Source organism: Anser brachyrhynchus, assembly GCF_964034855.1.
Source record: "Anser brachyrhynchus genome assembly, chromosome: 3".
In the NCBI taxonomy this organism is placed as follows: domain Eukaryota; kingdom Metazoa; phylum Chordata; class Aves; order Anseriformes; family Anatidae; genus Anser; species Anser brachyrhynchus.
In genome coordinates this window covers 111979606-112123784 of record NC_137696.1, presented here as the reverse complement: position 1 = coordinate 112123784, position 144179 = coordinate 111979606, and the positions used below count along the sequence as shown (strand labels likewise).

At 38.3% G+C, this 144179-nt stretch overlaps 2 long non-coding RNA genes across 6 annotated transcripts; both read right to left on the bottom strand.

Annotated features, from left to right (window-relative positions):
* Positions 1-39246: 39246 nt before the first annotated feature.
* LOC308193456 lies at positions 39247-51732 on the bottom strand. Of its 3 annotated transcripts, none has more exons than XR_013949642.1 (4): positions 50520-51732; positions 50101-50246; positions 45122-45184; positions 39247-40641 (listed from the first exon to the last, which is right to left on the bottom strand). It is a non-coding gene; the product is annotated as an uncharacterized lncRNA (long non-coding RNA). The 3 variants fall into 3 exon arrangements; XR_013949643.1 differs by lacking the exon at positions 50101-50246 and having other exon boundaries at positions 50520-50600; positions 50716-51732; XR_013949644.1 differs by lacking the exon at positions 50101-50246 and having other exon boundaries at positions 50520-51728.
* A 10639-nt stretch (positions 51733-62371) lies between these two features.
* LOC308193460 lies at positions 62372-109639 on the bottom strand. Of its 3 annotated transcripts, XR_013949651.1 has the most exons (7): positions 107620-109639; positions 84101-84257; positions 83649-83763; positions 81737-81806; positions 67077-67203; positions 64931-65086; positions 62630-63059 (listed from the first exon to the last, which is right to left on the bottom strand). It is a non-coding gene; the product is annotated as an uncharacterized lncRNA (long non-coding RNA). The 3 variants fall into 3 exon arrangements; XR_013949650.1 differs by lacking the exons at positions 62630-63059; positions 84101-84257 and adding an exon at positions 62372-62509; XR_013949652.1 differs by lacking the exon at positions 84101-84257.
* Between the last annotated feature and the right edge of the window lie 34540 nt (positions 109640-144179).

Here is a 144179-nt window from a genome sequence, read left to right as displayed (position 1 = left end):
TGTGTTACAAACTAAATGCAAACTATGTGATGATACCCAAAACTGCCTTAAGGGGGGAAAGAAATAAAGTTGAACCAAGATTTCAAAGAAAATCAGATTAAATAATTTTCTTATGCTATATTCACAGATATCTGTTATTGTGTTATAGCTTCATATGAAATTATGATTACATCTGTTGGATGTAGCAACTCAATACTCAGTGAGGTGCTGGAAGCTACTGGCTAGTGGACTCTAGAGCAAAGGTATGAAAACTGGGCTGTTAGTGATAAAGTCAATTATAATTACACCACTGATGGTATTTATATGTATACTGTGAAACACATATGCTCTCTATTGGCTGCTTTACTTTTTCTTATCTGTGCATGTCGATGATGTGAACTTACAGATCCATTGTCAGCTTTTCATCTGAAGTGATATTGCACTTTGCCATTCTGGTGAACAGTGCATTTCTTTTCCGACTATTACATCTTGAAGATTAATTCTTAATAACTATTTCACAGAAACCAAATTCTTCCCTCCTGAATAAAAAGAGGCAATAGCTTGTCTTTCCAGTAAGACATATTCATTTTGGCAAATCTACAAATCATCTATTCCAGAAATTGAAGACCATTACTATCTCTTACTGCAAATACCAAGTTATAGTCTTTTATCCTCCAATATAACAAAGGTAACAAAATCTACATTTTTACATACATGATTTTAAACTCTACATATACCAACATTACACTGCACGTTTTCTCCCAGTGATGACAAGAACAAACAAACAACACGAAAGATCTTTTTGAATTATCAGCTCGTGTATTAATATTAAAACGACAAAAGCGATATGAGAATCTCTGTAGAATATTACTGATTCCAGAGTGGAAAAACTATTAAAATCCACTCAGTCATCCAAATATAGTAACTTTTTCATAAATTAGTTTATTTTGATGTTTCTTCAATTTGCATCTTCATAATAGTTTTCCATATTATTTCGGCAATATGTAAAATTGCTCTGATACAGATTAGTATATAGAGAGCAATATGTTAATCAGACTTCAAAATCTTCTGATAATTGAGAAACTTATTAATACAAGAAACCTATTGTTCTACTGAAGAGAAATTAATTTTAGAGATAATGCAACTATTTGAATATATATTTTTATTATTTAAATTGTATCTAATAAGAAACATTCTGGTCTTAGCAAAGCGAAAAGGAATTTTGCTATTAGCTTACAATACTGACATGACTTTAGCAACTTTATTGCACTGAGGTATATATTATGATAGGTATGATACTTAAGCAGTTAATGACATAGCCATAGGTTCATTTTGGTGTGTCTACTCATTATGCTTAGCACAAGAATGAGAAAAAGGGAAGAAAACAAATTTAGATTTCTGTGCCAATCCATAGCTGCACTATAGTAAAACAGTTTTTAGGTAGTTTAGTGTTATAAACTTGAAGCAAGAGAATGAATGTGGTTTAAATGTGGAAAAACACATTTTGAAAAAATTGAGACTCTCATAAAGCGGTGATTTATTTTTGCTTGAGTTAAGATTTAAAGCACATCATGCTGCCAGTTATGAAGAACATGAAAAATGGCACAATTTGAACATATATAAATCAGATAACATTCAGCACCTCTATGCTGTAAATTTAAATAGATTTTCCTCTGCAATTTTTAATCTACATTAATTTATAGGAGAGATGAGCCTAAGTGATGTGTTTTGGCTGTGGATTTGGACACGATTTCCTCTAAATTTTAAGAATGATGTCTGTGCATGAGAATGGGCTGATTTTTCATGCTCATTCTGAACTTGCCACTTTTACAGCCTCTTCCTTTATTACTGTACAACTCCTCTTACAAAATGTTGCTATTCTTTTAACACTTACAGAGTCTCCAATCTGCCTTTGATCAACCCTACTCCAGTCTTTATAAGAGGTTTGATTGCTACACCTTATAAATAATTTGGTAATGAGTCACCGCTTTATATTTTTTCTTCACATCTGAACCTGTTTATGTCTGGCCAAGGGCTTTTTACTGCAGTAATATATTCCTTGTATAATAAGATTTGCATAGTAAGTATTAAGGAGCACTGTTATAATTCCACCACTTCTGATGCCTTCTGACTGGCCTCTCTCCTACCTATCAGATTTGATTCTTTTAACAGTGTAATTCTTTTACTGTCATCTCAGTGATCGGTGCTTTGTAATAAATAGCTTAAAAATAGTTGTAGTATTCTAGGTTTTTTACCTCAATTTACTGATATTTTCTCTGTATTGCTGGTACAGTTAAGTCGTTCCTTTGTATAATTATTTTCTCATGATTGATAGAAGGCAAATGAAATTAATGTTTCTCAAACAGTTTAAAGAGCTGATAGTAAAAAAGTTCTAAGATCTTTGTTTCAGACAGAGAGGTCAGCATATATTTGCAGCATATGGCTAAATTTAATAGTTGTAAAGATAATTTATTTTAAGAAAGGCCAGAAGTATAAAGACCTTTGAAAGAGTGGAAATCATGCACTCTTTTTGAAGAGTACTTTTTCTGAATCTCAAACGCCCTCTCACTACAAGAACATAGAGGTGCTGGAGCACGTCCAAAGAAGGACAATGAAGTTGCTGAAGGGTCTAGAGAACAAGTCTTATGAGGAGTGGTTGAGGGAACTGAGTTTATTTAGCCTGCAAAAAAGGAGGCTCAGGGGAGACATTAGCTCTCTCTACAGCTACCTCAAAGGACATTGTAGTGGGGTGGGTTTCAAAACAAAGTCAGTCCAGCTTTGAAAATTCTCTCATTTCTTGTGAACGTAAAATAAGCTAATTCTCAAACACTTATTCTCCTGCCATGTTTTGTAAAATTATTAATTGGTTATTTAGTAGTTTGTTATATTGAATGGTACCAAAGCTCTCTCTGAAGCCTGAAAAAAAAAAAGTCCAATGTATTGCTGAATCATTCTAGAAAACAAAATATTAAACTTGGAATACATGGGAAAAACAAGCCAGTTTTCCAGCTGCACTTCTAAGAGTTAAGGTACCTCTGAAGGGATGTCCAGGGATGGTGAAGTTCAAGGAGAAAATTTAGCCATAAGCCTACATTGCATTATTATTATGCTTTCTAATCCCGTAATCTTAACATATCTGTGAGATGTGTTCTGGATGTGTTAGTCTTATGTACTAGTAGAGTGGAATGTAGATAACTTTGGATCACTAAAAACAGTAGTTAAACCTAGATTTACTCTGATGTTATAAAAGTATCTATAAATACTAAGCTGATGACTAATAGTCTTTTACAGTAGATCCAAAAAAAAAAAAAGTACAAATAGTTATTAGCCATAATAGATTTGCCATATTAGCCATAAATAGATTTGAGTAACAGAGAAAGAAAAAAAAAATCCTGTCTTCCTTTTACCACTTATGATAGCAAAATCTAGTCTATTTTTACAAAAACAAAACAAAACAAAAAACAAAACAAAAAAAAACATTGAGTAGCTGATATTACAAGGTAGTAACTGTGAGACATCCTTCTCTGTGCACTTTCAGGCCACTGTGCTGAACAAAACAGATAGTGTTTGTTTCAGAGTAAATGAGAGTATCATAATTGCCTGAGACTTTAATTTGATTTTAGATGAAGTGCTCGATAGAAACTCTAAATCTTCCAAAAGACACTTAAAAGTGACAAGTGTTATTAAGGTTTGGTGGGAAACAATGCTGTAACTGATGTTTGTTCTCATTTTCAGTATCTTAGTCCATCGGGTAGATAGAGATTATGCATTTTACTGGAGGCTCATCAGCTTTGCTCACATATAGATTTATTTTCTCTCAGACAGGATAGAAGTGAAACATTAGATGGAAAAAAAATACTTTAGTAGACCATATTCTGATTTCTAACCAAAAATTTGAGAAATCAACAAAGTGGCATAAAGCTAGAAATTAACTGTACCTATTCTAAAAGCAGAATGTTTCACAACTATATAAATAATTAAAAAAAAAAAAAGATTCTGAAATGTGGGTAGATTTCCTGTTATATTTTAAGATATAAGACAATGTTTAATTATAATTACAAAAATCTCCTATGCAAGATTTGAAACAAGGTATTGATGTTATAGAGTTATAGATATAGCATCTAGAAAAACTGGTCTGGAATCTTTTTTTTTTTTTTTAAATTTGCAAAATTCCTTTGACATGAGGGAACAGCATGAAGCTTAGTCAGGGAAGGTTCAGGCTGGATATTAGGAAAAGATTTTTCACTGAGAGGTGGTCGGGCACTGGAACAGGCTCCCCAGGGAAGTGCTCCTGGCACTGAGCCTGCTGGACAATACTCTCAGACATACAGTTTGATTTCTGGGTGGTCCAGCCAGGAGTTGGACTCAATGATCCTCGTGGGTCCTTTCCATCTCGGAATATTCTACAATTCTATGATTCTAAATTTATTCCTGTTAGATCCCAATCTCAGAGTCATCAAAAGAATAAAATGTATACTGAATCTGTAAATGCTTCACCCAATAAGAACATTTGGCCTCTGGGCCAAATAAATATGGAAAGAACAAGAACAAAGAGATAGAGACCTTAAATCAACACGACCTTGGGTAACCTTTGTTAATAGATAACACACCAGTTCTGGAAATTGGTAAAGAAATGCAAGCACATAACAGAAAATCTGTTCATCTCCTCCACTGTTTCAAAAATTATCCTGTCCTTTTAAAACACTAATGATACCTTATGAAATGCTCTTCATTGCTGAATTATGTACAAAAGCTTTAATATCTTTTTCAGTCTCTTTACACACTATTAAACATAAGGGAAATGAGAGCAGAACTTAGGTTGTGAAATACTGTCTAGCAGAATGAATTGTTACAATGAAAAATGGTGTTGTGGTTATTTTTTTAACATATAAAAAGTCCTGAAAATGTTGTCAAAGTTGAACAGATGAACCCACAGAGATTCTGAGCCTTTTGTGTATTCCAATATTGCACAATCCTCAGAGTAACCCTAGAGGCTTTGAGCTGCAATAACTCTTCCATTTCAGTTGGCTTAAGGAAAGGGAGGGAAAGCTATTGTCTATTGATCTTAACAAGCAATAACTTAGCTCACCATCGAGGCCATTCTGAACCATCTGTGCTACATTTAAAAAGAAAGTAGTGGTTAGCCTTTTTACTCTGCACTACTGGGTGAATATTACACCCATATCCAGGTAAAATACTCTTAAAATTAGATTCCTGATGCTTTTTTTATTCTTGCATCATTTACATTCCAAATCCAGCCTTTGCAATGAGCAAAATTTATCTTTGTGGCCAATGCATTTATTATCCTAATAATGAACAGGGATACAACTGTTCAAAAGCACCTTGAAATTATGACAATCATATTCTTCTGTATATTCAGACCCTATTTATAATGTTATTGTCAGCATAAAACTGAAAAAAAAAAAAAAGCACACTTGCTGGAATTAGAAATAAGTGGTACCACATCAGTTATTTAATAGAATTACTCACAAGACAAAGTGCTCAACTACTGCTTACCATATACAAAAGCAGGCATCAAAGATGAAATAGATAAATACCTATTGTCTCCAAGTTATTAAGAATAATAAATAGAAGATTAAAACATAATTTAATGCAAATGGCAAGTTTTGCTCTGGATCAGTCCTAAGAAGCTAAAGCTATGAAGAAATTAGAAGTTATTTCCCTACAAGGTGGCAGTGCCCCCTCATTATAACCATACAGAGGATACGAATTACACTGCAAAAAAACACCACTCTAATTAGCAGCACAATCCATGACAGAGCACCAGAGTTAAGTCTTGCACACCCCATGGTGCAGAACCTTATTCCCCTAATACATTCATTTTCATTGGTTTGATTTTGTGTAGTTAGAGGCCTGTTACACCCACAAAGCAGAAGCAAATTAATAGAGATATAATCAATATTTGACTGCATTCAACCCAAATATGACCACTCTAAAACAGTATAACCAGCAACAGTGTACAATCATTTTATTAATTTTAATATTACTATTTACATTTTGTAACACATCTAAGCAAAAATATGTAACTGCAAAAGGAGTCAATGGAGACTCATACAGTTGCCTAAACTAGTTAAGGAAAAACATGTACAAACAGCAAAACCTAAAAGATAAGAATGAAGGATTTAAAATAGTCAGGATACCAGAGAGGTATTTTGTGAAACCTAAATCCCAGGAAAAACAAAACAAAACAAAACAAAACAAAACAAAACAGTAGGAAGGAGGGAAAGATAGAAGATATAAACAGAATAACACTGTAGAACAAAATAAAAAAATGTCAGGAAAAAAAAAATAAAGGAAAAAATCCTGGTCCTGAGTTAGTTTTAAAATAAAAAGTGTTCTTTCTGCACAAGATGGTAAAACGAACAAACAAACAAACAACCACAAACAAACAAACAAACAAAAACAACAAAAAAAACCACCTGAAGCAGAATGGGCAAACACCTGAGGAAATAATCTGTTGCAGGTTATTACCGACAGACGAAAACTATATCTATACTGCCTGACTTTCATATCCCAACTTTCAACCCAATTTTTTTCTACTGTTTGCTGACACAACCACAATCAATATCCTTATTTCAGCTGTCCTAGTTTGGAATGTCATAATCCTGATTTCCATCCAACCTCCTAAACCAAACTTTTTTTAAAAAAAAACACAATATTAGAATAATAATCTCTTCTTCTTTATGTTTAGTTCATATAGTCTACTTACACTTTGACTGTACTGTACTGTACTGCTGGAAGCATCTTTTTTATAGCTGTTTTTTCTCTCCTGTAAACTAGAACTGATGTAACATCACTAAAAATAATAATCTTATAAAAAAAAAAAAAGCCACATCTATTAGTCATGGAAAAGGTAAATTAAAAGATCTTGTAAAATAGAAACATGATGTTTAATGTTCCTGAAATCCATTTTTCATTATTGTTTTATCTTCCTAACTTGTGTAAATGTAAATAAAGCTTATTCACAGAGACATGGACTTATAGTAGTTAAATAAACACTTTCTCTACTTTATTCTAAAATATTTTTTACTGTGATTTGAAATTATATAGAAAAACATGTAGTAGCTTTAGGAAATATGAGATTCTTTGATTTTTCCCTTTACATCATTTTAAAAGTTGTCTAATCAATATCCTCTCCATCCAGTGTCTTCACAGGAATCCCTTGCATGAAGATACACTACCAGGACGAAAACAAAGTCATATATATCTTTGTCTATAAATTATTCAAAACAAAAATGCTTGCAAGCTGTCAATATCCATAAACTCCATGTAACTGGAATGAAGTTTTGATTGACTTCTTGGACAGAGATTAAGGGAAAAAAGTACTTGTAATTCAATTATGCAGGACTGAAAATCTTATTGTAGACCTTTGGCATTTAATTAATTGGGAGAAGTTAGATGAATATTTGGTTTCCTTTCAACCAAGTGTTCAATCTTGACTTCTCAGAGTGTAAGGTATCTGACTGTCAGATATGACTTCTTACTCTTCGTTCTGCAAATGCATATGGATATCTATAGCCATATAGACAAATAAATATGTATTTATATCTATCTCTGTATTGATATGGATGAGTATATGAATGCAGATACAAATATACTGGGGCCCAAGAAGAGTAAAATAAATCTAAATTGGAAGAGCGGACAAGATCTTTTTAAAGGGGAAACTGATCATAAACAGGCCATAAATGTGATCATTAGGTCACAAGACAAAAGTAGAAATGGATGCTAGAAGAAAACAATTTTTGCAAATCCTTTGAAAAATAATATTTTAATTCAGAAATGTCTAAAAAAGTAATAATCTTTAAATTAGCAGGGACAGATAGCCTTGAAGGAATATGGAGACAAATTCTGAGAATGCATGGTTAGGGAATCTTAAGCCCAAATGTTGAATCTTTCAAGTGATGTCAAAGAAGAAGGGCTTCTGCAAAGCTCATTTGTACATAAGTGGTAAGCGGAAGACTAAGGAAACTGTGGGCCCCTTGCTGAGTGAGATGGGGGACCTGGTTACACAGAACAGGGAAAAGTCTGAAGTACTGAATGTCTTCTTTACTTCAGCTAGACCAAAATTTCTGAGGGATTTGGCTGAGATGTCAGTGTGAGGCCACTCTTGATTATCTTTGAATGATCATGTCAATTGGGAGAGGTGTCTAAGGACTGGAGGAAAGCAAACGTCACTGCTATCTTCAAGAAAGTCAAGAAGGACTCAGGGAACTACAGGCTGGTCAGCCTAACTTCAGTCCCTGGGAAGGTGATGGATCAGCTAATCCTGGAAACAATTTCTAGGCATATGAATGGCAAGGAAAATATCAGGAGTAGTCAGCATGGATTCACCAAGGGGAAGTCATGCTTGACCAGCGTGATAAACTTCTACAATGAAATGAGTGGTCTGGCAGATGAGGGGGAGCAGTAGATATTGTCTTCCTGGATTTCAGTAAGGCCTTTGATACTGTCTCCCATAAGATCCTCATAGTGAAGCTGCCAATACATGGGCTAGTTGAGCAGACAGTGAAGTGGATTAAAAACTGGCTGAATGACCAGGCTTTGAGGGCAGTGATCCATGGCACAAAGCCTAATTAGAAGCCAGTAATTACTCTTGGGGTCAATACTGGATCCAGTCCATTTCACCACCTACATTAATGATCTGGACAATGGGGCAGCGTACCCTCAGCAAGTTTGCTGCTGACATAAGACTGGGAGAAGCGATGAATACAGCAGAGGGTTGTGCTGCCACCCAGAGGGAGCTGGACAGGCTGGAGAAATGGGCTGACAAGAGCTCCATGAAGTTCAATAAGATGTGGAAAGTCCTGCATGTGAAGAGGAAACACTCCAGATACCAGGACATGTTGAGGGCCATTCAACTGGAAAACAGTTTTGCAGAAAAAAATGTGGAGGTCCTGGTGGACATCAGGAAGACCATGAGCCAATGATGTGTTCTTGAAGCACAAAAAAAAAAAAAAAAAAAAAAAAAAGTTAATATTATCTTGGGCTGCATGTGTGTTGCCAGCAGATTGAGGGAGGTGATCCTTCTCCTCTCCTCTGCACTGGTGAGGCCACACTTGGAGTGCTGTGTCCAATACTGGGCTGCCTAGGACAAGACAGACATGGAGAGTCCAACAAATAACCACGGATAATAATAATCAAGAGTCTGGAGCATCTCTCCTCCGAGGATACGCTGGGAGAGCTGGGAAGAGAAGGCTTGTGGAAGGATCTTAACAATGTCTATAAATACATGAAGGGAGGGTGCAAAGAGAACAAAGCCAAGCTCTTTTCAGAGGTGTCCAGCAATAGAACAAGACAAAATGGACACAAACTGAAATACAAAGTGTTCCATCTGAACGTCAGGAAGCACTTCTTTTCTGTCCAGTTGATTGAGAAGTGGCCCAGAGAGGCTCTGGAGTCTCCATCCATTCAAAACCCATCTGGACACGGTCCTGGGAAACCAGCTTTAGGTGACCCTGCTTGAGCAGGGTGATTGGACCAGGTTATGTCCATTGGTCCCTTCCAAATCAACCATTTTGTGACTCTATAATCTGACCAGCCTGGCTCCTTTCATGCTTTATAAATGCTGAACTTTTATTAACTGTATCAGTTTGTAAATCTGTTTATTTTACTTATTTAGGGGATTCCAGAAGCTCCTCACTGAATGTGATAAATGAAAGTAGGAATTGTTTGGAAAAAATATATTCTCAATTAGAGTTCAAAGGATTCAACTTCTTCACATAATAGCATTGCCTCCCATCTGGTCAGAGTGGATACAGAGTCATTGACTTCAACTAAATTTTTCTAGTTTACGACCACGAAAGATTTTCCTGTCAAGTTAAGAGCATCTATCTTGCTAATGTGTATTGTAGAGATACTATTGAAAGAACAGGAGCTCATGGATGTACTCTGCAGAAATGCAGTAAAGAGGTAAGACTGCTTCAGCACTCTCAGTTAAGATTACAATGTCAGCAATTATTGTTTCTGAAATGGTGTAATTATTCCAGAAAGTACCAATTCTCAATCTTGATGTTATATTTCCACAGGAGCCATCCAAATGTCTTATATCCACCACAGTTCAGAGCGAAGGCATAAAGCAGAAACATCTCTGAACACTAAAATACCATTGGTGGATATTTTTGAACAGATTCAGTATTGCTTGGCTTAGCAAAATATAGTAGCTGAGTAGAACATTTTGGACAGTAAGATTTGATACACTTGAGATGAAAGAACTTTTTTCCTCACTTTGAATTTTCTGCCTCTGTGATATTTATGTATTGTGCATCATAGGTGAATAAAAACTCCCAAATGGTGTGAAATGAGAAAGTACAGTGCCAAGGAAGAAAAATGAATAATTGTGAATAAGTACAGTCCTCTAGAATGGAGTAAACTCTTTGTGCAGCAAAAAGGACCCTGCAGAATACAGATGGGAATTCCTACACTGTTCAAAACCTAACATTATCAGAACAGTGCAGGAGCCAGCTAATTACGGGCAAGACTCAAAGATTTTACTTTGGCTATTAGAGTAGTTTTTAAGCATATGCTAGAATGTACATTCCAAAAAATGCAGACCACAAATTCCCTCTTCCAACAGCCCTTGAACCCATATAATATGTAAGTTTGCATAGCATCTAAATTTTGGTCCTGAGTTTTTCATATGATCCTTGTAGGTATTTAGAAGTCTATAATGGCCAAAAGGGCTTCAGGGAGAGTGCCTAACTGCTGGTTAAGTTCTTTTATGGAGCATCCAGAGTGTTGATCTTTGAGCTATATTGAGAGCTATGTCTAATACACAACAACTGAGTGAATTTGGGAAAACTATACTCAGCACTCTCACAGCCAACAATCTTTGCATAATAGCCAAATGTTTCAGATTTCAGCTTAGTTTCATCCTCAGATTTAAGAGTACAATTTAGTAACAAGATTGAACAATTAGTTTAATTTTATTTTTATTTTTAATTATAAGGGTCTTATTAGTATAAACATAGAAATTTGTGTGTGCTGCTGTTGCAGAAATTGAACTGATGAATGGCATGTTGCTCTTCATGATATTTGATAAGATACAGATCTTTGCCATAAATGATTTCAAAGATGGCTTTAGCTCTTAGCATTTTTCTATCTAGAAAGCTTCTCAGGAGTCTTCCAGTCTGGAACTGTGGGGTCTTCCAGAGCCTCTACCTACTTTTCTGTTGACATGCCCCGTGGTCCCAGACCATGGAGGTAGATAGAGATTTCATAGGTATGAAGAAATAGACATTGTTCAGTTTCTCCATTGTTCAGTTGCTCCATTTCTGTCTGCCATTCAATCTGCAAAGATGCAAATAACCAGTGCTACTGACAATACTTTGTCTGCTGTCATCTGCTTCAACTCTGCAAATAACATTCATATAGATGCTTCATGCCATGATTCATGATGACACATCTTTCCACAACACTGTTAAAAAACCATTTAAACAGCTGTCAATCCCAAATTTAAGGCCTGTCATGACTATAGACAGACTTCAGGACAAAAATAAGGGTTTAATTGAATGAAGGTTCAACGACCAGTTTAGGATCAGTATTTTGTTTTCTATTGTTTATTTAACTATGCATTTTGAAAACATGGAGATGTTGATTAAACAAGTTAATTTTAAATTTGTCTAGATTTTTTTGTCCTTATGTACTTCTCTATCACCTGTCTTTCAAAACTTATTCTTTGTGCTTATCCCCACATTATAACAATAATAGAGAGATGGTTTTATGCTTAAAGGATATCTTGTAGTATTCAATCATACTGCACATGACATTGAAGTTGTAGACCACATAGGAGTTAGTTTCTCATGTTTTGTTAAAAAAAAAATCTCTCTCTCTATACATAGATATATGTACAGTCTTAAATAGCCAAGTCCTTAAGATGATCCTCTGAGTATTTATTTTTTTCTTCATTTTTGACACTTGTCTCCCTGGCATCTGCTTTTTTGTTACATATTTGGGAAGTTTATTTGAGCTCTCTGCTGATAATTTTACTGTTCTTTTCATAATAATCCTAAACCTTTTCTTCTGGTCCATTTTGATGATATATTACTTTTTCAGATACATTCTTTTATCAGGTATTCGGTTTCTTACTTTACCCTTGTCTTTCATACACTAAATTAAATAAACATATTTTCTCTTGATGTTAATGTATTTTCATCTTTCTCATTTTGGTTGTCCTTTGTGGTGACCTTATCTGTCCTTCAAACACTTTGCTTTGCTTCACATTTAGTTATTTTATAGCTTAATCCTTTCTTGAGGCACAAACTGCTTCAATTATAATCCTTGAGCTCCATTTGATTTTATCTATAATGAAACCTTTTTGTTTTATGCTTTCAGGACACATCTTGTTTCTTTAAGATAGATCAGCACATATAACATTCTTAATGGTTTATTAGATTAGTTTTTTGCATAGTAGAAAAAAAAAGGGGGGGGCGAGGGGGGTATACACCTCCCTACACCTCCCCCTCAAAAAAGTTTCTTGTCAACTTCCTCTATTATCACAAATACATCAGTATTTTACTACTAATAAATGAGAAATTATTTTTTTTCTAGTATTTTCCTCTTCTAACTCATTTATATCTAAGAGATGATAGTTGTTCATTTAGTGTAGTCTTAATGAAGAGTACTTAACTCTTTTGATACAGTGCTATTTCAAATATTCTTCATGAGGAAGAGAGGTCAAACTGAGAGTCAAGTACATGGATATGCTGTGAAAGCTGAGAATGTTTGAAACATAGAATCATCATATCACAAAATCATAGCATGGCTTGGGTTAGAGGAAACCTTAAATATCATCTAGTTTCAACTCCTCTGCCATAGGCAGGGATGCTACCTACTAGATCAGGTTGGTCAAGGCCCCATCCAGTCTGGCCTTGAACACCTCCAGGGATGGGGCATCCACAGCTTCTCTGGGCAGCCTGTTCCAGGGCCTCATCACCCTCTCAGTTAAGAATTGCCTTCTAACTTCTAATCTAAATCTCCGCTCTTTTAGTTTAAAACCATTCCACTTCTCCTACCACTATCTGCCCATGTAAAAAGTCACTCTCCATCTTTTTTACAAGCCCCTTTTAAGTACTGAAAGGCCACAATGAGGTCTCCCTTGAGCCTTCTCTTCTCCAGGGTGAACAACCCCAACTCTCTCAGCCTGTCTTCGTAGGAGAGGTGCTCCAGCCCTCTGATCATCTTCCTGGCCCTCCTCTGGACCTGCTCTAACAGGTACACATGTTTCTTGTGCTGGGGACCCCAGACTTGGATGCAGTGCTCCAAGTGGGACCTCACAACTGCAGAGTAGAGGCTGATAATCACCTCCCTTGACCTGCTGACCACACCTCTGTTGATGCAGCCCAGGATGCGGTTGGCCTTCTGAGCTGCAAGCATGCACTGCTGCCTTAAGTCAAGCTTTTTGTCTACCAGAACCCTTGAGTCCTTCTCTGCAAGGCTGCTCTCAGTGAGTTCTTCTCCCATTTTGTAGTCATGTCTGGGATTGCCTCACCAAGGTGCAGCAACTTGCACTTGGACTTATTGAACCACTTTAGGTTCATGTGGGCCCACTTTTATCTCTCGTACAGGTCTTTTTGGATGGCATCCTTTCCTGCTGTTCCACTTGCACCACTGTATCAACTGCACCACTCAGCATCATCTGCAAACTTGCTGAGGTTGCACACAGTCCCACTGTCTACATCATTGAAAAAGATATTAAACACTTCTGACCCCAAGACAAATCCCTGTGGGATACCTTTTCACAGCTCCGTTTCTCAGAGGCAGCTCTTATCAATCTATCCATTTCTTAACATAGAGGGCAACACCTCTGCTCTTCCTTCCCTGCCTGTCTCTTCTAGCATCCAAGCTCTGTGATTTACCCCACCACATTTCCATGATAGCAACTAGGTCACAGTTTTGTAAATGCACCATGGTCTCCAACTCCTCCTGCTTGTTTCCCATGCTGTGTGCATTGGTGTAGGAGCACTTCAGCTGGGCTATCATCCACACCAGCTTTTTACAGAAGCCTTCCCTAATTCCTTTTTTGACAGTTTACAGTTATTTTCCTGTTGCTTCCTAAAGTGTTGGTGTTCCCCATTTCATTTCTGTCACTCAGAAGTACATCCTCTCCCTTACTGCATCTAGTTCAAAGCTCTGCCAGGAAGTCCAGCCCACTTTCTGCCCAGAACACACTTGTCCCACCTGGTCAGCTGCACATCATCCAGTGTCAACATGCCTGATCTCTTGAAGGTGTATACAAGACTGTAGAGCCCCAAACCCTGTGTGGCACCAGCCATGCAGCTAATCATTCACCTGATCCATTCATCTCCTTCTTCTTGGGTCCCAGCCTCCAACTGGGAAGATGGAGAATACTACCTGCACTTCTGATCCCTTCATCATTTTTCCAAGGGACATAATGTCCCTTTTGATATTTCAGAATCTCCTCAGTGCAGCCTCATTCAACCCTATAAGAAAGAGCAGGAATGGTTGGTAGTCCTCTGGCATTACCAGGCTTGATATCCTCTTTGTGATATCACAAATGTTGGCCCCTGGCAGGCAGCATACCTCTCTAGAGAGACTGCCTGGATGAGCAAATGAGCAGATGGGATGGCAAACATCTATCAATATATCTTATATTAATAAAAACAGGATTCAACTGTTTAAAATAAATAAATAAATAAACATTTTTAAGGTGGCTCAGGCAAAAAGCAAGTGGAAACATACAGCTATGTAAATGTAAGAAACTTCCACACATTCTCTTTTCTCAGTACAGTTCATACTGGGGCATCTAAAGGTATTTAAAATTATCAAACTTTGACAATCCTTGCCTTGGTAAATATATATGCCATCTTCATTTTTCATTATGTACATAATAATCTTATGGTTATCCTTTAAAAGTCTCTATTTACATGGGCACTATTTATCATGTGAGAGTAACCATGCAGGAGGACTTTGATGAACAGAAAAAATAAATAATGTGCAAACAGTTTCTGCCACCCCAGTTATGACAGTACAGTAGGAGGTAATTCTGGCAAGATAAAAGTATTGTAATGCAATTACATTCATTTTCTCCTGTTTACAGCTAAAGAACAGAATATTCTGACAGATCTTCCCACATGCATTTCTCAAAAAGTGTAGCTTGTTATTAGCTCAGCTAAATGATAACATTTGCAGGCAAAAAATATGGGATAATACTTTTGCTTGTTATCTAGTCTCACACTTGCAAAGCTATCAGTATTACTCTCCTGTCCCTTGAAACTCTTCATGCCACCAGGCAGTAATAAAGATATTTCCCCCCATCCTGTATCCTGTGAAACATTACTCCTAGTCCACTGAGCACTATGGTGGTTATTCTCATAAGGATAAATCATAATTTATCGTCTTTAACAACAGTGCTGTCTTTGATCCAGACAGCACTGGATCAGTCTGTCTCTTTCACTTCAATGGGGTGAAACCCCTTTATATCAGTGGAAGATTTCTTCCGTCATATACATTGCTTGGATCTGCTCAACTTCCTCCTTGAAGCTTATTTTTGGTTAAATGTTAAACATCATTCGCTAAAGTGAAAAATGAAGTGAAGGCAAATGGATTTTTAATTTATTCCAGTATCCAAGTCCAAATGAGCTGGGTGACGCAAGAGGACTTTTCTCTGTCATTAGATCTGTCTTTGGTCAATAACACTTATCTCAGGAGCAAACCCTTGTCTCTGTACACAACTTTCACACTGCTGCTGGGTGTATTATTCACAGCAATGGAACAGCTCTTAGCAGAGGGAACTAAGAGGGAACTAACTGAACCATCACCTTCCCATTCTTTTGTGTTATCATCACTGCTAGAAACTCCTGGGGCTAAAGTCATCTGTTTTAGCACTAGACAGAGAGATTGTAACCCTGACAAGCAAGTTTGTTTAAGCTTCTTAGAGAAGGTACAGTATTACCATTATGGTTTACACGAGTACAGAATAAATCCTTCATTAAATGAAGGTATGTTTTCCAGGGCCTGTGTAGACTTAGGCAGACAATTCATGGATTACAAGTTTGCATTACTAGTTTGGAATTGTTTTCACTCAATAAGCCAAACCGGTACAGTTACATCATTTTTTATGTTTGAATCTTCACTACTGAGTAAAAATAAATAAAAATAAGACTGAAGTATGACTAAAGCACAGCTTCTTGGAGAAGCGGTGACCTATTTTTGTTGTCTGTGTACAGCTTCAAGCACATGATTCACCACTCAGTTACACATTTATGCACTTAATGTAAACATCATAGCAGATTTTTGGTAGAGGTGGCAACAGGAGAAGAGGAATGAATTGGAGAGAGAGTGGGGTAATTATTTAGATTTATCTTACCAAGACAAAAAAAAATGTTTGTGCAGAGTGGAAGCAATAAATAAATAAATAAATAAATAATGATTATAATAATTTAACATGCAAGATAAAAGTGGAGCACTTTCTGTAGCATCAGCTGCATCAAAATTAGAAATCAATCTCTTCTGAAGCTTGTTTTCTTCCAGTGGAAATTCAAGTTAATTTAATTTATCCTTATGGATGTTTCACATAACAAATTACAGAAGCATTTGTTCAAAGTGATATAATAGACTCTAACTGGTTAGCCAAATAATCATTTTGTCCCTAAAGTAAGCAACACATTCCTGAGCCAGACACATCTAAATGTTGAAGCCTACAGCAAATTAATTGTTCACAAACTGATTGTTCACTCTGTTTTTCCCCTAAGAAGACATACAAAAAGATTTTAGTTCTCAATATCTGCATCATGCAGGCATTGGAGAAGTTCTTGCATCATTTAATTTAATTTCCTTTTCTTCTGTCCTTCCTTTCTTCCTTTCTTCTTTTTCTTTCTTTCTTTGGCTGAAAAAAAACTTAACATGTGCACTTGGGAGTGTAATGAAAAGGAGCACAGGACAGAACAAGTATAGTCAAACAAAAGCTAATATCAGAGGCTGGTATTCCTTTTCCCCCAGCATCATCTCATTAGTGGGTGAGAAGAAGATATTCAGTACTCTGACTCTATTACTTTCTGTTTAAGTACTTTACTTTGGTTTTCGAGATATTGATGTTCTGTTGTACAGTGGAGCTTTAATCCCGACTTAGGATCTTCAGATACTCCTGTAGGAAAAATAATTTTAAAAGGAAAAAAAAAAAAAAGAAAAAGAAAAAAATAAAAAAGAGCATTTGGAAATACTTCCATTGCAATTCTATGAAAGTATGGTTAAGATGGGACATGTCGAAATTACTTTCACAGGTTTTTATTCATTTCAGTTATAAAAACGGAGGAAAGAGTATTTTATGTATATAACAATATTATGCTTTTTAGTATGGCTTCGTATTGACAATGGGCCTTATGCAGCTAAGCTTCCTCTTCATCCATTCATTCACATCTTTCCATGTAATTTTTTTAACCTTATGGTCTGTGTCAGTGAAATTCTGTGTCAATGAAAGAAAAAAAAAAAAAAGATAGTGAATGTGTAAAAGCTTTATGAAAATCAGCAGCTCTGCAGAGCACAGGGATCTCAAGAGTGTTCCCTCTGATGAAAAGGAGACAAAAGTTCAGCTCTTATCATTCCAGCATGGTGGCAGCCAGCAGCCAAGCAGCTGCCATGTGCCGTGGCTACAGCCTAAGCCATCGTTTTCAGATTGACAGTATAAAGCAAGCTAGATAATTGTTGGTGGCTGGAAGGGGAAGTGGAAACTAGAGGTATTGCATTGAAGACACATGACAGCACTCCATCAGGAAATAAACTTCCCTAGTTCCATTGCTCACAAAACAAAATCTACAACATTATATTTCCCATCTTTTTGTTTGTTTACTTTTTCCTCTTCCTAAAACATTTACTTGTCACCTAGCTTCCTACGGAAAAATACTACATATTGCCTTCACCAAGCTGCAATGTAAGTTAAAAAAAAAAAAAAAAGGAAAAAAAAAAAAGACTGCTCTTGTGTTCTTGGAAGGCTCATGAATTATTTCTTTTTTTTTTTTTTTTTTAAATCTCAATTCAGCCATAGATGCAATTGTATTCTGCAATTCACTCTGTAATTCATCTAAATGTTTTTTGCTTATTGCTACCCCTTTGAAAATGAGTAATTTGTACCTTTGTCAGAAAGTTGTTGAGAGGCTTGGTTAGCTGTTGAGTAGCTTGGTTCCTTGACATTTGGGAAACAGTAAAAGAAGAGTGTTTTCTGAGTGCTCTGTTTATTAAGTTAGCATATATACATGGGCATTTGCACAGGTCTTTTGGAACATCAAGACATAGTTCAATACGACAGCAAACAACTATTTTTAGAACACTGTTATACAGAACATTGAAAAAGTACTTAATTAAAAATGGTTTAATATCTTATAATTGCACACCCAACCTTGCAGACAAGAAATCATTAATAAGAATAATGAAAAAGTGCAGAACAAGGAGATGGGAGACGTGGCAATTGGTGGCCGTCTTGGTCATAGTGATCATGAAGTGGTTGAGTTTAGAATTTATGGTGACAGAAGGAAAACTGTCACCAAAACTTCAGCCCTGGATATGGGGAAAGCGGACTTCAGGCTGCTCAGGGAACTAGTCAGCAAGGTCCCCTGGGAAACTGCTTTTGAAGGCATTGGCGTCCATCAGTGCTGGTCAATCTTTAAGCACTGCCTCCTAAAAGCACAAGATCAGGTGATTCCAAAATATCGGAAGGCAGGCAGGCAGGGCAGAAGGCTGACCTGGCTGACCAGGGATCTTCTACTGGAGCTTAGGCAAAAAAAGAAAGTGTACGGCTGCTGGAAGGAGGGTCAGGCGACGAGGAAGGAATACAGGGATGCTGTTCATGTTTGTAGGGAGAAAATTCGTGTGGCCAAAGCCCAACTAGAGTTGAAGCTGGCCATGTCTGTGGGAGACAATAAAAAAGGTTTTTTTTTAGATATGTGAACAGAAAAAGGAGAACCAAAGAAAACATAGGTCTGATACTTGACGGGGAAGGTCTCCTCACAGATAATGACATAGGCAAAGCAGAGACGTTTAATGCCTTCTTCACCTCTGTCTTCAACACAGCCCGATGGGCTTCGGGACCCAGGGTGCCCTGAGCTGGAGGACCATGACAGTGGGAATGACAAACTCCCAACCGACCCTGAACGTGTGCGGGATTTGCTGCTCCACCTGGATCCATACAAGTCCGTGGGTCCAGATGGGATTCATCCCAGGGTGCTTAAAGAGCTGGCTGACGTCATTGCGGGACCTCTCTCAATTCTTTTTCAATGATCTTGGGAATCTGGAGAGGTCCCACTGGACTAGAAGCTGGCAAACGTTGTGCCAGTTTTCAAGAAGGGTAAGAAAGAAGACCCTAGCAATTACAGGCCTGTCAGTCTCACATCAGTGCCTGGTAAAATTATGGAGAAGATGATCCTTGAGGTTACTGAAGCGCACCTGGGGGACAATGCAGTCACTGGTCCCAGCCAACATGGGTTCATGAGGGGTAGGTCCTGCCTAACAAATTTGATTTCCTTTTCTGATAAGATCACCCATCTAGTCAATCAAGGGAAACCAGCTGATGTGATCTTTTTGGAATTCAGCAAAGCTTTTGACACAGTTTCCCATAGGATCCTACTGGACAAAATGTCCAGCATACAACTTAACAAAAACATCATACGATGGGTGAGCAATTGGCTGACGGGCAGGGCTCAAAGGGTTGTGGTAAATGGGGCCACACCTGGCTGGCGGATGGTCACTAGTGGGGTCCCTCAAGGTTCCATTTTAGGGCCAGTCCTCTTCAATGTTTTTATAAATGATTTGGATGTAAGACTACAAGGTGTTTTGAGCAAATTTGCCGATGACACCAAACTTGGAGGAGTTGTGGACTCGGATGAGGGTAGAAAGGCCTTGCAGAGAGATCTGGAGAGATTGGAGAGCTGGGCGATCACCAACCACATGAAGTTTAACAAAAGCAAGTGCCGGGTCCTGCACCTGGGATGGGGCAACCCTGGCTATGCGTACAGACTGGGTGACGAGACGCTGGAGAGCAGCCCCGCAGAGAGGGATCTGGGTGTTGTGGTTGACAGCAAGTTGAATATGAGCCAGCAGTGTGCCCTGGCAGCCAGGAGGGCCAACCGTATCCTGGGATGCATCAAACACGGCATTGCTAGTCGGTCGAGGGAAGTGATTGTCCCGCTCTACTCTGCGCTGGTGCGGCCTCACCTCAAGTACTGTGTGCAGTTCTGGGCACCACAGTACAAAAAGGACATTAAACTGTTGGAGAGTGTCCAGAGGAGGGCGACGAAGATGGTGAATGGCCTAGAGGGGAAGACATATGAGGAGCGGCTGAGGTCACTAGGCCTGTTCAGACTTGAGAAGAGGAGGCTGAGGGGGGGAACCTCATCGCAGTCTACAACTTCCTCGCGACGGGGAGTGGAGTGCCAGGGGACCTATTCTCCGTAAACATCAGTGATAGGACCCACGGGAACGGTGCTAAGCTGAGGCAGGGGAAGTTTAGGCTGGACATCAGGAAGAGGTTCTTCACTGAGAGGGTGGTTGCACACTGGAACAGGCTCCCCAGTGAAGTAGTCACTGCACCAAGCCTGTCTGAATTTAAGAAGCGATTGGACTGTGCACTTAGTCACATGGTCTAAACTTTTGGGTAGACCTGTGTGGTGCCAGGAGTTGGACTTGATGATCCTTCTGGATCCCTTCCAACTTGGGACATTCTATAATACTATGATTCTATGATTCTATGATTAACACTGAGCTGATCATAGAGAGAGAACAAAAAGTACATTTTTTCTTAACTTCTAGGGATAATGCTAGGGGTAGCAATACATGGCTACATAATGTGAAGAGTAAACTGTGCACAATTTAAACACAAAAATCTCATAGTTCTTAGAATGGTTTGAGTTGGAAAGGACCTTTGAGACCATCTAGTTCCAACCCCCCTGCCATGAGCAGGAACACCTCCCATCAGACCAGGTTGCTCAGAGCTCCATCCAACCTGGTCTTGAACACTCCCAAGGATGTGGCTGCCACAGCTTCTCTGGGCAGCCTGTGTGCCAGGGCCTCACCACCCTCTGAGTGAATAATTTCCTCCTAACCTTTAATTTAAATATCCCCTCTTTTAGTTTAAAGTGATTACTCCTTGTCTTATCATTACACTCCCTGACAGAGTCCCTCCCCAGCTTTCCTGAAGGCTCCCTTTAGGTCCTGGAAAGATTCTTTAAGGCCTCCCCAGTGCCCTCACTTCTCCAGGCTGAACAACCCCAACTTCCTCAGCCTGTCTTCATAGGAGAGGTGCTCCAGCCCCTTGATCATCTTTGTGGCCCTCCTCTGGACTATTTCTAATTGATCTATGTCCTTCTTATACTGGGGGCCCCAGAGCTGAACGCAGTGCTCCAGGTGGGGTCTCAGAAGAGCAGAGCAGAGGGAGAGAATCAGCTCCCTCACCCTGCTGGCCATGCTGCTTTTGATGCAGTTGGTTTTGATATGGTTGGTTTTCTGGGCTGGGGAAGCACAAGAAGTTGGGAGGGGACAGAACCAGAGCAGCTGACCCAAAGCAGCCAAAGGGATATTCCATACCTTATGGTGTCATGCTGAACATTAAAACCAGGGGGAGTTGGCTTTGGAGGGCTACAGCTGCTCAGGGACTAGATGGACATTGGTCAGTGGGTGGTGAGCAACTGCATTGTGCATCACTTGTTTTGTTTATTCTTTTTGTTATTTTTTTCTCTTTTTCTCTTTTTTTTTCCTTTTTTTTTTTTTTTATTAAATTTTCTTATCTCAGCCCATGAGTTCTTGCACTTCTCTTTTCAATAATCTCTTCCATCCCACTGTGAGGTGGGTGAGCAAATGGCTGTATGGTATTTAGCTGCCTGTCAGGTTGAACAACAACAGATACTCACAACATATGCTCACAATAGTTCATTTCTACCTTCTTTACATAGAGCACAGAACTGGGATGCCCATTTGCAAGTCCTCTGGCTATAGCCATGCTGCGGGACTTTTCTAGATCATAGTTTCTTTCGGCCTTCCCCTTGCCCTCCCCAGAGAAGGAAGCCTTGACAAGGAGGAAATTGTAAGCTTTAAACGTCTCTGATAAAGGTCCCCAGTTTATTTACCAGGAGAAAAATATTGCAGCAAAGTCTATACTGATGACAAACATCAACGAAAAGAGATGAAAAAGAGAGCAGCTCTGCAGAAGGGGGTGATCAGCAGTGCCACTGTTGAGGGAAATCTGATACCAATTTTGCTGTTACCTCTTTGGTTGAAGGCAACCAATGTCACTACTGTATGGTTTTGTGTACAATGTAATTTAGATATATCCTACATAAAGCACTGTTTGGACTCTTGTGAGGAGAGCTACAGCTCAAGCTATCTGAACAGGTTTTGGCACCATCTGTGGGATGGTAGACCCTTATCTGCAGAACGGCAGGTCATTACTGGTTTTGGCAGCCTCCACCAAAGCCCATCCCAGGAAAAGCCTGGCTGAACTAATCTGCATGAAGTTCTGTGTTGCCATAGCAAGACTGTGATTGGCATTCTAACATTTCCTTTTAAGCCTAGCTTGGCTGCTTGTAATCCTATGAACAATGACTGCAATCTAAGGGTTGACTGCACATACCTTAGAAAACACTTCTAGGATCAGCCTTATTCAGCTAAATAGGTGGGAAAATATTTCATTTGTTAATAGCCTTTTAATCCTCTGAACAGTATTTTGAGAGCTTTGTGACTGCTAAACAAAAGGCATGACATTTATTGCCTAAAGAACTCTTTTAAGGACACCCATGGGAAAAAAAAATGGATTTACATGTCTCCAAAGGCAGATGGGAATTTGAATCCCTTTGCAAGCCTAACTCTCTGGAAAATTAATCACCCTCTTTGTGATTTTCCATATTTTGTGATTTTTCCATATTATTATTATTATTGTTATTATTTACCTTTATAATTTTATATAAATATCTAGCTTTCTATTTCAGTCTTTCTAAACCTTCATTTGTCCCTGCTTACTTTTTTGGGCTTCATCCCACTTCTGAGCATTCAATAGTATTCAGCTACTTGTGTTCTTCCATGTCTTTGCCCTCTTTACAATTGCATTTATCATTCTTCAATTTCCCTCCCCTTAACCTTCCAGCATCACATTTAGGTTGTTGCTCTACATCATCTGTAAAGCATATTTGCACTGAATATGCCTCTAAGACAGAAGAGGAACATTTTCTCTCTTCTTTGACAGTAAGGAGCAGCACAATAGTGAATTATACAAGACTCCTTGATGTTCTACAATCTTTAGAGCCTTTAGGAGGTAGTAGTAGATTTGAATGGACAACAGCATACATTATCTTTGCTAATGAAAGCAAAGCTACCTAGTATTTCTTTATACATGATATTAAGTTTGGCTGCGTTTGACACAAGATTTTTTTTTTTTCTTGGACACTGGTTTCCTTACTAAGCATGCTTATTTTTAGATGGAGATCTCTGCTTTTGGATGTTCCTTCACAGAAAATGAATCAAATTATTAGCATTCCTACATAAAATCTACCTCCTTGTCACATTCATAATAATAAAAGACAGAAGAACAGAGATAAAGAAGCTGCTATTAAAAGGAAAAAAAAAAAAATATTTTCAATGGCAAAACATTCCAGTGTCATTTTCTTTGAAATATAATTTACATGAAAGTTTTTGCAATTATTTGTAGATATTTTAAACACATCCGTCAAATTTCTGTATTCCTACCAATGATTTCTTTACAACTAAATAATACAACATTCATTGATTTATCATCAAGGTTACTATCTGGAGGTTTGATCACTGAAAGCTAAGACCTTACATTTATTGATATGGTACTTGAGAGACAAACATTTTGTACCTGATTGTCATAAACTTTATCACACTGATTTTTTATATTTCTAATAAAGTGATTATTCACAGGTTGGTTAATATTGAGCATAAATGCTCAGCATTGTTCATTAATATGAGGAAAAATACATAGGAGGAACAATATATCAATCTTTTTCTTTTCTTTTTTTAAATGCATCCTATGACTGTTATATAACAGTTATTCTTGAGAGAGAAAAAGAATGAGGTAAACCAGCAGTTTTGCAATAGTATATGTAATTCAGGCTTCTTTTTCATTTCAAAATGAATTCCTTTAGTGGAATCCTAGTTTTGGTCACTTAAAATAGTTAGCAAATATTAGCTAGGGAGTTAAAATTTTAATCTACTCATATAGCAAGGCCTAGGAATAGAATCATCATTGTGCTGAGAAGCTTCCTTTAGTTCAAAAGTCCATATCTATCCATTCTGAACATCACATCAAGCACATCTATAACAAAGATGTATGCTTAAATATATTCCTCAAGGGTCTTATGACTCTTCCCTGTCAATGTCATTAGCAAACAATTAGCAAAGTTAGTTTAGCTTAGGTATACTACAGACAACTGATTTCCCAGTGGCTCACTACCTGTCCTCCCTACTGACCAGGACCATAATGCTCACAGCTACAGAAATTTGAGAAAGTTTCAGTACAGGATATAAAAAAATAATGTTGGTTTGAAAATATGTTTTTTAAATTGATAAAGAAGTTTTTACAGTCATTCAGAAGACCATTTCTAGGCTTCTACACAAAAAAATATCTTGTTACCCTAGTTAATTTATATACTGCTGCAAATATTTTTTTTTTTGTTTGGGATTTAATTTGGATTTCTCTTTCTTCTTACTCAAGAAAATTACATTTCCTTTTGTTGAATGTTTAGGTCTTTGCCTCGTATTCAGTTTCTTTCTCAGCAAATGAAAGCTTTCAGCCGCATTAAGTTTGGCTATCGGAAGATAAGACTGCAGGATGTTGCTTTCCTGACAAGATTCTCAGTCTAGCCACATTGAGGTATTACAGAAGATATATAGGTATAAAAGAATTGAGAAGTCCTGTGAAAAGAAGGGGTGGAATCACAGGAGGAAAGGGCAAAGAAAGAAATTACTTCTTAGGAAAAGGATGAATCACCTGAAGAGGAGAAATAAAAGCAGAAGTTACCATAACCAGAGACAAGTTACTTTTTTTTTCTGATCTTGTTCCTGAAACATGTTATGTCTTCCTACTTCTTCTGCTTTTGTAGGGATACAATAATAGAAGTATTAATGTAATGCTACTAATAATACAATGATAGAATGATTATCCAAACATTTATGTTAGTTACTAAGGCTGCCCAGCTCAGCCCAAGGGTTTCACAAAAGAATCGAGTAAAACTACCCTTATGTTCCTCTGTATGTGCTCTGTCATGCTCACAGTGTTGTGACTGCGTAGTGTTTCAAAACCTAACTGTAACATCAAACGCAAGGGGAGAAAAACAAACAAACAAAAAACCAAACACATTTAAAGAAGGAGGTTTCTGCCATTTATTTAGCAAAATCTTAGAACTGTGGTAAAGGTTCCATCTTCAGATTTTCCAAGATTAAAAATATATCAATGACTCCTGATGACAATGGAATGAAATTCTGAATTTGTCCTAGAGTCATCACCCCTTTGGGGAATTTACTCACTAAAATAGATGCTTGCTCCTCAGAACTGCAATACCTTAATCTTTATTTTGTTAAGTAGAAGTAGACCTACAGACAGTGCAGGGACACTCAATCAATGAGGTGAGCAATTTCTTTCTGTAATATTTAAGTGAATGAGCTTTTGTATAGGACTTCAATATACCAAGATAAATGGAAGCTCTTTCAGACATCATGAAGAGAAGGTAAAGTACCGAATGCACTCATTAAATCTTGGCTAGTCTAAGACAGGGTATGATGGACAAGCTCTGAACAGGTGCTGGAACAGAAATATGCAATGAAACTTAATTATATTTAACTGTTCTTCCAGGCTTCCAGCACCTTCATATTCAAAGTCATTGGATTAGACTACACCCAGTGAGTGCAGTTTGTAATATTTACTTCCAAAGTCAGTGGATTAGACATAGTTCTTGATAAGGTCTAAGTCATTTTCAGGCAGGAATAATCACTTTCTCTGGCACCAGACATTAAGCAATAATACAGTTTGAGAAAATTGTTGAGTGTGTATAGGAGTAATAGTACAGTTAGTATAGTGCCTTTCCTAAAACAGGGTCAAATGTGAATCTAGAGGGTAGACTAGCTGTTATTTTTGCTTTATGGCAATAGCAGTGCTTATGACTAATATTCTTATTTCAAAGATAGACAGTAATCTCTTGGACAGCAATTTAACTGAACTCTACAAACCACCAAGACGTTTTTTGAAAAATTCTCAGTCATCTGAATAAGATCTCAAGAGTTACCCCCCTGTTCCAATTCAAGAAAGTACTAAATAGGTTAATATATTCAGATTTAAGACCTTTCCTGAATAGGGGTCCTAATAGGTCCCCATTCATATTGTTAGGAGAAAAACAACAACAAAATGATCAGATTCGAAAAATCTAAATGTGACAGATAGACTTGTAAGAAGCTTGCTTCATCAATCAGCCTACTGTTCCAGGACAGAGTGAGCCAAAATAGTTTTGCAAGGGCAGTTTTGGCCACAACATAGCTCTAAGGTTAGAATTTGGGTGGCATACTCTTTCAAAAATAGTTCACCCAAGTCTGTTCATTTACTAAATTTTCTGAAATAGTCTGAAAATTTACTATAAAATCTGAAATTTACTAAATCCTCAAATAATCAGAATTGTGACCAGTATTTTGAAAAACTTCAATTGTACCTGCAGTTGTTTTTTCAGAGTTTCAGAAGTTACATCCCTGCTGCCTCCATTCCCAGAGCAGATGGCAAGAGCAGAAGAGAAGATAACCCAATAGACGTTGTAAAATCCTCAAATAAATGTCAATATGAAGTCAAGAAGTGCAGGTTAACAACAGAGAACAAATAACTTGGACAAGCAGTCTTTAAATTGATGCGTTTATTGACATATTTTTATCTGCCTTGGATCTAGAAAAGGCAAATTGCTACAGCCCAGAAAACAAAAGCACAGTTCTTAAAAAGAAAAAAAAAAAAAAAAAAGCAATAATGGAAACAGAAATACAATTGTAGACAACGGAATGAAACTTGCTTTCTATTGCATGTGGTGATTTGTGTTGTGAAGATATGAATAATGTCAGCTCTTACTCTTGGGAATATCACAAACATTACAGAAAGTGACATACTTAGAAATAAAATCTTATTATCACCTTCTCAAAGCTACTAAACTGTTGCCCCAAATTGGGTAATCCTATAATTCTTTACATTGACATTAATATGAGGTATTTGTCTTTTCAACAATAGAGTTGAAATATCAAATTTCATAAATTTCCACATTGTCTCCCCATTAGTTCTACCTTGCATCATAATGAGGGCAAAAAAAAGCTTCTAAAGACAAAATGAATGTGCGAAGTTTTAAATGAAGTTTATATTATTTACTAGTTATAGCAATGCAGCAAGCAGAAAACATTTTTAGCAAGGCAGTGAGAAAAATTTAAGCTGTGAGTGTTCATGAATACAAAATTTTTTATATTACACACTTGAAGTTATGTTTACTCTTTCCAGAAGATTTTTACCTTCCATCTGTTTTTAGATGAAAATTAAAAATAACCTTTTTCTCCCCTCATATTAACTTTCTGAATTATGGGTCTGTTTTTCTTTCATTCTAATTTCCAATTTATGACTGTAAAGATTCAGTAGTAAAAATATTTTAAATACGGTTCATAGAAAAGATTCAAAATAAAGATGTATTGTATTAAATTGTTTATTTGGAGTTGTTACCTAGGCTCCAATATTTTGTAAACTTATTAAACTACTCACAAGACTTTTAACCACATCTGATTTACCTATTTACTAATGGATCTCACTAAATACTGAATTGTACATAAGCATGTGATTCCTGTCCCTGACTTCTCCAGAAGTACTGCTTAAGAACTCCAAAACCTATCCTGTGTGTAGCATTGTTTCCACGGCAGCTATCAAAACAACAAAATATAATTCCACATCAGTTTCATGTAAGCAGGAATTGAGACAAATAACATATTTTCTAGGCAATGGTGGTGCTGATCCTTACGGGTAATACTTTCATCTCAGATCCAGATAGAGATAATCCAGTTTGTTATCCATTCCTAATGTGTTGATCATAATGATTCAACATAAGGAAAAACTGCTTTCTGGAACTTTACATTACTTTAAAACTACGAATAATGTTTTGCTCCATCAAGGACTCTACCCTCCTGATCAAAATATTCTGTAAACTAAGTGTCAGTTAATATTATCTGCACAGAAAGATGACGATTTCAACAGAAAACCTATGGGAAATGGGATGTTTTCTTCCTAAACTGATGGATTACTCTACAGAAATTAAATATATAAATACACACTGTAGTGATTAGATGATTTTAATCTACGCAATGAGCAAACCATATCCTAATTAAACACTCACCATTTCATTATGAAAAATGAAAGACCTTAAGATACAATGATTTATCACATCAGCATAATCCCACACCTAATTTAGCCACCGATGCATGTCTAAAATCTGATTTCCCTGATGACTTGGAAGAAATTGAAGCCACACTCTTCTATATCCCTTGCACAGAAAACTTGCCTAAAAAGCTGTCTAACACAGCAAGAAAGAACAAAAGCACAACAAGCTAAGAGGACAAACAAACGATTCACCTAGAATGTAACTGAAACACTGTGATGGTTCACTGCTCAGAACGCTTCAAACGTCATGTTCTTCCATCTCTGTGCTTTTTCACAGCAATACCACCCTCGTCCCCTAACCCCCCAAATAAAACCCATCTCCCATACCACCCATTTTATGGTCATACTGTAATAATCAAATCATTAAGGCAATGCTGACATCTTCCCTACCAGACCCCCACCCAGTTGCTCTCAATCCCCATCCTCAACAGAACAGGGACAAGAAAATCGGATGGAAAAGGCCGTGGGTTGAGATAAAGGCAGTGTGATTAAAAAGGCAAAAGACACTTGTGGAAACAAAGCAAAATGAGGAACTTATTCACTACTTCCCATTGGCAGGCAGATGTCCAGCTACCTCCTGGGAAACATGGCCTCAGTATGCTCAGCAATTATCTGGGAAGATAAATGCCATAACCATCAGTTTCCCCCATCCTCCTCTTTTCCCTGAGCTTTTATTGCTGAGTATGATATCATACAGCATGGAATATGGGTCAGCTGTCCTGGCTGTGTCTCCTCCCAGCTCTCTCATTCAGTCCCAGCCTAATGGCCTTTGGGAAGGGGGAAGATGTCAGAGAGACAGCCTTGATGCTGTGCAAGCACTGGTCATCACTAGCTAAAACACTGGTGCATTATCAATACTCTTCTGCTACAACAGTAAAGCATAACATAGGCTTTGGAGAAATACACAGATATCTGAGGCCCCTTCTTGATCACCAGGTCTTATTGCACTCAGCAAAAAATTAGACCTGGAAACCCTCTAAGAGAGGAGCATTTGGGCTGCAGAACCTTCAGATCTTGTTTTGATTGCCTGCATCAAAACAACTTGAATTTTGTGAACTCATGTTCACACAATGTCAAAGAGAGTGAAAAAAAAATATTTATTTGAAATTATTTTGGAAAGAGCAGAGGTTAGGCTTCTCATCATGGCAGTGCCAGAAGAAGGTTCTGGCTGATACCACTCCTTCACAAATATTTGCTTTAACTCTGCTGAGAATCAGCATTTCTAGTGACTCTTTGGGTGCTTAATGTGAGTTGGTTTTGTTTGTTTGTTTTATTTTTGTAAATTATAATCTATAAAATATTTATATTTTATGAGCCATTTTAAAATTACACAAGTATCCATGTAACTTGGTATTTTATATGGATTTTTATTATTATTATCTATCAGCCTTTTAACCATTGAAAATAGCTAACTGACAATCACCCAAGTCAGCAAGTCCTTCTAGGCACAACTTTCTGGTCAGAACAGGTACGTTACAAATAAGTCAAATTAGGGAGGGAAAAATTCTGTATCCAACTGTATTAGACTTGGTTTATAAGAACTATTCCTATCTAGGCCATAAAATTTCTCTCCTGCATGTTCTTCTGTGGCCAAAGCTGCTCAGAACAACAACATAATACAATATAGGAACCTGAAGAAAACAATGGACAATGAATCTGAAAGTTTTCTTAATATTTGGGCTCACATTCACCCAGAAGTGTGAAGGAGAAAGGTTTTCTTCATGCAGAAAACTCTGTCTTATGATTATAGTAAAGACAGTCATTTGATTCAAATTTTGACTCAAAACTTTCTGCAGATAGCTCATGGATTTTCAGAACTTTGTGGTCATTCCTTTTATGTCACTGTGAACTAAAAACAATAACAAATCATTAGAAATTGTACACATCCACATGTTAGAGGAAGGAAAAATAATTTAAAATAAATGGGGAAAAAGCACACCTCCTCTGAAAAAATTCTTCCCCCATTCCACAGCCTCCAAGACTAACCGGTCAAATTCTTGACCATCACTTTTCTTACATCTCAGCTCACTGGTCTATCAGGTATATGCACAACAGACATAGATCTCAAGTCCCTGGTGATATTTAGGCAAAATATTTCATTTTAAATAAAACAGAGACCATAATCCCAGAGTTTTGGAAAATAAAATCAAAAGGCTGAACATGTGGACCTATGCTGACAACAGTGACGTCTGCTCAAGCCTGCACACAGCTTCCTGCTAAGGTTGAAGAATAGCTGCAAAAATTAGCACGCAAGGCATCCAACTGCACATCCACCAACAAAAAACTTGGAGAAGAACAGCTATCTGCCCTTGCTTGAGATAGTGGTCCATACAGCTGAGGAGCCCCACTTAGCGCCCAGTACTGCAATCCGTCCCTCGGGTGCAGAAATCCTATGGACGGCGCAGCCTCTGGCAGAATTGCTGCTGAGAAATGGAGAGAAAACAGCAACAGCAAACTGAGATACTGCAGTAGATAAAAACAACTCCTACATGTAGCATGAGTGAGAGAATTTTTTGAGACAGGCTTTGAAATTCTAAAAACAAATGAAATAAACCCTAACTTAAATGTGTACAAGGTCTACACCTAAAAAACTTTATCCAAGAGAAGTTTTTTTCTGAATCCCAAGTCTTGTGCTCTGTTCTCCTCCCTGCTACTACAGGGACCTAATCCTAAATCTTCTTTGCTTCTCTCTGAACTGAGAATCCAGTTAAATCCTCAGGAATGGTTATTCCTGCCTGAAGGAAGGGTACACAGAGTGGAGCAGCATCTCCTCAGCCGTTAGCTTGTGGGCTGCAGCCTCTGTGCTCACCAGGCACATCAGGATATCCAAATTGATCTCTGTGACTGCAGGCAATAAAACACACACGCACACACAAAGCCAGAATGAGTAATGGTGTGGTATTCTTTTGAAAACATCCCACAGATTAAGGCAAAGTTTCTTATCTCCATCAAAAGCATTGTTTTATCCTCTGCAGTACTTTACAGTGTCTCTAATGTGGTCAGCCTAAGAAGCAACAGCAAGAGCTTGCATCTTGGCCTTGAGCAGCAAGGAAGAAAGGAAACAGTAAATATTTTGGCAAGTGTTTTTAAGAATTATTGATTAAAAATTCGAAGTTGAATACCATATTTCAACTCTGGCACCTGATGTGGCATCATACAGAAGTGGTCATATATTTAGAGCAAAGTACAGAAATACCTACATAAAGCAGGAAAAGGTATGGATTTCTTAAGGCAGAGGGAAGTCTGGCTTGTACAATACAGAAATAGGCTTATGTTAACAATCTAAAGCACGATTTGCTTTTTAACATCAACTCAAAAGAAATCCTTTTCTCTGCAGATAAGATACTGAATGGGTCTGTAAGAGAAGTCAGCATATTACTTCTCTCACATGTGACCATACAGGAAGTGATCAAGCAAGAAACCTATACAAAAAGGATCTAGCAAAGTCTTTGCAAACACCAGCTGGTAAGATCTCCCTCATTCAATAGGTCTAGCCAGGGCACTGCATACAGAGAACTTTTCTGTGTTTTACTTTTAAATATCACTGTGTGACAGGTGCATTATAACATGTAGAGAAAAACAAAACCTGTAGAGGCAATGGAGAGAAAACAACATTTCTTTGCCATGGACATTAAAAAAAAATAATAATAATAATGTGTGTACAACTTCCCACACAGGTTTTAAATACTAGGTCATGGTTAATATCTTATTGTGCAGCAAGGACCATGGGGAATAAACACATTCCTCTGAGGAAGGGCAAAGTGGCAATTTTTTTCATTGTAAAGAATCTTCTCATGTCTCTTTAAGCAGGATTTGTGGAGTAAAATAAAAAATACCCCCCATGGCGGGAGAGAAACAGAGAGAGTTGACTTACTGTAAAAGGCTCATTTAATGGCTTTTGCATAGTAAAGAAGATGGCAATTCCCAGGGAGAAGGAGCAGCCTTTGGCTTGTCAGCCTTAATGAAGTGCACTCAGTACATGGCTTCAATGAAGATAGATGTCAATAATAAGGAAGGTAAAACTGATGAGTTTGGGAGCTATTTGCATAAACTGGTACTTACGCTTCTGAAATGCTCACATTACAAATACTGAAACCACACAGATTTCACTCTAACAGATTTACTGCATTAACGGAATGCTATTTATCTACATACATAAAATTTTCTGTGCTGGGTACTAAATGATGCTTCAGGGATTTCCCAGTTTATCAACTCTCCTGCTTGTAACAACATAAACAGAAACTTTATGGATGCAGCAGTATTTATCACTAGCTTGTACATTTGTTATTTTTATCTTGCTTGTTCTAGATATAAAAGAACTAGACATATATTACTTTGGATGATAAACCACATTGAAAAGAAAATGTCAAGTTAAATTATAGGGGTTTTCTTTTGTTGTTGTTGGGTTTTATTTGGTTGGTTGTTTTTGTATATTTGTTTGTTTTCTTAACTCTCAAAAGCATGATATTGCTACCTCTTAGTGCATGGCAAGAAAGTACTAATCTGAATCACAAATGTATCCTTTTTTGCCCATGCATCCTCTGCAAGGGTTCATCTGCAGCATCTTTTAGCTACTCTGCCTGGGTGCTCACAGTGACATCCTCTGGTGCAGAGTGGTTTTGCTACAAGAATCACAGAAATATCAGGCATCATGATTGATTTGGGCTTTGAAAGCCGTTTCATTTACTTCTGTATTATCTAATGAAGCACAGTACTTAATACTGCTTAACTTTATCATGCTAGCACTCCCGTGGGGAAAAGACTTTAAGTGATTTGATGACTGAAGTCAGTGCATCTTGCAAGACTCAACCTTGAAGAATAGATTAAGTTCTCGGTTGGAAGAGTCCATTCACTTCTATATGGTTTGTCCCTCCATATGCCAACTGAGCACAGTGCAATATCTATTACTATCTGCAGCTTCAACATCTGTTTCTTTTTTTTTTTTTCCCTCCTCACCACCTTCCCCAACAGGCCTGCAGTACACACAGCTGAGGAAGAAAATGAAATGCGAGACCTTATTTTCCAGTCTTTTGTCACTTTCTGCTATCATGACAAATCCCAGCAATCTGAAGGGTGGAAATTGCCTTTATCAGGACTCTGAGTGTTTAGGCTTCATGGAACCAAGAAGATGAACTTCAATGGATATACCTAAATCTTTCTGGATTGCCCTAATTGTGGATCCTCCTGGAGAAAGCACAGTTTAACAACTTGAGTGCAGCTCAAATGCAGTGGAGCCATTGCATACACCCAGCACAACACCTGCACAAATTTCCCCAAAACATAGGCAGACTTATGGGAGCTCTGCATATAGAAAAAGAATTTCTCTCTAGCTTGAGGTTCTGGCAATGCTCAAAGCTCTCCAGCCTGAGGGAATGAAATCCTAGATGACCTGATTTAGGGGGAACTAGGAATTATATGTTCTGTCTCTAAATTGAATAGAAGTCAACCAACTCAACAGGATTTTTGTGCTACTGTAAGATAAAGACCATTTTTTGATTGTAGTATTTGTAGTTAACAGTTATGTTTCCTAATAATAATAAATAAATATTTATTTTTTTCCATTAGTGAGCTCTAAGTAATATTTCTAAGTCCCCCAACCCCTAACTTAAGGATTGCAGTACCACATATGGCAGAATCTTCTAAATTATCGTACATTCTTAACTAAATACATTAAAAAATAATAATAAAGGGGCTTCTTTGGAGTTCAAAAGACTGTGTTCTTCATATTTACCTCTCATTTTTAGTATTTTTTGAATTATCAGCAATTATGTTAACATTGTCAAACAACTCCAAACAACTCCTGAACTCTAGAATCCATTTCAGTTTTCCAAATCTAAATGGTCGCAAAAATTTTAAACCAGCTTTGAATAACAAGACATTTTTTAATGAGTCTGCTTCAAAACCCCGGGCCTGTCACAAAATTGCCAGAATAACTCTAGCTGACTGCTCTGTAAAGTCAGTGTGTTACTGTTACAGAGAGCTTCCTTTTCCTTTACTTCATGTTAGGGACCATTAGCAAACCTGTCAGATGAATTCCAATTCTGTAATCTCTGGATCTGGTGACAGCTTGCAAAGTAAAAAGAGCAGAGCCTTGCTCTTCAGACAATAGATCTTATCTTCTTTTGGGTGTATACAGTTTAAAAAAAAAAGAAAAAACACCTTTTTGTACAAGCAAATTTGATAGGGAAGAAACAATTAATGGGTATGAAAAATGGATTTTAAGTTCAATTCATGCTTTCATGTTCACATACTTCCAAATAAGCACAAAAAAAAATACATTTTTTTAAAATCCCTTCCAACTGAAAAACATCTCAAACATGAGCAAATATAGATCCTGAGAAATCGTAACAGCTGCAACTAAAACAAGCCATCTTACTGAAATAAAAATTATTGTGTAAGTAGGGTTAATTCTTAAACCAAGGGAAAGTTTCTATTAGTTTCATCTCATGCTATCCCCTCAAATGCAAGATTTCTCCTGATTATTTAGCTAAATATTACAACAATTTTTACTTTCACCTTTTTTTGTTTTGTTTTGTTTTTTCCCTATTTAAAATAAAAATATAATGCTTATACAATGTAAAACATTTAAAATTACCTGACGTTCTACTGGACTTGTTAGCTTTGCTCCTTTAATATTTACGTCCTTTAGTTTACAAAGCTCCTGTTTACGACTTTTATAACAACATAAAATATGACAGCAAACAGCATTTTAATGCATGAAAGACCCAGTTCCCTGGTGCAGCTTAGTGCCTACTCCAGTATGATCGTGCAGCTGCAGTTCCCCAGCGGGTGCAGAAAAGCAGCCTCACTTCCAACACCATGGAAAAATCATAGTGCATGTAAAGCTCTTGCCCCGTTTTCACCTGAAGCCCCAAGCAAAATGCAATGAAGTAGTGAAGCTGGGACAAAGCTGAGGGACCAACAAAGGTTACACATGGAAATAAGGGAGCCATAAATACCCCCACACACACACACCCACACACACTACACAGTACATTTACCCATTTAGCAATCATTAATTTAGTCTGCATCCTAGTATTTTTAAAACCTGTCAAAAGGCTCATTTTTTTTTTTCATAGAACTTGCCAAGAACTGAAACAAACCTCTGCCTCCGCTCATCTCCTTCCCTCCCCTGGCCATGATGTTATTCCTTTCCTCATGTCACACTTCCCTCTCTTTTTTAAATGTTGACTTTACTATAATGCCCTTACAAGTTCCATATTACATTCAGGGAATATATTATATGCGTGTATGTGTAATATCACATAAAAAGGAATTATGTAATAATAATTCTGCTAAAAATTCATATATAATTTTGCATCCCGGAGAGTTCTTTTGTTCAGCTTTTGCTGCCATACATTCCCATTGAATTAGAGATACACACACACACGCACACACACACACACAAAGGATATTTTAGGTTTTCCTGCATTTAGCATCTCTGCAGATCGATTAATGTTTCAAAAAGCCTCTTGGAAAACCAGCAGTTTTAACGCTGGGCTTTGTAATTCCACAAGTCTGTAACATATTGCCATCTACTGGCCAAAGGGAGAAAACACCGATTTTTCTGAGCTGAACATTAGCATTGGTAATAGAAATCCATCTCCTTCAGATATTTATACATAACTAATTTTATAAGTGTCCAGAGCTGTTGTATAATACAGTTTTATACATTACCTGTGCAAGATCCAAGTGATAAACAATAACAGTCCAGTTCTTCATAACCGTGAAAGGCAATATTCAAAACAACACGTAGAATGTTTGGACTTAAATGCTTCCTTAGAAGAAAGAACAGGTATACACATTGCTCACACCCTACACTCATGTCATTGAGTGCTGAAAGAGTACGCTGAAGATGGCATGACCCTGTGCCACAGATCTAAAAACATTCAGCAATAATTTCTACTTTACAATATGAAACCCCCAAACAGACGACCTCAGCTCCCATAGGGTGATCTGTGCTCCACCAAACTTCTCATTAAAATCTTCTCAAGCTGATACTTGCCCCCTCCTCCCCATGGAGGCACAAGTGATCAAATACCATTTTGCCAGTGGAGGGCCATCTGGTGGAAGACCAGAGGGAAATGCACTGATCTGGCATGGGGAGGTGTCACATCAGTGAAGTGCCATGGTGTTTGACTCCCTTGACAGGATATAAATATGCTAAGGATAAAGTTTCATGTGCATAGCTAAATATGCAGATAACTTGTAGCAGGTATTTTTGAGAATGGCTATGTTCTTAAGTAGCATTTAAAAAAATAAAAATCTATTCCTCAAGTTTTTTGGGGGACACAAAGGTGATTACTTCCACAGGGTCAAAAGTTTATATGTTATGTTTCTTCCAGCTTGAAAGTTAGTTTATTTGACTTACACACCCAGTAATTTCAAGAGGCCTGTTGTGATTTACAAGGATTGTAAAATGTCATACAAACTAATAATATATTGAAATATTAACTGAATGCTACAAAAAATCAATGATAAGAGACAAAGATAAAGGAACAGATGGAGCAAATGGAGATGAAACAACAGAGTTACCCTCTGGATCTGGAGGATGATGGATAGGCTAAGAGCTAAATAAAAATAAGTTTTTAAAATAAGAAGAAAATTCTAAAATATATTGAAAATGAAAAAAAAAAAGGCATACAATTATACTATCCAAACCTACAAAGGCATGCAACAAGGGAACAAATTGCACTGCTCAACACTTAATTCACTTGAATCTTTCTTTCCTTGGGACAGGTCAGCTTCTGATCTGACCGACATCCCTGGATGGAGATGTTAGGAGGTCTAAGACATTTCTCACTCCCACTTTGTTGCCTGCCAGTGGAGAGGACAGCAGGGGAGGGATGGTTTCCTTCCTCTGTGTGGAAAGGAAGGAGCAGGGAAAGGTCATTTTCTTTCACTTATAAAATCAGCAAACAGCTGTGGCAGGGATGTACACATGGCTTTCTGAAGGACACTTCCTCAGATGAACAGTCTGGGATGCGGGTTGACTCCAACACAATCCAGCTGCTTTTTCTCAACACTGTCTGAAGCACCTTCTTGTGCTTCAGGGCAAGTCAGATTTCTAAAACCACATTTGAGTTATTTGCATTTCATGGAAGAAAAGAAAAAATACACAGGTTCTGACAGGCAAGTTTGTATATAAAAAGTCTAATATTAAAAACCAATGTACATTTTTGACTAGATATATACACACATATTATACAAATATAACTGTTTCACCATGCCAGGATGCCTTGGGAAGACTAGTGGAACAGGAAACATGTTTTCCTGCTCTGGAGAACTTGCTGAAGTCACAAAAACATCCTGTGCTCCAGGCTGGAGCAAACCCAAGACTTCTGACTTCTTTTAATGAGATAAAGTATTTCTGAAACTCATTGGGGATGTTCTCTTTCTGAAACAGTGCACAGAACCAACAAACCAAGCTCTCCCACCTCCTAAGTCTGCAGTCTGCCGAACAGCAGACCTCCCTGTCTGTTTTACTGAAACTAATATAGTCCCACAGGAAGCTTTATTCCATTAAAATAAAAATCACTGCTGTCAGCTGGGAATAAAGTAATAGGCTGTGAGGTTAAAGATAGTGTTGTGTTCTTAGTTCTGCCACCCTGCTCAAACTGTACCTCCCATCAAGTCATTTAAACGAGATATCTCAAAAGTACATGAATAATTTAGGAGGCTAATCCTCTTCAAGCTTTTTTTTTCTCAATTAAATACATTTAAAATCATGTTCCCTTTCTTATATTGACTGTTTTCCCCTCTGCCCCACCCAGAAGTGAATCTTTGCATGTACTTTGAAGAGAGTTATGAGTATGACAAATAATGCTTAAGATCTACTATCAAAAGCTGGTCAACTCCCCAAACTCTTTCAGCCTTCTCAGAGTCTTCCAAAACTACTCCTAATATATGCACACACTGAGTGCGTTGAGGAGGAAGCACATAACTCACTCAACCCTTTTCTTCTTAAGGGCAATGGTTCCCCTTAATCCATCACTGTAGCCCAAGGAGGCTAATGCAGTATTCTGCTGCTAACCATTATGAACATACCTTTCATTTTTATAATGCTTTTCATCCAAGAGAGATGGACCCCAAGGCGCTTTAGAGATTGTGTTGCATGGTGTGATAATAACAGTATATGGATCACCGCACTCATGCTGAAATATAGACCCCTCTGGGTTGGAAAGCAGCACACATCTAGCACTGCAAGAAACACTGCAATATATTAAGATAGAAACAAAGGCTACTTCATCCCCTTGTAAGCATGGGTAGACCAGGCTGTATTTTCTCATGCTATAACTTCAGCAGAAAACTAGAACCAACAGCGTCAGAAATATAACCTGAATTTTAATCACTTCCAAGAATACATCATTTCCTTATATTAGTGCTAGAAGGGAGTTAAAATGGTACAAATCCAAGTCTGGCTCTGCAGTAAACCTGACCCAGCAGAGTTCAGGACAACCTGAGGCTCCTCTGCAACCTGTCAGGTCAGCTTCCTACTTCTGGAAGCATCAACATGTTCCTGCCATGACCATGGCAGCAGCTGCTGCAAGGCAGAGCATCACAACACAGCAGTCAGCTTCTCTCTCTGAAGACAGGCAGACATTTTCCAGTCCCCTTGCAGTGCTAGAGATGAATGTGGTCCCATTATTTCATGTACTCTCTTGCACTCTGTATTACTAATCTGTTACTATAAAATATAGGATACATAAACTCTGGGTAGGTGCAGTGAGTGCACAATAGCACTGATCTGACTGGAGTTCTTACCTCCCGTACAGTATGTAAAGTATATAAACCAAAAGCAGGAGAAAAGTAGAGGAAAAGAAAGATCCAATATATGTATTTTCTTTTTTCTGTTTTTATTTTTATCGACCTTTTAAAATAAACACTGCAAGTTAACACTATAAAATTGTTTTTTAAAAAGGTCACACTACCGTCACATGACACTTTAATGCAGGAAATAGGGCTCTACTGTGTTACAGAATTTAACTTTAATTTGCAGGTGAAAAGAAAATTGTTGCTGAGCAAAGATGTGAGCTCAGTCATCATCTTGGCAAGCATGCATGTTCAAAATGCCCCTGTGCACTTCCTAAAGAGCTCATCTTTGCTTCATCAAACATGCAGAAAACGCAGACAAGATTCCACTCACTGCATTTCTGACCCATTAGGGAAACAGTAACTTCTACAAGCTTCAGAATAACTGAAAACTCTGCTTTATTTTAATGAAGAAGTCAGACTCTGTCTCTAACACTGGCCAGCTCCAGGCTTCCGTAAAAATTATGAAAGGACTCTGCAGTGGGCAGTGAGAGGCTAATTCTGGTCTGTGAGTTTTGAAAGGAAAGACTTTGTATATGTCACTATAAAAACTGTTCTGACATGCAGCGCAGAGTTCCTGTTGTACCTGAGCCGCCACTGCCTAGGGCTGATGGAGTTCAGCAGCCCCAGTGCAGATACCCCAGGAATATCCTTAAATCAGAATAAGTGTGGGAAGAATCTGCACCTACAAGTCTTTAAATTTTTGAAATTCACTGAACTAAGAAAAAAAGAGCAGTCTTAGTCGCTCTAAGCAGCTACTAAATATTTCCATAGCTTTAGTGATTTTTTCCCCTCAGAATTCTTTGTATGTTTCTTTACTACTACCTCTTGTCTTTGTGACACTAACTGTAAAGATCTTAACATTTTTCTGAATTATTTTTTAATCTCTGCAAATTCTGCTTTAACTCTCAAATACATTTTTTGTCATCTCAGAAAACAAAGTATTGAATTCTACTTTGCTATTTACCTTCTTCTCATTGAATACAGCATCAATACATTATCCTGAAGTATATCATGAAGAAATAACAGAAGTCAAACTTCATAAGCATATAAATACCATTATATTAACAGCTCTCTTTTAGGTATTTTCTAGCATCCCAATTAAGTTTAGGAATGAGGAAGGTTGATATACAGAGCACAGAATGAATTTATTAGCATCTAGTAACAAAATCTGTAAGAAAAATATTCAACACAAATGAATTCAGCTGTGTAATTTGAAATAAGATAGTTTGAGATCAACAGTAAACAGTACAAATAAGTTGCTTCATCACAAGAGAAAACAGAACAAGTCAGGCATGGATGTAAAAATAAAAAAAATAAAAAATAAAAAAATCACACCTCATCTCTCCAAGATGTGAAACACTGGCAAGTGGCTGAAGATCAGCAATTCACACCACTCCAGAGCCTGCTGCTCCCAGGAATCTGTTTAGTGACCTCTGAGAAGAACAAACCTGTTAGAGTGAGTCCAGAGGAGGGCCTTGAGGATGATCAAAAGGCTGGAGCACCTCTCCTACAAAGACAGGCTGAGGGAGCCTGGAGAAGGCTCTGGGTAGACCTTTAGTGTCCTTCCAGAACCTATAAAAAGGGCCTACAGGAAAGCTGGGGGGGGGGGGGAGGGGGACTCCTTGTCATGGGGTGTAGTGATGTGACAAGGGGGAATGGTTTTAAACTAAGACGGTAGATTTAGATTAGATGTTAGCAAGAAATTCTTCTTGATGAAGGTGGCAAGGCACTAGAACAGGTAGCCCAGAGAAGCTGTGGATACCCCATCCCTGAAAGTGTTTAAGAACAGGTTGGATGGGGCTTTGGGGCAACCTGGTCTGTTGGGAGGTGTCCCTGCCCATAGCGGACAGGTGGAACTAGGTGATTTTTCAGGTCCCTTCCAACCCAAACCATTCTAAGATTCTATTAACTTGATAAAGCATCGGTTTTTCAGGCTGTAGTTTCCTTGAACTAACAGATCCTTCTGATTACTATTATTACTGGTTATCCTATTATACAAAAAAACTTATTACTCCTGTGGAGTAATAAGTGCCCCAAATTACTCTGTCCTGGCAGAAGCAAGTAACTACAGCCTATGCTCTTAAAAGCTTCTTGGGCCTTGACCTTGCAAACATTTGCATTTCTGTTTAACTTTAAGCACCCCACAAATCCTGCTGAGCTCAATGACTGAACAAATGAGGATGAAAGACAGCTGGAGGCTACTGCAGTGCTCAGAGGCAGCACGGCTCTGCACTTGTTCCCCTTTGTGAAGTGAGACATCCTCCTCACCCAATGAGTTTTTAATCAGGACTGCCACTGTAATGAGAAAGGATCTCTACACTGGGGAATTGAAGCAGGCAGGGAGGAAAGGAAGCAAAGAATGAAACATTTAGAAAAAATCATTCTAGAGGAACACTGAAGAATTCATGAACTTTATTTTACAGTCCCCCCTCTTGTTTTCTCTGATTTATTATAAGGTCATAAAATTCAGCTTGCACTGTGGGGGCTCATATACCTGTGGTGATGAGGACAGTGTAATAAACATATTTACAGTGTGATATCTGAAAGAAGCCTTGGATTTTTCTGTTCCTTTATATTCTCTTTGATTTCCACCTTCATTCTTCTTGTACCTCAGTTCTTAGATTGCAAGACATTACCATAAAAATTCAGACACGATGAACAATATAAAACATTTTTTACATCTTACTAACTTGCAAATTACATCAAACCAATTAGATAGGTGATGGGAAACCTTGTACAAATGTATTTTAGTGTGCAAATCTCCTCCAAAAAGGCATAACCACCTGTATCAGGCTGTAGCAGACATGACAGTGGCAGGGCACACAGAAGTTCCACTGCTGAATTTTGTGCCTGGAGGCTGGAAGGGCCTCACTGCCTCTTCCAGACTTGGCTGCACCTATGAGCTACAGCTGCAGACAGCCCCAGGAGACTGTTCCAGGAGTGACCAGCACATTGTTCCTACACAAAAGTATCTGTAACACCCTGGCCCCCACCAGCAACCAGGCAACCCTGCTTTACACAGGGCTGGGACAGTTACAGAATCACAGAATGGCTGAGGCTGGAAGGGACCGCTGGAGTTCATCTAATCCAACACCCCTGCCAAGCAGGGTCACCTAGAGCACATTGCACAGGATGGCATCCAGGCAGGTTTTAAGTATCTCCAGAGAAAGAGACTCTACAACCCCTCTGGGCAGCCTGTGTCAGTGCTCTGTCACCCTCACAGTGAAGAAGTGCCCTCTCATATTCAGCCAGAGTTTCCTGTGCTTCAGTTTGTGCCTGTTGCCTCTCATCTTGTTGCTGGGCACCACTGAAAATAGCCTGGTTCCAGCCTCCTTACACCCTCCCTTCAGGTATTTATACACATTGATGAGATCTCCCCTCAGTCTTCTCTTTTCCAAGCTAAACAGGCCCAGCTCTCTCAGCCTCTCCTCTTATGATGGGTGCTCCAGTCCTCTAAGCATCTTAGTAGCCCTCTGCTGGACTCGCTCCAGTAGTTCCATGCCCCTTTTGTACCCGGGACCCCAGAACTGGACACAGTACTCTAGGTGTGACCTCACCAGGGCTGAGCAGAGGGGCAGGATCACCTCCCTTGACCTGCTGTCAATGCTCTTCCTAATGCCCCCCCCCCAGGGTACCTTTGGCCTTCTTAGCAACAAGGCCACAATGCTGACTCATGGCCAGCCTGCTGTCCACCAAGACACCCAGGTCCTTCTCTGCAGAGCTGCTTTCCAGCAGGTCAGCCCCCAGCCTATTCTAGTGCTTGGGGTTATTCCTCCTTAGGTGCAGGACCCTGCACATACCTTTGTTGAACTTCATGAGGTTCCTCTCTGCCCAACCCTCCAGCCTGTCGAGGTCCCTCTGAATGGCAGCACAGCCCTCTGGGGTATCAGCCACTCCTCTCAGCTTTGTGCTGTCAGCAAACTTGCTGAGGTCACACTCTGTTCCATTGTCTAGGTCACTGATGTGAACAAGACTGGACCCAGTACATACCCATGTGGGACACTGCTAGCTACGGGCTTCCAGCTAGACTCTGCACCACTGAGCACAACCCTCTGAGCTCTGCTGTCCAGCCAATTATCAGTCCACCTCACCGTCCACTCCTCTAGCTTGCACTTCTTGAGTGGTAGGAGATCACTACCTGACCAGCTGCAACTCACTTCTCTGAAAGCTGGCATCTCCAAAGTACAACCGAGGTGCTGCAGTAACCGTTAACTCTATGCTTTTCTTTCCTAACTCCACTGGCACATCACCCTTGAAGGGTACCAAACGTGCCATAGAATATAGAACATATGCCTTGAAATATGTGACTGCACGTAACTTTATTTTAATAAATACATTCATGTCTAACATATGGCACAAATAGCATCAGAGTACAGGTACCTTACATAGGGTACATCAAGTAGCACAAGGAGCTACTTTATGCAAGAGCTGAAAGCATACAGAGAGAGTACAATGTAGAATATGAATTCTGTAAAAAAAAAAAAAAAAGTAGTAGTAAAGTGACTACTACTGTATGGAGAAAAAGCTTTCCACTCTGGGAAGATATAACAGTGCTGCACAGAAAGAAGCAGGGTCTTCCAGAGAAGCAGCTCTTAACATTCTGTGTAGGCCAACTTGTGCTGTTCAGACCTCAAAACACCAAACACCACAACCAGCAGTACTGGTCTGTGGCCATTCAGATACTGGTAAGTGTCAAAGGCATAAATGGAACAAGACTGACATTCAAAAGAAGTCGTTGTGCCTTTTCTCAGAAAGTACATACTGGGAATAGAGGGGGTGGAGAGGAAAGGGGAAGCAAGTTATTTTAGCCATCCTTGGTACAGTAAACCTTGGGACCTGAATAACGACCAGCCAGTATCCTTCTTCAGTATGGGACACAGCTAACTTTGGAACTGTGTAATTTGTCTGTCCTATATGGAGATGAATCATTCTCAGGAAGTGCCTCTGAAGGCAATGCAGCCCAGCTAGCCCCAGATAACTAACTCATACGTGCCTACACTGAGACAGAAGAACGCCCTACCCTTTATCTCTGTTGCCTCCTGTAGTTACTTTAAATGGAGCATCACCTCTCAGAGTTGATAAAAATTCCTGCATTAGCCAGGCATTCTGGAAGCCACTGTGCTATACACGTATAAAAAATGCAGAAGGCAGGAGAGTCTCAAATCCATCAGAGAACTCACTGCTCAGATAAAGTATTTGCTTGTTTGTGGTGAAAGAATCCCATCTTCCTCGGCTGGATGATTTCCACCCCTTTTTGATATCTCTCCATTTAGAGATATACCCAACACACACATGTATAACAATTAAGGACTGCTAGCAAAAAAATAAAAACCTTTGTGCTGTACTCTACCTCTGAAATGTCAGTAGAATAAGCCAAGTTAATGCATACCTTCCACAAATGATTGTATTACCAACTTCCAAGTCTCTCACAGAATTCTAACATCTATTGAGAGCCGATATCAGCAGCATTAGACAGAACCCGATGATACAGAGTTGGAAGGTGGAGGACAGGGGTCCTCCAAAGCAGAGTATCTGAAATTACAGTGTCCCTTATGTTTATAGCTCTGTCCAGAGGTTAATCTAAAACTCAGTAGTAAAGCACTCATGCACAAATACATTCAGCTAATCCACTGCACTGCTGTTTGATTAATTTAAATAGTAATTAAAAAATATATCCAATAGAAAGATATTTACTAAATAGATTCATAAATAAAACATGGATAATTAATCAGTAAAAATCCTATATCAAAAGAATCCACCTAAAAGGGGAAGGCATAACTGTTACAATTATTGTCAGGTTAACAGTTCTACTGCTTTTGGGAAGAGTCAAATATAGTCATGTATACAAGTGAACTTACTGGAGGCCCAGCTTCCTTCCCAGTTAAATCCTTTAAAATATATAAGAATTCTCACCAGTGAGTACATCCAGTCCCTTTGCTTAACCCCGTAGGAACAAGGACGTCATGCAGCACAGGCCTTAAAGAAAATTGGAAACGATCCATGTGAGTGGGAAATCACACAAACCCTTTCTAGCATCAGGCTGAGAACCTCAGTCCTAGCTCAGATCAGCAAAACCAGGAGATTAGTCATGCTGTTTTAATGCAAATAATTGCAGTCCTTGCTTACATTTTCTGTGGCAATGCTCATCTTTTGTGAGATAATGCCTTTAAACACTACCCAGCACAAGCTTCCCTGAGCTTTAGCTGACTCCCTCAATCCCAGCAGTGTTAATCCATGATTAACTCCTAGATCTGCTCACAGGTCTGTTCTTTAAACCTCAGAAAATGTAATTCATCTTGACTGCTCCTTAATATTGTGTTCTCCTATTCCCCCTTCCTTCACAGCTTTAGGCATTGCTCTGCCTGCCTTCCTTCCTTCCTTGCTGGCCCGTGGATGCACCAGCAAATAAATACTCAACGTGCAAGCAGGAACATCCTTCCTGTACTGCTAGCAGTTGGAAATTGGCCTGATACTTTCTAGTCAGGGTAATGGACAGACTATAAAGACTCAGAACATAACTCCGTAGTTTTGATCAAGTTTTGGATCCAAAAAGTAATCTCACTGTGAGCTTTCACTTTCAAAATAAGAAATTACTTTATGAAAAATTTGTTTTAAATGGACTCTCATAAATGTGAGATATCCTAAAATAGCAAATAAATTTTGCAAAAAAAAAAAAAAATCTACATTTAACAATGTCATATTGGATTAAAAAAAAAAAAAAAAAACACTTCAGCAATTTTCACATGAAGGAGTCATATAGGAACCAAGTAACCTCACCCGGTTAGGGACAGGCTGGGAAAACATATATTTCAGCTTCTGTTCTATAATTCTCTGATATAGCTTAAAAAATGAAATGTTCATTGGCTCCCTCATCATATATAAATGTGAGCCACTACTTCTTTTTAGTTTTACCCCAGTGTAAAAATATTTATGCATGAAGAAAACATTTGAATAGAAAAGACATCTTTTCACAGACAGGAAAAAAAAATGAATGCCTCTGTTCTTATCACAGTGAGCAGCTGGGAAAAATAGAGCAATGAAAAAATAGGGAGACATAAAGATCATGGAAACAATAGAAATAGAGAGTGCAGTAGGGAGGAAGAGAACAAATAAGTCCCAAGAGAAAGAGAGTTCACACAAATCAATATGGAAAGTTCCGACCCAGGTCTCATTACACAGGATGGTTGACTGAGGAATTGAATTAAGGTTTGCTAAGGTGACTAGGGATACAAAAAAGAATTGCTTTGCAGTGTCAGGAGCCTTTGCTTGCACGTTTTCTGATGAACAGCATCTTCAACGATCTTAGATTTTGCTGTAGTAAATTCAGTGTGTGCCAGGAATAAAGCAACTGGGAGTAACAAAAGAAATTCAGGTATAGTTTTCATTTTAAGTGTTGCTTCCTTGTTGAAACAAAATGCAAAGAGAGAGGAATACTAAATCTAACTTTCCTCTGTCACAATATTTCTTCCTCACATTATTTTATCTATAATCTACCTGCATAAGATACAATACAATTGAGTCCAGTTTAACAAGGAGAATGTAAGAATGGAAAAATGTATTAAAAAAGCATGTCACACAACTGGAAAAAGTATTCAAAATTATATGTCAAAAGTAAGGAATATGTTTAAAATAGGAGAAAATTAAAATAATGTGCAAGTTTAATTAGAAAACAGTATCAAAAATAAGTGGGATCACCCTGGAGCATGTCCAGAGAAGGGCTACGAAGCTGGTGAAGGGCCTGAAACACAAGTCCTGTGAGGAGTGGCTGAGGGAACTGGGGGTGTTTAGTCTGGGGAAGAGGAGGCTCAGGGGAGACCTTGTTGCTCTCTACAACTACCTGAAAGGAAGGTGTGGGGAGCTGGGGGTCGGCCTCTTCTCACAGGTAACTAGTGATAGGACTAGAGAGAACGACCTCAAGTTGTGCTGGGGGAGGTTTAGGTTGGAAATTAGGAGACATTTCTTCTCAGAAAGAGCAGTAGGGGGTTGGAACGGGTTGCCCAGGGAGGTGGTGGAGTCACCATCCCTTGGGGTGTTTACGGAAAGGCTGGAGGTGGTGCTTATGGATGTGGTTTAGTGGGTGATATTGGTGGTTGAGGGACGGTTGGACCAGATGATCTTGGAGGTCTTTTTCAACCTTAATGATTTTATGATGTTTTGAATAAGGGTACTAAATAATCCCATTCATTTTAAAAATAGAACTCTACTTCCATCACTTGTTAGTTTTGGCATAACTACAAAATTATGTTCCCATTGCATATTTAGACAACATGTACATTACTTTTTCTTCCTGGAAAAGTCAAGCTAATTACTGATGTAAAGACCCTGTTTACCTGATCTTAGATTCCTCTGGCAATCAAGAATTTGGATGTAGTTCCAACTATCTCTGTCATTTCTTTTTCCAGCTCAGAAGGCCACCAAAAGTCAAATGTGATCCTTAGATGTAGATAAATGTTAAACCCTTGGAGTCATGATTAAAATCAAGCCTAATTCATCCATGATTCAACACTAGTTTAACAACAACAACAAAAAAATCTCTAGATGTTATTGTGTTATATATGGTCCCTTTATTTTAAAGATCCAGACTTGCTCCTAATTAGAAAATTGATAACTTTTTTGTGTGCGTGTGTGATGGAGCTTCCTGGATCAATGAATTAATACCCTGTAATTCTGAAACATATCAATGCAACCATGAGTAGGACCTGCATAATAATCACAACAAAATAATATGATATTTAATGTATATACAATGCCTATTATTGCAGATTATGTGTATATATATATGAATGAAATTAATTTTTTTTCTTGTTTATCTAATTGTTCCCACTGAAGTCAATGGTAAAGCTATTGAACTAAAAGTGAAAGGTGTTTGGACAATGCTCAGTATCAGAGAAATATACTGTGTTACATGTGGTCTCTCTTACCATGAATATTTAACATGTCTTCTCAAAACCCTCTGCAGCAAGGAGTAGACAAAAAGCTGTTTGTGACTTGCACTCTAATGGAACTAAAGTGCATATTACTGTAATAAATGCTTACTACATGTTCAAGTGCAAGACACTGTGATAAAGTACACAAACAGACATCATAGTACCACAAGTCTTCTTTTTGTCACAATGTCTTGCAATAATACTATCATTTACACAAAAAAAAGCAAGAGAGGATTAAAAATCTTGGAGTCTACCGTTTGGGTGTGCTGTTTAAGCAATGGTTATCCTCATTTTTTCCTCTCCTGATTTGTAGGAGATGGATCATAATCATCCCCACTGCACTGGAAAAAATAAATAAATAAAAAATAAAGGAAAGAAAGCAGGTTTCTAATTAGGAGGATCAATATCAAATACACTTGTGATCAAAACATATGTGACCCATGAGGAGAGAGAAGAGACAGGGACAAGTAACCCACTGAAGAGTGCAAGCTGAGCACCAGAGAAAATACACTTGCAAGCAAGTCCATTCCTTCTATAGTCATACCATTGACAGTGTCTCAATTATTTAACTCAATTATTTAAGACATTAATAAAGACAACCCATAAACCTGGAAAAGTGTTAGGACTTGGGTTCTTGCTTCCTGCCACCCTGTTCCACACCCCCCCTCCATTTTTTGCTACAGAACTTCATGCCTTTCTGTCTCCCCAGACTTCACCTAAGTTGTCCTAGGCTTTCATAACACAAAATGAAATGGGGTTCCCTCAGTTTTGTATCAATTATAACCTCTGACAATAACATGTAGAACAGCAACTGATGGCCATCACTATGAATAGAACATTAAAATGTTGCTTTTAATTTCCTTACAGCTCTTGAAAGTCCCAAACAACATCTTCTTGATTAGCCCTAGTAGATACAACTCACAAAACTATACCACAGCCTGGAAATCGTCAGTAACTGGCAACAGCATCAACCAGACAAGTCAGCATCATTTCCATTTATCATTCAGAAAGTGGAGGGGGAAGCAAAGAGGATTATCTTCTCTAGCAAAATAATATCAGTAACTGAACTTTTCATTCTAGACACCTACCTCAAGTGATATTGTCCATCCATTTCTGTCCTACATGAGATACCTCTCAGAATTTACAGGTTATATATACAGCAAACATAACTTCAAAATACTGTAGAACTATTGGAGATTAACTGGTGTGACCTGAAAATAATAACTAAGCAATGATATATTGTAATAAGTTTAAGTGGCAAGGTTTTGGTAGCAGAGGCCTACAGGGGTGACTTCTGTGAGAAGAATCCAGAAGCTGCCCCATGTTAGAGATTTCCTCCTTTCCCTTTGAGGAGGGGGAGTGAGAGAGCAGTTGTGGTGGAGCTCAGCTGACCACCTGAGTAAAACCACCGCATATATCTATATAGTTTTGGTACATATTATGTGTATTCTTTCATTTACCTGTAGAATACATTTCTAACTTCTGTGGTAGCCACCGTCTTATTAATGCAGTATGGACTAAGAGGCTGCCTACAACCTGCCAAGATATCTCCAAAATGCAGTCCTGCCCCTTTTCCAGTAAGGTTCAATCCAAGAAACACCAGAGCAAAACCACTACCACCTTACGAAATGAGTGATTTATTCCCCTGATAACATATATATAGGATCTTGTTTACCTCATTTATCTCATTTCTTAGTACAGTCTCTTGAACCCAGATAGCATCAGTTTCTGTACCACAGGCTGCAAAGTAGTGAGCAAACATCAGCCAAAGAATTTGCCTGTAGTAAACCAATGGACTGCTGAGAATTAACACTCCTGCCTTCCTCCTTGCTGTTTCCTAGGTCTGTCACTGGCCTCAGCCAGCAGTTCAGTACGGGCATTGTTAAACGCTTCAGGGAACACTTCAGCATCCCTCCCTCCCTGAATCCCGTTTGATTTACAGAGTTTCAGTTATCTTTAGTTTACTTTGCACTTTCCTTTCCTGCAGCAGTATTGGTTAACTTCTGCAGTTTCTGCTTTCCTTCAGAGAAACAGGCACACCGTAGCAGACTGAACTAGAGATTTATCCCAAGTAGCATCTTTGCACCCAATGGCTGCACTAAACCTAAGGACTTTTTTGAAAAAGAAAATAAATAAACAAATAAATAAATGAAAAGCTGTAAAACTATTGACATCACGGAGTCAAACTCCATTGCAGAGATCTTATTTAATCTGATTGCCCGATGCCGTGCGGCACCACGAGGTGGCAGGACAAAACCACGGTCGGGGCTGCGGAGCAGGGTTGCTCAGGCGGCCGCTACCGTCCCCGGCTCGGCCTGGCAGCCTCTACCGGCAGCTTCTATGAGGGTAGGACGAGAAACGCGTGAGAGCCCTTTAGCGCCTACCTGCTCTTCAGCTCAGGGGTGCACAGAATCTGCCAGGAGGAAAAATCGTGGGAGAAGGAGAAATCAGTGGGGAGTAAAGAGCTACAGGACCAATAGAATAAATAACGTTTCGTGAGTTCACTTAAACACAATTTACATCACCAAAATCATGAGACTGAAAGTTAGAGGGTATTAGTCTTCAGAAAAACAACCCTACGTTCTGTACTTGCCCCCATGTTGTTTTGTGTTTTTTTTTTTCTTTTTTTTTTTCTTTCCAGCAGAGTCCATCTTTTTTCCTACTGAGCTAAATCTATTTAAAACGTCAGCTAACACTTTACACCTGCATGCCTTCCTTCACCTGAGCAAACACAGCTGTTTTATCAGGGTCTTAAAGTACCCATATGTTTTATTACAATGTGATAACCTTGACAATAAATATTCTTCAATCACATTTATAACATCGCTGCCACGTATGATTGGAATGTTGAAATGGCCCCGCGATGGGGAACAGGTGGATTGTCCAATGCTTTCTGTGGTCACCTCTCAGCTTTCACCACTGTGGGAGGACTTAGTTCTCACTCCAGATGACAGAATTCCTTCATTTACAGCATTACCCAAAAGGGATTCCCTGCTGCAGGTTCCTACTGCAGAAAATTATCATGACAACCCTGACCATTTCTTTCATCTGATCTATTGTGGCTCATATCCAAATGCACAACCAGCGACCTGCTTTTAGTGCAAAACCCAACTGTTACTCTTTTTACATATAGAATAACACACATGGAATTTAACTTTTGCTAAATTATTTCTAGAGAAGAATGAAGGTTAGGTGTTGTATAAACAAAGGACAAACAGTTACCAATGGAGGCAGAATAATTTAGCACTATGCTTCCAACTGTTTTCATAATTTGAAATTCCACCATTATTATATCTATAAATATCTTCATTTGGTGAACTAAACCCTTTTCTGACGAGCCTTATTACTCGGGAAAGGACCTAGCTGCATTTAAATGGAAGAGGATTCCAGTACAAGTGCAGGAGGAGATCACAAAACAGGTAGCTAGGTCATATGGCTTTCCTGTAACAGAGGGGATGATTAGAGGTCAGAAATTCAAGAAATCATTTAGTACAGAAGGCCATGCACATCAGACTTAACTATCTAGCTGCTTCATTCAGGCAGAGCAAGAATAGCATGCGGGATCCAGGTGCAGATTGATTAAGCAATCAGTTGCAAATCTGACTCATGTGCAGTCAATAGTAGCACAAGGGTTTTCAAGCATTTTGCAAATTGTTTAGCTGGACGGTCATTTTACTGTTATGGATCAGAAATGACAGATTGCAAGTGACTAATTTACAGGGTGACATCCTTTCCTGGAGTACAAGGAAGCTGTTCACAAAGGGGAAATACATGACTAATTATTTCCCCCATCTGCATTTTGCTGAATCTAAAGGATAATTTGCTCAGCCTCATTTTATAGGGACTAATTGTGACCCGAATGATGTCATCCAAGTGAGCAAATGGTCCATCAGCTGTACAGGACGTAGGGGAAGATGTACATTTTCTACACATTGCTCACAGGGCATTTGTAAACTGAGGCTGTGAAAATTTTGAGTTACTGAGTAAAGATGCAGGCAGTAAATACGTGTTTGCACCTTTTACTCTCCATCTGAATTTTCAGTTTGTTTGTTTTTAGTTTCTGTCCTTAAATTCAGACCTTTCCAAATTACATACTTGACCCATAACATTTCATAATAACAGCTTTCTCCTCCCCCCAGGAGCACAGGAAAAATAAAGTTGCCTGGTCCTTTTTTCAAAAAGAGGCAAGTCCCATTTTATCAATATGTTTCAATACCCCATGCTTTCCGGTCAACAGGGAAAAGTAGATAGGTAACTACATATGTATTTCAACCCTTTGGTAAAAGTGATCAAACATGAGATCACGATTCCTTGAAAGTTGCAGTTTGCAGAGGCTGAAAGAAAGATAGGTATGTTCATTTAGCAGCCAGTTGGCCTGATATTTTTGTCTGCAAAAGGACACATTCCACTTTGGGGGCCAAATAGGCAGCTTGCTCTTCTTTCTTCTGTGTAAGTGAAATGAGACTATGGATACCACAGTCTGCCAGAAATCATTGCTTAATTAGAAATACAGAGCTGTGAAGAGAGAGTATAGGTAACCATATGTCTGCAAAGCAGGGCTGAAAGAGAGAACAGGGATAGATAGACACAAATAGGGATGGCTAGTGTGAGTGGGCTGGAGTAGAGAAGGAAATTGGATGAAGAGTAAAACTACCATCACTGCAAGATACATTTTTCTCTGGATCCTGGTCCTTTGAATGTTCTTATCCTTCTGCTGTCATCAAATAACTGGAACACTGACAACAAAAAGAAAGGTTTTCTCCTCTGAAGGAAAGAACAACCTACTAATGCCAACAGTTAGTCTGTTTACTCAAGTGAGCAATTTATTTACTCAACTCTATTTACTCAAGTGACACAATTCCAGGCTGTCAGAATGACTTCAGCTAAGCAGTTCTCTGTCAGAAAATACAACTCTGTCAAAATCAAAATACTTCAGAATTCAATCACTTTGGTACCGTATTCCCAACAAAAGAGAGCTCACCAAGTCAAAGCATCTGATTTTTCCATTTCTTGAACAAAAAAGAGGGATAGAAATGAAGTATTTCAGTCTTGCATAATTGAAATGCCCTGTACAGCTACAACAAATTCATTAGATATCTCTTTTAGGTATAATATTTTGGAGTTTGTTTGAAACTGATGTTAAAATAAGTTTCAACATCGTGGTGGAAAAACAAACAAACAAACAAACAAAAAACAATGAACACTCTTTTTCTAGCTCTGTGGTGTATATTATTTGATGTGGGGGAGGGTTGTTTGTTTGGTTTGGTTGCTAGTTTTTGTTTTTCCAGAGGACCACTGCTTAATTCAATATAAAGAGTATGCTAGGAAATAACTTATGGTCTTTTCTCTCTGTTTTATATTTGTTCCTTTTCAGCAGGCTGTTATACACAAGTGATGACAAAGGTGCAAAATGCTTTTTCCTTCTTTCAGTGGGGTCTGCAGAGGAATCAGGAAAAAATTAAAGCTCTGTTCCCCCTGTGAGAGCAGGGAGGGGAAGCAGCCATGATTCAGCTTTCTCCACCCTCTACTTAGACACCAGAAGCTGGACTACACCCTCCAATAATTGTGTTTTGAAGGCATAGCTACTGCATTCCTAGCAGCTCACAGAGAAAGACTGCTTCTGTGCTTCTTCTCCAGATACACACCTGTCTGAAGCCATGCTATAGTCTATGCCAAAACAGACCTGTCAGCCTTCTCTTGCTGTTCCTGTGATATCCCAGTGCAAGCCCTTTAGGTAGAAGGTTCACACACTGTGATCCAAAGACTGCCCTTGACCTGTTCAGAATGTGTTGGTTCTTATGGCGATAACTTTGCTGGTTCCACCTGCTAAATCATATTAAAAGACAGCTAAAAGCACATTGTTATCCTGGATATTACTTTTCCATCCAAACAATGCCAGTATTTGATACAGAGATAGTTTTCTCAGTCTCAGGATGGACTGACAATGAGAAAATCAATGGTCCAAGATGCTGCTAATAGGAAAAATATGGGAAAACTTATTTTTCAAGACGTAGAAAAAAAAATCCAGAGCTCTCACTTGAGTAATGTATGTTCTCCCTTAGCAAGAAGAGCTAACAAGACAGAAGACAGTAATTTCCTTCATTTTGGGTGAGCTAATCGGTTGTTGAACTCTCCTGTCCAGCAATGACTTCTTTCCCCTAGGACCACAGTGTCTAAGCAACCCTTCTCTCTGAAAGGTAACTAGGGGCAGGTGTTTCCAAAGGATTTCTGTATCAAAGCCTATGCTCTTATGTGCTCTGTCTTAGCACATTGAGACTCATGTTGCTCTGGTCTGTGCTGTGAAAGCTTACAAAACAGATAGATCAAGAGAAAAGCACAAACTTTTCCAGACATTTGAACTTGATAGAAGTTTGTTTGCCAAGAGCAATGCCTTCTTCCTCAATTATATATATGGCAGCATTTGTGTGAAGACAGCAAAATAAACACATTATTCCTCTTCTTTCTCAATGTATTTTCTCTGCAAATACACTTTGGCTTCCCCAAGGATACTAAAGAGGCCTTCCTTTCTCTTCCTTCTGGTGTAAGCTGAAACTCATTTCACTGAAGAAGTATGAAGCGATGCCAAAATAAGAGAAGAGAAATCACAGGCAACTGTGTGCTGTGGTGGAGGAACTTGTAGAAGCTTCATATTCACCAGGAAAAATGACAGTGTTAGTACTTGCCTCAGCTAAGTAGATTACCAAATGTTCTGAATCTCCAATTTAAATGCATCAATCATTTTAGTTATTATTCTAGATTTAAACTATTGGAGCTAAGAACAAAATCGGTCCCTTGTTTTTAAGGCAGCTCTTAAATGAAGCCTACAGCAGGCTTCCTAGTGAAAATAAATAAATAAATAAATAAATAGACCTACACATACATCACACCACTGCTAGCAAATGTACAACTAGAAAATCTCAGGATTCATTATGGATGCACAAATTATCATAGCTCTTTTGTCATTGACTGAGCTGTACCAAATTGACTACATTTTACAAAGCAGCCAATTCATCAGATTGTCTGATAAATCTTCCGTGGAAAACCCACAAAAGAACAAGAGCTTAGACAAATGCTTTCTAAAACACAAAAATGAGGTAGGCACCTAAATCTCATCATCTGTGCACATGGTGTCCCTAGTTACTGGGAATTGCCAGCAACTTAGATTGTCTTTTCACACTAAGTTATTTCTTAGGTATTCAGTTCCCCTTAAATAAGTCTGATACAAACTTGATTGGAGTGTGGATACAATCAGATCCTGTCCTGGTTTGAATAAGCTGAATGGCTTCTCAGTTGCTTTTGTTAGATGTTTTTCCCTGCATGAAAAATTCTATCTTTCACCTAGAGAAAGATAGGCAAACTGTGTTGTGGTTAACAAACATACTGCATACTTGTATAAGAAAGTATACAGGTCTCATCTGGGAACCATTATGCGTTGATTAAATTCTATGTAATTTCAACCTAAGGCTTACAATTTTTTCATTTGTTTGAGTTGGCTACCAAGATTGATCACCTTGGAGAAATGAATCATAACAATAGCAAATCCTAAGACAGACCATTCAATTAGACCTGCTGCTCTCATTAAGAGTTAGTTTTACCTTATAAGAGAGGACAGTGGAAAATATAAAACATCTGTGGAGTAAACAAAGCAACTGATCCATATATAAAGCATTAATCCACAAATCACCTATTATACCTGTAGGACAGTAGCACATGAATGGCTTGTTTGTGAATGATAAGGACTCTCATTGCTTATCGTTCATCTTCTGTTGTGCACATCCATATCATCCATCCCCTATCCTTCCCCTCTTCCACTTATTTCAACATGCCCCATCACTGTGACCCCTCCTCCCATCCCATCTCTGTACAGTTTCTATGCTCAGACTTGGGAGCAGAGCATTCTCTGGCTTCCACTCTTTTCGTTTTCAGCTATCCTCCTTTATCCTTTGAATGTTCCTGACTCAGTATGGCTTTAATTAAAGTCTCAGTTACTATGCTTTGTACTGGGCATCAGGGTTCGTGCTCAGTTCCACTAACTTGAGAACAGCTGTGTAGGCACAAGCTCCAAAGACAACTTGCAGGTGGCCCTGAAGACCTCCGGAGGGCACTGTAGGGACACATAAATGAGACTCTCTTTGGTGAATGCCTAAGGAACGAGTAGTCAATGATGAGCATGTCCATCCTGCCAGAACCTGGGCCTCCACTCAGGTAACTCATAGAGCACAGCTGGCCCTTTATAAAAGAGAAAGGTGTCAGGGGGGATCTCATTTCCCTCCTGATAGTCACTATCTTGTATAGTGGTCTTAGTTTTGCTCATTTGACTAATAAAACAGAAGATCTGGGCTCTGTGATCTCCTCCACATAGCCTAAGAAGGTTTGCAGTTGTAGTCTGAGGCAGAGAAGGGAGAAATCTTCTATAAGTAGTGTTTCAGATCCCACTCTTTGGAATACACATAGACATTGCCTATTAGACCATAACTGCTTCCACTTTTGTGCAGTCTTGGGAATATGAATCTGAATATGAGGGCACTGTTCATTGAATATGTGCCCTAATTGCTTGAATCTGAACTCACCCTTGATTACAATCACGGTTTTTCCAGGTCTCTGACTCCTGTCTGGACCAAATATCACAGGCAGGTAGAGCAGAATATCTAGTATTGGTGATTATGGCTATGGCGCTCTGGAAGTGCAATTTCACCTTGAATAAAGTAATCTCAACTACGTGTATATACCTAGCTTCAGGAATCCAGTTCAAACAGTGTTGCATGGACAAAATATGGCAGGGCTTATAGCAATTAGGTGGTTTGGACACTGGATAAGACTTGGTTGAAACTGAGGTGCCAAAATCTCAATATATATAGGTTTAAGAAAGGTTCTGTTCCTGTTTACACTGACGTTTTTCACAGTGAAACCTTGACTATTCTTATTACACTGATGATTTATCCGTTTCTTCTACTTTTGTCTAATACATGGCATTAGTCCCTCACTGCAGATTTGCTCAGCCCGTATTGTCATATCTTCCTGGCTACTGCAACACAACCACTCAATGATAAAATGAAAAATAAAGACAGTGGTATATTACACAAAGTTTTGCTGTACCAAATCAAAACTTGAGTTTATAAGCTTGTCAAAATACTTTTTAATGTTTGATGTTGAAGCTCAATTGAGTATCAGAAGCAGTGAAACCAAGCTCACCACTCAAGATATGTTAATTAGCCCTTCTTTAGAGTTAATTTTAGTAAACAAGGGCATGCCATGTTCGTATAGAATCATAGAATCATTGAGGTATACCCACAGTAACAATGATCAGATGCTTTCTGATGGAGCAAGAAAGGTATTTAAAGCAACCCAACAAATTAATTCTGGGTGTAACTGTTGAACTGTTATGCCCACTAAAAATATTGACTAAAATTAAGACATCTCAAGATCTACATCTGAAAGAGACGCCACTGAGACAATCCACAAGTTAATGTAATCCTATAATATCTGATCTGGAAGCATTTGATCTGAAGTTAATTTTCCATGTGATAATGTCAGTGGCTAGTACATCATGACATAACCCCTCCTTTAACAGCACATTAGGAAAAAAACATTACATCAGTACATTTAAATCATCTCGATTTTCTTTCTCTCTCTCTTTCTCTCTCTTTCTCTTCCTTCCTTCCTTCCTTCCTTATTTGCTTACGCTGTGTTAATGTATGTTTCATGACTTGTTGGCTGAACAAAGTGAAGCCCTATAGATGACTGAATGTTATATCAGTCTGTAAAATAACTGCAAACCACATTTTATTCATTCCAAAGCTTCAAAATAATCATGGGGCAGAACACATCTCATATTTACATAAGTGAGAAAACATAAAGGAGAAACATGCTGACAGATCATCTAATGTCACAAGTAAAAGCTATGTTCCCTATAAAACTCTGGTAGCAGCTTCTCTTTTTTCTTTTCTACTGGGTGTAGGAGAACCGTGCAGGTAGGGATGTCTTCATGCTGCGTTAAGCCTTTTCAGATGGAATTTTTGTTCTGCATTTGGGTTTTATTTTCGATTAACAATTAGTAGGTATTACAGTTATTATTTATACTGCAAAACTGCGTAAAGCTTCAGGCACCTGTGAGTGCCTTGTTGTGCTGAGGCATTCCAGAAGCACAGCAGAAAAGTACTCTCTCCTCCAAGCAGTTTACAAGACACACAAATTTTCTGAAGGCTACCAGTCTCTAAAATGTTTTACTGCTAGATGTTACTTCTAAATCTATTATTTACTGTTCTACTTCTTTGTCAGTGAAAGCAGTGATTTGGAAATTATACAATTTTCTATTTAAGTAATCCTGTAGGTTCTTGCCTATTTGTAAAAAGTTGTGATTTTTGGATTTTGCAACATATGCATTGCATCTTTCAAACATCTTCCAAAGATACACATCTCTCAAAATGTCTTTTAGAGCAGTCTAGGATCACTAGCACCCCAAAGCTGACAGGAAAATCACTGGGTTTTGCTAAAATGACTAATAAACAAGTCCACCTACCTTTAAAGTTAATGGAAAGTCTGACATTGTCTTCTGTGGGCGTTAAATAAAACTCCAAAAACTCTCTGCAAATTCATGCAAACTAAGTATGAAGGTAACAAATATATATATATATACGTAGCATTTAGATTCCTTTTATCGAACTGTCCATTTAACTCCACATTACGGGACAGTATCAACTGTAACTCCTCCTGAACTGTTATCTACTTTTACCATAGTAGTTTGACTTATTAGTCTCTTTAGCTGACTGAATCTTGTAACAAATATTTAGATCTTACATAGCTTGCAGTTTGAAACTGCAGCCATTTGCATGCTGCTCATCATGTATCTGGAAACCTCATAATAATTACAGATATTTCAAATATAACAATTAACCATCAAAATAAATCAGAGGTAAACTGTTATTATGTGGATTTAGCAAAATTATTAAAAATGAAACAAAACAAAACAGATGTTTTCAAGTATACTTGGTTATAGAACAACACATTTTTCAAATAGTCAGTGTTATTACTGCTATCATTCCAATTGGAAACTGAGATCTATGATAACATTAAAAAAAAAAAAAAAAGGGATTGAGAAAGAACAGAGGCAATCCAGTCCATAAGAGTGAGTCTTTTGCTTTACCCTGAGGTGAGTCCACATATATCTAAGGAAAGTGAAATTTGTTTTCTGCACTTGCGCAGAGCCTCCAAGCACTGATACAGTTGAGATGTCTCACCTTGATCTAGTTGACTCAGGCTGCATAAACAACATGACATAAACCAATACTTTATTTGAAATTATGTCGGTCTTGGCAACAGCTACTATCCCCCTTTAACACAGTAGTTCAAGAACAGCTTGAGCACTCATGTAGAAGGCAGGAGATCATGGTTCAGCCCTTCACACTGAGAGGCACATCTCCCAAGGAAGTGCCCTGACCAAGGGTTAGAAAACAAATCCAAGCTGTGGATCCTGGGTGAGGATGTCTTACTAAGGCATGCAGGGCTCAGAGATTTCCAAATTTTGTGATTTTTCATCTCTCCAGTTTAAGCCTTACTCAGTTTTCCACTGTTTTGTCATTCATTTTCAGGGGTCCAGATTTTGAAATTTCTTGGAGAGGGGCACAACACAGAAGTCTGGATTTCAAACAACACATGGCTGCCTGGATGTTAAGACCTGCAGTCCCAAACACTTTAAAATCTGAGTCTTCCTCTATCCCAGGTTATGCACTGATGGAAAACAATCGTAGGTGAGAATTTTCTATATGCCTTTGAATGTTATCTATTTAAAACCTCATTTAACCTGTCCTATGCCACAGCATCTGCTGTTACTACTAAAACCAATAAGCAGAACTCCCACGAGCCAATAATAGATATTAGTGATACATGCAACATGCAAATCATCAGCTATTAGTAATTCAGAGAGAAGCAAAAGTGTTAACAAATGCTGGTCTTCTGTTATCCATATTACTTAATCTAAGCTTCACATTTTTTGTCTAGATGATTTATGGTAACCTTAGAATTCACAAAAGAGAAAAAGTGATGTCACTACATAACAAGTTACGCTGGTGGCATGTTATTGCTAGTATGTCCAAGAAAGTCTTTTGCTGAATTGTTAAAAATCTGGGAGTACTAAAAGAGACTCAGTCTTACAATGAATATAACCAAATCCTTGATAATATTCAGAGCAGTATGCAATTCTATCCCTTTTGAATCATTTATGGAGGCTTACATGTCCTGAGATTCAGCAAACCTGTACGGAGGACTTGTCATAGCAAGGTTTGCCTTCTTGTATATTTCCATGAAAGAAAGACTCAATAATCTAATGACAAAAAATCAGACATTTTAAAAAATATCAGCTATTACAAGATTAAAGGATATGACACTGATTGTTTACTCTTCCATATACTCCAGGTGTAATAGCAGCTGTGATACTTTAGCCATAGATTTGAAGGGGAAAATGCTAGGATGTGGCCTATCTTTTCCTACCTTTCTTCTCATAACCATCAAAAATGTGCCAGTTATGACACCATTCTTATTCTATCCAGAAGGAACTAAATTTTTGATTTGAAATAAGGACTTCAAAACATGAAGAGAAATCAGCATAAATAGCACAAATGATTAAATAAAAGATATTACTTTTCCCTATAAATATTGTTCCTTTTATCTTCTCCAATGTCAAAGAACTGAATAAGCCAGTTAGTCATCACATCAACCACAGATGGTAAAAGGTGGCCAGATCAGGTACAGAGTCCTTCTTCTCACCAGGCATATACATGACATAATGCTGCTAACTGACATGGAAACCAGCCAAAGCTATCAAAGCCTTCTCTACACCCGGAGATTGCTAACCGGCATATTTACAAAAAGAATGAATCAAAATGGGGGATAAAAAGATGAATAGAAATAGGGTTTATCCAGAGACAGTTTGTGTGGGAACCTAGCTGTGAGTATATTGAGCCCACGAGTATCCAGATGTGAAGCAGGGGAACAGCATATACACAGGGCACCTGCCTGTGTACATGCAGACTGCTATTGCCTTCTAAGTCAGGTTATGATCAACAATTAATTTAAGCTGACATAAGCAAAGACCATTACCAAAAGAAGTATCTTGTCCTTTTCCATGACTCTTTCCCCAGATCTTCAAACCAAATGCTTCTCCTGCCACCAAGCAGACTAAAATGTAATCTGACAATAAGAAGATATTAATTTCCACCTGGATCATTTTCTTGACAAGCAGAGCCATAACCCCATAGCTAATTGCTGTTGCAGAGAGACAAGGAAGACAGAAGGACACAGAGGCAGAAAGTGTGAGTTGAATGGCACCTAACAGGTTCTTCAGTTTAAAATGATCCTTAAACCACCGATAATTCCCTTTCAAAAGAGAAACAACAGTTATGTGACTGCCATGCCCCAAATCTTTTGTTCAGTCTGCTTTTGTTCAGCATGCCCTTGAGAAAATGGTATGCCTAGAGGACTTTTGCCAGGAGCATGAAAATTATCAAGTACATTTATTCTATTAGCATTTTATATGGTGATTAGTGTCTAATTACAAGTCATTATAGTAATGGTGCATTTAGCAAGTATATCCCAACAGCACTATATCTCCTGCCTCATTATTAGATGAGTAAGTCATCACCTGCAGGAACTGAACCTGGAATTTCAAGTTAAACTGTTGCCTTCTCTTATTATGGCTGAAAGTTAGATCTTGCATCCAAAACTGCCTCAGACTCCACAGCACCAAAATGTATGCACAGGAGTTGTGGCCTCTCCTTTTTCCCCTGCAAAAGCTCATGCCAAGTTCATAATGCTCTTTGACACATATGCCCCAGGGCATCACACTTACATCATTAGTTCTCTGGATGGATTACCATCTGCAGACATTTAGATCTTAGGATCCCAAAGCACAAGTTTACACTATTTTAGCTGAAAAGAAAAAAAGAAAAAGAAAAAAAAAAAAAAAAGGAAAAAAAAAGCACCTGATGAGGCTCCCAGGTCAGGACAGAATTTTGAGGGGCACTTTCAATTATTGTTACCCCAAAACAGCTGAAATGACTCTCGGATGGACCTTCCTCACAGGTTTCTTGCAGAAGGACTCTTCTACCAGGCTTGACTTAAGATCAGCAACTCAACAGCTTTTTTTCTTGGCCTATTTCCATCTTGCCAGAATCCTAGTCATATGCAGACTCTTTGTGATCATCTCCAAAGTCTTCCAGACTCTTTTGTACTCCTTCTCCCTCCTGACTGCATTTTCACATAACCCCTTCTTTCTGTCCTGCATCCTTTGTGTGTGCAATGGTTTTCAGCGAGCACAGCTTTGCTCAAGAAGTTCACCCTGTCCCAGACAAAGCAAACAGTCATCTTTGCAGAGGCCCACCTTTATAAAGGAACAAAACAGATAAATTACTGATAAAACAGTTATTTTGCATCATACACTGCAAACTAGAACAGTTTGTATTAACCTTTCAAATACATACAGTGTCATCAAAGTAGCAGAAACAAAGAGATGACCCCAGCTGGGATGAAAAAAGCTTTGACCAGAAGTTGAAAATGAATCACAAATCTGTTTACTTTTTTAATAATATACAGTCGTGCATGCTTTATATCATTACAAATATTTATGAATAGGAAACCTTTAAAGAAAACTATCCCCATTTAAATTACAAAAAATAAATAAACAGAGAAATGACAGTATATTGCTGCTTGCAAACCCAAGTACTACAATGTGTAAGACTAAATACAAGATAAGTACATAACATACTAGATTAAAACTTTTTTTTTTTTTCCTAGAATGTTTCCAATTAACTTCATATAATAATGTGGTAGGTCTTTATACAATAATGTTCTGAGCTGTTGTAAATCCTGGGAGCAAAGTGCAACAACAACAACATTAGGCTGAGGACTGGCTTCATAGCATGATCCACACCCTGTGAGAGAGGAGAAACTATAGTGTCATGTTATAAGTCTATGAACAGCAGGACCTCTATAAATTCAACTGTATCAGTATGTAAGGCCATTCTCAAATGTCATTTGTGTTTGGCATTTCTTGCCATAGACATTTCTTATGCTTGTATAGACATCTTCTTCCTTGGGCTCTGCCATAAGGTTCCAATTCTTGTTACTCAAAGATGCTGACCTGAGCTAACTCATCATGGTTAATTTTTTTGTACATATGCTTAAAGGTGAGTTTAAGTTAAAAAGTGTTGCCTAACCAAGATTTTAAATGATAGCCAAACAGTCATTATTTCTCAGGAAACTTTTAGAACTGTCTGTGTACTGGATAAAAAAAAAAAACATAATAATAACTTTATCAAACATTACCTTTATTTAGTCTATGAAAAATAAACTTTTTGCCAATATATGGTATCAAAATCTTCACAATGATTATTTAAACCTTACATTTTTCTCTGTAGGCCAGCCTTTTTTTTCTTTTTTTTTTTTTGAAAACCTTCATTTAATCAAAACTTAATTTTCCATGGTGAAATATTTAGTCAGTCCTACATTTTCATACAGTTCTGTAGGAAATTGATTCCTTTATGTATTACCATACTGATAAAAGTGATTGATTCCTGTCATTTCATTTTATTTTTATCTTCCATTTTCCTGAGAAAAGTTAATGTTTGAGTTAATGGAAGACAGAAATTCCTGAGTCTAGAATCACTGGTCACTCCAAAGTAAAGATCAATCCTATTAAATGCGAATGTGAATTAAATGTGAATAATGGCTCACAAAAGATTCATATGACATATGTGCTCACTTTGGGGACCATCAAGCAGTAAAATTGTTATCCATACTTTAAAACATTCCTTTTCTAATCTAGAATATTCATATCAGAAGATATCAATCAATCTCTTTAGAAATATATACACCACTTTCTAACACAGTAGTCTGTACATAGAGTCATGCATGTTTCCCAAAGAATTACTGTCCAAAGGTTACTCTAGTATGCTGACTTTAAATTAGAAGAATTGAGGAAGGGCTGTAAGATAAGGACATATAAATTATAATAAGAACAGGTTGCTTTCATATCCTTTCCAATTTAATTACAATCACTGTCGTAAAAATGGATGAGATACTGCTGGTTTCTCTTCTCATTACCATCTTTGTCATAAGAATGAGAAATCCAAACTTTAATGCTTGTCAGTTTTAGCCAAATGCTACATAGTTCTTTAACCTTTTTACAACTATGTCATTTTATTGGCTAGCTTTTCCACTTCTTTCATCTTTAAACCATAGGAGCTTGCAGAAATGAACTGGAATGGATAACCAACCCCATAAGAGCATTTTGAAAAGGCCAAAGCAGTTCATCATTGTGTAATCAATATAATAGATTAGACAACACAAATCTTATTCTCATGAAAAAGAGTAACAAAACATGCTAACATGAATTTATCATGATAAAGATAACTTATATGGGGAAAACTGACCCACATTCTTAAAGTTTTAGCATTTTATATACTGAAGTTTTATACTTTGGCATTGCACAGATATTGCTGAAATTCACAGTTAAAGCTACAATAATGCTTTAAAGACATATGTGCACATTCCATATATTGTTTTTAAAATGCATCTTCCTTATTTCCTTTAAATTCTTATAAATTAATGTTCAGGTTTATATTCTCTTTTAGGAGGATGGACTAAAGTCCAGTCATAACGAGTAAAACTCAGTAAATAGTGGCATTATTTTCAGGCTGGGATGCCCAAAGTGTCTGTTTTTATGCACTCATATGACAATGCCATCGAATGCATGTGCAAGAAAGCACTGGACATGTACCATGGGCACATGCTCCATGCTCACATGCAGAGCCCTGGGGAGCGAAGGCATCTGCTTCCAGGATAGCACTTCCCAGCCACTGCCTGCTTCCAGTCTCCCCCAAGGACCAAGCAAAGTGCCAAGGAACAAGCAAGGTGACATCTCCTGGGGACTTCTCTGTGATCTACTCAATGGGCAAGCCTGCTCAAAGATATAAAGAAATTAAGTATACAAAATCACCACTCATGAAATATAAAATGTGAGACTAGCTTGACAGTGAGTGTTAATTTTCATGATAAGACATATCATAATACTATCACACTCCAAAATCCTATTTTTCTCCTGTCCATTGAATGGTGAGTTATACACTATTGTTAAATATAGTTTTGTTTTGTTTTGTTTTGTTTTTAAGCATGTCAAAGCTGAAGTCTGCAATATAGACAAATTTATTAATTATATCTTGGATATGACCTTGCCATTAAATGTGGGGGCTTCACAGATACACTAATCCACTTATTTTTAAAGTATTAATTTAAGATTACTTGACAGCATTATTCCCATTTTACACATAGAGAACTGAGGAGACAAAGATTGAGACAATTATTTCTTTTCTTTTTTAATAACCTGTAAGGGCCAGAAGCATCTTCAGTGGAGATGAAATCTTTGAAGATATTAGCTGCCAATTACTTGAGGCTAAATCTAAGTGTATGGAGGGCCTAGATTATTTTTTATATCTTCATTATTCATTTTACTGAAGTGGCTGTAGATTTTACATTCATATTCACATGTTGTGTCCTAATGTAGCACAGACAACTGTTTCTCACTATACAGTAGAAGTCTAAGGATGGAAAACATCTATATTTTTTGTGGGAGTAGTCGATACTGACTTGAATCATTTCCACCGTACACACCCCAAATTAAATGAGGAATACACCTGCAGAAGAAAGAAAAACAGTTGAGGGCTTTCCAACTACTATTTATTTTGGTCAAGATAGTAATTTCAGATTTCAAGCGTAGGGATTAACATAATAAATATGCAAGTTTGCACAGCTAAGGTTAAGATGTAGTCCACAGTAAATGTTTTATCAGCGGCAAAGTGATGGTCCTGTATACCTCAAGTGACAGCTTTACTGAAAGTAGGAAGGGAGCCCAGGTAGCAAAGAGTTTTAACTTGGCAGCAAAAGATAATATCTATTTTATTTTAACAAAGATTCAATGTGTCTTTTCTCATATAAATGTCTGCTTAGTCAAACAGATTTCTAAACTGGAAGTTTGTTTTTCTAGGCTGCTAGGTGAAGAATAGAGATAAACAGTCTCCTTGGATAGCATTTAAAACAATATTTTTGTTAGATTGCTGTTGCCAGGAGTTGGGAATGAATATTGAAAAATAAGTACCTTGTATTTCTCTGGGTCATGTTCCTCTGTGGATATTTGCATTATGAAATATACAATGAAAAGAACATTAGTCACCAGCCACCAGAGCCTGATCCAGCACCCACTAAAGTCAGAGCAAAGACTTCCATTGACTTCAGTGGAAATTGGATCAGGCCCACAAGACTCTTGTCCAAACTCTGTGTATTTTGTGCCAAACGTGTTGGTATTGGAACAGAGCTTTTTTCAGTGACCTGTCATATTGCCTCCTCCCCACCACGAGTTCCTGGGAGGAGCACAGGAGCTGTGTAAGGCTGGAAGAGAAGGGCAAAGGACATCTACTCCAGGCAAGGGGAAGGAGCCAGGCAAGACAGAGAGGAGGAAGGAGTCACAGGAGGGTGATTGCTGAGGAAGATGTTGTTCTGGGTTGTAAATTAGGAGTGGGGAATCTGGGGGAGGCTCTAAGGAAAGCTGGAAGGGAGCTGCTGGCAACCAGTGCTGCAAGATCAGAATGAAGTTTCCATGGGGAAGTCTGGAGTGGCTGGAAAAAGGGAGGCAAGAAGCTACTAAGACAGGCATCAAAAGAAACAGACTAAAGACAAAGTTCAGCAGAGTAGAACAGTTGCTGTAGAAAGTTAACTCTGGAAGCACAGAATGGAGTCTGCCTGATGAAGGTTGGGTTGCAGCATTTGATCACTGTAGTGTTAAGGACTACACGCTTGGTGAGGCATATCGTCATGGTTCACAGTGCTCAGGAATATGGGAGGAAGGTACTAATGAGAGGGATGGAGTGCACAGATTCACAGACAAGCATAGTTACCTTTAAACAGGGCTGAACCTGGCCTCAGTGGGACTCGTCAGGTACCTCAGGTCAAGGCTTTTAGAGAACTGGGAGCTACATCACTATTAGAGAACACTGAAAAATACATGGAGCTGTTAACGCAAACCTGCAAAAACATAAACACATACAATCAAAAGATGCAACTCTGCTTGATTCTACACTTTATTGTTTCTATCCTCTCAAAACTTACACAACACAGCAGCTGTGTTTCATTCCTTTATTTGAATGAAACTGAAAAAGAAAACCTGGAGCTGTTGTACAAAGTTAACAGAATATAAAGATATAACCTGAGGGTGGCTTTAATGGTTTGCATTCTATATTGTTTTCCTGAATCATTGAATAAATATTTTTCAGTACAATAACTTTTAAATTAGATTATATCCAAGAGGCTGATGAAATTACAGAACTGCTCAATTGCATCGTTCTTCCAACATAACAGAAACATGGCTGAATGGATTCCTGATAAATTTTAGATTCTTTTATTCAGCTGCCCTGTGTATTGTTTGCAATACTGTAAATTTGGTAGAGAAATTCAGTTCTCAGTTGCTCTGTCCTATGACACATTGGAAATGCAAAGCTACCAAAGTCGAATTATTACTTATTATTTTATTACTTACATTAATGATATTGTAGCAATACCTAAGAATCTCAAATAAGATCAGTATTCTGTCTTGATAGATGCTGCTCTTATATGTAAAGAAATAGGCTTGATTGACTGAAGAAAGTGTTGAAAATGAGACAAAAGAAAAAGAAGTACCCTCATTTTTCATCTAGAACGAAACACACAAGAAGTTTATGGCAAAACAGAAGATCCAGTCTGGCAACTTGTACACAGTTTTGACCACCCTTTCCTCTGAAAACAAGTGCCAAAGGGAATGGCACTATACCTGAGAACAGGAGTTATAGATTATTATAAGAGTTATAGATTGCAGTCCTTTAATCTTTAACACAGATTAAATCAGTATCTTTCTCAGTAATATACCGCACTTTCCCCACCTAAAGGTCATATGCCATTTTGCCTACTCAAGGAAAAAAAAAGCATTTTTAAATGATATTGTAAATGATAAAAATGTATGAGCTCTTAAATAAAATGATAGCTTTGCAGGAACTGAGTGGCTGATGCACTGCAAATAAGTCACCTGTCACTACTGAGATTTCATGAGAGACCTTCAGAACTGAAAACAAACAACAGTGTTTGTTAAAAAAAAGAAAAAGAAAAGAAAAAAGGACTGCAACAGTAATCAGTTTACATTTTTTTTTCTTCAAACCTACATTAGGAACCAATATTTATTGTTTTCCAGCAACAAAGTATGCCACCTTCTCATAGTCTGTGTGTAATCGTATTAGGTCTTAATATCATTAATCTAAAGACGTTAAATTCATGGCATACATGCCAGAAATGGTATATATTACTATAGTAGATATTATTTTGGGTTATCCAGAAAAATCCTTTTAGCCTACTAGCAACCCCAACAGGCATGCAAGGAACCTGGGCACAATGAAGTTCAGTAGTTATCCACTGACAGCTACCAGGCTGCCATGACCAGCCACTCAGGGACACTCTGAGCCCAAATTGCTACCCTGTGTTTAATAGATATTTTTGCTTTTGAAGCCAGGTAAAGTTTGACAACCAGAGCAATGTGTTGCACAATTTATATAAATGTAGTGTGAACAAAACCCTTTTCACATTGTTTTATTATTGTCACCTGGTAGCTTCATATACTTCCTTCTACTTTTTACATTATAATAAACATGAATAACTTTTCTCAAAGCCATTTATAGACAACTATCACATTGCTCTTCAGTCATCCATTTCCTGTCTATCTAGTCACAATCCATTTAGGACTCATATGAGAGTTGTGCAAGATTCTTCTTTATCCTTACTTTTTATAATTTGTTTTTTTTCTCATTTGATTATATTGTGAGGGGAGGGGAGGGGAGGGGAGGGGAGGGGAGGGGAGGGGAGGGGAGGGGAGGGGAGGGGAGGGGAGGGGAGGGGAGAGGAGAGGAGAGGAGAGGAGAGGAGAGGAGAGGAGAGGAGAGGAGAGGAGAGGAGAGGAGAGGAGAGGAGAGGAGAGGAGAGGAGAGGAGAGGAGAGGAGAGGAGAGGAGAGGAGAGGAGAGGAGAGGAGAGGAGAGGAGAGGAGAGGAGAGGAGAGGAGAGGAGAGGAGAGGAGAGGAGAGGAGAGGAGAGGAGAGGAGAGGAGAGGAGAGGAGAGGAGAGGAGAGGAGAGGAGAGGAGAGGAGAGGAGAGGAGAGGAGAGGAGAGGAGAGGAGAGGAGAGGAGAGGAGAGGAGATCGAAGACTCATAGGATCTTGCAAAGACTTTTTTTCCTAATACTCTATATCATGCAATTTGTTTTTGAGTGCTGATGATGCCTGATCTGAGGTTTGCCTTTCTGACCAGAGGTACTCCAAGATCTCTTTTCTCAGTAGTAATATCTAGTTCAGAGCCAACCACCAATTATGTATAGTAGAGGTGATTTTTTTTTCCAATGTACATTACTCTATACTTAGTGTTTAAAATTATATTTAGTCTGCTGCTTTGACTAACTATTATCACGTAGCTCTGTAGCATTTCACAGTCAAGATTTCATATTTACTACACTGTCATATTTACTGCTCCATCAGCAACCTCCTTCCCCTGCTGCAGTTCTGGGAACATATGTTGCTGGTTCCTCAACCACATGTAAGGAAGCTGAAGTCAAACCTTAGGGCTGTGCTAGCCCAGCACAAACACAGGAGGGCAAGAAATGAGAATTATGAGGACTGAACCCCTCATTGCAGAACTTGAGGTGGGAGATGCCTTCAACATGTGACAGGACACCAACTTGAGATATGACAAGTTGTCTATAATTTCAGGAAAAAAGATTAACAAGGTCATATTGCTCTCATCAAAGACTGAAAAAGAAATCCAAATCTGAAATATATAAATCTTAAAAATGGTTCTTTCCTAGTGAGTGAGGTGCTAAAGAAAACTAAGCCTTATCAAGATTCAAACGTGTAGATAAGTAATTGCAGGCTTGGGCTTCCCCCTCTTCAAAGCAGACAGGATGATCAACTTTGAACAACCCAGGTAATGAGGTCTCAGATAGCAAAGACATGGTAGACTTTATCTGACATGGCCCTTAATAGCACTGTTTTAATTGCCAGAAGTCTCTAAAGTCTTGTGCTGTGCTGCAGACGAAAAGTGATGTCTGGAGGCAGTTAGATCACTGCTAAGGAGTTAGTTCCTTCCATTGCATTGCTGAGATTTTTTGTGGTCTATCAGGAGCCTCTTAGAGCCTAGAATGATAAAACAAAGTGGAGCAACACTCTCAGCATGAAATGAAATGCTCAGTGTAGGAACAGGTTGAGACCAGCTGCTTTTGCAAATGAAGATAAAACCACATAGACTCTTTTTGCTGTAGCATGTGGGTGGTTCAGGGGAGGGTAAGAAATTAAGCTGTTGTGGTGGCAAGGCTTAACTATGGCTGAAAAAAGATATTTAAAACTGAGTTAAATACAATAGGCACTATGAAAGCGGGGAGAAGTGGTTCTGTAATGAAAAAGGGCATCTACTACATATTAATTACTTGCAAAATAAAAAGGAAATAAAACATTAAGAAAGAACCGACTTATTCATCTACACCTGTCTAGAGCCTGATGTCAATTCTTAACTCTCATATTACTGCTTTCTATCAGGATGAAAGAAATTAGTGGCTTCACAATAAACCAGAAACATACAGTAGGCAGAGGAAGCAGATCCAGCTACAGAGAAAATCATTTGACAGTGCTTCACTATGAGAAGCTGTTCTCATTCATTGTACAGTCATCAAACTCAGCAATGAAAAAATATATCAGAAAATATGCTGGCCTGTAAGCTGAAAAATGTAACTAGGTAGCAGCCTGTATTTAATTAAGCACCGAGAAAGGCTAAGTACAACAGCAGCTTTTGCCTGTCAGGCTTCCAGAAAACAGCCCCGCGCAGTGCTGTCAGTGGTGTGCAGGGATGTCCGAGCTGGCTCCTGTGCTAGCATTTCTCTGCAACACAGTGCAGTGCTGTGCAGAGGTACACTGGCTTTGGAAACAGCAGGTTGTGTTAGCGTGGAGCTTCCCACAGACCAACCCTTCCTCCTTGCACAGTCGCAGGGGATTAGGGAAATGTGTTGCTTCCAGCATCAGACCTCATTTGAGTGGTTCTAGGTCTACTCTATTTGTTCTTACAACCAACAGTGGTACATATGTGCAACAAACCAGAGAGTTTTGACTTGTAAAAATTTACTCCAACTTTAAGAAGTAATCCCAACGTCAGGTGACTGTGGCTGGTGCTGCATCATATATAGATGGCATGCTATACCCTCCCTGTACTCTCCAGGCACTAACTCAGGTGGACTAGACAACTTTCTTAAATTACCTGTATTCCACAGGGAGCAAAGCTATCCAGCAGCACAACAGCTCTTCAGAGGAGAGTTTTTCACCTGTCTCCACTGATACTATTTGTTGAAGAAGAGGAGGCTGCCTCTAGCCCCTTTTTTAAGGCAGGCAGTTTTTTGGTAGGCCTTTTAAGGTACACCAGTCCCAGCACTAGTCCAACTAGTGGCCCCATCCTAAATATCTATTATTTATATCAGTAGTTCAATATTTCAGTACCATTTTAGTAGTATGATAACTTCTTTTCATGTGAAAACCAAAAACAGATGTATCTCTGTATACTGGTATTTAGTAACTTCTGATAAGACCTTATATTATATTCCATGTAAAATACAGCTAATATAAAGATTTCATAAATCAAGTGTTACATTGCATCTCTTTTTATGCCTGTCTTCAGTTTCCTTCACAGCTAAGTCTATCCTCGTTAGTCTTTGGATAAATACTTTCTGTCATAATTTATTTACTCTTTTCCATGCAAACTGCATGCATATGCATGGCTGGTAGCAAGCATAGAAAACACAACAGACATGCGTGGCCCCATTTTTTAATGCTCACTTTGCAGTGTTTCATGCACTCCAATCTGAGTTCAGAATTTTAAAGGTGTTTAAGATTAAAAAGCATCTTTAGTTTTATAAAGGTGCTGAGATGCTTGAGAAACTTTATGAAATACAGTAATTATTCATTCTCCATATTCAATTTTTGTTTTCATGTACAAAAAAGTTTCAATGCAAACCCAGGATACATCAGTTGCCTTATCTACATTTTGTTGGTTTTCCAGAACTGAAGGAATCCTGTGTGAAAGCCATCTTCTTGCTGGTATCACGGTTAGTTACTGAGCTAGGTTACTGAGTTCCTTACACAGAATCACAAACTCTCTCAGCCTTTCTGCATACGAGAAATGCTCCGTCCCCTTCATCATCTCTGAGCCCTTTGCTGGACTCTCTCCAGTAGCTGTTGTGCTGGACACAGCACTCCAGGTGTGACATCAACAGTGCTGAGCAGAGGGGAAGATCACCTCCCTTCACCTGCTGGCAACACTCTGCATAATGCAGCTCAAGAGGTGTTGGCTTTTTGCCATGAGGGTGCCTTGCTGGCTCACGTTCAACTTGTTTTCCACCAGGACACCCAGGGCCTTTTCTTCAAAGCTGCTTTCCAGCTTTTCAGTCCCCAGCATGTACTGGTATATGGAGTTGTTTCTACCCAGGTGCAGAACTAGCCATTTATTTTCTTGAACTTCATGAGCTTCCCCTCTGCCCACTTCTCTGATTTGTCCAGCTCCCTCTGAATGGCAGCATACCCATTTAGCTTATCAGCCAGTTTCAATGGAAAGAGGCAGGCACCTACAACAATCTGGTCCTTTTCACAGCTTTAAATATTTTCTTCCTCAATAGCTGTAGGGGCAAACTAGAAACCAGCTTAGACTAGCTCCTAATATATAGGTACCTGCTGTTAAGGAATTTAAATCCTATTCATTTAGCCAGTTCAACGGACTTCCTTGGTTATTTGCTACCAAGTAATGTTGTTCATGATTATGTGAACACAGCATAGACGTTTTGTACATGTCATGTACAGTTATATGATCTCTTCTGTGATACTTATGGAAGAAAATACTTCCTTTTCATAGGCACTGAAAGCTCAGCTGCTTTTGAAATGTCTTCTTTTTAAGTAGACTTTTATAACCCCGTTGTGACAGGATAGATCAAAAAGGTCCTGACTGAGTTCTGTGCTTTTCCTTGTTTCTTTCCCTCATAAAGGAATCCATATAACAATTTATTTTCAGCTACACAGCTGCTGCTGGATTGCCCATGAGCTCCATGCTCATCTGTAAACTGATGACACTGAAATCTTCTGGCATTCCCCTTACATCACAGTGACTGTGCTTTTTGTATTGACCTGTACATCTTCTAAGACCCCTAACTTCTTGCAGACTCCATGGTATTTATCACTGGATTGACAACAGTTAACATCATGAGACAATTTCCCAAAACATAAGCATTCGGCCTTTGACAGTGCTCCAAGCTGTGCCTTTTGTTTGACACCCACTGGTCTGCCACACAGATTTCACACTGTAGTTGCAACACTAATGTCTTCTGTACCTTTCTCTTACTCTAAACCCATTTGTTCTCAGTGTGAGTGAATCGGTGGGTACAGAAAACTTCTCTCACCAATGGCATTGAAAAGCAGCTATTCTGTACACTTTTAAAAATGCCTGGAAATGCTTCATCTGCTGACTTAACAGGAACCATTTCATTGTACAAATTGAATATTTTACCTTCGTAGTTTTTTGTGAATATTATATATTGTCCGGGCCAGACAGAGCAAAAAAACAGTGTTCTGCCGGACAGCCAGTCTTTAATCCTGTTTTCCCCATCTAAGCATAAAATACAGTTGTACTGCTGCAGGCTGCAGCTGTAATTTCACTTCCAGTAGGTCTCCAAAGGACTCTCACTGTATTCCTGGTTTACTTGCTCCTCACCATTGCTTACTGCTGTGTCTTTCCTCTCTCAGCATAAGGTAAGACTAGACAGATATAGCCAGATAATTGCCTTTACTAATTTCAGAGAGTTCACAAAGGTTGCACAGGCTATTTTGGGGCTTGATGTTACAACTTTTGGCTCAACCAGGGGAGAAAACAGAGCTTTAAAATTGCTAGTGGGAGAAGAGCTGCTTAACACTTGCTTTGCTATGTGTCCAAGGCCAAATGAAACACTGCTGCATTAGAAATCTAAAGGCTTTCTGAAAACTGAACTCCCTGTATACTTGGGAGATTAAACCTACTTGGAGCAAGAAGGAAGTAGACTTTGTGATATCACTGTAGTATTTCTAGGAAAGATGAGTCATGGTGCTTGACCAAATATAGTATTGCTGTAGGGAAGCTAGTCTTTAATTGATGCTTTTTTTTTTTTCTCTCTACAGGAGAACAGACTCAGGTTTCTCTTGTAGAAAATCTGAGAAAACAACTCTCTTTTTAAAAACAAATCCAGAAAATATCATCAAAATTATTCTAATCATGGACACAGCATAAAGAATACAAAATATACATTTTAAACCTGTTGTCTGAAAATCACCTATATCCCTAAGTGTTAAACACAAAAGTTTTCCCACTGGAAATGTAAGAGAATTCAGGAAATCATCTTCATCAAATCAATATAACTGCATCAGTACTTTGCTGGTACAAAGAACTACAGAACTAGTTGTGCTAACTGGTTTTGTTTGTTTGTTTGCTTTTTTTTTTTTTTAATGCTTGGGATGAGACTGTCTAACAGAACTGAGATGGTAAAAATAGAATGTAGCAAAGTCTTATAGTCTTATACAGATGTAATCCTTTCATGTGTCAACATTCGGTATTAAACTTCCACTCCTTTGAGAAACATGTAAGGAGACAAAAAAAGACTTCTAAAATTCTGCATTAGGAAAAAGATAACATTTCTACCTACAATACAGCTACTCATCAAAAATACTCTCCTGCCCCAAACACCACCACCACCACCAACAACAAAACAGTATTATGTTAATTACATGCTCATTTAATCAATTTTTACATCTCTGAAATATATTACTCTTACACTGATATTAATCAGGGAAGAACTGTGACAAGCTATTGCAAAAGTCTGTGGGAGCATTTGAGGGGTCTATTCATATTAGCTTGCTAGTCATGTTTAAAACCGATATTTAAGAGTATGTGACTCATCAAGTTAAATTTTTTCATAACAGAGGCTGTTTTTAAACATTAGACTGCGACTAGTTCATGAAGAAAGACCAAGACATTAAAGAAAAAGCTGTAGATATAGTGGCTAAACCAGCACAGAGTCATTTAAAGAGTAGATTTTTGACACAATCATCTATTTATTTTATTTTAATTTAATTTAATTTTTTCTTCCCCAGGAGAGTCTCTCACTTACATTTTGGGATTGTATTTAGAAATGTTTTCCTTCAATATAAACTTTGTTATAAAAATGCTAGTTCAAATGCAACTATATCTTTCTCAGCTGATGTAAATTGCTGTAGCTCCTTTTTCTTGAAAGGATTGTCTTTAATTCACATGTAGGTTAGATATCACAGGCACTGAAGATGTAAAAACTTACAAAAGTGTTAACTATTTTATTTTATTACTGTTATTAATCCTACAGGAGCTCTCCTCATTAAAACAAGTTCCTATAAGAATATTGACAACACTAACTTGTCTGACCAACATGTTCTTTCATTCCCATTGGAACTAAAGCACCATTAAAACAAAGTTACTATAAGCTGTAAAAATAATATATGCTTTTATAGAAAGGAAGCAGTTAAATACACACATTTCACAAACACCTGACAAATTTACATGGTATAGCATTCACACTTAACGAAAAATGAAGGAAAACATTGTGGAAAAAAATGCATTTTTGTTGAAGTACTATGGCATTGCAGAGTCCTGCCAAACTTTTAAAATAACATGATTTTTGGTTTGGCTTGTCATCAGTAAAAAAAGGCAAGTGAAAAAAGAATTATGCTATGTTTTGAAGGCTACTATTCTACAAGATGAAACCCCCAAAACACATTAACTTCTGAAAGGACAGTTAGTTAACTAGTCCTAATCTTCAAAAGCATGCTGCGAGGCTATGAGGTGGTATTTGCCACACACAACTGATTTTTAATTTATTTTTTTTTCCAAAGGAAGAGACTTTTAATACGGTCTGCCTCTTTCCTTAAAAACACTAACTAATTTCAGAGCTATGTAATACTGAGGTTGGAGCCAAGGTGCTATATCCATGTTAGAGAGTGTTTAATATCCTGCAAGTAGTATCTTCTTATCAGCTGAAGGCAGAAAAAAAGCATCAGTCTATGGCAGAAGTCTTGGAACACTTCTGATTTATGGACTGTTATTTTTAGCCCAATATTGTCCTTTTGAAACCAGGATGACTGCTGAAATTTGTAAGTTTTCCCAGCCTTTTTATCACCACAGTCTTTCAGAACAAGGAAAGAGCTACGTAAGTGAAAATGTAGGAAATGGGATTCTGTGAACAGAGCAGGACATTTCACTGGATAGGGCATTGACCCCTTCCATCCTATTATAAAAAAGTGTCCAGATTATTCCCACTCTTTGCCTAATAGTTAAAGTAAAGCAGAATTCTCCTCATTCCTCTTTAACACAATGATGTAAATTAAAATCTTCTAGGAAGATGTGCAGTGCTTATTTTGTCAGTTCCTATTAAAGGAGGATTGTATCTATGTTATATCATGAATACTTCTTGTTTGAATCTCCTAAGTGTACAAAAAAGGCTCAAACTGGAGCTCTCTATTGATTTCAGCAAAAGACACCATAATTCTCTGAAGACAGGACTCAGCTGTTTGTCTTTGAACAGCTGAAGCTTTGGAAAGTGCTTAACAATTCCAGTCCTCCTATTTTTTGGCCAGCTTTATTGCTGTTAGCAAAAGACCCTTGCTGTGGTGTGATAATGTCTAGTACCGGTGCCTGAATAGAGGGTGTATCAGAGCTCAGAGCACCAAGTGACATCCTGCCGAGGTATTATTTCTGGAGTGTCAATGAAACTGAAAGCTCCGGAGGAATTCAGAAGTGGGCCACTACCAAAGGCTGATCAAAAGGACTCGGAAATCAAGCAATCGCCTCTAATTGGATCCTTATGGCACTTATGGAGAGAATCCTTTCAGAAACCTGCTTTTAGAAGGCGACATGTAGAAAATTTCAAATGTGGTGTAGCTAGAGTACCAGTAATTAAAATCAGACTACCATTCAATGTATACTTTAGAGATGACTGATTCCCTGGATGCTCAAAAAGGCCCTTTTCATCCTTGCCAAATAATACCTGAGTTTGGGGACATCCTACCCTCTCTATTTTCAGACTTGGTCCAAGTATTCTTACCTTCTCTGTTAGCAAGCCCTGCTCTTGTGCTCCAGAACAGTGCAAAGAATTTAGTTCACATTTAGAGTGATACAGTTCTTCTAAGGGCTGTGAGGGAAAAAAAGGGATCCCTTGAATTTAAAACTTCCTCGGCAGTGGGCTGAAAGCGGTGGCAGGTTAGAGCAGGGCCTCATGTTTGCAGTGTTACTTTTGGATGGCACCCACGCTATGGAAGGCATCTGCCCTGCCATGGAGAAGACTGACATGACAGATAGAGGCACATATCAATTAGCTGAAATCAGAGTGCTTATTCTCATGCAAATTATGGATTGCAAACGCAAGAAACAAACTCAGACTAACACCTGTCATATAACACCTACAAAAGATTTCTGCTTTTGTGTCTCAAGGCTGTCTTGGGTTAGCCATAAATCGTATTTTGACAGGGTTTAATAAAATACAAATTATGGAACTAGTGAGTCATACTCGGTATTTCCATCAGACAAATCTGAATGGGTGTACATTTTAACTGAGCTGTAAATAGGTTAAATTGCAAACCCAAACCTCTGAACTTCTGTAGCTTTACAGATTTTGAAGGAATATTATCTTGCATTCAGATTTTCTTCCTAAAGTAATGTTGTGTATGACTGTGTAACATACTTGTTAGGAGGCAGGCTTTGAGGGATTTACCCAGCATTATATCAGATGCTGTGTTTTAGTTATGTGTACATGTGCTGGTTTTGTTACTTTCATTCACCAGTGAAGCAAATAAAAGGAACTAAAATGCTCTTGAACCCCTCTGCAGCATGTCTGTAGGCTCAGATTCATCCTTCTGAACAAGGTATGTAAAAGTACATAGCCAAGGTACTTAAATTCAGAGAGGAGGTACTGTAAGCATTCTCCAGAGTCAAGAAGACCAGCAGCTCCAACTTGTAACTCACTTAGATGGGCCTTGCCCATGGGAGGTTGCTCCCCAGGTGGTGGCTGCAGGCTGGCTCTTCTCCCTCACCCTGCAGTACAAGCTCTTAGAAGGGAACCTCAAAGCATCCACACTCCTCTGTTGGGTGCCTTGTCTAAATGCTTTATTCTTGGTGGAGGTGCAGAAATTCTCTTTTTTATCTTGTAGAATTGATTTTGCTGTCAAAAATAAGATCAAGTTTCTATAGCAAAATATTAGGGAAATAAAGTACAAACCCTTGAGGGAAGATGAAAAGATGGTAAGGGGAAAAAAGAATTCAAATGTCCAAAAATTTTCTTTAAACACTCACATGAAAAAGCACAGAATGGAAACTTTTTGTAAAATGTCATTCAGTTTTGAGTGAGTCTTGAATGAACCTATTATTTGCTTTCTCTTCCTCTATCTCATGTCTTTTGGACTACCTGATACATATTGCCCATACAATTTAAGTTTTAAAGAACTAAAAGGGAAAATATTAAGTTAAATTAAATGGTCTTGTGGTTTACTTTCACATCAGATGTCACCTTCACATCACAGACTGCCTCCTGAAAATTGTAGCCAGGTAGCCACATATCTTATACCTCTGTACAGTTGTAAATATGAATGATGTTAAATTAGTCTAGTTCTTTCTTGCTTACTCTTTGCTATGGCCTAAGCTTTGAAGGTTAACCTCATTCCTTTTACATATATATATATATATATTATTTTTTTTTGGTGTACTTCTCTAGATAAGTCCAACACTGATAAAATCTTTGTAATAGACCTACAGCTGAAGTCCTAACACAAGTGGTATACATGATTTATCAAATATTTGCAGAAATGAGTGCTATGCCTGGGCTGCAGTTTACATGCATACATCCCGTATTCAGCCTGAAAAAGGTAAATGGAAAGGGGAGTCCATAAAGGACTTGCCTTTTTTTGCCCACTTCACTGACTCTTAAGAGTTAACTAGCTATCTGAACATCTAAAGTTGGTTTTAAATGCTTGAATGAAATTTGTCTGTCTGCGGAAATCTGACCTGTTTTAAATCTAGAATCCTCTGTAACAAGAGAATTCTAAATAAGGTTAATCCCCCCCCCCCCCCCCCCAAAAAAAAAACATTTTGTCTTTTCAAACTGGCAAATATGTTTATTCATTCATTCCTATTTCTTTCTTGTTTGTTTTAATCACCTCAGATAGTTGGTTAAGCAACAATTAAAAATTCAGGTTTCTTTACTTTTCATCGACAAATTCTCAGCAAGCCTGGAATTAGTATTACAAAAAGAACTCTCTTAAGACAGAAGAAAATATGTTTCTAAACTTTTTACTGATATATTGGAACATGTTGCCATTTTATTTGTTTCATTTTACAGTGAAGAGAGAAATAATAAAAGAAATATTAGAAAAAGCTGTTGCAGAACATAAGTGCTGCTTTGGGTTAAATGAGTAATAGCTACATAACTGTCATCACAAGATCACTTTTAGTCCTCTTTCATGGTATACAGCTGTGGTTTTGGGCAATGCAATTAATTAGAGGGTAAAATCAAAGCCATGTATCTTTCTTCTTGTGTGATTTTACTCCCTGTCTTTACATGGCTATCATGACCTTCTAATTATACTAAATGCAATTAAATGCAATCTTTCCAACCAACATTTTCATATTGCTGTCCTTGTGCCAAATAATATATGTAAGGTCAAAGGAAAACATATTAATAAGTAAAAGGTATTAGTATCACTTGTAAACATGAGGAAAGAAGTCTCCAAGAAACTGCTGCACTTTTTAGTCCACAGGGCAACCATGAAGATTATTGCCGATCTAGGAAAAGGAGAGATATCACTTAAGATCAGATTTTCAAAAATTTCTGATGACTGGCAGGGCTTTCATTTAAGGATGTTGAGTTCAAAATAGCTTAATTTAGATCCAAATGTGGAAATATTGTTAGTTCTAATATTTATATTTTTTAAAAAATATTTATATATATTATTTTGTTCTTTAACATTTTTAAGATAGATAGTGTGGTTTTATTGAATTCACAGTTACTCCTAATTGTTTCTTACAAGTTTAAAGCTAAATTGTACCCTTGATATTTTAACTCAGAAATGACCTTCTGCATGTTTTTTGAGCATGACTAAGAAGAATCGAAGATATTATATCAGGAACAGGCTAAACAAAGGATAATTAATGATCCTCTGGATGGATCTGCTGATATATATTTTGCCACAAATACCCTGAAAAAGATTGAAGGACAAAAAGCAGCTCCCTTAGTATATCTTCCTCTTGGTCACACAAGATTTGATTTTCACAGGTTTTGCAGATGTACACCAGCCCAACTATACACTTCTGTCTCAGTCAGACCTCCACACAGAAGAAAGAAGATCCTCGTAAGCCCAATATATTTTTTCTGCATTTCACAAGATATTGCTAAATTTACGAAGACTGTGCCAATTATAAATTTTCTCTCTCCTACCTGGTAGAAAAAAGTGATCTGTAAGAAACAGCTATTTCTGAAGGAAAATTATTTTAGTGATGAAATAATTCGTTCTGTATTTAGCATAACTAGAAGTGTTAGATTATGTGTTCTCAGGAATACCAAAGAACACAATTTCTTTAAAATTAGCACTAGTATCTGTTAAATACTTCCAACTGTCCAGCAAATAATTTTGTGATACTCTTAAATCTATTCACAGAAAGATTTCTCAAAGTGCCTATAAGGGTCTTTTCATCCATATCATAACCATCATGAAATCAGAAGTTGATATTTATAACCTTACTGAAATCTCTATTTGAGGCACCAGCCACGTAGTGATATTTCATTTCTCCTAGAGACCTACCTTCCACATATAAACAACATGAGCTTAGTGAAGCAGAAACCCCTGAACTCATCTGTGCAACACAACAAATTTCCTCTTGTTCCATTGGAGGAAATGATGCATCTCATCCTCAAGTAGAGAAGAATTGTCTCCCTAAGTGTCTCTTTTTCTCCAGTGAATATAAAAAGAACCTCAACAAATAGCTCAAATGTAGACATCTGTGTAGCAAACAATTACATTTACATGAAATGAAATTTTACCCTAAGGGTCTATAATTAAAGTACAATTATATCCCTAAGTTACATGGACAGGATCCCACCCACAGTCTTTAAACTACTGTTGTTGCTATTATTTATTTGCAGTGAGCTAGAACAAGCAGATTTGGATCAAGGTTAATACCTCATTGTACTTAGCCTCATTGAAACACAGTCTCAAAGCATGAGACTCAGTTTAAGACTGAATATAAATGAGTAGGACACACAGAAGGAGGAACATGAAGAAGCACAATAGTAATGTACGTCTATAGGTTTTAACCATGAATTTGTATGCTTAAGCAGAAATCATCATTTATTTTCTCTATGATGAATAAACCATAAATCCATAAATTGAGAGATACTAGCAATCTCCACCGAGACTTACCTGGACAAGATTTCCTTCTGGCATGATGGAAAAAATAGCTTAAGTAGCATTTGGAGGAAGAAGACATAAGCTTTACACAAGAGATATGGTGACAGTATTAATGGCAAATAACATAAATCACATTTTGCAAGTATCCAAAATATATTGAGCAAAATTTCAATATCCTTCCCTTCCCTTCCCTTCCCTTCCCTTCCCTTCCCTTCCCTTCCCTTCCCTTCCCTTCCCTTCCCTTCCCTTCCCTTCCCTTCCCTTCCCTTCCCTTCCCTTCCCTTTCCGTTTTCACTCTTTGGAATTTTACTTCTATTTGTCATAATGTGTCATTGTAAAACAGCCTCTGTAACTACAGGTAGACTGCTACAGCTAAAGTACTGTGCAGTTTAACATCAGCTCGTTCTGCTGTGACAAGAAATTGTCTTGACTTGCCCTTGTGAAAGATTTGTGTAGTTTGCTAAAATGGATCCCAAATGGGTAGGGAGAGATGAAGGTGGAGGGGCCTAGAGTTGATGAAACACCCCCTTTTGTCTCCTCTTACAGCCCTATTTCCATTAAAAAAAAAAAAAAAAGGCATGAATTAGAACAATAAAAGAATGAACAAGAAAACAGACTTCCAAACAGGAATGGATGAAAGCAAAACATTACAGATTGATCAAAAAATGGGAGGCCCCCAAGCAGTCTTCTGTGTATGCTGTGAAAAAAAAAAAATATATATATATATATCAGGAAATACGTGATAGCATATGGAAAGGTGGATGATAAAACCTCTCAAATAAAAAATCTGTAAGGGGCAAGATACCAAAATCTGCTGGAAAAAAAAAAAAAAGGTACAATGCAGACACAGACCATGTTTGGAAAAGCACCGGATGTACCTTACAAGCTTCCAAGCCCTTTTAAGTAATGAATTTGTGTGTTTTCCCTTTTGTCCTTTTTCTTTTTCTTCCAAAGGATGATTAGTTTCCAAGCATTACCAAAGTGTGCAAAAGTATTATGTACATGCAAAGACATTGCTAAGTGTTGTAGAAGTCTGTCATCAATTATATTTCAAGCAATTACTTTGATATCATCTTTCCTTTGTTTACAGTAGGCTACCATGAACAAGGATGTCCCTCAGGAAAAAGGATTTGGGGAGGGGAGAGAACATAGGAAGAAAAGGCTCTGAAAGCAATATTTGGCTTGAAGCTTTTTCTAAGAAAAAAAAAAAATGAATCATGCACAAAGTTTTCAGTGCAACAAAAGAAATCTTGTTAGCTCGCCAAAAAGGTTTGTTATAGCTATGACAGGAAACAGGAGAAAAAGAGGTGGGATCCAGAAGATTTTAAGAATTAAAAAGAAAAAAAAAAAAAAAGTCTGCAGATTTTGAAGTAGCTTCTCTAGTGTGCATGTTGTTTGTTGTTTTATTTTATTTTATTTTTCCTTGGCAGATATGTTTTCTTTGGGTAGTTGATAAAATAATAATTGAATAATAATTGGTTCCATGTTCAGCACTGGTTTGGCTTTGGCCTCAGTTCCTGAATGCAAGGAAAAAGGAATGTAGTTTACAGTCACGCTTTTCCTTTTTTTTTTTTTTTTTTTTTTTTGGTAACAATCTGAAGAATGAAAGTATGATTCATTTCATAACAAGGAAATGATGCTGCGGCTACATGTAGAGCAGGCCTTCTTGCACTGCACTTGCTTGCATCCCACCATGAGCAGTGGAGGAGAAGTGCCTACATTGGCAGAGCAGGGATGTCTGCACCTCGTCTGGGGAGCAGAGGAGCTGAGAGATGAGCCCATCAGGGCTAAGGCTAGGATCTGGATTGTGCTGCTGCATCTAATCTCAGGTTTCTGGCAAACTAGCCAATGGAGAAAACTGCAAATTTGTGGTGCAAAACAAATGAGAAATGCTGCAAGATCCACACTGGGACCAGAGTGAGACCTCTAAAAGGTGAGAGGATCTTGGTCGGCTGTGCAATGGCAGTATCTCTTTCTTCCATCTAGCAAGTATGCTCCACCATCCTTCCTCTGTAGTCGTGGCAGTGGCTGCCTGTACTCTGTTAAATGAGAAGGAAGCTTTTAGCTTTCTGGAATAACATTAAATGGTGTACAGCCTTAACACAATCTTTACAGACCACCAAAGACTCAGAAGCTACTGACCTTATCAAGATACAGAACAACCCAGACACCATCTTGATACTTCTAAGACACTGTTATTGGTACATCTTGAAGGTAATCTCCTCTAGACCAGCAAAGTTTGAAAGCTTTAAAATCAGTCTTTAAAATTATAAAACACAGCATGATTCTGCAGCTGGTACTAATATGAATTGGCCCACCTAGCTATCCAAAGTACAATGATAATGCATTGGAGCCATCTAAACCAAACATACATACTGATAAAACATCTTTCATAGGGTGATTTTGGTACTCCAATTGCATCTTCATGATAGTCAGGACCTAAAGATGTGACCAAAGTCTCAGGGCTTCCTCTTGCCTCTATGTACCGAAACATCCTGAAAAGCCAGAATCAGACCTCTAACATCCAGTCCACCTGTAAAAGCAGCATGCAGAAAAATCCTTAAGACACCGGAAAACAGTTCCTTGCTTAATGTAAGCATTTAAGCGTGTGAATGGATCTAATATCTAAGAGTCCTGTACCATCTCAATGAAGTAGGACTTTAATGCACCTTGACAGATAGTTAGGAATCAGAAGATTGTCATTATATAACACTATCAAAATCCTTTCATAGTTCTTTATTTTTTTCCTTTAGTCATAGGAAATATGGTTTTCAACATCTAAATGTACTCTCCTGATATAATTATGAAATCACAATTTAGGAAAACAATATTCTTTGTTCTTTGCAGGTCTCCCCTATGAGGAATGATGGCTGCTGCAGTATGTTTATTTAAGTACCGTGCTTAAACTAGACTCTAGCTCCCACGTGACTCACTAGCTCAGCTTTCATTGCCCCTGGCTCTTTTTTATTATTTACCTTGCTTCTGAAGTTCCTTGTAAGGAGATTAGAATCCTTTACCAAAAAAATACAGTGAGTTTGGGGCTCATTTAAAATGCAGTTATTCACCCTGCAAAGGAAGGATGAATAACTTGGTGACTGAGTGACAAGCCAGCTTTATTGCCTCCTATGTGACATTGGCCAAGCTGGTACAGGACCACTGACCATGTCTCACTCATAGCAGGACAGAGGCAGAATAAGAAGGTGATGGAGGAGAGAAAGAGAAGAGAGAAAGAAACATGATGAGTGAAAAATCATTCAAAGTATTTGAACCTGTCTGTAGAGTGATTATGAAATGGATCTGTGGCTTTGAACAGGCTTCCAGAATGACTGGAGAACCTGCAACACGACAGAGGTCAGGAATGAGAATCTGTCTTTCAGACACTGCCATGATGTGAGGAGACATCTGCCAGCTCAGGAGGGAGTCTGAAGCTTAGGAAGATAATTGAAGCAGTAATAAAATCTCATTCAGGGACCCATTTTAGGTGAGCACTTTCATCTGCAGCTACATTTCAGAGCAAGAGATGCCTTTCCTACATTTCAATATTAAGCAAATGATGCAGATACAACACTTTTCCCAGCCCCCCTTACAGCATACTAAGCAAAACAGGCAGGTGGAGTCTTTTGAGCTAATGACAGACAAAAATCATCATCTAGCAACTGGTGGTGCCTAATAGATGCCTGCAGATGCCTAATTAGTGTTCATAAAGCCCTTGAATCCCTTAGATGAAGTCAGTATACAGTAAAAGCGCAAATTATTATTATTATGGGTAGCAATTGCTTCAGAAAACAATTTTGACTATTCTAAAAAAAAAAAAAAAGTATTTTATTAATCCTTTTGCTAAAATGGAATTGAGTACAGACCAATTGAGAATGTTTTTTTTTTCCTCACACATTAATTATTGTGCTCTTGTGTAAACAGTAACAAACCCATGCTAAAAGGTGCTTAGGAGTCTCAGGATTTTGGATTTTTAACAAAATTTAAGAATCCCGTTAAATCTGACAGAAAGTTGGAAAAATGAGTAACCATCAATGTGTCTGAATATTTAAAGTGGGCTATTTGGTAATGCTACAGAGCTGCTAAGAGAATTCTATGTCCTTTCCTTGTCCCTGACCCTTAAACTGCTTTGCATCTGGATATTTAAATACTTTGCACAGCTGTGTCTTGCAGACTTCGCCTTTCTCCATCTGCTTGTTTGTTTTCCTGTTTTTATTTTTCAGGCTGCTATTTTGTGTAAGCAAAATTATCCTTTTATGTCTCCTTTGCCTCTGTTGTTTCTTCTAGATATTGTAAACTACGGCATCTGTGGTACTTCTGCCATTATAGATTTATATTCTACTAGGTAGTGTGGGATAAAGATAAGAAGTCTCAATAGAACACGAGTCTGATGCCCTAGCCTTACATATAAATCCCCAAAGCTTTTAGCTGAAATTTTCTACAAAGTATAAGTATAAACGACTCCTGTTGATTTTTTAAAAAATAAATATTATAGGTCAACAGAAGAAGAGAAGCTACTGGCTATTTCAGAGAAGAAAATTACTCTTTACATTAGCAAGAGTGAAACTTTTTTTTTTTTTTTTTGTCAGATAATCTGAATGCTCTGACAACAAATCTTCCTCCAAATTGGATGCATGACCTACGAAAAGTAAGGATTCAGATTTGAATTTTAAATCATTTCTCTGTCTTTTGGTCAGCATGTTTGCACAATGAAAGGATGTGTCCTGACCTTTTTATCTTTGGAGAGTGGGAAGTAACTTCGGATTTAGAGATTTCTCTCTTATATCCTAGAAACTGGGCCAAATTTTTAACCTCTATCTCCCAGTTATTTTGGGATTACTGAACTTCACTTACTCTGAAGCATTTCATGAAGGAAGTTAAAAATTAACACCCCTGCTTAGCTATATACTTGAAAACGATCTCAGTTTTCAGCACAAAGAGATGTTCTTTGCTTAGTTAGGGTGGTCCAAAAATAATATATATATATATATATATATATTTGATGTGTTATGTTCTAAGAATCTGATAATGACTTTTGATGGACTTTCTGGATGACTCTGTTAGGTCAGGATCATGGTACAATATACCAGATACCAGAAACACGTATCATAGGACAAAAGATAGGGGCCACATACCAAAAAACCAAAGTGTTTATAATATCCTACAGGTTTCATATTCATTAATGCAGCCCTAAACCTTTGTTCCCTGTGAGTGGTATCCTGTGCAAAGCCGCATCAATATGAAACAAATTGCAAGATCAGAATCTTACCTGCTTAGAGAAATCTCTCAGATTACCTTAAAATTTAATTGGTCGGGTTTTGTAATAGCTGTTATATCCTGTTGAATTGTGAAATATTAAGAACAAGGCAGCAAAACATGCCCTACTGAACAGAAGATTAGGAAACAGGAATCACTGAAATATAATTCTGGATGACCTTGGGGAGAAGGAGGGGAAAGAAGTTAGTGCCAAATTTTTACTGTAGGTTCTGATTGTGATCTTTGCCCTTTGACACAGCTTGCATTCAATTCATGGGTGGTACATGGAACTTCTAGCTCCCGTTGACTCCAGTAAAGTCTTAGAAAGGTCAAGAAGGCCTGAGCCTTGCAGAGAAATCTAACCATGCCCAGGTAATTCCTGATACTTCTAAAAATAATGAGCACACAACACTTTGAAACAGAAACCTTAAAGGGAAAAAACATCAAACAACAACAAAAAAAAAAAAAAAAAAAAAAACAAAAAAAAACAGCATCAAGTTTAGGTTAAGTAACTTTTGGGTTCACATTTTATTTACTCACAAGTTCTTCTAGATTCACAGATGTTAGAGAAGTAATAATAATAATAAATTAATTTAGCTGATGTACATCTCCTGCTTATCACATATGCCTACTATTTCCCCACATTACCCTTGAACTGAACTCAGTAATTTGTGTTTGACAGAAGAAGGTAATTTTTGTCTGTATGACACCATTCATCAGCTCCTCCAAAGTCAGTGCCTGTAGCCTATTGTGTACTAATTTTAATTAGGCCATGGCTGCATTAATAGTTGTTGCTGGTTTGCTATTTTGTATTTGTGCTTAGGAATCCCAGTTGTGAACCATTTTGCTCTCAGTGTTCAGAAGTGCAGCAAGAATTTATTCCCTGCCTCCCACAGATTACAGTCTAAAATAATTCAATGGGGAACAGTAAACTCCCCATGCTTTCTTACAGTATTCTAAAGGCTAATGCTTTGGTTAGAAAGGTACTAATGGATTATTATTGCTAATACTAATTAAGGAAACATGAAAGATTCAACACAATTTCTTAAAGAAAGCTTACTGAAAATGAAGAGCTAAGGTCTCGTTCTTATCCATTTTGGATTAAAGCTCTACCTAAGCAGTGCAAGGAGAGGAAACATAATAAACTCACTGGCCAGCCCTGAGGACTGAGGCACCTGAAAGTTTTTATATTCCCATCTCAGCAAGTGTCAATACTATCCCTGAATGTGACTTTTGTTATATTTACTTGGTAAGTTTGCTAGTTATTCTGAAGTGCAATGATTTATGTACCCATAATAATGGCACATTAGGAACAGTGTGTGTTTTACAACTTGAGGCCGTAGGTATACATGACAGCAAATGTTGGCTTTAGGGCTCCTGATACCAGTTCAAAACGCCAAAGACAGTTGATGCAAAAGGCTGATTCTAAGTCATGTCATTCAACTGTCTCCAATTTGTTCAAAAACAGCCGAAGGGTTAACTTTGTACCAACAGGCTTTGTACCAGAGAAGGTATTGTTCATCTACATCATCCCATCTTAATACCAGCACTTATATCACTTGTTCTCCCATCTCTGGAAAAAAACATAATGCCAAAATAAATTCTGATGTGTGTACTCTGGCTAATGTGACAGAAATACAGACATCTGACTGAAGCTAGGCTGGATCACATTTGTTCACACAGGACAGATTTTGCTACTGATCACTAACAAACATAGCATTAATGATCGCATAACTGTAGTGTAACCTGGTACTCTGAAGGAAGGAATAGCTTCTTCCTGTCTCACGACACAGCATCTTTTGTCCCAATCAGTATTGATATGAACAACTCCAAGGTGTCCAGAAATACCCCCTGCCCCAACTGAAATACCTTCTTCTTCAAGAATGACTGAATCTGTTAGTGTCCTCCACCCAAACGAATAAGGCATACACTTAACCTCAAACTGAAAAAAAGGAAATAGTTTCATACCTGACAATGGGGTAGATTTTCACTTTCCCCACCCAAATACCACATGGGAAATGTTCTTGGTGGGTAGAGCTAAAACACACCCCAGATAATCCCATGATTGCTCTAGTAGCCAAAACATCCTACGGTGTTTTTACACCATGTCCTCCTAATGAACAGTGTCCTGGGTGAGGCTCTGCGGCTGGCCTTGTTTTCCACATTCTGTAGTTATCTGTGTGTCATTTTCACAGAATTATATGAAAATGCTTTCCAGTTTTTACAGACTTCTTTGGAAGGAACTGTTTTTACCTACAACAAAAGAACGTTTTTGTTTCTTAACAGCACCGAGGATAAGCCAAAATGCACTAATTTCTCCTCACTTGTTAAACATTTAACATATCGCTACCCACACCCTGTAATTTCAAGACTCCTAGGATTTATATTTTAAAAGCATAATTGAAACTTCTTGGCAAGGGCCCTATGACTTCCAGTCAAAATGGTTATAGAAGAAAAATTCTCTGTCTTCATGTAAAAGAAATCCTGCCTAAATTAAAAGCAGTTGATATTAGCTCTTTTTCCCCTATAATAATATCTAGCATTAAGATGACAGCTAAAATATAAGGTGTTCTTGCATTTCAAGGGACTGTGAAAGGAAAAAGGGTTGGTGGGGCTATTTTGGTTATGCCAAGCTGAACTCATATTTTGTCAAAACATCAGTTTGCCCATCTACATATGGAAATGCATTTTTAATTTAAAATTCATTCAACATCTCATATATTAACCCATCATATCATAATAATTCAATGTCTAATCTAGCACAGCAAGGAAGGTTCAAATGTTCCTATTGTGCGTGGTACACTGCAACAGCAGTTTTCTTAAAATTTTAAAATAATTTAGATGAAATGAGCTCATCTACGTTATCTCATTTTCAAGAAAACTGGATGTGGGAGTGTTGCTGGGGTTCATCACTTTTTTCTGTCCTACACGAAAATATGTAAAAGTTCTGGAGAGAAGCAGGTGTCCAAATCATATCAATACAGAGGGCACTTGGCTTCCTATCTTTTAGCAAAATTGATCTGATGAAAGCAGTACAGGGCAAATCTTGTGAGGAAACGTCAAACACCATAACCTATACTGAAATATATGCTTTTCTTTTTTAGTCTCTTAACCTTGTGTTTGTCTAAAGAGATCCTAGAAACTCTCTGTAGCTGTATTGCATCATTTATTTTTTCCCCTGTTTCTGCCAGGCATAAAGCTAGATCCCAAACCAACATCTTTGGCCATGGACCTGGGGCAGTAACAATCCTGTTTCCTTTGCAGAACAGTCATCAAATTTCACAGCCAGTGTTTAGATAGCATTTAGATACTTCCCAGTGCAACGAGTATGCATCTCACTGCCCTCCTCTGCCAGTGAATGTCCCCTTTGCAATAACACCTGACGCATTACAATCCTTATTTCATACTACACATACTACAAACTGTTCTGATTTTGCTTGCAATCCAGTATTTTATTTTCTACATTTCATTAGCTTACAGGGAGAAAAAAAAATGTTGACTGTATTTCATTTCCTGCTCAGTGCTGTTGCCTGTAGGCCAGAGACTGATGGCAGATCTACAATGCCAGATCAAAACGAAAGGACAGATCTGAATTTAAATTATTCAAAGTAGTGTTCAAAAATGGGCTCTCCCTGCTACAATCTGCATTAACAATTACACAATTACACTGATGCAATGGTAGTTCTCAAAGAAAAGCATGAGATTCATGATGGGTACAAAAGCTACTCATCAGTCTACCAAAGTTATGAAATTCTATTGCAAAGGAGATGAGAATGATCACTAATCTTATTGTTTTCATAGTAGCTCTCCTAAAATAGCAATCACTTTCAGTAGGTAAATAAGATTTGGCCTTACAGGAGATAAAAAAAAAAAATTGAAGTTATGCTAGTGAAAAGCCAAATGGACTGCTGTGGTTGCCATGACCTTTTTTTGTAAGCTGTCATCAACCGTGCAGGTCTATCTGTAGTTGAGCTCTAAGACCCTTAGGCAGGGAAATTGTTAACTCATTAGAGAAAGTTTCATCTTTGTTCTAGAATCTGTATAATGCTCAGCAAAAGCAGCCTTAATCCCCTTAATACAAATAAAAATAAATAAAGGTATAATAGTAATGTGGGGTTGGAAGGGACTTCAAAGAACCAGTAGTCTATCTCTTGCTTTGAGGTAGAATTAAATGTGCCCAAGCTATCCATGACAAGTTTGTCCAGACAATTCCTAAAATGGACCTCTCTCTTCAGGAAAAAAAAATGGGACTTTTCATTTACTCTCTGAAGTCTGTCTCACTGCCTAGCTCTTCATATATTTAAAAAGTGTTTCCAATATACAGGTAGAGGGGAGACACAAGGGGAAATACTAATTATGATAAAAAATATTTTGTGTTTTGTTTTTTCTTGGTCAGGATGACTGTGATACACATGCTGATAAGGCAAAGAGAGCCCCAAGTTTCAGCAGGACAGCTTCAGAAAAAGAACACATTATATCTGCATAATCAGAATACTTCTGATGTCAGTGCCTGGTTTCATATGCAGCTATTCAACACTGAGTTACACAGAAAATGCAGTTAAGTAGCTCAGAAGTAAGACTACATGAAATCTCAGTCAGAAATACAATAAAATATCATGAGTGTTTTCTCTCCTATCCTTCCCCAAAGTTTGCATATACAATGTGCTCCCTCTGTTCTGTTCTGGAGGACAACGACATCTGTTTTTTGTCACAGTAAAGAAAATCTTTTATTTTGCTAATATAGATAGTGTGTCCTAGTCCATGATTTCATTGTTGCTAATGTCTACCTTTGGAATTGTAACATGAGAGAGTATCAAACTGTAAAAGCTTCGATATGTTTATTTTGTTGTTGTTGTTTTGTCTGATGGTGTTTATTCGTTTTTAATATGAACCTGGGTAATTGGGTAAATATTCCGTGAAATAACCCATTGTAGAATAAAATTTTGCTTTTTTCACTTGGAGTCCATTCAACACAAACATAAATGTCTTACTGATACAGTTTGGAGGATATTCTTTGTAAATTTAGGTTAGCAAAACCCAAAATCGTGTGTTGACAGACAGGAAAAGCTATGTCTAGATAGGACTGAAAACATGCAGATATAACTGAGCTAGCTCTAATCTTCTAATCATCTACTTAATTCCTGTATTGATGGCAGAAAACCTAACAGAACATTGGTTTTGCTGTGAGCAGAAACCAAGCTCAAGTGCAAGCACAATGTGCAAGCATAATTTTGAGCAAGCAATATTACGCTTGCACATAAACCTGAACACTGACTTGGCAGCTGTATCCTATGGTATGCAGTCTTAAATTAAAACTAGCTTGGTATGTCTTACATGTGCTACAATCACACTTCAGTCTGAAGCCTCCATATAGCCTAAATGGAAGCAGCAATGCATACTTCACACTTAGAAATGGTCTTCCAGATCTGGCCATCTGTGGGACAGATGTGCAACACTTTTCTCACATCCATAGCAAAAACAGTTTCAGACCAACCTTCCTGTTGTGCTTCTTCTCAACGACCCATTTCCAGATCTCACTGATGGTAGCAGTCATGTTGCATGTTTAAGAGCTTTGGACCAATTTTCACCCATCCTGTGCTTAGATCTCCCCCTTGGCTCTCTTGGCAATGTCCCTAATGGGCATAGAAGTGAACAGGCAGGAAGATGACAACTGTGGCACTGAAATGAATGTGCTCCTACTAAAATGGGAAAGCCGTGCAAACCACGAGAACGTGTGTTAAATTTGATCACAAGAGCTATTGGAACAGGAATCCTGGACTGTCAACATACTTTGGGATCTTGTCAGATTTTATCAAACAGGCCCATAATCCCTTCACCACTGTGAGAACCGAACACACACCCTATTGCACTAATAATCTAGAACTGACTACAAGTTAATTGAAAATAAAACATAAGAGCCTTTAGTGCACTTTGCTGTGTGCATTTGCATAACCACTTCCACCCCCCCCCCCAAGCTACTATTTTTATAATATGATCAAAGTGCTGTAGAGAAGAAAACACATCAGGGTGCTCTACCATCATATAAAATGTTTTTCACAACATAAAGTACTCATCCAGTGCTCCACACAGTTGCTAGACTTCACTTTCAGATGAGAAACCTCTGCATGGAGATGATTCTCCACAACATCCATTGGCCCTTCCAGCAAGCAATACCTACCACATGGCACCCAGTATGGACTGAAAAGCAGAGGAGCGCACGGGTCGGTGAAGCTGGAGCCTCACAGCGTTACTATTTAAAAGAAGAAAATGTGCTGCTTTTTTCTGATAATATTTGAGTCAGAGCACTGCACGTTATTACCCTACAAACTACCCTGCTGCTCCTTCTGTAGCTGTAAAATGAAATTGGAACCCATGGAGAAGGGGGTCTAACATAGCTCATTGTGATTACGTACATTTCACCTAACATGTGTCCTCAAATCTTCTGGTGAAAGTAATTATGAAAGTGAAATATATGGTAATATGTGATGACAAGTGCTTGTTTTCCTGCTCAGTCATTGCAGCTCTAGTGTGGGAATATTGGGTGCCATTGTCATATCTTGCTGTAGCTTTGTTTTTGCTAATAATAATAATAAATGCGTGTTGTTAATACTATTAAAACTACTTAAGAGTTTGCAGTTTGTTTTGTGAAGAAATAGTACATGATGAAAAAGAAATGTCTTTACGTTAATCTAGTGCTAACATGACTTGTAGATCTTGTTGTCTGAAATAGACTTTTCATACCAGTTCGGATAAACAAATTTTTTTCTCATTTATTGTACCATGAAGGACAAGACTAGTAACTGTAGATAGACTAAATGAGAGCAATTACTGGTATTGCACAGATATCCATTACAGCCCAGCAGCATTAGCATGTTGTGTCCTGTTTGATGAGAACTCAGCACAGTGGTATTTGCTAATGTTATTACTTCTACAGTCAAAAGAAAGTGAAATGGGTCAAGATTCAGGAACTGTAACCATAGTAATGAGTAGCAGGATTCCAGCGTTTAAAGGAGAACTGTTAATTTTTTGTAGGAGAGAAAAAAACAGGGAAATAATATATAGGAAAAGCATAAAAGACTATAGCCTACCAGCAATGCCAAAGGGCCCAAACCTGCTCCTAGTGAAATTATCTAAAATCCTACTGATTTATTGGAAAGAAGATCAGAGTTTAGTCTAGCAAGTAATAACATTTCTTTATGAATTAAAGTTGCTAGAGAGGATACTCCTGTGCTTGGCGATCCAAGGAGTCCTAGTCAGAACATGAATCTCCTTTCCCCAGTTCTGGCCTTTCCATATGCCCAAACAGAAGGACGCACGCTCCATTCTAAACAGTTAAAGACGGCCCTTGCCAAATGCAATAAGGATTGAAACTTTGACAATTTCAGCATGTTGTGTTTTTTTTTTTTTCTTTTACCAATAAGCAAACATTGCACAACTCTTGAAGAAAAGCCATGTTCCACATTTTCCAAGAATTTTAAGAATCACATAGTTTAACTGTATTTTATTCCCACCATACCAGTTTCCAGGTAATGAAAGCGTATGATCTCATACCATACTACATGAGATTGAAATTCTGTCCTCACACCTATGCAGTACTCATCACTTCAGTAATGTTATATGAATACACTTTAGAACAGAGTTTGTTCTAAGATGCTAAGATTTCAGTTGCTTCCACTTTGACACATAGTAGAATCTAAATTGTAGGCAGGCAGCCAGAGAGCCGCAATTTTTTTCTGCTCTTTACAATTTATTTTTATCTCTTAGATTATTGATTTACTTATTAATCATTTTTAAATATTCCTTAAAATTTGATATTTTTTAACCTGAGCAATTGTATTTGTATTCTCCAATTTTATTTCCAGGATGCTTTGTTACCTTTCCTTTAAGTGTATTGTGCTTCACCAGAGTGCAGTCTCTATCAGTGAATTTTCTGCATCAGAAAGTTAGACAGTTAGTCAAAATTAGCCATCAAAACTCTCCCCATCTGTGGAGAGAAGCAGTGAGGGCAATTGACCTGTCTTTCCTTAGCAGCTACATGAGGAGTCTAGACAAAGAGCTTAAAATAGACAGCTAGCTTTTAAATAGGTAATTCTGGTTTAGGTAATTAACAAATAATAAAAATAAATGGTTGCCAGCCTCCCAGGATGTTGCAGATGTTAACTAAGGAACAAAGGTGCTTTGAGAATGCTGAAATATTTGGTTAATACTGTTCAGCTGTTTCTACTTCTTCTGGTTCTTTTAAGTCCATCTCCCATTTTTGAGTTAGTTCACTTTTGTTAGACATGAAATACGGCTATAGGGTGGTTACATTCTACTTTCTTTCTTGTTACAGACAAACCTCTTCAACCAGGAAATTTGATTATGAAAATCAGGCTTCTGACAGAAATATTAGGTTTCCATTCTTCCAAGGGAAATTATGATGTTCTGGGGCGTCACAACCCCAAGCAGCGCTACAGGCTGGGAGATGAGTGGTTGGAAAGCTGCCTGGCCGATAAGGACCTGGGAATACTGGTTGATAGGCAGCTGAATATGAGCCAGCAGTGTGCTCAGGTGGCCAAGAAGGCCAACAGCATCCTGGCTTGCATAAGAAGCAGTGTGGCCAGCAGGTCTAAGGAGGTGATTTTCCCCCTGTACTCGGCTCTGGTGAGGCCACACCTCAAGTACTGTGTTCAGTTTTGGGCCCTTCGCTACAAGAAGGACATGGAAGTGCTTGAGAGTCCAGAGAAGGGCAACGAAGCTGGTGAGGGGTCTGGAGAACAAGTCTTACGAGGAGCGGCTGAGGGAGCTGGGCTTGTTTAGCCTCGAGAAGAGGAGGCTCAGGGGAGACCTCATCGCTCTCTATAGGTACCTTAAAGGAGGCTGTAGAGAGGTAGGGGTTGGTCTATTCTCCCATGTGCCTGGTGACAGAACGAGGGGGAATGGGCTAAAGTTACGCCAGGGGAGGTTTAGGTTGGATGTTAGGAAGAACTTCTTTACTGAAAGGGTTGTTAGGCATTGGAATGGGCTGCCCAGGGAGGTGGTTGAGTCACCACCCCTGGAGGTCTTTAAAAGACGTTTAGATGTAGCCCTTAGTGATATGGTTTAGTGTAGGACTTGTTAGTGTTAGGGCTGAGGTTGGACTAGATGATCTTGGAGGTCTCTTCCAACCTAGACGATTCTGTGATTCTGTGATTCTGTGATGTTAGAGTCCTGGTGGTCTGCCTAACTTTGCCTTATCTTAACCTCCAAACTCCCTCTTGCTCCTTTCATTCTTAAGCAGTGCTTGACCGTGATTATTTTTCTCAAAGTGGCTTTAAAATAACTTTTACCCTTCTGTGCCCATGGGCCCCCTCCAGGTCTTTGCATGGTTACTCAAGCCTGAGGCAATCCCTGCTGGACCTAAGATGCTTCAGAGTCTTATCACCTCTCTGTAACATTCTGTCTCACAGGTAGTCTCCAAAAATCAATAGAATGCATATCTATAGGGCTTCCTGTATGTCCAATCAGTTTCTCATCAGGTGCTACAGGAGAAGGAACCAAAGGGGAACCATTCAGAATGGAAGGAAATGATGCTTCAGAAGAGACTTTAGGCTGCTAACCTTAAATCTTCTCACAGTTGAAGTGAGAGAGCTGTTGTTTTATGGTATGACAACACAATATGAACCCTGGTCAACCAGATGTGACATGGCTGCTGCTTTGTGAGGTGCTATATATGCCAACTGAGTTTGCTCACACAGTAGATAAAATGTAAAATTCAGGTCTTCTTTCAAAGTTTCATCTACTACTAAGGTTTACCACATTCTACGATCCCTTGTGGTCAATCAGCAATCAGCTTGGGTGCAGGAAATAATACTGAATTAAGAAAGGAGATAAAACCAAAATAAGAAACTGAAATCAAACCCAGCATGCTCTTGTCTGCACACACACGCACACAAGATGGTAAGACTTGCTGAAGCACATAGTCAGAGATTTGTTTTTCAAAAAGAGGTAGAGCAATAGCTTTAAAATATTATCTTGAATTTCCTTAGAGGTTCCCTTTGTAAATCACAAAAGATTGAAATAAACTATCAACTGCAATTTGTTAATTTTATATGCTTTACTCCCTATATCTATTTGTGAAAACCTGCCAGAAAAAAAAAAAAAAAAAAAGGTTTTAGAACACATTAGTGATTTCATGTGTTCTTGAAATTGATTTTTTTATTTATTTTCGGTACTTAATCCTCCTGAATGTTTGGAATGAGTATCCAGGAAAATGACTGCTACATGCCATGTAGTAATGAGCACAGTAAATCAATTACTAATAAACTGTTAGTCTGATTGAGACTCAGAACATTTTCTAAAGGGGAAAAAAAAAAATCTTTATAATAATTTCCTTACTGGCATATAATATAATTTTATATATATATATATAATACAATTTGAAACAAAAAGAATTGCATTTAAAATAGCTGCAACAATTTGTACAATGCTAAGTATCACAAGAGACTCCTGTCATTGTATGAAATTTTCTCTTTAATGTAAATGCACTGTAGAACACAATATTGCTTAAAAATAATATCACCAATTTAGGAGGAAATGAAAAGGACTTCATCTGCCTGAAATTGCAAAGTTCAAATTTTTGTTATGTGAACTGAGATTTTAGTAGAAGTTCATGTTTAGAGCTTATCTTGAAGAATAAAACAAACTGAGCTGTGTTCATTTAAAGGGTTAATAGACTTCAGAGAGAATATAAGTGTATGCTGAGAACATCAACGGAATGAGAGTGGGAACAGAACGATATCACTGCTGTAAGCAGCGCTATCAACGCCAGAGTTTACAGTGTACTAATATGAGCTTCCGATGATATGAGCCACAGCAAAATTCCTGCAACACAATATCCAGTAATACTGAGCACAGACTCAGAAAGTGTCTCTACACCAGTTAGAAAGAGCTTACACCTTTTCTTTAATCAGATAAGGAATGTTGTGATGGCACACTATGTTTACCCAACACCTAATGCCCTGAAATATCACCTTAAATACTTGTCAGATTGTTTTCAAAGAGACTGGATCTCACTAGTGACGCATTTGTCAGGAATGTCAGCTTGTATCGTTCCTATGACCCCAACACAGAGATATTCAGATTTACTAATGGACTCCTGGGAATAACTATGAAAATAACTGTTACCCTCTTGAGAAGAATATGGAGAAAGAGCATGACCTACACTTATTTTGAAACTACAGATGTGCAACTGTCTGTACTGGCAGCATCAATTTAAAATGGGAAAAGGTGGCACTGATTGTAGCAGATTTGAGAAATATCTGTCCCACGTATATCTGGCTCAGAATTAGCCCTGAGATGAGTTGCACAGTAGGTCAGCAGTAGCAAAAGGTCAAGCAAGATGGGAGGGGGGAATTTTACTGGAATTTAGGATTCCATACTAATGAGTTTGGAGAATTTGCAGGCTGAGATACTCTGCAAAGGAAGCCATATAGACTCAGAGCATAGCCATCAATTTAGATTTATTTTTGTATTTCCTGCTAGCTGGTTATTAGAGTCCTTAATAAATTTTTTTCCCATGTTTTCAGTGAAGAGAGAACTTACCAAAATAAATTATAAAATCCCATCTTGAAAAGCCCTTTTTTCTCTAGATCCACTGAGCATTGTACTGTATGCTGCAGTGTCAAATGTTTGCTAGATGTTTATTTCTTGTTTGTTTGTTTTGGTTTTAGTTTTTTAATATAATTAGATACAAGGTTAGTAACAGAAGACTCTCTTCTCAATGGTAGCAAAATACAATAAAGGTACAATAACAAATCCTTTCCAAGGGCTGTGTTTTGCATTTATTACTGATTAGACATTTTCACTGCAGTCTACGTGATTCAGTAGATTTATATTTTTGAGGATTTCTGTATCATTTCAGCCAAAAATCAGTGAGTTCCATTCCAAAAATAATGGTGGACATAATATGGCATTTGACCTACATAGAAAACAAAGTTCTAGTGACCTTTTCTTTGATAAATTCTAAGTCCTTATTTTTTGGAGCATAGGCTTGCAAAAGGGTGGAAAAATAATTTTTTGCAAGATATGTCTCCTTTGTTGCTCCTGCAAAACTCCATCAGAAACAAGTCAAAACAAGTCTTAACACGTAAGTCAGACTTTGAAAAAAGTAAAGGCATTCTCCTAAAAGTGAGGCAGCTGCACTGCCTATGCCTTCTGACTCCATCTTTCTGAGCCAAACTCTGGGCAGAATGAAACCACTGCATGGGGATGGATGGAGAATGGGGCAAGAGACAAAGCACGTTAGTGAAAGAGACATAGATGGGAGATAAGCATGTTAGGGATGGAGGGATGAATGGGAGGCAAACATGTTAGGGGGGTGAGGGAATCTGGAGTTTTACACAAAACCACAACAGAAAATCTATTGATCACATTTAGGCACCTACAGAGGTTAACTGTCCAAGTCACAAAAAATATATATATATATATATTTAATCAAAAAAAACTGTTAAGCATCCATGAAGAAGCCACTGCAGTTCTACAGTGAGGAAGGACTAGGGGGTATGTGTAGATGTACTCACAGCTACCTTGCCCTTCCTATGTCACACAACCCTAGTCTATGACAAGTGTTCTCTGTCATCACCTCCCCACCCCCCACACACTCCCCCCAGTAATCCAAAACTTGAAACACCAATGATGATAGAAGAAGCTCTCCTGTAATAACTGATATTTAAATCCAATACAGAGGTGCTACATAGAAGGTGAGAGAACATAATCCTATCCTTGTCCTGCTTTGTGAGACAGAAGGAAAGTTAACAGTGGTAAGGGTGATTTTTTTTTTTTCAGTTGTGGTCACTGCTTCCTAGGAGTGGATCTGGGAGCATAATGTTCACTTTACACAGGCCCATGAACTCACCACATTTACAATAAGTTCTGAAGGGACTGAAGCTGAAAAAACAGAAACATATCCCTCTGTGGCTTGCATATACCAGAATTTAAATGGATGCTGATTTGTGCTGACATTCCTATACACTTTCCAAGGCTGTAATGACTAATACTTCCGTAGAAGTATCATCTCTGACTACACTAAAAGCTTCCACTTTCCTCAACTATAAAATTTAATTTAAAGTTTCATTTAAATTAGGAACCTCCTCTTGCCTTGTAATTTTCGTGCATAAGAATGTTGTAAAATAAACTTATTACAAGAAAAAAAAATCAATTGGTATTCTCATTTGATTTTTCCTTCTAAACAAAATATCTATAGCTGTTGATGGACTGTAACATTTCATTTGTAGTAAAAGAACAAGTAAGCAACATAAAGGTTTTGTTTGTTTGTTTGTTTTTGTACTTTTTATTATCCAATTTAGGTTTCTTCCTAGCAGGATACAAAATTGTCAATTGAATCCCCATGCTCAGTAACTGAAGCTTAACACCTTGGAAATTATTATTTATTTTTTTTTTTCACTGAGAAGAAATGAAAAATCATCTGGAAAATATTCCACCCTTTGATCTAATACACATCAATTTTAGACTTACCTTAATGGCTTTAAGGGTGGAATTCCTTATTTCCAGCCTTTCTCTTGTTATCAGGACAACATAGAGAGTTCTGTTTACCAGCAGTCAAATGATTTACAGATGACAGTCAAAAAGGAATTTGCAAAGTCTCTGTTCCATGAAAAATCATGATCCACTTAGCTCAAAAAAAGATCTCTAAACTACCATTTTAAATATTTTCAAGAATACCTAAAAATCTAAAAGTCCACACTGAAGCATTTTTTTTTCTTTTCTTCCACCATAGGTTCAAAATATTTGTAGTCCTTGCATCTATCGTAAATATAAATTAATGTTTCATATACAGGGCTAGAACTCTCTATCTGAGCTCTTCAAGGGTATTTTTCTTCATTTACTGCTTAGGGGACAAAGAAAAAAAAAGAAAAAAAAAGAAAAAAAAGAAAACTTTTTTTCTTTCCTGTAAACTATTCTCAAAGGACATAGGTGGTGTAAATACCAAGCTCTTAGCCTCTGTTATACTCTTTCTTTTGGGTGTGTTTTTATGGCCTCCTCTTGCAGACCTTGCTTGCTTTGGATAATCTTCATTTACATCAGTATTTAAACTGAAGTGAATGGAACTTCTTACGTAAGACACTACTTGACATGAGCAATGTCAGCCAGGCTTTTTGTAGGTATTGCAGGATATGATTTTGCCTTACAACAATAGCATGCTTCAAAAGAAAGGGCAAGAAAGGAAATCTCCTTTGAGCCCAAGTCCTTTTGAAGCCACACACTGAAGTCTCAAACCCTAAATCAGTACACATACCCTTCATGAGAGCACTGAGCAGTTTTTACCAGCCTGAAACTTTGCATTCATTTGTCAGACTTCAGTGACACTCATATTTGTGAATACAGATGTTTTCTGAATTGAAATGAATGGAAGCATTCATTTACACAAGAAACTGGCAGGCTACTAGTGTGAAGTGGTATATGTCAATAGACTTCAGGTGTCTGATGCTCTGCCCACAAAATCTTAGCCAGTATATAGGAAGGGTATTAGTATGTGCAGCCTGCAAATTTCAGCATAGAGTGCAGTAGCATATTTCCAGACTTGCCAATACATAGATTTTGTGTATGTAGAAATGTATATGAAAAGCAGATAGGATGCAGGATTTTTTCAGTGTTCATTTAGGATTAATTTGTCCTTGATGAGTATTAAACACAGAGAAGGGTGAAGCTGTAATGAAGTTTCTCAAGCTAGCAGCCGTAGTGGAGAATGAAGATCACTGTTATCCCAAAACTCTAAAGAGCACAGAGACTGATGTTTCTCCAAACTATACATACCTCCAAAATACAAAAAGATAAAAAAGAAACAGGGTGTTACTTCTTTTCTTTTCATGTCTTGTATGTTTGACCCAAGGCAGCATCACTGACTTTGATGGCCAAGAACTCCATAAGACTCCATGAAAGACAGCTAACCCATACCTAACAAGTAAGTACGTTTAGAAAAGGAGCTAATCTTTCACATCCCCATTTTCCTTCCCATTAACACCAGTATCACTTGTCATTTATATTAAAAAAAAAAAAAAAAGTTTTCTATTTTTCGCTATGGATAAGCATGTAGATTTGTCTCAGCACATAGAGTTGTCTCAGAAAACAAGTTTTCACTGTGTGCCAGAAAAAGTGGCCTAGGGCTTGCCCTCAGAGTAGGAGTACCCTTTCCAGAGGCGCTTGCTTCTAAACCGCATGGCCAATGAGGTGCTGTAGGAGGCATGGCACCCAGCCAAATAGATATGAGACAGCTTCCAGCAGACGATAGGTGCTGTGTGAAGTAAACCTGTCTAGCTTCATGAGCCTCCAAGGCAAGAAAACTCCAGGCTCTGACTGTAAAACTTTTCATTGATACAACAACTCAGCAGTCCTTGTATACCCACTGAGGTCTGCCAGGTCCCCTTCAAGTGTCATCTAGTCCTTTCTGAGCTGCGTATGTGAGAAGCTGAGCAACCGAGACTCCATTCTGTCATATTATTCACATGACTGTGAATCAGCTTCTGTGAGGATTAGAAAATGTTTAGAACCAGAAAAGATCTAAAAGAGGGTGTTTGATTGCCACAGTAGTTTGCAGATCATGACAGCCTAGCACAAGAAAGCCCATAACCTTACGAAATGCAAGTGTTCCAGGACAGCTAAATGGAAGATTTCACTTGCATAATCTGAGAAAAGTTCAGCTCTGAAGTATGACAGGAAAAGTCTTGCTCAACACTGTTGTTTCCATTTTAACTCAAACTGAATAAACAGATCCAAACGAGTCTGGCTTTAGGACAGGAGATTTCCTGAATGTACTCAGGTGATACATAAAGCTCTGTAATGAAATGAAACCTGGCCAACTACTTGAGACTACAACATTCATTGTTCTAATACCTAAGGAAATAGTCTCCCAAAATTATGCCTTATGAAGATGCATTTCACTCTCTTTTTACAGGTTTTCTGTATAAAGATATTCTGTACAGCACTAATTCCTAGGTCTGAATAATGTCTTCAGAAATGTAACAATACGGAGCCATTACACTATGATAACAGAATGGATCAGATAATATCACAAGACTACTTAACGCTGTACATTTTTGAAAAATGTTCCTATCTCTAAGCAACAAAGAGGCCTTTATTTTTCTCTGGTAAGGGAAGTCTTTTCTTACCATTCTGTATTAAAGAATATGTCCTACACCTTACTCAAGAATAAAATGGTGTGCTCTACTTCTCAGTCACACTCCTGTTACACAGAACAGTTTTTGGGTTTTGATATAAAAATTACCCCAGCCTTCCAGAAATGTCTGTTATCCTTTGCATTTCTAGCTGAAATGCTAATGGAGGTAATTCAGGATACCATGGGAATTCATGGAGCTGGACAGGGAGATATTGACCAGTAGGTACAATATTGTAAGTGAAGGACATTTTATTTGTTCTTCTATTCCTACATCACAAAACAGTTTTCAAAGTGTGAAATGTTATTCTCAGGGAAAATTTATTGTCATAATCTATAGAAACTTTGATCAAATATGCTAATATTTTACTAGTTCACAAGTCAAATATGTTGAATATGATGTATAGCAGCTAAACCATCTCTATACTTTGAATGCAAATCTTTCTCTTTGAAATGCTTTGTACCAAACACTGTTTTGTCAGAACTCCTAAATGTTAAACTACTGTCAGCCTAACAACTTCTGCTTTAATTAAAGCATCATAAGGTAGCTTTGGTTCATTTCTGAACTTGTCAACAAGGGCATGAAAATCAAAGAGGTAAACAGAAACCCAGATACAGTACAGGGTGGTATTATGGAAGATTTCTTTCAATTTGGTAGCTGTTTTTAAGTCCTTTTTGTTTTGAATTTGCTGTTGTTTGTATTGAGTTACATACATAACCAGAGTTCTGCTCATTACATGGTGCTTTTGTAAGACAGTCAGAAAAACATCTCTGCAGGATATCTGGTAGTATATGCAGAACTTGGTCAAAAATAGATAACATCTGAATTACCACCATAAAGGGGAAATTTTACACTAGATAATCATTTTTAAAGCTTTTTAAAATAAAATTATTAATATTATTATAACATTGATTATTAAAGAGGACAGGGGCACAGAGCAGTGGGAGGGGACTATTTTATTACTTGTTAACTAAAAATAAAAACATGCTTGGATTAGATTAGGGTTCAGTCCTGAAAGTTGCCAAGCTTTCTGGTCCCAATTCAGTAAATCACTTAAGCATGTGCTTAAGTTTTAAGCACATCATCAATTCCAAAGAAATGATCTGACTCACACATGCCTCGTACATTTCTGGAATAGAGCCAGGGATCTCAGGACTTTCCAGTATTAAGACCTTCATTTCCTAACTGAGCTAAAAGTAAGAGGTAGATTGCACAGAGCTTGAGGCCTCCCACAGACCTCCACATTGGCCACACGAGTTGGGAATCACATCTGGATCCACTGTAACCCACATGCCTCACAATGTGTTGTACCATCCCTACCATGGTACAGAACTGGCCACAATGTCCCTGCCCTTCTCCCTGTCAGGGGTGAATCATATTCAGTATTGCTGAAATTCCTACTTATCCAAACAAGCAATAATAGAAGCATTTGAACAGAAAGGAGTTTTGAGTCATGTAGGTGGTTTTCTTGTGTGGGAAACTACTCGCTTTGTATCTTTGTGATTAGGAAAGTCAGCTTCATTTGCCTCTGGCTGTCTGAGGCAAACAACAAAAAGCACATTCATTCTCTTATTCTTTTCTCCTCTCAGGAACATGGAAAGAGGAAAAAAATGTTAACTCCTATGTCATAGCCAGGTTAAAAGAACATATTCCCTGTTTGTAAGGCATCACTTCTACCAGTGATTTTTTTTCTCTACCAGCCTTATTTATTTATTTATTTATTTATTTTATCCAGCATTTTATATCGCCTACCCTGAAATCCCATTCAGCTAGACAGAGAAAGTGTTATCCAAATGCCTGCTGAGCAGTGCACAAACAACTATGCTGGGACATCAGCAATATTGCAATGGATATGCTCAGCATTGTATCAAACCCTAACTGGAAGTGGTATCTACCCAAAACAGGTCAGGATCTGACTAGAAGAAGCAACTGCAGGATAGAGATGCAGAAGATGCAGTGCAATAACACATTACATTTCTCTGTGTGTGCCCTTGTGTTTTCTGGCATGCTCTGACAGAAATCTTAAAACTGATCAATTTTCATGGAAGACATGAAAAAAACAAGTCAGCTTTGGAGATCTTTATAAGCCAAGAGTGAGGAGCAGCATGGGCAATAGTCCAAAAGGGTTTCTCAAAAAATTAACAGACAAGAGACATGGGCACCACAGTCAGAGAAAAGATAGCAGACAGTAGCTTCTCACAGCAGCATGAAAGTGATATGACTGGTTATAAAAAAAGGTCAGTATAAGATTTTAGTGGAGGCAGATCTGGAGCACAGCATCGGATCTGGAACCTATCAAGAAATATGGAGGGAGAATGAGGAGAGCAATCCCTCAGACATGTTGAAAACCCAGGGAGGACGCAATTTCAAGAAGAGCAGGCTGTGAACATCGCTGTGTTGAAGATGGCTGGTGAGCCAAAACGCCAGTCAGAGGCATGTTGGCTGAGCAGGAGGAGAGCAGAGGGAGAGGACTCCTCTGAAAGAGAGGAGCTCTGCAGCCCAATGAGAGTAGTGCCTGCCGTGAGGCCAGGGATTGCAGGGAAATGCTTTCTCTTGCCTGGATGGGAGACAGGCTGTGCAGGGGAAGCATTAGCATGTAAAGACACACATATGAGCAGATGGATACACTGGATATTAGGAGTTGGGATATGAAACCTTTCCCAGTTCTGCTCAGCTTTGACACCATGCCAACAACTGCACTCTCCAACTTGAAACAGGTATTTCACGGAAATTTTGCCCAGCACCCAAGAGATTTTTTAAAAATCAATATGACAAACTGTGACATCTTTCCCGAAGAGAGCTTAACAGGTTTGCATCAATTTTGCTAGCAGCCTTTGGGCTGCATTTTCAATCTAAGTGTAGAGTACAATGTCTGCTGAAAGTGTTCAGCTGAAACTGGTGACATCAGCAGTGACAAAGGATGGGAATTGCTTTTATGCTGCTCTCAGCAGCCTTAATAGAAAAAAGTATTAATCATAAGTGGGGAAAAAAAAAAAAAAAAAAAAAAAAGCTGTCAGAACGTTTCAGCTGTTCTACCATTAAATTGTACTGGCTATGTCACTTATTAGTTCTGGACTGACTTTTCTATTTTTAATATAAACAAAGGGTAGGTAATTATAAGCAACATCTGCATGTACGCTCCCAAAGTGTGGATAAAACCTCTCAACACACTGAAATATATTTGTTAGTGTATGTACTTAGCTCCTGTCTTGTAATAAGAAACAAAGTTATAGAGAAAGATTAAAAGGAAATAGTCTGTGCTACCTCTGGTCATCTCTTTATTGATATTTTAGGTAAGAGATAATTAGCCCAAGGAAATCTATTTATATAGTTATGTACATAGACAGTCTGTCTGTGTTAATCCACAAATAGATCTATAGATTGCTGTGTCATCAATGACAGAGACAGGCAGTTATGAATATTTCAGAGAAACTATCAGAAAGTTGAAGTGCAGAAAAAATTACAGACTTTCACTTCTATGCAGAACATGAAGGAATGCTCATAAATGTCTGGTAGCTGAATCTGAACAGAATGGTCTGTAGATTAAATGGCCAAGAAAATAGAAATATTCTCATAAATAATGTGAAATTTACATCAAGAGAATTCAACATTGCAAAAATAAATATTAAAGGAAAAAAAAAAAGTTTATTTAGGTTGCACAAAGGTATAGCCAGGTACCCACTTGGCATCATCTTTTAATTTTTTTAAATGGGGGGGGGGGGTCACCTACAGAAGGGTGAAAATACAGATTTGTAAGTCATTCCTGACAAACATTTTTTTTTTCCAAACTGCTTTAAGGTTTTGCTTGTTTGAATTCAAACTAAGCTTGTGTGTGCTTTCTCTAGCAAAGAATGGTTTATCATCTTCCCCTTTGAAGTAAAATTTTACATTTTTGAGGATTATCTAGACTAAAAACTACTGATTTCTTCAGCCTTTCATTGAAAAAAATGTTTTCTAGAGCTCTGGTCATTCCTGTTGGTTTCTTCTGGAGTATATGCAATTGTGCACGTTTCTTGATTATATGTTAATGTTCTTATTTCTCAGCATTTTTAGTAACTTTTTTCTGAAGTAGTCTCTTATTTTCAAAAAAGCAATTTAATAATGAAAAAATAATGAAGAAAAATACAACGGTAATGTAAGTAGTACTTTCTCTATCTGAAAGCTGTTAGAAGAAAACATGTTCAGTACATGCAGAGAAAATAACTAAGAAAAAAAATATGCACTTCACATCACAATTGTATGTATTTACACGGTTATGACCACTAAGATGATCACTCGTAATCTTTAGTACATCCTGCAGCCCCTTGTGAGAGAGGGAAGTATTATTATTCCCATGCTACCAACAGGGACATAACAATTACATATATATTAACACACTTATCAACAGTTACATATACACACATCAAGACAGAATTATATGCATTTATTTATCTTTGTATAAATAATATATCTCTATATATTTATTGTTATTATACTCAATGTGGAAATACCTACATTATCTTTGAAAGAGCTCGCCAGTGTTCCAGAAACAGCAGTTAAGCCGAGTTCCACCCACCCAGGCGATTTGCTCAGCAAAGAAACAAGATTTATTAGCTTGTGCTAACATTTAATACAGTTATTCTGTTTCTGATGCACAACCAGCTTAGGTTTCTCCAGATAACCCAGACTCATGCCCTGACAAAATACTTGAGAGCTGTATTGCCAGATCTGTGATAAATGAGCATCTCTCTCAAATTCCACTAGTGCCCAAACCCTTCACAATACTTCCTCACCACATACCTTGCTTCGTTTCTTTTCTTTTTTTTTTTAATTTATTTTTATTTATTTAATTATTTTTTATTTTTTTTAGGAAGTTTAATGACTCTAGGGTTAAAGCAGAAATACAGGCACAAGACATGTCACCTCAAGTTGAGGTTCTTTCCACACTCCCAGTACAACTCTTTCATCAACAGAGGAGGTACCCACCCTTTCTTCTGGGTAGGAAATAACATGACTCAAAGACAACTAGCTGAGACTCGTGGCATACAAACATACACCAAATACTCCACATAGACCTAACAATTAGCTGTGGCAGGAATAAAACACTCCTTCTGAGAGCAGGACATAACTGTAATGGCATTTGATGCACGAAGGTAACCCATTTAGCTGTGTCCTGGAATCTTCATGTTTCTATCACAGGGCTTCAGGTGCACCAGGCAGGAGACTGAGCTGCCAAAATAGCCAACAGAGCCAAGGAAGACCCTGCAATGAGTGACCAGGAGGACTAACATGCCTTCTTATGCACACACACACAAAAAGGCTGGGGGAAAAGCAGTGTAGGGATTTTAATTTCCAGGAAAATTCAGAAACACTGGATATGCAATAAATGCATATTTTAGAATCTCATTCATTTCTGAAAAGATATTGTCATCCCCTGTCTGGACAATATTCAGAGTATATTTTTTTCATAAGTTTAGAGTGAATTGAAGTTTTGCCAGAGTAAAAATTGACTAAGAAACTGAGCATGCACAAATGCCAAGACCCAGGACCCACATGAAATATGAATGTCAAGATCAAATCAAACAGCTTACTGCAAGATAAAAGCTTTATCTATATATACACTGTACATTCTGTGTAAAGGAACATTTCAGTGGACTGTTAGACTTTGTTAAAATATTCCAGCTACATGCCACTACACACACAGACACACACATAAAAGAAATTTAGTTTACCTGCATATAAAGACATCATGGAAATTTCCTTTCACCTATTCAAAATTTGATAAGCAATCACCAGAAATGTGGAGAATTTGTTATTTTACCTCCTCAGTATTGAGTTACATAGGAGAGCTGAAATGTCTGAAGCAATGAATATAGTGTATTTCCCAAATTACAAAATTATGGGTACATACAGTAAAGGTCTTAATGATCACAGTGAGTAAATCACACCTTATTTACACATTTTGCACTGACACCACAAAACCCATTCTCACTCTTCCCTTTGCCGACACCTTCAGTCGCATCATAGCTGAGAGCTGCTCTTCATTTATATGTATTAAACTAAAACGATAAATTGCTTTCCTTTCCCCACAGCCGCAAGCATACTACGGATGAAGTCTATACATGTAATATGATCATTCAGACTGTTTAGTAAAAAATACTTCATTATTTGAAGAATCAGCATGTGACATTTTGAGTTGAGTTGAGTCCACAGACCAGGAGACTTGCAAATGGATCTCGTGTAATATTTTCATGTTAACTCTACATCCATGTAACCAACTCTAAACTTCATGGTCATGCAGTTCCCTGGTAGCCAAATACAATCTTGCAAGACAAGGTTTCTCATTTGAACTGGGGACAGAGCTTCTGCAAAGAATCCCCAGTGGCAGATTATTTTTTCAGCTAAGTACATGGAGACAAATGCGGAAGAGAGCAGCTGCTATAGCATCTTTCTGCCCAAACAATAATAGTAGCTATCCATCCAGATGATTTTTGAGTTGGCAGACATTTAGTTCAGCCAGTCCAAATGCATGAGCTCTGCTCCTAGAAACTGTAAGTGAAACTAGGAAAGCCAAAGAGAAAGACAGTCAGAAAGGGAAGGGGGAGATACCTAAGGAAAGGAGGAAGGGAGAAGGTCTAAGGCTAAGAAAGACGAGGTAGCAGAAGGATGAATAAATAAAATCTGAGGGCTGTAATTTTGTAACCTTTATGGATTTCTCTTTTGTTGGCTTATCATCAAGTAGACTGCCTATGAATAGATCAGAACTTTGGTTAGGCTATCTCATTAACATTCACATTAATAAAAATCTACAAAGTGAAGCACATATTAAAGCCTGTTGGCTTTGGTTGTAAATTGTGTTTTCATGACTCTTGATATAAGGACAATTGGTCACCAATGTGGGTTTGCACACTATCCCTTGCCTGAAGGGAGCCAGGTGGCTCACCAAACAGGGAAATTTGGGGACAAAGAGGCAGGAATGGCTCAGATATTAATTCTGACCCAATACATTAAAGCATGCAGCTAATGCCAACTACTGAAAACTCAAGGCTATACTTTTTAAGTATTAATTTAACACGTAGCGTATTTACCTCTTCACTGTCATTTTTTTGTTACTAATTTATGCAATGTAGGTATTTTTCATCACTATTTATTGCTGCCATGTTTTTACACTTGTAAGACATATATAAAAATATTTCCTATATTTTTCCTTTCTTTTTCTCCATAAAAGTGCTAGATGATTTTTTGTTGTTTAGCACTCACAGTTTGGAAGACTTCAAAATAAGTTAGTCTATCACCCCCCACAGGTACTTCAGGTGTTAAAACAAATTTGTGCCAATCCTGTACATTCATATGCACAGAGATGGCCAAGAATAGGATTTATCTAACCTAATCTAAGAGATAGGAATCTAATCTACACAGTTGTCTAGGCTACAGTTCTGTTGTCAATTGAGAGACGCAGAAGTCTAAGATAGGAGGTATGAATCACCCCTCTGGAGGCAAATCTCTCTGTTGACTGCAGAGGGAACCTAGGAAAGTTGCTTAGACTAAACATCTAACATTCAAATGATCAAAACTAAATGAACTGCATCGTATTTGAAGTGTGTGAAGAGTACACTGAAACCAATGCAACTATTCCCCTGACAAAATTTATGTACGTGATAAAATAATTATATAATATGTTCTTTACACTATCCTTTTTTTATGGGAAAGGCTATTTACCTGCAATGTGTTTAGAGGAATACAGCTTTGATCCCTTACTGTTATTTCTTTGTTAAAAATATTATGGGATGTAAGTCAGAAAGGTATAGAAAAGTATAGAAAGAAATACATTTAGCTGTACTTTGCAAAATATTTTAAAATATAACTTTTGCTACCTTACCTGATCTTTCATTCATTGTTAGAGCTGGCCAATTTGTTTCTGAACGGGAGTCTTCACAAGAATCAATGGAAGTAAGATCAGTTATTAAAAACTGCAGTATAGAGGTGTTTGTGAATAACAAAATTGAGAAGAAAATGTTATTGTCATATATCAGCAAAAACTAATAATGATCATACATCTGAACCCTTAAAACTTCAGCCAAGAATAGCTGCGATGTTGCCTGACTTCCAAGATATTATTCATAATTGATTTTTGGTAGGAACATGCATCTAGTATTTCGAGAGGTAAAAAATATTTCTTTGAAACTCCTTTGGTAAACTTAAAAAATCTTAAAGAGGTTAAGGACTTTTTAGTCTCACATGCCTGAGAGGCATTTTGTGGTCTTGCTGACATGAGTCCTGGAATGAACACTCAAAGATATATTTCCTCTGCACTACCAAATCACTGATTATGAATATATTTCTTCCTTTGCGGAGAGCAAATAGCTTTGTTTTTTTTTCCAGGGACGGAAGGAAGCAAATCCCACCCGCCTTGAGGCATTTGATTTCAAGGGCCCTCTCTTCAGGCAGCATGTGTTTGTGGGGAGCAGAGGCTCGGCATACACGCAGCTATAAGCAACTTGCCAAAACCCACTCGGCAAAACACCGTCCCGCTGACGTAGCTGAGGGGGTGACTGCCGTGAGAAGGTATAGACTTAAACAGGAATGCATCCCCGTGCAGAGCCCAAAAACTTGGAAGTTGCCATGCTGAGCAGTTAGGAAATCCACCCCCGTAGCCCAGGGTGCACAGCTGGAACACAGCCGCAGGCCTCTCGGCGGCGGCTGCAGGACACACTGGCATCAGCAAGTCGCTGAGACGCAGCACACCCCGAAAAGGCTGTGATATGCCCCTTTTTCACAGCGGGCAGGAGGTGTGTAGGCAGACACGCAGCCGAGGCATCTCCACATGCCACTCAGCTGTCAGCTTTGTAGCGTCGGCCTGGGATCAGGTGGATTTCACTCGGCGCTCTGGGGAGACAGACTTTACCGCTTTGTGACTCACGCTTGACTGGGGGAAGTGGGAACAGCAATCATTTGTGAGTCACTATATTGTATAAGGCTTTGGAAAATCATTTGCCTGCATACTGTATAAATACATATTGGAAGTGTATTAAATATGTTGAAGTAATTGGAACACAATTAAAATGTTCTGAAGCAAAAGAAAAAGAGAAAGGTTACTCATTACCAGTCTCTTCCCTCTCACAGAGATAACCTATTAGCAGAAATGTGCAGTATTTTCCTTTTCAAGTAGTCAAGGCTTTAAAATTCTGTCTAGAAATAGAACCATGTGAATAGTTTGAGGTGGGGGTTATATTTAAAGAAAAAAAAAATAGCAAAGTTATTGGCTTCCTGACATTTTTTTCTTTTCTTTCTTCCTTTTTTTTTTTTTTTGAGTAATGATTCCAAGCACAAGAAAAATGCAAGTTCTTCTGAAACTGTAGGAACAAATAGATTTTGAAACTCCTTCTGAAAGCAAAGTTGTGCAAAGGCCTACTGCTCCAACCAAGTCCTCTGAATACGATAGACTGTAAAAACTGTTACACAGGCGGGAAGAAGCCTGCGGGATGGAGTGATGGTCCATGCAGTTCTTTGCTTTGCTAGAATTTAAATGTGGACCTTAGAAAAAAAGTGTCTTAGGGCTAGATCTACAAAAGACCTGAGGTGTCTGAAGCCTCTAGAAAAACATATAAGTTGGGGTGAGATGCCTCATACTTGGATGTGTCAATTGATGGCAATACCAACCACCTTTCCTGAAGACTGAAGCCATGTATTTGGAAAGGAAGAAATTTTGTCAAAAGTGGCTATTTTGGGGACAATTAGCTCTCCAACTCAGTGCTCTGCATGATCAGACAAGCCGTGGTGGAACATGACGGGTGGTGGCAGGATGGGAAGGGGAACTGACCCTCTTCCACACCACCTTTAAGTCTGGAGTTGCAGACAGGTCAATTTGCAGAGAGCAACTGCTTCTTATCACCAAAAACTGAAGCTAAACTAAAACAAATGCAGGCAATAGCTGATTGCTAGATAATTGCTATCACAGCAAAAACAAGTTAAAAACAGATCAGGCCAGGGCAAGTCTGGGCATGTTTCTAAGCCCTGCAGTGTCAGGTCAGCAGAAAGCCCTTGACCTTGCAGTGGACAAAGTCGTACTCAGTGGCCTGCACAACAGGGGCTGGGAAGCAGAGGGGAGGTGAAAGATGGTGCTTTCACTGCTGTGAGAAGCAGATCTGCCTTAAATACGTGTGGTATAGCTGGGGCAGTCTGTATCCTCAGTCTGGGTATCAAAAAGTGTCCTGTTAAGATACTCCTTGCTAAGCCAGAGATGTGACTCACTCTGTTCTAGAATGCAGCCAGGGTGCCTGGGGCCAACTATTTTCCAAATTATAGCCTGAATATTAGCCCTGATGTGAAAACCTCTTCCTTTGTGTTTTCAGCCACATGGAGCAAACCCTCCAGTCTCTCCAGAGTGGTGGGATGGTGAGAATATCATTTTTTTTCCTACATCTGTAGGCTTTCTGTCCCTCCTGTGCAGACAGAAATACAGAATTCGTGGGTTCAGGAGAGAGCAAAACCAGCATAGCAGCAGCTCAGAGTATAAGTACTCACCTGGTAGGGCAAATCTGAATTTATATCTAAATTTAGGTTAAACAAAATAAATAAAGCAATAAAATCTCAGTACAGGATATCAGGCATTTGGGCAGAGGTTGGGATCCTGCTCTTTAACTCATTGGCTTCTCTTACAAAGCATGGCACCTCTGCATGTTGCAGGTGGCACCCTTTCAGTAGTTTCCGCCACCCTTTTCGCATGACTCCTTAAACCATCACAGTCTCCGTGCACCTCTTTTATATAGCGCCCTACCCATGCTAAAGGACACATTGCTCTGTGCAGGCTCTTTGGAGCATTTCTGCTGGAACATCCTGTGAGCTCTGTGAGACCTCTGTGATTTCCCAACGTTATCCAGCCCAGCATTAACTCCATTCACTCCACAGTGCTGACTGGCTCCTTCTCCCAGACAGGGAGAGGTGTTCCCCTCACAGTCACCTCAACAGCAAGTAGGACAGAGTTTAAAAGATACTACAAGCCTCACAATAAATATTAAAATACAGCTAACCTCCATTTTCCATGAATTCTCCATTTATCTGTGCTCTTTTTTAGTTCCTAAACAGGGGCCCAACTGATTTCTCTGCAAAACTGATAAGAGCTTAAATTGAGGGGTATTGTTGGAATCTTATTTTGTTAATGTGCAAAAAAAACAAACACAAATCCAGTGTAAACCAGATTATTATTATTATTATTATTAAACTCCTAAACTCACAGCCATGTGCTTATAGCTCAGTAAAGTGCCCAGAGTAATACCGATACAGATCAAAACAGCATTTTACAGGAGACAGAAAATCTTTCTGAGTAGCTCAGATGTAAAATGTGACCCGTGTACTACCTGAGCAGTGGAAATAAAGGAGAATGAATGGTCTTAATCTCATAGGGAACAATTTTGAAATGGCTAATATAACCAGCTAAAGCCACTACTTTAAATTAATTACTGGATTAAATTTTAAAAATCAATCTCAGAATGCTGCTTTTCAGCAGACAGAAGGAAGAAAAGACATTTCACCTTTTCACAGTGTTTTCTATTGGTTGTAAAGATTTTAGCAGATAAATAAGCTAGATGTTATTGTCAAAATCACTGTGATTACTACAGAGCAGGTCTATAGGAGAGCAAAGACCTGTACAATAATAACAAAATTGCATCAAATAAAATATTAAGGAAAGGAAAATGGTAATTCTGAGCTCTGTGGATTTCAAGGAAAAATGACAATATTGATTGTGGCCCAGAAGCCAGAGTAATAAAATATCACAAGATAAAGGTATTAATTTTCCTTGACTTGGGGCAAATAGTCCAGTCCCCAAGGAGTCTTTTTATTTTTTTCTAAAAGAAAAAAAAATAATATATATATATATATGTGGAAAGGAGGACAGGTTAGTTTTGCACCTCTGCAACTGTGGTAGTTACATATAAATTATTTTTGGATACATAAAAACATGTAAGAGTTTTGCAAAGGGAACGAGGAGTGAAATTTTCCAGCAAATTTTCCATTGGATTTTTCATAAGATGAACAGAAATATATTTTTGGGGGAGGAAAAAGACTATCCTTCATATTTCGAGGTAGGGGTAAGGTGAAGATTAACCGCCGCATTCACTAACTCTTTATTCTCTTTGCAGAATAATATTACTGGATGATGTGTGGGCATTTAATCAGACCCACATGTATGCAAAATCAAACACACGTATATGCAGAGCGACTAAAGAACAGAGACTTATCTGTCCGGATTCTGGAGCAACATGAAAAAAAAAATAGATTTTTTTCTTCAAACCCAAATCTGTTCCCTTATACACTGTAGATGTATTACAAATTACTTTTTTTTTTTTTTTTTCAAAGAAAGAGATTAAAAATGTAGCTGGTTGTTTTTCAAACAGATGAACAAAGACCTCTCTGTTCTATTATCAGTGTTCATATCTGTTCTGGTACAGGATGTGTCATTGCTCTTTGTACCAAAATGTTACTGCATATTGTAACATTCATTGAGAAAAATAATTAAAAGGAAAGCTCAGGAAGTGGCTAAACCCTAACTGTATCACTCTGGGATCTACATGCGTAAATCATGTCCTGTGTTACAGAATGAACTCAAGAGACAAATTAATATTCTCTAACTTCTCTGGAGAATTCTGGAAACTTAGTCAAATTTTGGGTAATTTTATGGAAGTATTGGCTTAATATTCATGAAGCACCTGAAGATGTCTTGGCTTTACCAGAACTTTTTTTTACTCAACAGTTTCAAAAATAAAGTCATTAACTCACGTATAAAAAACTTCAGTAGGCTGGCCTGATTTTTGGAAGTGCCAAGCAGCCAAAGTTTTCACTAAGATCAGTGAAAACTACAAGCACTCAGTAACTGGAAATCCAGGTGCTTTTTGTTCATTTTTAAACTGCATTCAAAAGATTTTGGCTATCTAAACCTGAAAATTTTAAACCTAAGCTTGGTCTTGCAATGATGTTATAGGACAGAAGTTTGGGTCAGTATTTTAAAAGAGGAAAATTGCGTCATTAAGATTGAGGTAGAACAGTCAGTTCAACCTTGGTCTGAGGTCTTTAACATTAAGAAAATATCTTCTCATGTTTTGGGGATTTTTCCTGAAGTTTCATTTGTAATGTAATTAAAAAGAACGCATACTCTCCCATGGGTATTTCAGGAGAATCTGGTGTCATGTTTAAATACTTGTCAGAATAGAAAATGTGGAGGTGGGGTGAGAATACAGGGTGAAAATTTCTCTTGGGAAACATTTTCATTTCCACTGGAGTTAGTGACAGAATTCCCACTGACTGTTAAATGCAGTACAACCTAGTCAGCACACACACACACATACACAAAAAAGCATAAACAGAAGCATCCCGAGCCTGCTGAGACTTCATTACATAATTTTAAAAATATGAAGGATAAATACGGAAGGCTAAATGACATATACATGTGTTATGCACCATTAATAAGTGATGAGAAATAAATAAATGAAACTGAACATGCCCAGTGCACCATTGCTCTTCACAGGATGTGAATTGGAGAGCCTAAAAATAGAAAAGATGATTTTGTGTGCAAGTGACATGAAGGAATAGAGGTTCAGCAGGGAAAGATGTAAACAGAGCACCAACACAGTCCCAGTGGGAGTGTACAAATGTGAAGGAGGGCACAGCTTCTCTCGCTGTGCATCACATGGAAAGGCCAAGGTAACACACAAATAGCACAGGTCTAAAACATAGTGGTAGTTGCCCTCTCAGGATGCTTGATATCTGATTTTTTTTCCTTCATTTTTGACTTGTCTCTTGTGCCTGAGAAATTGTTGCTGGCTACTAGTTTTAAGTGCCTTGCGTATATCAGGTTTGTTTCCTATTTTTTGTGCCTTACTTCTCTGTTGAATAATTTATGCTATGAAAACCAAGTTAAGCAACAAGCTTTTTTTGTGCTTTGTTCAGAAAGCACTGATGTTAGTGGTCACTGGCTAGGGAAAGAAAGACCATCCCAGGAACAGTTTGAGCCAAATATTTTGAAGGTTTTGAAGATCAAGACCAGATCCTTAACTTAATTACATAATAATAAAGGCCAGTTGCTAACTTCCTCCATTTGAAGAATGATATGTTCATTCTGCTTCTAATTGGCAGCTCCTGTAGGAACCCATGGCTCACTGCAATGATCTCAGTATGACAGCTCCAAGCAAAAGCCAGCAAAACATCAAGAAATATCTAAGCACAGAACACAACTGTTTTCTCTTAGCTGATGATTTGCTTACAAAAATAAATCTCACCTGTTCCAAAATTCTGACACAACAATGAAACCACAAGCAGTACCAAGCACATTGATTACCTCTGGAGCAGCCACAGGAGCCTCCCAACAGCTCCCCGTAACTGGCTGGTAGCTGCTGAAAGCAGACGTAGGGATGAATATGTGATAGCTGTGCTTCTTTGTTGTATGCTGTCCGTGTAGATTCTGTTCTTAGCAGGCACAAACACCACAAAAAGTAAGACAGATTATCCTGAAGAATATTACCCATGGTGGTTATACCTTTGCTCTTATTTTTTTTTATTTTTTTGACTTCCACATGTCAGGGTATGGAGGGCCCAGTAACAGACCAGTGAAGAATCCTTGCCTCAATAATCCCAATTTCTGTGAGCTGCTGGAGGTTGGATGTGTGATCCAGACTCTTCTCTTTATGGCAGAGACCAAAATAGTTCAAAATTAAACAAAGAAGGGCAGAAGTTATCCTTTAGCCACCAAGACAGAAAACAACACTGATTTCCTTGGATTCTTACTTTGCAGAAACATCTTCTCAAATCACATGAATTGTGTGCTTTCAAGAAGTCTTCTCATCCACCTAATTTTCAAGGTGTCAGGTGGAAAAACTAGGGATCTGGGCTCAGTATCTGATTTGAGAAGTCCACACTGGGAAATGGTGTCTGAGTATCCATTGCAAAGTTCAGTGTGAGAATCGGAGCAGAAGCCAGAGCCAAGTGAAAGACTACCAGAGTGAGGTAAACCTTAAGTCCAAAGAAGGGTGTAATGAAGAAGGTTTACACATGCATTTAGAAAGAAGAGGTGCTTTTTTAGCACATGATGGGTGTATGATCTGGAATATACTCTGGTGAGAAGCTGAAAAAAACAAACAAACAAACAAACAACAACAAAAAACACCAGTGCCCTCTTCTCTGCATGCAGAAACTAACTATGACAGCTACCTAGAGTTTAGCAGATAAGAAAAAGATGGTGTTAGAATGTGGACCCCATTTGTTCTGGGCTGTACCATCAACGGTAAGAAAGTTCTCAGTGATGGCTGTGGTTATCCCTTACATCTGCAGCTTTTGTCAGCCTGGAAATTATGAAGAGCACAGATGTCAGTACAGTCTCATATACAAGGGTTGCAATGAGATACTCAGAATCCAATGAACAGGCCCCTGAAGAAGAGCTCACAGTTTAAAATAAAGAGCAACATTTCAGTTATTGGAAATGTATCAGTGAACATCTCAATCCATAAACCAGCAACAGAGTGTACATCTACCCCAGTGCATGCTGACAAATTCAAGGCCTAAACTCAGCACGATAACCTTGCACCAGAAAGTGTTGGGGAACGTTGTATCAAAACACATGACCAAGTTCATGAAGATCAAGTTCAACACTGAAGCTTGATATCCACATTCAAAATATATTACAATTAGATAAAAGTTATTGATTAAGCTAGCTTTAATGAAACCAGGTCTACGCTGATTATGAAGCTCAGCAGATCATTCCATGAATTAACTGCACTATGTCATGTGGATTTGCTGACACAGTTTCCTCTTTTCAATGATTTCTGCACCACACTTCATTTTGCAGCGTTGATGTGTCCTCAGAATGCATAAAACAACAGAGATCTGTTTTGAGTTGAGACAGCTATGCAGATTTATACCAGCTGAAGATCTGGACTATAATATCACCACATTCCTTTCCTGCATGCAACATAATACTGCTGCGCTGGAAGCAGCTGCTGAAGTTGCCATATTGTGACTAAGGGCAACCACCTTACTTCTAATGAAACAAAACCTTGTCACATGTAATGGACAGTGACTTGTGATTCCATCCTGTCTCCTTTAGGAAAAAAAGAAAAAAAAAAAATATATATATATATACACATATGAGGAAGCTGGTCTGTATATGAAAGACTATTTTTCAGCCAGTACTGCTTTGGTGATAATTGGTCATCTAAAAGAGCCAGTATCAACAAAAATGAACCCCTTCCTTGCTTCTATAGTTACAAAAAAATGCAGATAGGACATGCATTTATGAAAAAGTAAAGAAGAGATGTCATATTCTCCCATGCTACACAAATGTTGCAGCCAATCCTCCTTTCCACAAAAAAAAACAATTAAGTAATGATAGCTCAAGTATGTTATTCAGGGACCTAGCCCCAAATGTCACTTTCAATTCTGAATATTCCTGAAGTCTGGAGTAGTTAAGATATCCAAACCTTTCCTCATCACTAATTCTATATTTCTTGTGTTTCACAAGCTGTTTTTTGTTGTTGTTATTGTTGTTTTCTTTAAGTGGCAAAAGCCTTGCAGCTTGTCCAGCTGAGATGTTCAAGCTTTTCAGCAGCAGGACCCCTTAGTTCACGAGCAGGATTTCTTTGCACAGGCTAGAAGGCAGGAAATTCTGTATTAAATAATGTAGGAAGAGTGAAATAATTGCAAACTTGATACTTCTTCACGACTCCCACATTGAAAACCTCTGTTCTGTGGGAAATGGGTTGGGTGAAGAAGATCTCTATCTACTCTTAGCTTGTAATGATCTGACTTCACTGCATTTCTATGCGGGCCTGATCCAAAGCCCAACAAAGCCAATGGAAATCTTAAGGTGGAAAACATATTGTAACAATAACTGAGAGCAAATCTTTTGCAGCAGTGAAGTAGAATATACAGCTGAATTGGCACTGCAATCGTAACATAGACTATTCACCTGGGCAGCTGAGTCTATTGCCTTCATTGCCGCAGTCACTAGAGTGAAATCCTATGAACAGTTTAGGAGTATTTTAGGAGTTTTTGTGAAAGACAAGGACAGATGAATAGCATCAGCATGCAGACTGGGAAGGGAGGAAAAGCAGTAAATCTAAAGCAATGGTTGGCATTTACTGATTTTAGAGCCTTTCAAAATATGCAGGGTCCTTTAGAGAAGGAGACTATAATCAAATACCAATCTGATGTGGTAAGTGATGTTAACAAGTTTAAGAAGTGGGCAGCTGAAGGTTATAGCAACAATGTCAGACAATAATCCTTTTCAGAAAAGCTGCACTTAATGGCTAAGTTTTCCTTGTCAACTCCCCAAAACATTCATTAACTATTACTCTTCTTTGGGTATCTCAGCATAAAGGAGAGGAATGGTGTGATATATCAGGACTAAGAAGGTAATTCTGGTAAAGGCAAGGAGTCTGACAGTAGAGGCAAGAGCTGAACTGAGAATCTCAGGTTGGATCTATTAGCAGGACACTTCATGCAGTGATTTTTCATTCATTATTGTGATGATCTTAAAAGTATTTCATTTGAGCAAAAGAAACGTGAAAGAAGCCCTGGAGGCAGCAGATGCTCAAGAAGCAGGGCTGACAGACATTAAGTATTCTTGCTTTAAAATCTTTATTAAATCATAAGGTAAGCAACAAAATAATCTAGAGAAGCAATATCTCCACAATCACAAGCTAGTTTGCAATCAGCACAAGAAATTTTCCTTGAATTCATTACAACATTCTAGCAGAACTACTGTTGCAATAGATGTCAACAAGAGATGCTGTTACATACCGTCTTTCCAAATTGCAGGAACAATCCTAGCATGTGGAGTAAGATTCAGTTTGGAAAACAAACTGAGAAGTTAGTTTGGGTTACATAAAGTCTGGGAAAGACAAAAAAAATTAAAAAAAAACTCTAATAAAAGTCAGTTCTCAAGTATTGTAGGGGGAGAATTATCCTCTGATAACTGAGCTTTTTTCTAGATTGTGATTTCTTTTTTATATATATATCCTTCACTCTCTTTGACAGTTTGCATCAGAATGAGATTGAATGAGCATATTTAAAATAATCTCAAATTGGGTAAAGAACAGAATTTCAGAGGCTTCCTCTGCCACATTAACAGCATTCCCATTTCCCTAAGTGTGCTGTGTATTTGAATTCCCATTCTCAGCTTTATCTGGTCAAGACATTGCCCACTGGCCTGATTGAAATATTGATCTAAAGATGGACCATATGTTCTCATATGAATCACTGAAAAACAGTCAGTTTTGTGATACTGCAGTATTGAATAAAGCACTGAGTTCTTGCATAACAAAGTTCTCATAGAACACCAAAAAAATAGATTTTTTTTTTTGTAACTGGAAATAAAATATGTGCTTATCTGCATACTAAAGGTGTAATAAGTCCAATATTAAATACTTTCTCTGATTATGTAGTAACTTACTCTTTTCTGTAATGCTTTTAATTCCTTCTGATTGAAGGAATTTGTTGTATACAAATAGCTAACCCATTATTTATCTTCTCCTGACCCAATAATATACCCATCTGACAACTTTTTCTTTTGACCCACTAGAAATCTTTTCTTTTCTACACACTGCTTATTTAAGTCTTGCCAAAATGTTTAGACTTCAGAAAGCTGACCTGGGTACTGAAAAATAAGATAAAATCATGTAGAATGCAAGAAGGAAAACTTAAGCTGCAGATGAATACGAAAGGGTGTGACCCTTTGCAGAGAGTTTTGTTTGGGCAGAGAAATAAAGGCTTTAAAGCATATCAACATCCACTGGGTATTTGTTCCAAAAGACCAGATTTCCTGAGGCTGAACTTACAACTTATGCTATTTTAGTACACAAGGGTCAATTCCACTTGACCATTTCTATTTTTTTAATTCTGAATATGAATGGTTGGGAAGCAAAGCACATTACATACAGGGGATGGTATGCTACACAGTCAGGGAGTTTGTGAAACAACCCCTAATCAAATCTTTAAATACAAAGTAGAAAGACTGAAACAAGAGAGTAGCTCATTCTTCTGTAACCTTTGCAGCATGGTTAAGGACAAAATAAATTTCATTATTCTACTTTATTCTCAAGATAACTTTCCACAAGTTTCTTCAAGAAATGGAAGATGAGAATGTAGCGAGTGTGGTTGACTAAATATCCTGCCATGTATTTATTCTGTTCATGTACGCCATTTCTGATACTGCACCCATCACCACAATGTCTCAGTGCCTTCCAGTAGTGCATTAAGCAATGTGACTAACATCTGTCAAATGTTTGTGCTCCCTGCTTCTCTCCTCAGGGGAAGATGTGTGTTCAACAGTGGGTTTTTGTTTGTTTTGTTCTTTTTTTTTTTTTCTGGAATTTATTTTTAATAAAATCTAAATGCATGTGCTATTTGTTTATGTTAGAGAAGTAAAAGAAATATGCCTTGCCCTCAGGATGCCATAGCCCATGGCTGTCTCTTGGAGAAGGAGAATCACACAGTGCTGACCAGGAGTCAGTAAAAGCAGGAGGCAGGGCACGAAAGGGGCAGGTGGTGGGTGCTTAAAGGCAGCTGTAGCAGAGGGAACTTCTCACACAAGCAGGAAGGAGAGGATGAGGCTTTATTTTTGCATCCTTGATGGCCTACATTCAAACCTTGTGTTGCAAATAAATTTTATTATATATATGAAAAAAATTAGAATGTGAACATCAATATAATTCCCACATGCTGGCATCAGAGCCATTACACACGTTGCTACATCTGCTCCTGAGCATCCCAGAGTAGGAACAAGAGGGCTGCAGCACTGAAGCATTTAGCTGACTTGGGAGAGCATTTGCTGTCTATACTTCCATAATGTCCACCTCAGGACAACCTTAACAAGTCCCATTGTGTCTTGCATGCATATTTTAAAACATGAAGAGAGAAAGAGACAAAGAAAAAATAAAAATTGTCAAGCAGTTGCAGCTGGCGATAGCATGAGTGAAAACCTCTCTCTGCTGGGAATTAAACAATTTCCAGTTAAACTTTAAAAAAAAGGACTTTGAACACACAGTGGAGAAACAGGAATGATGTGCTTTTTTTCTGTTCAGCCATTAAGAGAGACTCTAAGGGACTCCTACAAAAAGCCAGGAGAAGCCAGCTCCATCCTGCCACCGTTTTCATCAACTGAATTTTGCCTTTGACTGGAGTAGATGTGTTCATGTTCATTAAATAATTGTGTGTGTGTGTGGTGGGGGGGAGATTATTCAGTGGGATCTTCTATCCTTCTGAAATAATTATCTTGTGTGCCTCCTCCTCATTTAAGTGCAGCCTTTAGAATTAACTCTTACACTATTATTCACATAAATAGTATATCAAGTAAATTGTCCTGTCTCTGTTTTTAAAAGGCTTTTACTACAGCCCTGCAGCTAAACTATCCCCATTCTCAAAGAATATGCCTAAAATAAACACTACAGATAAAACATGCAGTTGTCTTCAGGTGATATTTTATTACCCTTTCTATCACAATTGTCACTTTTCTCTATTTCATTGTTAACTTTTTAACAGCTAAAACCTAGCGTGTTTATAATGATTTAGAAAGCAGGATATCCCTTGAGTTGGAAAGAAGCAGCATTATCAAACAAAGCTTTAAAAATATCATTGTTCTTTGGTTGCAGAGAGACATGTGCATTTGCATTGATGCAGACAAGTGCTGCCCGTAAGGGAGGATTATCTTATTTTTCTCCATCCCAAGATATAAATTTAGTCTCGGTGCTCCAGTCCCCTAAACTCCCACACATTTCATTGGAAAATATACCTGAGCAAAGACTGCAAGTTCTGTCCTTGGGGAGACAGAGAGTAGATTTTTGTCTTAGATTTATACCAGCAGTATGTGGAGACAGAAAATATGCAATAAGTCAAAGAGATTTTACTTATCAGAGTTTTAGACAACCATTTGTCAGTACTTAACTGTATTGCTGGATGACTCATTCCCATTTCTAATACCTAGGAATACAGGGCATGTGTGGGAACACAATGTCTGCATTGATTTTAATCTGGTTTCTTTTTGTACTGTCTACAAATAGCTCAAAACGAACCCAATCAGATAAGCAGAGCAGAAAATGATTGCAAAAACACATACAGTAAGCCACTCACAGGGGCCTTAGAAAGGCCAAAGAACACACAAAACAGAAACACCAAGGTAGCCAAGAACCACTCATAAAAGGGTCCAGTTCCTCTCTATTGTGGATGAATAATTCAGCTAGGCAAACTGAATCTTTTTAAAACAGCTAGAAAGATAAAGGTTTTCTTTTTAGGTGAAGGACCAGCAGTTACCTTGCTCAGGGAGGACATACTCAAAGCTAGTAGTGTTCTTTTTGAATCCCTCTCAATTTTCAACCTTCTTCGTGCAAAGAGAGCTCCATGTCAGGACAGGAGTCCATCACTTACTCTAGGCAGGATGGAGAAGGGCAAGCTTTTCTGCTATTGTGTTATCAGTGTTTAAAACACTAAACGTGCTCCAGCTCTCACTGAACACCCTTTCATAGATGCCTGCTGCAATCCTTGGCTTCAGAAGGCTTCTTGGAAGAGTGGGTGTGATAGACTTTTGGGAGTTTTCCTGTTATGGGAGTGGGGGGAATTTTAAGTTATTTCCAATCCAAAATGTAAAAGAAAAATGAAATTTTCTTATTGTTTTACAAGCTGTTCCTCTGAAAACAACTCAAATCAGGTCATTTCAGATTTTGATATTTGCTTTTTTTCTTCACCTTTTAGTAAAGATTAAAAACAAAAAATTCAATAAGAAACAATCCAACCACGTCAATCTTTTTAAAATTACCCAGATAGGCTCTGACAACAATTTCAAAAACTTTTCACATTGGAATATTCAATATAGAGATGTCTCCAGAGAATTGCCATAGCCTCGACAAGTTAAGAAATTTCCAGCAAAAACACCTTCCTGGTCTAGTTCCTTAACATTTATTTCTTCCACCATCCTGAAGGTAACCTTCTTCTTTGGAAGCTGGTGGGCAAGAGGAGAAGCAAAGGATACAGACAACAGGCCCACCCTCAATCCAGAAGTGAGGATAGGAGGAAGAAGCAGTCATAGAAGAAGTTTAGACAAGACACAGATGACAACCCATCTGATGTTAAAATAGTCATGGAGTCAGAGTAGCCTATTTGTCTATGCATATACAGCATAAATTCCTTTTTCCACATCAGTACAAACTTTAAGTCCCCTAGGGGTACTGCAATTACACTGATTTTACATCAGAATAAATCAGACACTGTCAAAATTGCTATAAAGGCAAGGATCAGAATTTCATCTTGCCTTCTCCCCATGACTGCACATCTGCCCTTTGTGAATGATAACAATAGGCATCTTTTCTTTGTGAACCATTTCTCTGAACACAATTATGTGGAAAAGCGGAGAGGCCCACAAAAGTCTCTGAGGTGGTGCCAAGAAAGCAGTATCTATACGTGTAGTTCAGCGGAGTCCTTAGTCATAACAGACAGCCATAGCTATCTTCCTCTCTGGTCCTGGAGCTGGTTCTGCTGACGGCATCCCAGGGCCCTCAGCACCACATCCCAGAGAAGAGCATAAATATGTAGCTTGTCATCCTGCTGTAATTTATATGTAGTTGACACAAGAAGGGAGGGCAATCAATTAATGTTTGCAGAGATCCCTTGAATACTTTTCCTGAGATCATCTTAGCAGAAAGCTATGAGTTTGCTCCAGTTTGCCAGATCAGATATGTAATATGTTCAGAACTGGGAAGAATAGCACTGTAGTGTTTCATCACAAATAAACCCCAAAAGGCTACATACAGGTTCTCCAAAAGCAACTGGGAAAGTAATTACATATTTACAAATGTGGCAAGTCCAAGTAAAACTTACCTATATTTTCCATCCCAGCTGTAACTGGCTTTTTAAGAAGATATTCTGAAGAGAACATAGGGTTTCACAGCCTGAAGGCTTCATGTCACCCTGCGTCCTGTAACAATGACTACATCCCTGTTTACTTCTGAACTGAACGGAAGGTTGCTTATGTACATCCCACACTTTTGCTAGCATCTTGATCCTTGATGATGAGATAATGAGTCCATGGGGCAAGGGAGAAGAGAGAGAAGCAGAGGGCCTCATAACCCTACTCCATGGAATAACCTGTTCTACAAGGGTAACATATTTCCTTGATGGCAGAAAAGTGTTGTTGAAACTCTATGAGGAAATGGTTTTGTATCTGTACTCCAAACACACTGCAGATATCCCAAAGCTTTGTGTCATACCTGGGAAGCTCAGGAATGCCCCAGTATGTCTTGCTTTTAGTGGCACCCTTACATCTTTCTCTGCTAAGCCTGGATCTGCTGAAGTCATGGTGCCAGAAATACCTCAGTTTTCTCTGTACAGGGTAGCTGCTGAATAGAAACACTAACATGGCCTGGGACTGCATTATAATCTCATCATGAATTTATCCAGTTTGGACAGAGAACAGCAAGCTTTCCCTTCTTCATTATAAAGCACGGGGCAGTGAAGACACTGAAGGCCATCAGGATCCTGTCTTCTGCACAGAGTCTTCTGCACAAATGAACATTTGGACCTATGGAAGACACATTGTACACAAATCTCAGAGACAGGAAGGCCTGAAGGTCAGCAGGATGTCAGAGGAAGAAATTCAATAAGCATCCACTTAAAAGCCAATAAATCAAGAGTATTATCACCTTAGAAATCAACTAAATGGAGCATATTGCTTGCCAAATAAAGGAAAACTGGTTTATTTATTATTTTAGAAGATTTTTTATTAAAGCAAACACAAAGTTAATTGTATTCAAAGAATAAAGATAAGCAACAAGCAAATTTTTGAGGTTAAATAATCACCTTCTCCAAGTGCTAGGTGGTTACTGTTATTGAATGCCTTCTTTCATTGTTGAAAGGAAAATAATTAACAATAAAATACTAGAACCTGCATTTCTGGAAAAGGCGGCTAGCAGCCTTAGTAGTTTTTTTTTTTTTTTTTCCTGCAGCTGTCATCCAGTATAAGGATCCTAAAATTACCAAAGAAAAAAATATTAACACCCCTGACTTCAATCTGTGCAATTTAAAATCAGTTTAGATAACTGCAAATGTATGGCTTATATTCCCCATCTCCACACACACACAAGTTTACTAAAAATAAAAAACTTCCTCTGATTTGCATCTGTTTTATTTTTTCCTGTTGAGCTAAGAGTTGATTCTCCACCCACACATGCAACAGCAGCTAACTCTTGATTAATTAAAAGATCTTTAATAAAAAAAAAAAAAAAAAGCCAGAGAGGAAGTTAACTTACTGGAAATTAAGCATCTGGACTTCTCCAAAGTATAAGGGTTTTTCCATCACTCTGGAAGGTAATTTGACTTAAGGAAAAGCTTCATTTTTATACTTTGCAGTACTTGACTATTTGATAGAGTCTGGTGATTCATTTTGTGTGTTGAAACATGCCCACTCCCATCACTTCAGCCAAATGCCAGCTTGTTTTATTTCTTAAACTATACAAAATGGCAGGATTTATAATTCTATAATAGCTGCCAAAACTAGATTAAGACCATCCTAGAGCTGATATAATAGGACTTTCCATGGATGTAAGATCCCCTAATGGCAGGAGACCTTCCTTGTAAGTCCCCAAATATCAGAAACTGAAAAATGAGGTTTGAGAGTGAAGGTGCAAAGGAAGGGAAAGTGTCGGAGGATAGAAGATCTTTCTGTAAATCACGGAGAGACTAAGGGAGCAGACTAGATCTCCCATGAAGCCCCATGTTGCTGGTGTCCTGCCTGGATTAATCAGAGCTTGCTCCAGTAGGAGCAACCCTGTCTCCAAGTGTAGCATGTACCCATCTCCCCAGGACTTTCCTCAGCAGTACAGCAAAGGAAAGGCAGACTTAGAACAATTCTAAAAGGAATTAGTAGTTAAACGAAATACCCCTGAGGGAGAGGTGTAATAAGCTGCATCAAAATTCAAACGATGGCATCAAGAAGAGGATCTTGAAGCATACGTGCTGGGCTCAGCCTTAGCACAGTGGAGAAGTATTACCTCAGGCCCCAGTGTCACAACTGAACAACTAAAGTGAAGCATGTCTTCTTGAGCTTTAACTATCTAAAAGTATGTAGATTAAACCAGTCACAGAGAGAAGGAGGTGTAGCCCAGGGACCACTGAGCTGACCCCAAACCGGGGGCCCAAGCAGGTTGCATGGCTTGCTGCTCTGCAGTGGCCACATCCTGGCTCCCATGCCAGCACCACACTCAGCTACCACCACATATCTATGTGTGACGGGCTCCCTGGAAAGCCATGTATTCCCAGTAATTAGCAGCTGTTTCTTTGCATCAGAAAGAAATTATAGTTTTATCCCATGTATTCACTTTTAAACCATGTCCCTTTCAACATACAAATGCTAAATGGAGAGATCAAGACAATTTGTGAGGACTGTGTTCAGTTGAGGCAGCATCCGTGGCACAGTAGCGAAACAAAGGGAGAGTCAGTGCAGAGAAAAGCCTCAGAAAACCTGCAGTGCAGCAGGATGAGTAAACCAGCTAACGAAACACTTGATATCTTTGTACAGCAAGCCACATTAAATGAGGCATGAAAGAGTAATATGGACATGTACTTAGTGAAAGAGCAGACTGGAAAAGAAAGAAACAACCATACAGCTTCAAGCTGTGATATTGAAAAAGAGATAATAAATGAACCAGTTCAGGGTTAAAGACAAAATTAAGTATATTTGGAAACTGTGAACAAAACTGAGGGATGACTTGCCATTTCTTAATTTCATGGAGCTTTAAGACAGAAGAGACCTGTGTATCATCTATTTTGACTTCCTGAATAACACAGGCATTGCATTTCTCTCTTTTATTACTTATGTTACCTTTTCAGGTACATTCAAACCAATGAAATGCTTAGCCACATGAAAACAGGTACTCGTGATTAACTGTGTCATTGAACTGCACTGCAATGCTAAAGGACAGAAGGATTATTTCTGTCCTCGGGGGAATAAACAGTTCCGCTCCGCAGGCAGAAGACAGGGACAACAATTCAGCTCATAACTGAGGGCATGTCCAGATGATACTGATCCACACCACCAACAGAAAAACAAAAGTGAGAACCATCATCACAGATGTTCTTCCCAGGTGCAAAGTTTATATTTTTCCCCTAAGCTGGTGTTTGTCTAGATTTTAAGCATGCAAGGAAAGCTCACCAGTACCTTGCCTCTGGAGCAGGCTTCCCACTTCAGCCCTGTCCTCTGCTTGCTCTTGCACCATTTTCATTCTCAACAGATAGCCATCCTCATCAGTCTTGGAGAGGAAGGCAGGATAAGCAAATAAAAGCCCTGAAATAAAAATGTTCATTTTTTCTTCATAAGATAAACAAACAAAAATGTTCTTCTCCATTCTTACAATCAGCCATAAAAGCCCTGAAGCACAAGATTTGATTATGACCATATCCTTATTTAAAGCTGCAAGTGCTGCGGGCATACCTAAGGCAATGCTTAACCTCCTGTCCCCCTGAACTAGACCCAGTGATTTCTACAGGGCTGCTTGAAAGCCACAGCACAAGAGAAAACACAAGTATAAAATATTGCTGTGGAGGAAAAGCTGCATCTACTGCAGTTAGAAAGGGAGAAAACAGTAAAAAGGCTAGGTAAGGGTTTCAAAGTAAAAGAAGGAAAGAACAGAGGAATTTAGGGCATCTAAACATATAAAAAGCTATCCATATCCATAGATGACAGGATTTTGCCTAGAGTTGAATTCAAAGACAGAAGTGTATGTAAATCTCATTTTAGCAATGTCACAGAGTACAACACTGCTTCAGATCAGTTTTTCCTCTATTTATTCACCCTCACCTGACATCTGGATTGAACACCAGTATCCTTGTGTGCTTTCCCCCTGACATACACAATGCTAAGTACGGAGACAAGATTATTTTCTTCTTACTTAATACTCTTGCCCTTACATCCCAAGAGAACATTAGTCTTCCATGACAAGCTTTGAACACAGAGCTCAGAGAAGTGGTTATCCATGAAGGCCTCATTCTCACTGGCTAAAACAAGCAAACAAACAAACAAAACCAAATAATAATAAAAGGAATATAAAGCACTTCAATACATATCTGTGGATACAATCTGCTGATACAGTTTTCAGTCAATGCTCCCAGTTGTATCACTCTGGCTGCCAGCCCGCAAACATCTAAGTAGGCAAGTCACACCACTGTGTGCCATTAGACTGTCCACATGATTTACCACAACTTATTATGTCTTCTGCAGACTTGTTATTAATGATTTAAATAAGAATATAGAAGTATCTCACAATGGATTTCCTTCTGGTATGTTTTTTTTAAAAGTGTCCTGTCATTGACTTCAAGCACGTCAGTGTTTCCATTTGTCTTTTAAATGGGTTATTATTAAAGAAAACAATTTTCTGGATTTTAAGGGATCACTTTTCAGAGTCTTGGAAGGAAAGTTTTAAACAACTTACCCCATCATTTTTTAGTACTACCTACATGATGTTTTCACTACAGCAACAATCATTTCAAGTTTGGGGAAACATCAGCTATATTAATTACTGTTTATTCTATGCTCTTTTCACACAAATTAAAACCTGAAAGAAAATGCTGATTTTTACATAAACATCATGTCTTTAGGCCATAGATTCATTTTGGTCTATCAGAATGAAGTCCAATATTGATTGTCTTGTACAAAGTGATGGACTTTTTGCATTAAGGAAATACCATATATTACTTTTCAAAGAAAGGAAAGTATTCATCTGGTCACATTAAATGCAACCTGGGTTGAATTTGTTGTGTCTACATGTTTTTAGCTGCCACATGATGGCAAAGGCCACTTTTATGTCGGTTTATACTTTGCATAGTTCCACCACACCAGTATCTGCGTTGTTGTGCTCTGGCACAGGTTCCCCGCCCACACCTGAAATGTTATCAGTTTGTATAAGGGTAAACAGAGGGAAATCATCTTTAGCAGGCTGCTGAGGAAAGAAAGTGGTACAGCACGTGGCACGGAGACACTGGAGAAAGAACTGACCTGAAATCATGCAGTAGATACAAAGGAAGAGCAAAAGTCTAATGCGGTGACAAACACGCACAAAGAACAGGAATGAGGATTAAGTGGTGGTTTCCCAGCAAACATAGGCAAGGGGCGTAAACTGCTTAACATAATCCCATGACATAAAATAGAAACAAAGGCCAGTTGACGGAGAACAAAAAAAAGGAAAGACAAAACAAGGGTGTCTTTCTTTGCTGTAGTGTCTGTGGTTTATCAGATACTACACACCTTGCAGAACAATTTAGTTGGATGAAGAGCTCTGTATTATTATCCGACCACATAATCACATTAAAGTTTGACTTATTCACTTCAACCAGAACAAGTAGATAGCAAAGGGTGAGGGAGTTGTGTAGCTCAGAGTGTGCATTTATCCATGAACCCTGAAAGACTCAAACACTTAAACTTTCAGAAATGTTTTTTATCTTCTTACAAACAATTTTACAAAAGTAAAACTACAAAACAGATCAAACCAAACCTATGACGCTGGCCTATACTATCCTAAACAAATCAGTGGGTGCTGTATGTTACCACAGAGCATGTTAGCTATTTTCAGCAGCTTTCATGTATATTATGACCTGAACTGTGGCTTATTTTACTTATATGTAACGGCAGCTGCGGGGTAAAGAATTTGAGATGTCAACACCCAACAGAAAGTGGTCTCTTGTGGCTTCTGAGCATGTCATGCAATGGCCTCTCTGGACTGCAATTCTTCCTGATAAACATCTAACTCCCTGATGTGCATGCAAGGAGGGAAAGCAGAGGCAGCCGTGGTGAGTGGCTTTGCACTCCCTGCAAAGTGGCAATGAAGGGGAGGGAGGCAGAAGGGGAATGACTGAGGAGCACGATGGACAGCAGACCCCCTGGTTCTCCCCCATCTAATCTAGCAGGGACCAAGACTATGCATTGTTCTGTATTTCTTCTATTTTGGGAACTTGGAACTGAATCTATATTCTAGTCAGGGTTCTACTGTACATAAGCATAATGCTGTCATGTCTCATCATCTTTACTTATGTGGCCCCCAACTGCTTTATTCACTGCTGCTGTGTGCTGAGCAGAGATCCTGACTGCGTGCAGAACCACCCTTTGCTCACCATTTTGAGTTATTTCATGCAATTTAGAAGACCCTAAGCCATCAGAATAGTGTGACAATTTTTTGTTGTTCTGGTATGCAGTAACTGAAACTTGATATAGAGTAGTGAAAAGTGGAACAAAAATGCAATTGAAATTTGTGATCTTTTCCCCATATTAGTAAACCACCTGACTCCCTTACTAAAACTGAAAGTTTTATTAGAGATGAAGCTGTGTTTCCTCTATTGTTTTGGTATTAAGTACGTGAGTTAGATGTGATGAGCTTGGCCAGCTGGTTGAGATAGATCTGTTTTTGCCTTTTTTTTTTTTAATTGCTTACGATTCACCATTAAGATATATCCACCTTTTGAGAATAGGATATTATCAAAGAGCCTGGGAATTCTCTCTGTGTGGGTCAAAGCGCTGAATCTTCCTGCACAGTACAGATAAGAAGTAGCACTTCCATAGGAGTAGGGAGAGGACTGAAGTTGCAGATGACTCAGACTAAAGGGTTCTCACTGTCTCTCCCCCCCCCCCCCCCCGCCCTTCCCTTCTCTCCTCCCCTTTCTCGTTTGGCAGACAAGAAGGTAGGGAAGCTGGAAGCTTTTAGTTCTGCCTGGTAGTATAACAAAATACCTAGTGCAGATGCAGGGAGCCAGCATAAAAGCCTGGTGTCTGATTAGATGAGATACCAGGAGCCAAGAAAAAGATTGCGGTTCCTGCTGAGTTGAAACGGAAGTCAGGTTGAAAGGAGGTGTTCCTTGCTCAGACAAGGCTGCACAGGGGGAAGCGGGGAAAGGGAAGGATGAAAAAAATGCTAATGTTTTGGAAGAAAAACTAGAGCAGCTGGCAATTAAAAAAAAAAAATCAATCGCATACTCTAATCTTATCGCAAGGAGTATCTGTACCACTAGCAAACACTTAAGCATGTGCAGAAGTAGCTCCAGCAAAGGCCAAGGAAGAATTACAGGTACTTGCTGCCATCCACAAGATTGTAAACATGCTTTAAACCATGCCTGCATTCAGATCCCTTCCTGAACAGGGCTATTGCATTACCAAGCTCAAATTTCCCATTCAGCTATGTACACTACTTTCTTAATGAATTACAAAGTATGTCAAACGTACGAGCAAGTTGAGAACATACCACAGCTCTCTGTAATATGTTGCTTCCTGCTTGACCCACACAAATAGGTGGGGATAGTAAAACAGAAAATGTGAAAATGTCACTTGGGTCAGCAGAGAGAGCTGGTCCTTTGCACAGAAAGGAGGGGCATACAGCTGAGGAGAAGTTCTTAATCAAAAGAGGACTAAGCAGCCTACACCCACTGAACTGATTTGTCTTCCTTCCCTAATGTTATTACTCACACTGGCTGCTCCACGTAATTACTATTAGCACTTGTGGGAGCCAGTAGTGGGTGATGGGAAGGGAGACATAGGAGTGCCCTTAATGCAGAAAATGACTGATCATTTCAGGATGCTCCATGACCTCCTCTAGCCCTGCTAAGTAGGAGGGCAAGAGCTAGCAATAAAAGGACAAGCCAGTTTTTCCCCTTTTTAATATTAAGAATTCCACACTCCCAGACTTCCTTTAACTCCCACTAAACATTTCAAAAATGTCATGATCTTAAATAACAGGCTTTAAGAAATTTTAATTTAATTTTCATTAAAAATAAATATTTGAAAAATAATTTAAAAGTGTTTGCAATCATGCAGATGAATCTTATCACATCACTGTTCAAATTCTTAGTCCCAGTGTAATTACTTGCATAAAACACCTCTTGTGAATAGCAAGTAAATCATTAGTGATTAGACTTTTTGGGATTGTTTTGAAGAGACCCAGCTGCTGTCTTTATGTCAAAGAACATCCATAAGGCACCAGTGATTAAACTACATGGTATTTTTGCACGTCAAATACCATGTGCTTGTATATTAATCATGCTCAGGGCTTTTCAGATGTAAATTTTAAAGCATCCCACTGAAAAGCAGTTACAGTTTCCAGTTTAAAGACTGGGAAACTGAGGCACAGGCCTCCACTCAGCAGATCTGAGATCACAGCCTTGGCTCCAGAGGCAGAGAATTTCACATGATTTCTGGACTTTTCATCCACCCTTCATTTTCCAATTAAAACTTTCAGAGAAAGAAAAAAACATGGATTATTTGGTGCTAAGGGAAAAAAAAAAAAGGAAAAAAAAAAGAATTGTGCAAGCTTATTGCCAAAATTAGAAAATTTAAATTAAAATTAAAAACGAAAATAAAAATCCTAACCTTGTGCATTCTTCCTTTTTTTTTTCTTCTTTTTCTTTTCTTTTTTTTTTTTTTTCCTCCCAAAAAGAAAATATATCAAAGCATTTTCCAGAATAAACATTCTGGAAATACATTTGTAGGCCCTAAATCAGCCATTGAATAATAGCTCTCCTGTCCAAAAATTGTCACCCTGAATCACGGCTGTATCCTCATTACTGAGATATATATGTGCAGGGAGACAGAGGGAAGAATGAGAATTGCCCTGCTTAATTGTGATAGCAGCAAGGACTGTTTGGTATATCTGCAAGACATGTTTTTTGCATAAAATATGCCGGTTTTGCAAGTGACTCTCAGAAGTAATTTTTCACTGTTTATATATAAATATATACATATGAAACACTGAAGTATAAATATATTTTTTCTTAAGGCCAATGGAACAACAGCTGTAAATCATTACCAAAATGAGAAATTAAAATTTCTTTTTGTGTCAGCTGTGTAGAGGGCAAGGAGTTATTTATAAAATACCCTAAATATATAGCTGAGTTTCCTACTGAACTCAAAAAAGGTACACCAGCTACTCATAAAGCTGAGTCAGTGACTGTAAAAAGATGAGTTTGCGGAGCAGTGTTGAGCTGGACCAGAGAGATCACTGTGACATTTAGTGGTTACAATACCACTGGAACAGCAACCAACTCCTCCAGAGGAAGTGGTAATGTGCTTACTCAAATTTTCTCCCCTCCCTCAGGTTCCTGAATTCACAATCTGAAAGTCTTCAGCAGGCTTAAATCTGGAGACAATAATGCTCCTCCACTTCCTTACACAGGAAGCTTTAAATTACAAGGATGGATTATTTTAATTGCTACTCTTCGGGTTCTCTGCTTGAGCTGTTGGTAAACATCTATGGCAAAACATATGGATGTTGAAGTAATAGCTGTGTCAGACCATCATGTTTGCAGGCACTGCCTTATAAACTTTGCACCCAGTGTATTTAGTAAAGACTATTAGAAGTGGAAATATTCATAAAGAACTTGTAGGCAGCAGCTTTATGTCCTGACATTAGCAAACTGCCCACTAAATTAACCAGCATGCGTCGTCAGTAAGCAAGCCTTGAAGATGGGGAGCAAGCTCTGAATTGCTGCAAGAGAAAGTCAGGGACTCCATAGTGCTAAAAGTCTGTTTAAACAATTCTTATTTCTACCTCCTTCTGTTAGTGAAATGCTAATGTGAGTGCTTCTATAGAGTAATAAAAAGAGGAAAGTTCAAGCTCACATTCTGGATCCAAACGTGTCTGGATTACAAATTTTTGGGACTCCTTAAATGAGAATTTGGGTCAACACTGCTGTTACTAAAAAATATTTAGGTTATAGTAGAATTTTAAGGCTCATTTTCTCATTGTGGGGATAACAAATCATATCCTCCAGTGCAGAAAGAGACGTGTGCTATAGGGAATGAAGAGCCTTGGGATCATCTCTGAGCCTTGCACTCCCCATCACTAATGACAGCCCTGTTGAAGGTGTCTGGGCGCTACACACAGATCAGGAGGGGAGAGGGCAGTCGCTCCATCCCTGTCTTCACTGGCAGCAAGCCCGACTGCCTGCTGGCACCCTTCAGATGTCAGAATCTTTGCTTCTACCAGGTCAGATACATAGAGCTTGTATTTTTCCTTTTTAATCTTGAGCTATCACAGCCTCAACAGGCAAGTCTGAAGAGAGAGGAGGGAAAAGAGAGGGAGGTGAGAGCTCCCATTGCCCAGGGAGAGCTCAGTCAGTAAAAGCCTTCCCTTCTCTTTCAGCAGAAAATGCAGCTAACTCTTCCTTCCTCTCCTTTGCCAGGGGCTTGCATCCCATCTCCTCAAATCCTCAGCATCCAGAAATCCCTACTCCTTCTTGCCTTTGGGGAATGAGCAGTCTGCCCTGCCAATGAGTGTATTTCCCAAGTGATATATCGTAACAGTAAACAGCATCAAACTCGTGTAAAGCATTTTACCTAAAGATGAAAAGAAGGGCAGGTTTCACTGTTCTCTTTCATATACATATAAAAAACGTAGGTCCAAAAGAGGTCTGCTTGGCTTGCCAAAGGTCATCCAGCAAACAGGAACAGAAGGTTTCTCTGGGTTGTACTGACCACAGCTGAGGTGTAAAAGGGCCCTGTTTCACTTTTGAGCAGATTGACATTACAGCAAGAAGCCAGTACATGCAGCATGAAGCTGAAGGACTGAGCAAACTGCTCTCTGTTTGACATCACGATTTTACCACAGATAAATTTCAAGCAATGCGGTGCTGTGCATGGGGACCAGGAGCTGTATAAGCTGCAGTGTTATTCCATCTACATTAACATGCAAACCGCCAGCCTTTGACATGCAGACTGCTATGGGAAGGCAAGAGCATTGCAGCAGGCACGTGCACAAGTCCCAGCTGACAACTGAGTGCAAACACAGCAGATGGTGACAAGGCAGCAGCAGCAAAGAGATAAAACCATCAAATTTAAAGCTCAGCCTAAAGGCAGTGCTACCAAGTGTTTATTATCAGTGGCGCCAAGTTCCCTAGCTTCTAGTATATAGTTATAGAGAGAGGGTGGAAAGTACTGACTCGTTGGTACACTGCAGTGTCCTCTGTGCTCCTTGGAGTTTACTCTAGCTTCTGCCAGGCAAGTGTCTCCTCTGGAGCAGCCAGCAGCGAATATGCAGACGTATGGGGAGGAAGGCTTCTGCCTTGCTTCCCTCCTCGCTCTGCTCAGGCCAGAAGGATTCCCAGCTGGACAGAGACAGTGTTTTACAAGGGAAGTGGGTATACCCAAATAGGTACAAAATAAGGCTGTTATCCCTGCTTGGTTAGTCGTTTACTGCAGCTATGAAATGCCAGATGGAAAATCATGATGCTCCAAGTACGCTTGCGTTAATAAAATAAACCAAGACATGAGAATTAAGGGAATGTGTATAAGTCCAGTTATCTTCATCCATTTCCCATCTCACCATTTAATCACAAAATCAAATAGCTGATTTGTAGGTGTTCCTTAAAAAGGGAGGAAGACACAGATAAATCGTCCTGAGCTTCATTACCAAATATTCTGGAAAAGGCAGGAAGCAAAGTCCTAATCTAATTGTGCTATAGCCTGATGCCAAGTAATTACATATCCAATATGATAGCTAAATTACTGGGATTTATCTATCTTATCCAAAAAGATTAGATTAACTTGTATTTTCAGTTAGGCAACATTGCTTTTAATTTTCATAGTCTTGTCCAATCCCTTTGGTAACTTTAAACAGGATTAAAACACTTTAGTTGGCTAAACTAGTCTAGTTACAGTGCTGTTCCAGAGGAACAGATTTCCTAGCTCATTCTGGTCCTGTTACCTGCTCGGGGGCAAATGAGCTTGCTCACAGGAGCTCCTTAAAAAAATAATAATAAAAAAATAGCCATCCCTATCATCCCTCCCCCAAACAGTACACGTGCAGCATTTAATAGGTTTTTCTATTCCTTTTTTTCTTACCAAAGGCTGACAGTGAGCTCGTGTTTGAACACTGCATAACCCTAGCTGCACCCACACCGGCTGTTAGAGACGAGTTTGATCTCTAACCAAAGGTTTTCCCAATCTATGCCTGAAGGATCAGTTACCTCACCCCAGCACTGAGCCAGGGTGGAAGGCAACATACAGGCTGTGGAGACATGAAGGAGCTCACATAACAACATAGGCATTCCCACTGAGATTACAATGTGCTTCCTTCAAGCTATTAACACAGACTCAAATCATGAGTCAGCCCAATTTTTTTCCCCTGCTCTCCTTCCCCTAAAATGATGAGTCCAGCTTAAGAGATGTAAATACATACATACATACACACTATTTTTTAAGTAACACAACTGTTACCCTCTTTATCCACTAGCTTTTAAAACTATCAAGCTTTTCCTTGTGTTTCCTTGGCTAAAATATGTCTATTCATCTTTGGAAAAAGTGCAAATGAGCATTTTTGTATAACTGCATGAATCTAGGAATTGAAGAAAGCTACCAATTTGAGCAAAATGCACACACTACGGTAAAAACAATACTACATCTAGGTTTACATGTCTTGCTGGACTGGTGCTCAGCCTAGCATACATGCAAGCAATAAATATATGAACAATAAAGAAAACATGGGAGCCAATCCTAAAGAGTACAGATATAAAATGATTTTTATTTATTTATTTATTTTTGTCCCCACCACAAGCTCAGGTTCAAACAAATTCTAAAGAAATCCTGGCAATGGAGAAGTCAGTGAGGAGTCTCTCATCACCTCTCGAACCAAGATTTTACTTTTTCTGCTAACTATGGTCAGCTTGTTAAATTTTCTTATGAATTTTCTTATTTTTATCGGTTTAAAAAGTCAACTTTTGCCTTGCTTGTTCATTCATCTAAAGTCAGGATAAAAGGTTTTCAGCAAAGGAAAGAAATAATAATGTTTTAAATCATTATAAAAAATAATGAAAATCATTAAAACATAATTAGAATTAAAATTATAAGCTCATTAATTTTTAGCATTCTGAAGCTTCTTCAATAGAAGGAGCTGGTGAAGAACAACATTATCCTTGCTTATATCTTTAGCTATGTCTATTCATTTTCATAGCTCATGTCACCTAGTAACATAGTTTTTCCTCTACTGACTCAACTTCTTTAGAGCTTATATTAAGATTTTTCATCACTTGCTGTATTACAGAAGAATACAAATATTTCACATACATTATACTGTCATTACTACATCCTGTTATCTGGGAAGTAGTTTAACTGCTCTTTCCTCTCTGTTCCCCTCCCTAGATGCTCTGTTAAACCCAATGATAAGTCATTTCCTCAATGGTAGGTTTCTTGTAAAATAAAATAAAATCAATAAACATTTTTTACTGTAGTTTTAAAATGATAATGATTATATTCTTATGCAAAGTGAATCTATGAATAGTTCATACGTATGGAATATTCAAAAATATTTATCCTGATAGGTGCCAGGAACTCCTCTTTGACTATTTATTTAATATACAGTGAAAAGCAGTCATGGACTATTTAATCTTTAAAATTGGACTTACATAATTTTACAGACCTGAAGTTTAAAAAGCATGATTCTAGAGGAAAAATATTTACATATCACAACTGAGATGCTCATGTTGTTTGACTGGCAATGTTGCTCCAACTTTGGAAAGGATGTATCTTTATATAGTAGACAGATGTATTGACCTCTCTGGAACTACTTAGTCTCTGAAGAAATACACAGAGGTGTTTGGCTGAAATTCCAGTCTTAGAGGAATATGCATTTGAAGAGTTGCCCCAGTATACATAGGAATAAAGTTAAGGATAAGAATGTGCATAAGCATATACAGCAGCAATGTCTAAAGGATAAAAACTGAAAGGAGCTCCTTTGATTTTGTTGAAGACAAGAGATGGTTGCACTGTTTGGGGGAGAAAATAATCTAAAAGAGCACAAGACCTCTGCCATCTTTTGCCACTGCTTAAGCCTGCCATAGTCCGCGATGGGAACAGGCGATTTTTTTATGGTAGCATTTTTAGACATTGCTAAGCTTTTGCTGAACTACCCAATGCCTTCACTCACTGCATTTGGTTTAGTTATAGATGAGGCCCACATTTCTGCCTTTACATTGCAATGACCTCCCAAGCACGGTGATTCTTCAGCGCTCAAAGTACTCACAGATTGAAATGCTGTCACGGGAAATGCCAGGACAGCTCAACACTTTTTCTCTGTGAAGCTAAGGAAAAGTACAAACACACCTTCCGAGGAGCCCAGAATGCATACAGTGAGCTCAAGCCATACCACATGCATTCCCAGTGTCTGTGTATCATCTGTTCTGAATCAGAAGGCAGCCCTCTTAACTTTTGTTGACAGCTGGAGAAAATGAAGTGTCTCTTGCAGATAGACCATTCTCCTTCACTTAAGGGCATATAATGTCCTTCCATTACAACACTATCAGCTTCTCTACATGACATAGATTTTCAGTTTGGAGACCACAGATTTAAACATGAAAACCAAAGAACAAACTTTGAAGGAGCAAAAGCTTGCTCTTCCTGAAGAAGGAACTAAATGGCCCTTAGAGGCTCTAACCTTTCTTATCTGACAGCTCTTTCCAAGCCATAAATCATGTTAACAGTCAGTATGGGAGATGTAGGACTGAATTCCCTAACACAAATCAGGGATTATAAGAGGCTACAGGAAAAGACTATGCTCTGGTGGCCTCTCTTCCCCTGCACCCTCCTGACCTGGGTCAGTCTCACTTACCTCAGACTCTTGATTAAGGCAAGGAAGTATCTCTGTTCAGCTTTCCTCTGGAATCAATGGAAAGAAATAATCAACTCTCCAAAGCAAATCAGAGCCTTGATCTCTTGCTGCCTTCTATGGGGGTATGGTATTTAGGTTTGTCAAGGCATTACAGGGTGCAGTAACCACTACAAGCGCTACTAGATCTGGTGTGTACACTCTCCATCACAGTATGTTCATTTACCCCCTTTCTGTACTAAGCAGAATCCACCTCTAAAGCTTTGATTTGCACTTCCTTTCTGACATACTGTAAGTTCAAAATCTTTCCAGGGAGTGCTGCCAAGGAAAGCAAATATGTACAGTTAATTTTGCCCGTTTAATTGTAGTACTTTGCCCACACTCTCCTTGAATCACGTCTTCTTTATTACACTGACTCAGATTTTTTTTCAAGATGACAAAAGCCAGACTGCAAGTCAATGATGAGAGAGCATTGCATATTTTACTCTCATCACTGCTTATTCCGTGATGTGAAGGTGGAGCAGGTGATGTGTCTATTTTAAGGAAAATGCAGTTCAGGTCTGGCTCCCGCCCTGCTCTATTACAGATCCCCCATAAGGAAACAGGACTCAGAGGAATAGAAAAGACACTGGAGAATTAATCACGCTGCTCCTTCCTGATAAGAATACAAAACTCAGCTATTAGCTGACTTCAGGTAGAAAGCCCTGGGATTTGCTGCAGAAGAGGCCGGGGGTGAATAGAATAGCTCAGGGATAGAGAGACTCGAATTAAAAAGAAAGAAAATTATATTATTTGAAAGCCTGAGCAGGGGCAAGGCAAAAGCCCCTGCAGCAAAGACTGAGCGAGTTACTGGTATCTCAGGCAACATTTTAATAAGCTCAAATCTCAGGAAGGGGAATTCTGTAAGAAATAGTCAGAGGTTCATTTCAGTTCTGGGAGAACCTGAAGGAAAATTTAAAAGGGGATCTCCATGGGAACCTTCTTTCCAAAACCATACACTTTTCACAGCACAGTACGGCCCTCCAGATGCTTCTGTCATAGGGACCTCTCTCAGGGAACCTCTTTCCTGGTGAGCAGGGAGGTACTGGCTCAGATCAGATAAGAGGAAGATGCATCCGGTGTGGTGAGTAATATTGCAGAAAAAATGACAGAGTTGAGTCATTTGGTGAGGAAGGGCTACAGGTGTCTTTTCATGAGAAGGGTTTGAGCCATAGTTTCACACCCCATGACTGTACACAGGCTGAGGTGGCTGCAGCACATCACAGATCAGACAGATCAGCTGGGTCACCACAGATGATCACAGACCAGCGGAGAGGTCTTGGCCAGTAAAGGCTAGCTGAGTGGAAGGGCAACACAAGGAGAGAGAAAATTGTGGGAGTGGAGAACTGGAAAAAATTGACAGGTCCAGCTGGTGGGGATGAGGGAACGGTATCCTTATGGGACTTCCAGAACTACTGTACAACCAGCTATTGTGTTATACAGCAGCAATCTCCTGACCACTGGATGAAGCTGAACTCAGGCAGACGGCCCAGCTCCAAGTGATTCTTAAAAGCTCGTTTTCTGTAGGGCTCTTCCATTAACTGAAACAAACCCTAGAGTTTTTAGTGACACTAACTGCTGCGGATCACACAAACCCATTACAGCTTACCTTTTTCAAAGCCCACAGGCCAGATTCCTATCTGTCCCAGATGAGGCATTTGTGTCGAAAAGCTTTGTAGATCCCAGCCCCCCTGTCTCATTCCCTATAACCATGTCTTCGGGTTTATAACTTAGGGAATGTACCTAGAAAGTCTGTTTTGAATTTTCTGTTTATGTGTTCTGAAAACTAGGCTTTGGGAATTGTTTAATCCTGCAAAAGAAGCTATTATCAGCTGTCTTTATCACTTCAAATTACCTCCAATTCTGTTCATTGTTCCTTCAAGAAGGGTTCTAGCCCATGTTATTCCATTATGAAGGCAAATCCACCTCTTACATGAGAAGTACATAGTGGTGTCCCAGGAGAAAACACAGACATATGGAAAGGAAGATATTCCAGGAAACCTAAAAGATGATGAACATTTCATGGCTTAAATTAGATATAAAGGCTAAAACATGTATGTATCTCACTTGGAAAAGACAGCCCTGCCACAAAGGGATTGACCCCTTCTTTGCTCTTATTCTGACACCATGAGAAAAATCCGAATCATATGGATATGCTGAGAACACAAGGACATGACCTGCAGTCCTGTCGTTTCAAACAATCATGACTCAACTTCCTGTGCTTGAAGGAGATTCAGAACAAAAGCATCTTGGAGTCATTTTTTCTGAAGTTCGAGGGAAAGGATTATAAGTTCACTGCAAATCTCTGAGGTGAATGAGATGTATATGTCTCCAGCTCTGACCTGATTAGGTGAATTCTCAGGAACTTGAGCACTCCAAATTCCAGTTAAGAAGCAGTAAATGCTCTGAACGCATGTTGCTGGGAAGCTCTGACTACACGCATAAGCATGTATTCACATCTTCCCCTTACAATACAAAACCATTATTCTGGGATAGTGGGGATAGTGTATCTCAATAGCATACAAGGAGAAATAGAATTTGTGGCCTGACATCAGATTGAAAGAAATGTTTAGCAAATCTGATGCAGAAATTATCTTGGAAACTTGCTGCAGAACATATTCAACCCAACTTCTTCTCTCCCCTCCAGTCCCCTAAACAATTTTTCTCTTTTTTTATTGTTATTTTTATTATTTGTTTTCTGCTGTGCATTTCTAATTTGAAATGAGAAACAATTGTTTGACAAAGGATTTCTTGGTGCATTATGAAAAATACTGTTACAAATTCCAGTCAAAGAAGCTCTCCTTTGAGCAACCGGCCTATTGAAAAGACGTCAATGAGAAAGACTTATTCCATACATACATGTTTCCTTCCCAGAGCAGAAAAAAATCATACCTAGAATCTTCCTGCAGTCTATAAAATCATCCTATTCACTGCAAAGAAAACTAAAATTAAGGTACCAACTTCAATTTCTTAGATCAATTCTCCAGGCTGAATGAGGTGATCTTAGAAAGGTCTAAAGTGGCAATGAGCCAATGTCACTATCCTATGACATTAGGAGAGTTACAGACAGATGGACCATTTGCAAATTTTGGGGACTATTTTATTCATAATTCAATTGAGTCAACTGCTCTTATCTACCAGATATCTGGTCATTCATGCGTTGGTTCAAAATCTCTCAAAGTCAGAGACTGCCCTTCTATTAATTTCATCTGGCTTTGGATCAGTCGCATAGATGCAGTGCACTGAGATACAGTAATGCCCCTATCCAGCCAAGTAAGTACATATTTAGCTTTCAACATGAAAATAGTCCCATTGAACTCCCAGGATCACCCCCACTGTTTAAACACTCACTTATGTGTTTTGCTTGGCTCATTGATGAGAATTTAAAGTGTTACTCCAGAAATTAATTTATCTCAGCTTCTAATGCAATGTTAC